General features: G+C 40.7%; 1 protein-coding gene across 1 annotated transcript; it reads right to left on the bottom strand.

The window, feature by feature from the left end:
• Window positions 1-7,913: 7,913 nt before the first annotated feature.
• fgl1 (fibrinogen-like 1) lies at window positions 7,914-108,834 on the bottom strand. Its single transcript, XM_028802079.2, has 8 exons — window positions 108,691-108,834; window positions 108,521-108,595; window positions 84,563-84,743; window positions 76,948-77,107; window positions 60,225-60,322; window positions 46,876-46,964; window positions 16,548-16,735; window positions 7,914-8,390 (listed from the first exon to the last, which is right to left on the bottom strand). Exons 2-8 carry the CDS (start codon window positions 108,572-108,574, stop codon window positions 8,234-8,236), a joined length of 927 nt encoding a protein of 308 aa, XP_028657912.1. The 5' UTR covers window positions 108,575-108,595; window positions 108,691-108,834; the 3' UTR covers window positions 7,914-8,233.
• Window positions 108,835-131,868: the final 23,034 nt, after the last annotated feature.

A 131,868-nucleotide genomic window follows, 5' to 3' on the forward strand; every position in this document is an offset into this window, starting at 1 on the left:
GGGAAATGTAACAGTGTTGCCACTAATTCACAGTACCAAACTGTAAAATATGAGATTGAGATTGTGCCATGCTGGCCATGAAGCAAGATGACTCTCCAGTTGGTGCCCAATTTTATGAGCATATGACAGATTTGAAGTTTTTAAGTCAGTAATGGGAGAGAGTGAGAGATCTGAGTACTACCTTGTTGGGTTGCATAACATGCCAGGATGGATGGTTACTGGGAGTTGGGTTCAGACAGTTTTTTAGGTCAAAGTGCAGAGGTCTAGTGGTAGAGGTACACCTCAAGGATGACCCCCATCCCCTAAAGATGAATGTTTACCTGAGGGCCTTGGAATGGTAGGGGTGGCATTGCACTAACAAAGTTAAACAAAGAAACTATATGAATTTTATTGGTATTTAATCTAGCAGGAAATTGCAAAGTAGGGAAGGACCCTGATGCTACTGAATCCATTGTACTTTTAAGATGTCAAAGATAGTTTGATAGAACAATGTCTACAAGTTTGGAGGTAATAGCTGCACCAAGATATTTGATCGAAATGGCCACTGGGATAGCTGGTGGGAAAAAAAAACTGTCAATAGCGATTTATTCAAGAGGAGAAGTATGCAATGAATCAGAAGTGATCGAGTCATTAGAATGAAGACATTCAAGTGAGAGATTAAAGAGTGATAGAGTTGGTACTCATGACCCTCACCTTTTAGTAATTTGGAAGGGCAGAGATATGATCAGATTTGTAAGAATTATAAAATTAAGACACTGTTAGGTTTGGTAAACTAGGAGACTCATTGAAGATGTAAAACAAATTGTGGATGTTATCTGTAGTATAACGGAGGTAGTTAATGCTACTGTGATTCAGGTGGATTAGCTTGAGATCAGCTTTCTGTAAATGTCTTTCTAACAATTTTGCAACAAATTTTGTCAGCATTGAGAGGGGAGAGTATGTGGCATGTCCAAAAGGTCTTTTTTTTGAGAAAGGTAGCAAACATAGCAGAATTTATTGTGTATTTTGCAAGAAGAATTTAGCATCTGCAAGTATAGATCTCCAGAAGTTACCAGAAGGCAGAAAGAAGGTGAAACTTACTATGGCAAGTTTACTGCTTATTAAGTTTTTGCAGAAGAGCACCATCTTCTCAGAGGTAAGGGGGGGCCTCTGTCACACACGCCACAATCCATGTAGGGTGCCTCATTGACTCTGATCAGGTAGGAAAGATGGAGAAGGTTCAGAGTGAAGCACAGCTGCTAAGTGCCTATACCTCTTTTCATCTTGAGTGGTGGATGAAAATATGTACAATTCTTTTTCTCACTTCCACATTAAGTTTGGCTTTTTCTGGTCCAGCTTAAGATGATCAATTGGAAACCAGTTTTGGACCTGGCCCCCATCAAGGATCGATCTATTTGTTAAATAAGCCTTGCTGGTCAAGAGCTTTAGTCATGGACCAATGGTCCCACTTCTTTTCCTTTTTTTATTCCTTGCAAGGAACTTCTTATTAAATAGCATTACCGCTCTGGCACCCGGACACTCTAAACAAGTCCTACCCCTCTTCTTACAATTTATGTTATCTGACGTGTGATTTCATGCCTGCCATATTATATAAATGGATGCTCATTTTAAGATTTACTCCAACTTTGTTGCATAATTGAGGAAAATTTATATTGTTTTTGAGCAACCTTCTGGCTACAGTTTTCTGGTTTTCCAACAATTTTTTTATTATTTTAAAATAACATGGTGATCTTTATACTTTAATTCTTACCAGCTTTCATGTAACCTCCTTCCTACAACATCCCTAAAATCTTTGCCACTCAATTAATTAATCAGGTCTGTCTGAATTTTTATGTTGGCACTTTGACAGCCACAGCACCAACCATGGCAACGCCTGGCTTCTTTTTTTGTAATGTCATTTAAAATCTTTGCAATTTTGTTTAACAATTTTGGGTGATCAGAATTTCTTCTGGAAAACATGGGCACAACAACTCAATGTTCATGTGCCAGGTAGTTAGAGGAGGCTTTAAAGTACCACCTATGAAGTATTTGTATTATAGCAAACCAGATGTTAAGGCTACCCTCTGGAACGGTTGGGAACTCTCCTCCTTAGAACTCCTTCTTGCAGTCCTGGTGTCCCTACTGTCCTATGCCCAGCAGAAAATTATAGAGCCAGAAATCCTACAGGATTCTTGTCCATTATAATGTGTAAAACATGTTTCCCTTTTATTACTCATCCGACTGTGGTGCTCCTACTCTGTTATCCAGCTTTCCTCAGTGTCTTCCCACTGTATCTAACTAAGCTGTGTTCATCCATAAGAAAAGCACATAACATCTCCTTGTTCTTCCATCCAGTGATCATTTCTGGAGTAGCTATTTATATCACTCTTTCCATTATCAGGCATTATTCTGCCCCATGTTGGTGGTGTTCACGTGTCACAAGCAAGGCCACAAACGTTCATTATCAGCGCTCTATATCACCCAACTTCTGTTACTAAGTGATGGAAACTGCCTGCAGCTCCAGAGCTAATCCATTGCTCCTTCATACCAGTTACCACTTGCCAAAAAGAGGTGTGGTTGGGAGGAAATCATTGTTAACTTAATGAAATGTTATACAGAGGATTAGATTTTGATGCACTCAACCCATCAGATAGAAGAAAAAGCAAGAAGTGAAATTCAGCCCAGCTTTACTATGAATATAAATTTGCTATCAACAATTCAAATTCAAAAGAAAATGTTGAGTTACAATCTTTTTGTTAAATAATTTCTATTTTGATGAAAGGGAAGTGAGCTCTGATGAGTCTGTTTAGGTTTGAAGTTAAAGTCTTTTTTCAACATTAGGTACTGTCTGTGTGATAAAGCAAACGAACAAAGTAGGGAATGACAGCACTTGTTGCAGCATTGTGATGGCCGCTGTTTAAAATTAATGAGAAAGATGCAATAATAATAAATCATACCCATGTATAATTGATCACTTAAATAGATGAAAAATGAAATGCATCTTAATAAATCACCATTCTAGACCCAGTTAACTAAACTTCACGAAAAGTGTCTTGCTGGAAAAACATATTTTTATGTCTACTCTGTAGCAAATGTTGATCTTAAAAAGTATCCATAAAATATAGCACTTAATCCTCTTATGCCAAGTTCCCTGAGCTTTGCACTCAGATATCATATTTCATTGGATTTTGCTTCTTAATCTGATCTAAGACATTACTCATTAAAGGCATATGCAGTCCTATAAGCAGCTCTTTGATGAGAAAGTATTTATGACCTACGTATAGTTAAGATATTTGCTGCTCATTTACTTATAAAAGACTGAGACATGACATTTGTTACAGTAGATATAACAGACTCATTGTTGACCAGGGAAAGGACTGCGTGGGCAAAGCATGTGTTACCAACTTGACAAACAGCAATTCCTTCCTTTGACATTATCAGAGTATCTTGGAATTTTCAGTTACATTTTGAAATTACTTAAAAAATGTGCACTGCTCTGACTATTCAGTGATGAAATGTGGAATGTGCTGGAGTCTTCAGTAATACCCAATTTGCATCTTCACTGTGGGCTGCTCTTCCTGCTTTGCTATTGGTTGGCAAACTGAATCACTCCATGGCCAGATTTTGCCCTCTAAGGGCTCCTCAGCACAATTGCTGCAAGGCCCCTTGCAATCAACTTTAATAGCTTCCGTATAATTTTATTTTTTCTGATATCTTTAAATTATTAGAGTCTACTCAAAACAAAAAGTCCAAATACTCTTCACTTCATAGCCAATAGATGGTCAATGATAGATACTACTGAAAACCCTTCTATCACTTAAACTTGGGACCATGGGTTCTGTTTGGGTGTTCTTTGTTAAAAATGTATAGAACATGGATGAGGAACTCTGAAAACATCTGAGCCCACCAGGCACCCAAGGGCACGTGCTTGGTCCATAATCTAGTCATGACTCAAGAATACCTGAAGGTTGCTACAGATTTGTTTACCTTAAAGCCGACTCCTTACCACCGATTTTGAGTCCTTTGAGTTCTTTCTACAAAGTTGATTCAGTTCATCTGGACATAGTTCTTTTCCAGGGAGAAACGTTACATCACTCATCCAAGTGACTTCCTCCCTTTGGCGAGCTACTTGGAAAGGGGTTGCGAGCTACCAGTAGCTTGCAAGCGACGTGTTGGAGACCCCTGTATTAGACTGAATAGATTGAACAATGTGCAGATTATTATTGTAAAGAACTGACATTATCAACCTGCTGCTAAATGGTGTTTGAACTAACTAATAACACAGGAAAGGTGCAGCTGCCCAAACCGAAATAAACATAGGTCGGGTTTAAGGCAATGGGAGATGGGGGATTCAGTGGCCCAGACCCTGATCTTTCAGTCCCAGAATTACAAGGACATTCGTGGCAAGACTCTGATTTTTTTGCCCATCATGTACAATTCATATTCCCATTATACAAAATAATCAGTTATTTTCTAAGACCTTATTTGTGTGTTTTAACTAATATTAATAGCTAGCTGGGGAACTAATTTTAGTTCATTTGCTCCATTCATAGGTTAATATTGATACTGCGTTTATGCTAGTATTGGTAATTTTGTATTAATACAATAGATATTTTTAATTTGCTAATTATTGGATACAACTGTATTAGTTTTACTTTCAAACATGTTGTCACATACGTGCGCTTGGGAGTCAACCAAAGGGACCAGGAAACAACAATTCCACACCAGGCCAGGGGGCGGTGGGGAGCACTGAACCTCTCTCTTTTCTCTCCGCAGACCAAACAGGAGAATTCTTTCCTGTCCCGGCCCCGAGGACGTCACTTCTTGTGATCCAGCTATAAAAACCCCTCATCTTCCATTCTTAAACAGTTCTGTTTTGGATTCTAATCAGTAACACATTGTACTCTACTTTAAAGCCTTTTGCAGCTAGGGAAACTATATGGGTGGCTGCCCCAAACCTTTGTTGTGTGTCCGGCTGTTTCCTTCACAATATTGTGCTTAAGAAAATGGAATTATTACTTACAGACCCTTCTCCACTAAAACACGTCAATCAATGCTATTGTGGTAGAAATTTAACATCTTATTAAAGAACGAGACATCCTCTAACAGGACAATTCAGTAATCATGCAGGAGAAAAGCTGTTCACGGTATCTTTTAATTACTCCTCGACAAAAGTCCTTAGAGGGAGCATTCTTCAAAAGCAGTCTGTTACAGCACCATCAGAATGGTCAGAGAAACAAAGAATAGAGGTCCATTTTATAAACTGTTGAATTTACATACAGTGTCAGTCTGGTTGGTTTATTGGTTTACACCCAAATGATTAATCTCATATATAAATGTCTACCCGTGGAAATGTGTGTGTCTGCCTGTCAGGCCCGGAAGTGAGCCCTTACCCCGACTCCACCTCCGAGGAAACAGAAAACTCGCTTAGCCGCCACTAATTACACAAGCGAGGCTAGCATGTCAGCAAAACAAATCCTGCTAGGAGAGAGATGCCCAGAGTAGATCCTTTCAATTACCTGACATCTCTACATTTCAGTTTTTTTTCTGACAATTTCAATAGTTTCTAGGACCTGGGCTAATTACAGCACGGATTTACACAGCTAGTATAAAATAAAAATGTGTTATATTACAGTATAATCTGGTTCTTCTTATACCTTTGAGTTGCACCGCCACCCTTGAAATTTCTGTGCATCTAACAACTGTCTATTCTCCTTTATCTCTTAGTCAATCTTTAGTACATTTTGTATATTACATCAACCATTCTTCTGGTACATTCTTTATTTACTTGACCATCTCAGTATTTTTCCTAAACCAATTCTTATATTTCAGTGTACATTTTGTTATTCACTTGACCTTTATATCTGGTTTCCTGGTGTGCTGGAACAGGTTTCTGACATTTATTAAGCCTTTATGCTATTTCTTTAAGATGAATGCCATGTTACCCTAAAATTATTCTTCCACACCATTTTCACATCACTGAATTGCAATCTGCTGTGTGTGAAATCTATTGAGCCACCACAAACCTGTTTGTGCTCTGTTTTTAACTCCACTGTAAAGTGCTGTTAAAAAGCACATATTTAATGTAGTCTAGTAACATTTGTAATTTGTAATTGTATCTGGTGTGTGGGAGGTTGGTTGGGTTTGGGTCTTCCTATTTTCCTATAGGGGTCGCTAGCTCCCTAATTGGAATAAGTTCTTTTTAATTGCGGCATTTTAAGTTACCTGAAACTATACAGATATAATATTAAAAGGCAATATCCCTTCCATAGTGATATGGCGGTATAAAATCACATAAGAGAAAATAACTTAGTTTACTTTAATGATGATTTACACGGCATTACAAACGGAAGAAGCAAAATGACAAAACTTTTATCAAGATGGGATCTCGATATATACAGTCTGCCATTTTCCGTCGCTGCGCTGGAAGGATTCTCAGGACCGGATGACGATATCCCCCATCCGTCCATCGGCTTCAAGGCTTTTGGCTGCTGTCCAAGTCTTTTATACTGTTTTCTCCATGTGCAGGCCCTTACTTAGGTTCCAAACAAGGCAAGGAGAGGATTCAGTTTCATCTCTAACATACAGAAATAGTATAGTTTTTGTAGTTGTACCTTTCTCTCTTCAAATGCTTGCCTAGCAGTTCTAAATTCTGAGAGCCCCTGTGTGCTAACTTTGGCCTGGCCTGTACATGTGAGTGGATTTATAAAATAATTTTTTGTACGGAGTACAGTGACATTAAACTTATTATTCTGATTACAGCATCCCTGCAGTTTATCTGCCTTTTTACTCTCGACACTTGACCAAAGCAAAGTTCTGACTTCTAAAATACTTCACCTGCTCCATTAACTGTTTTTTTTACTGTTTATTTGACCAGTTAGTTTGCTAACTTTTCTTTCAGTCCTCTTGTAATTATTTTGAAATAATTGATACCACGTTAGAAGATCTCATCTTTCTACACAGGGATTAGTTCTTCCCATCCACTTAAATCAGGATACTCAGCTGAAAGTAAAGCGTGGGTACATTTAAGAAGGTGAAAAAAAACATTGTGTGGGTTGAGGACATCAGGCAAGCTACATAGCCACAGAAAAAAACTGATAAAATATATGAAAGATTGAACTTGAGGTTACTGAGAGGTGGAAGCATGAGAGTTCATCAAGGTTTTACACTGCAATTATTATATTTTTTCGTTCCTGGGTACCAGAGTTGCATTAAGCAGATTTAACATATATTGGAGAGATGGATAAATAGATTTTTTTTAATCTTTATTTCTTCTTTCCTTGTCATCATTGCAGTAAGGAGTCTTGAATAATGCTGAAATTTCAAATGTTTAAGGAGTCACAAGTAACCATTGTCACAGATGGCTGGAGGACAGACCCAGCCGGGACGCCTGGAAGAACCGGGAGGCCATGAGGGGGCAACCGCCCTGGATCTTGAGGAGACCACGGGAAAGGAGCAAGGAGGCTCAAGCCCATTGGGGCCTGTGGCCACCACCAGGGGGCACCCCAAGCCTCATGGAGCCCGGGAAACAGGCACTTTCGCCACACCTGGGAAAGTGGAGGAAGATCCTTCCAGGGACGCTCGGAGTGCTTCCGGTTGCAAGGGCAGCACTTCTGCCACACCAGGAAGTGCTGGCGGAATAGTGTCATCAGGCACCTGGAGCACATCCGGGTGAGAATAAAAGGGGCCGCCTCCCTACAATCAGAGAGCTGGAGTCAGGAGTTTGAGCAGGACGAAGCTCCCGTGAGGAGAGGCCCGTGTTGGGAGTGATTGGTGCTGGGGGCACAGTGTGTTGTGCAAGAACTGTATAAATAAACGTGTGGTTTATAAAGAAGCGATGTCTGTCTGGTGGTGTTCGGACCCGGGTCTCATACCATGTACACTAAATGTACAAGTAGGAAAAAGCAGAAATAAATGATTCACTAGGACTGAAAAATGCTGAACAGTAATAACTTTATTTTCTTGTTAACACTGATTAAACATTTGGAAAATGGACATTGAGAAAAAATGATAATTTTGCTACATTATACATTTTTCCATAATGTTGCCATATTCTTTTAACAGATATTAATACTGATCTCATATAGGTAAATCAGCTGATAATAATGCAAAGACATAAATTCACCTTTATCATTTTTTTCACAGATATAAGAGTACATTAATCATGTTTCAGTTTTTCAGTTCCACCATCAAGGTTGAGTGCAGACTTGTGGAATGTCACTTGCTAAGTTGTTACTGTCCATCACGGTCATCTTTAGGCCTTTGATTCAAATTCTGCTGGCCTTATCTTCATGACGACCGATTTCATGGAGTACCACCATCCATGCCATGTGTACCAAACGATTCCGTTGTCTGTCTTTGAAGCATAGGGCCCATTGTAGTAGTAGCCATTTAGATTGCCAGAGTGACATCTGGAAGAAATGCACAGAACATTTTCAGCAGACAAACAAGTAAGTGTTATGGTGGTGTTATTCATGCTGTTGTTTGAGTTGCTGTGCATTACTTGGTTTCAAGAGTGATGTAACATAATGAGATATTTGCAATGTGTTAACAAAAACATTCAGCTAGGTGAAGTTCTTTTATAAGTCTTCTTCTTTCGCTTCATCTTTCCCACTTCTATGTGGGGTTGATGTGCTTGATCTACCTTCTCTATACAACTCGGTCCTGCACCTCCTCCTTAGTCAGACCCTTTTCCTTCAGTTCTTTCATTTTATCCATCCACCTTCTCTTTGGCCTTCCTCACTTTCTCTCCCCCGTACTTTCATTCTCATCACTCTTTTTCCCACATATTCATCGTCTCCCCTCTTCACATATTCATACCACTTCAACCTACTCTCCTGTACTTTCTTAGATATCTCTCCCACTTTTGTTGTACCTCTGACTGTAATAATAATAAAAACAATAATAGTAATAATAATAATAATAAATTTTATTTAATTGGCACTTTTCTTAACACTCAAGGTCACCTTACAATAAAATTAAATGATATTAATAAAATATAAAAACAAAGAGGATGATAAAATCAAATAAAAATAAGGTACAGAGGTAGTAGCAAGCACACAAAGATAACAGGCAGTAACAGTGTTAAATTCATAATTGGCACGCCAGTTTAAAAAGACAAGTTTTGAGGACAGTTTTAAAATGTGATATTGAATCAAGTTGACGAATATGAGAGGGAAGAGAATTCTCGAGTTGAGGAGCACTATGAGAGACGCTCGAGCTCCCATAGAACAGAGTTTGATGTGTGGTACAGAAAGTAGAGCTGCAGAGGAGGATCTGAGTGAGCGAGAGGAGTGTAAGTCTGTAGGAGATAAGTGAGGTTGTGGAGAGCTTTAAATGTTAAGAGCGGTATTTTGTTTTGTATTCTGTAGTTAACAGGGAGCCAGTGAAGTTGAGAGAGAATAGGTGTAATATGTTCAGTGGACTTATAACAGGTTATTATCCTAGCAGCAGAATTTTGAATAAGTTATAAGCGATGGATAAGTTTTTGTGAGATACGATATAGAATAGCATTACAGTAATCTATACGTGAGGTGACTAGGGCATTAACCAAAACTTCAAGAACAGGACAAGTCTAGAAATGGAAGAAGGCAGTTCGAGAAGAAAAAGAGAGAGTACTGTCTAGGATGACACCCAGGCTCTTAATCTGAGAAGAAATGTTTGTGTTACTGTTGTTAATTAATACAAGAATGATAGTGAGTGTAGATTTAGAACCAATGAGGAGCACCTCAGTTTTATTGCTATTTAACTGGAGAAAGTTGTGGGTCATCCATGACTTTATGTCTTGGAGACATGACATAAGAGTATTTGGCAAACACAGGGAAAACAGAGGTGTGTTTAGTGGATAGATATAGCTGTAACAATGAAATTTAATATCATGGTGCCGAAAGATATTACCTATTGGGAATATATAAACGAGAAAAAGAAGCAACCCCAAAACAGAACCCTGCAGAACTCCCTGAGTAACGACTGCATTCTCAGATTTAAAGCCCTTTAATTGAACAAATTACATCCTATCAGTGAGGTAGTAAGAAAACCACTGGAGGACAAGGCCACAGGCTCCAAAACTAGTTAGTCTTTTCAAAAGTATCTGATGAGATATGCTGTCAAATGTGGAACTCAGGTCAAGAAGTACAAGAATTGCTAAAAGTCCCATGTCAGCTGCCTGGAGTAGATTATTTGTCTATAAATTCTCATTTCTGTCATATTCATCATTCTATCATAAGCATTCACCAAATCAGTAAACATCTTGTGCAAAACTGTATATTTTTCTCGATGCTTCTCTATGTGCTGTCTCAATGCAAAGATGCAGCAGTTGTTCCTCTGCCTGGCATAAAATGAAATGCTCCTTCCCGAAGGTAGTCTCTTCCGTAATCCTTCTCTCTTGTGAATTTCCACTTGGGATTAATAAAGTATCTATCTATCTATCTATCTATCTATCTATCTATCTATCTATCTATCTATCTATCTATCTATCTATCTATCTATCTATCTATCTATCTATCTATCTATCTATCTATCTATCTATCTATCTATCTATCTATGTATAATCCTTTCTCAAATTTTTATTGTGTGTGACATCAACTTTATCCCTCTATAGCTTCCACAATCTTGAATATCAACTTTTTCATTATAAATGGGTAAAATCAGACTGTTCCTTCACTCCTCTCGTATTCTCTCCTGTTCATAGATCTTCTGCATCCCACAAACATTCCCTCTTGTCCTAAACTCTACTGCTCTTCTATTTCATCCAGTTTGTATGTCTTTCCATTTATTTTTATCAGTGCTGCCTTTACTTTCTCTGTTCTTATTCCTGGTACTAGCCCTTCATTTGAGACTCCATCTCCAAATACTATCTTCAGAGTTTCTTCACTCAACAACTTTTCAAAGTACCTTTTCCTTCCACCTATTCTTGGTCTTATCATGGACAGCTAAGATCGCACATTGCTAAGTTCTTTTATAAATAATGGTCACAAATGTACACTATATACCATACAAAATGACAAAAGACTACTTTACTATATACATTTTTTCAATAGGTATGAGAAGTATTATCTCACAGTGTTTATGGGACTTTGCAACCACCAGCAACTGGACTTTGAAATTCCTAATTGGTAGACCTCAGTACATTGTATTGGTAGCACCACTTCCTTCATGCTGCTGCTCAACCCAGTAACCGCCTGCTGTGTTCCTTGTTTATTAATGATTGTGTGTCCAAACACACCTCCATCTTCATTATTCAATTTGTTGTTGATGCCATCTGTCTAGGCCTGATCACCAACCACGATGAGACAGCTTATAGAGAAGACACTTGCATTATGACATGGTGGTGTCAGAACAACAATTTCATCCTTAATATCAGTAAAACTAAGGAGCTGGTCATAGACTTGAGGAAGCAGAGGGAAGACCACACACTCAGTTTCGTTGGAGGATGCTGTGGAGAAGGTCAGTAGCTTTAAGATTTTTTGGAGTCAGTATTAATGACAGCCTGTTGTTACGCAAAACACATCTCAGATATCAACAGAAAGACTCACCCATGCTTATTCTTGCACAAATATCTGTTAAAAGTCCAGTTGTCTACATCTACACTTTCTACAGGTGCACAGTGGAATTTGTACTCATTGGCTGTTCACAACATTACTGGTGTACACCCCCTCTATTCAGGACATACTGTATAAAAAATACATTGCCTTAAAAAAGAAAACAGCTTTATTAAATACCTCAGTCATCCTGCACAAATACTTTTCTCCGTCCTAAACTCTGGCAAATGGTACAGGACCATTAGCAATCACACCAGTTGCTTCACATAGACTTTTTATCCACTGGTCATGAGGTTATTCAGTAGCAGTTCATGCTGACAAGTGCATATATATATATATATATATATATATATATATATATATATATATATATATATATATATATATATATATATATATATATACATATATATATATATATATATATATACACAGTGGTGTGAAAAACTATTTGCCCCCTTCCTGATTTCTTATTCTTTTGCATGTTTGTCACACAAAATGTTTCTGATCATCAAACACATTTAACCATTAGTCAAATATAACACAAGTAAACACAAAATGCAGTTTTTAAGTGATGGTGTTTATTATTTAGGGAGAAAAAAAATCCAAACCTACATGGCCCTGTGTGAAAAAGTAATTGCCCCCTTGTTAAAAAATAACCTAACTGTGGTGTATCACACCTGAATTCAATTTCCATAGCCACCCCCAGGCCTGATTACTGCCACACCTGTTTCAATCAAGAAATCACTTAAATAGGAGCTGCCTGACACAGAGAAGTAGACCAAAAGCACCTCAGAAGCTAGACATCATGCCAAGATCCAAAGAAATTCAGGAACAAATGAGAACAGAAGTAATTGAGATCTATCAGTCTGGTAAAGGTTATAAAGCCATTTCTAAAGCTTTGGGACTCCAGCGAACCACAGTGAGAGCCATTATCCACAAATGGCAAAAACATGGAACAGTGGTGAACCTTCCCAGGAGTGGCCGGCCGACCAAAATTACCCCAAGAGCGCAGAGGGTCACAAAAGACCCCAGGACAACGTCTAAAGAACTGCAGGCCTCACTTGCCTCAATTAAGGTCAGTGTTCACGACTCCACCATAAGAAAGAGACTGGGCAAAAACGGCCTGCATGGCAGATTTCCAAGACAATTTCCACTGTTAAGCAAAAAGAACATTAGGACTCGTCTCAATTTTGCTAAGAAACATATCAATGATTGCCAAGACTTTTGGGAAAATACCTTGTGGACTGATGAGTCAAAAGTTGAACTTTTTGGAAGGCAAATGTCCCGTTACATCTGGCGTAAAAGGAACACAGCATTTCAGAAAAAGAACATCATACCAACAGTAAAATATGGTGGTGGTAGTGTGATGGTCTGGGGTTGTTTTGCTGCTTCAGGACCTGGAAGGCTTGCTGTGATAGATGGAACCATGAATTCTACTGTCTACCAAAAAATCCTGAAGGAGAATGTCCGGCCATCTGTTCGTCAACTCAAGCTGAAGCGATCTTGGGTGCTGCAACAGGACAATGACCCAAAACACACCAGCAAATCCACCTCTGAATGGCTGAAGAAAAACAAAATGAAGACTTTGGAGTGGCCTAGTCAAAGTCCTGACCTGAATCCAATTGAGATGCTATGGCATGACCTTAAAAAGGCGGTTCATGCTAGAAAACCCTCAAATAAAGCTGAATTACAACAATTTTGCAAAGATGAGTGGGCCAAAATTCCTCCAGAGTGCTGTAAAAGACTCATTGCAAGTTATCGCAAACGCTTGATTGCAGTTATTGCTGCTAAGGGTGGCCCAACCAGTTATTAGGTTCAGGGGGCAATTACTTTTTCACACAGGGCCATGTAGGTTTGGATTTTTTTTTCTCCCTAAATAATAAAAATCACCATTTACAAACTGCATTTTGTGTTTACTTGTGTTATATTTGACTAATGGTTAAATGTGTTTGATGATCAGAAACATTTTGTGTGACAAACATGCAAAAGAATAAGAAATCAGGAAGGGGGCAAATAGTTTTTCACACCACTGTATATACACATACTGTATATATACTGTGTAAATATACACACAGTATACCATATATACTCGCGGATAAGCCGGGGCTTGATTTTACTATATAATTTCCAGTATTTTATAATGTCGGTCGTATAAGTTGAATGCAGAAAACTCATGCTATTGATCCAAGAGATTATGATCTGCTGACGGCCACCTGAGAGAGTAACCAGGGAGCACACTGCCTGTTTTTTCTATGTATTGTGCCTACGTGATCATGCGGTAATACCAGAACTATTCCACAACGACGTTTGCACTGTTTTGTGTTTTTTGTATCTCACACCCCCATACATCTTTATCGTAAGAGCATCCCTTATCTATGATGGAGCATTCAATCAGAAGAAAATATGAAGCTGGTTTTAAATTAAAAGTCATTGATGAGGTGAAAGAAATTGGTAACTGCGCTTCTGTAACAAAATTTGATATGTCTGAGAAACCGGTGTGAGATTGGAGGAAGCAAGAAGATGTAAAAAAAAAAATGAAAGGTCGTATTTTTGAACAGGCGTATAAGTCGGGGTCTGACTTTATGATCGTTTTTCGTGTTTCAAGACCCAACTTATATGCGAGTATATACGGTAGTCATGGAACAGTTAAGAGAATTTACATATAGAATTACATCGCAAACGTGAAATCAATCCAGACTCAGATAAGCAAGAAACGTTTGTGATGACAATTAATCTGGTTGCACTGATGACATTATGTGTCTCACATTTCCACGAAATCCTGGGAAAAAATTGGAGTGAGTTGCTGGGTTTGTGAAACTACGCAAGTAGACTTCAGAGGATCGTGCCACCAACTACCTCTGAGTGGCTAAGATTATGTTAATGGAGGGTACAGCTAAAATTCGATGGAAAAGTCGTCAAATGTGACTTGGCTTTAGTTGAGTTTGCTTTAAACATTTTGTGAATATGTTGTTACTGAAGTGAGTTTACTACTTATTTAATTTTTGCACAACAGTGCCATCTGCTTGGGGATTGGGCGAGTCAGGATCCCACTTGCCATTAATGCATAGATAGCACTGGCCGATAGTCAATTTGTAATGCACAATTCAGAGTATATGTGGTGTGCATGAGAGCTGACAACCAATGGATGCTCATCTGGAAGTACACAGCATAAAAAGCAGTGATGAGGAGTAAGGAATATGGGTGTTTTAGACCTCACAAATAGAAGAGAGGCTCATCTGCCTGATGTTTTGTGTTTTACATTCTATGACAGAACGGAAAAAAGCAAAAGGAGATGAGATTGAAGCTAAACCTGTTAACCTTCTATACAGCACTGGTTCCATCAGGCAGCACACTTTTGGCTGTCAGAAACAGGGGTGAGCATGACTGTGCTGGAAAGTTGTCAGGCAGTCACAAAATGTGACATGCCCAGTGACTTTCAGTGTGTAAACTGACATGATCCAGCGACAAGATCAGCAACTATGGTCAGCAAGTTTGACATATCCTCTCATTAGATGTTACATAAGCTTTAGACATTATAGTTATTTGTTTCCAGTTTTCCACAATGCACTTTCTTATCTACAAAAAATTTCTTTTTGGAGAGGGTGAAATTTTCTTTGTACATGGCATTGTTAGTCTGTTTCTAGGCATCTGGGTTTCAGCACTTAAACCCCTCAGTGTATTTAGCATATATTTGCTCATGTGTACACTCGTGAAGTCTGAACTTTCTAATTTCATCTGGAGGCTTGAAGACCAGAGTCCTTTTAAGAAACCCACTGATTTATATTTTGTAACACAATTTAAAGGGCACATGAACTTTCACATCTCACTATTTTAAAAATAGTCATAGTCTTTATCTTAAATAACATCAAATACTTATGTGAAATATGATTTAGCACTTTGTCCATTATGAATACGTTGAAAATTTAGAAATATTTATTTCTGTTTCTGCCTCTAGTGTTTACTGGAGGCCATCTCCTTCAGCAACGTACCCGCCAATCCAGATTTTCATGATGGCGTCTGTTCTGCTACAATGATCTTTTTTTCTGGCGTGTCAACTGCTTGCACATTCATGCCATGCTTTATTCCACTCACTTGGGGTCAGAGGCATCATTTGCACTCACTTTCCCCCAACTCTATGAGCCAAGCCAAGCCAAGCCAGGATCCTTACCAAGATTCTTTGGCAGCCATGTATGCAGGCTAATGGATTTAGACAGAAAGGCATGTGCTGTCAGTGCTGTTGTTTAAGGGCTTAATCATCTTTTACCCTCCCTTTCTCACACTCACACTTTCAGACACACACATACACACACACACACAAGCTCTCTTTATACTGTAGACATCTTCTTAGTATGGCTCCTTAACTTCTGGCTGTGCCTCTCTATCTCTTTCACAGGTCTGTGTGTCCCACCAGAATTTTCAGGCCAAAGCATTTAAGTTGTATCTACAAGTACATATTTCCTCACATTTCAAAGGGAGAATGGCAGTTCTTGTTTTCTTTCCTTAAAAAATATTTCTGTCTCTATAGCAGGTCTGTTCAATTCATTCACATGAGGCAGGAAACAACTTCTGGTGTTCATTTCAAATTTTCTGTTGACTTTATAGATTTTCAATATGGAGCTCATTAAATGTGAAGCAGGTCTGACTTAGTGATTAAGGTTGCTGCTCCATTGTTCCCTGGGTTTGGTTTCAATTTTCACTTCAGTCGCTGTCTGTGTAATGTCTATGTGTTTTCTTAATGATCGCTTGAGTTCACATCCCAAATATGTAAATGGGTGTGCATTTAAGTGTGCCCTGTAATGCACTACAACCCATCAAGGAAAGGTTGCTGTCTTGTTCTCAGTAATACCACAACCATCTCTGGTTTTCTGTCACTCTGTAACTGACTAATTGGTTTCAGAAAAACAATGAAGTTCATCTAATTTATCCAATCAAATAAACGTCTCATCCATGAAATAGCTGTGAGTTCTACTGTACATATAACCTTTGGTTAATTCAGAAGAAATTACGATAAAAAAATATTCTCACCTATTAAACCACCAGCCAGATGTATCCTCTTTAGCACAGTTGCCTTCATAGCGGTCATTGTCCCTGTCGTAAGTGCTGAATTTCATTCCATTGTGACTTGCCCACCACTGGACCTCTGGATGAAAACTTCCTGAAAGGGAATCTCCTGCTGTGCCAGTGTAAGACCCAAAAGTTAGCTGGTAGGAACTCTGGAAAAAAAATAAACAGGATCCTTAAAAAAGTTGCATATTTTCAGGATTTTTTTATTCATTATAAATGTTGTAACCACAAGGGGTGCCACTGAGCTCCAAGTCACAGACAAAATGTCACCTAACCCACCTCAAATATAGGATTTTTGTTTGTAACCAATGTGCAGAAGTGAGCTCAGCCAATAAATACACAATCACAATGCTCTTCTTCTCCTTCCGCCCCTATGCCTCCTGACTCTGACTCACAGAGGCAATGGGTGTCTTTTAACTCTTTCAGGGTGGATGTCGACTTTTGTCGAAATTCAGGGGTAGAGGATGATAATCTGCTGTAAACGCCCACAAAACTCGCCATTAGGTTTTAGTTTGACTCTCTTTGCAAGAAGGAAAGTTAGCTTTGTTGATTGGACCTCGATTCCTCACACTTGCATGAGTGGCAAAGAGGAAACAACCTCTAAAATGGCATCGACGTCCGGCAAAAGATCAAAGTGAAGGCACAAAGCAAAATAATATGTGGACAACGGTTTGTGTTTTATCGGTGAATCGGACTCTTGACTTTCCGGACATCGATTTTAATGCAAGTGATCTGGAGATCAAAAATGAAAGTGAGGTACCAGTATTGGCTGATTGTGGTGCTGAACACGTTCTTGTAGCTGATGCACCTACGGCAATGTTCACCTAGGAGGACCGCCACTTATGATAAAAAGAGGAACAAACGTGCTAGTGGCACATGGCGACTGTCGTCACTGCTCACCTGCAACCAGCCTGGCAGCAGGCTCGCGCACATTCCTGCTGGCTGTCGGACCATCACTGCATCAAAGGTGGCAAACAGGCATTTTATGTTGATTTTTGTGTGAAACCGTTGCTTTGTGTGATGTTTTTTGGAAAAAAAATTCAGCCCTCAAAGAGTTAATCTGGACCCAGGACTGCTTTGGGCATCATGGCACTGGACATATGAAGCAGTTCTAGGTCATGTGAAAACCAGGGCAGTCCTCCCCCAGCAGTGCCCTCTGGTGGAACCCAAGGATGCTTCTGGACTCCAATTCCCATGCCACCCTGCCTGTGTTCACCTCTATTCAGCCCAGAGGAACTTTGGCACCTGTCATGTAGGGGAATGAATTGCTCCAGGTATTCACATTCACCTAGCCCAGCATTTCTCAACCTTTAAGTATTTGGGACCCAAGTTTTCATAGCAGTTTTAATCGCACCCCCCTAACATTTTTTTGAAATGAGCCCACTATTACCAATTTGTTCTTTTTTAATTAATGATATATCATAGATGCATATTTTATTATACCTACTTAACTTTTATCAACATTTATCTGACTCTATATTTATTTTTCTAGTGTCAGAATGTAGTTTAAGTTAATTTCTTTTGGTTTCAATAGATGTATTTTTCATATTTTCAATTCTTGTTTTCTTTTTTTCACATCTTCGCGCCCACCTTTTTGTTACTTCATGCCCCCCTAGGGGGGCCCGCCCCACAGTTTGAGAACCACTGGCCTAGCCCATCTATTATGGGATGAAGACTACAAGGCATTACGGCCAGGTTAAGACTTTATTCCTGCCATCCTTCTATTATAGCCTCCTGGCCAGGCAAGAAATCATCATCCATCCTCGGAAGGATGCCTCTCCTTCCTCCATGGCACTTACAATGTATAATTTGGAACAAAAAGAATTCAAAGCAAATTACATTTGCCACAGACAGCTCATAAGCCCATAACTGTCAGTTTCTTTTAAGTGGTGAACAAAACCAAAACTTCAGTAGGACCAGCTCTGTAATGTGAGCTGGAGTGTGGCCAAGTGATTTAGTAGCTGGACTTTCAATTCTAAAATACAACTAAAAACTCCATTGCAGGTAAGCCACTTAAGTTGCTGGAGTGCTAGATGTGTTTTAAGTAGGCACTTTCTTTTAAAACTCGTTCTTTTTGCTTATTAAATTAACTATACTGTAAACAGATATACTGCTCAATTGCTGTGTTTCTTGCAGTCCATGCACACTGCCCTAACCCACCCCTGTAACCTTGACCATTACATTCACAGTAACATCTGGCGGATCTGATATCGTCAGGTTCCTGTTATTCCTGGAATTGTATCAAGGTTAGTAGTCTAAGACAGCTGCTCATGCTCCACCAGTCAAGCTTTAAAGTTAACCTCTGACATCATAAAGTAGGGACTGCATGCACAAAGGCATATGATTTCACATGCTTTAATAAAGCTTTAAAAATGTACCTTAGAAATAAAAAGCATGACGCATTTTTTTCTACAAACTTGGGGGACTTTTTCGTGCATTTTGATGAATGAAAAAAGGTTGTTTTTCTTTCAGTAAACCATATTGCTTGCCTTTTCCTGCAGTCTGTGCTTCATGATGCCAGAGCCCACCTTTAAATCTGATTGCCTGAAGGTAATGGCTATCCTGCAATACCAAGCCGGATTCCGGGAACAGAAATCTGATGATAACATCTGCATGGTTGCATTTTCTCTTTCAGAAGAGCATTTCCACTCCAAAGATCGTGCATATAATAAATCTGCTTTACATGTTGAAGGAACACTTAGTGGAAAAACGTGCACAGCATTCACCTTCCTAACACTGGAATCAGGGGCTGGAAATGAGTATCGTAATTGTTGTCTTAAATCGAGACATCAGCAACCTCCCATGGAGGAAACTGGGGCGTCAGCAAGCCCCAAACTCCAACACAAACGCAGACAGAGGCCTGGGATCACATAAAGGTGTGTTTTAGTACACAATACCTCCAAAAACTAAGAAAAGCCACAGGTTTTCTCTCTCTCCACAATTCACTTCTCACAACTTCTCTCCTCTCCTCTCACTGCCACACTGCCGTCATCCATTCAAGTGTTGCCTTCCTTCCTCCCTGCTCCGACTCATCTGAATAAGGCAGTACAGTCCCTTTTATTAAGGACCCAGAAGTACTTTCGGTGCCAGGGTGACTACCTGATGGAAGCACTACCAGGTCATACAGAACTCCTATAAATTGGAGAGTACATCTTCCCCTTGCAGCACCCATGGACCCCAGTAGGGCTGTGTTGCCGGGCTACATATCACAGCATGCTCTGCTGGTTTCAGAATGAGCGCCGTCATGGAGGGCTGCTGCCATCTAGTGTCTGGGGGAACTAGATATCCCTCTGTGACAGTCCTTGCCTGTCCTCTTCTTTTATCCCAGTCAACTTCTTTGGGGCTTCCTGCCCGGGTAAGGAATCATCTCCTCTGGTTGGGGTGTCTATCCGTCCCTCAGGGGAGCCTTGTCTGGGTGCGATCTCTTTCTCTCTCTTGGTTGGGATGCCTTTCTGTACTCTTGGGTCTCCCGTCCAGGTAAGGGATCTTCCTCACTTCCTGCCTATCCATTACGTGTGCCTCCTGTAATGCTGTTAGAAAGTTATGCTTTAACAGTATACTAGATATGATTTGTAGTACTTAATTTGTGTGTTCCATTTTAGTGTGTTTTTATTTTAGTATTATTTAGATAATAGTCATTAAGCTAGGGCGGCACGGTGGCGCAGTGGTAGCGCTGTTGCCTCGCAGTTAGGAGACCCGGGTTCGCTTCCCGGGTCCACCCTGCGTGGAGTTTGCATGTTCTCCCCGTGTCTGCGTGGGTTTCCTCCGGGCACTCCGGTTTCCTCCCACAGTCCAAAGACATGCAGGTTAGGTGGATTGGTGATTCTAAATTGGCCCTAGTGTGTGCTTGGTGTGTGGGTGTGCTTGTGTGTGTCCTGCGGTGGGTTGGCACCCTGCCCGGGATTGGTTCCCTGCCTTGTGCCCTGTGTTGGCTGGGATTGGCTCCAGCAGACCCCCGTGACCCTGTGTTTGGATTCAGCGGGTTGGAAAATGGATGGATGGATGGATAGTCATTAAGCCCGTTACAATAAAGGGCGCTGGAACAGTAGTGCATAAACATTAGTAGGAACAGTCTATATTAAATGGCAAGGGACCTTTTACCTCATTAAATTTTTCCTGTAAAATGCCTGTAATTTTCTCTGACAGTAATACTGGCTTTGCTGTCCGTAATATGCATTTAATTTTCTGTCACAACAGTGGGCAATCAGCAGATTCTCCCCAGCAACTGATGTAATGATACCATGAAAATTTGTATATTTAGGAAAACCCCTTCAATGACTGACACTTTACACTTTACCGGGCCAAGCTTCTTAATCGCAAATCTGACATCATCAGAGTGAACACTTGCACAACAATGGGAAGCTGGTCTCCGTGTCTCAGTACCCGATTGGATTTTTCATGTTTTATGTTTTAGGTCTTACCTCATTTACCAAAATCTGATTGGATCTGCCGCACGATATTTTATAGGTCCCACCCTCTCTGTCTTGTGTGATGCATCAGGCGGCCTTTGAAGCATCTGCTTTGAAGCATCGCACCGTGCGCTCTTCACCAGAAGACACACACACACGGGCACTGGACGCACACAGGGGTTTTATTAAAGAGGATTTGCTATTAAACTGTGTGACCAAGACAACGTCTCAAAGCTCATAAACTGACATTTTGAAATCAAAATATTCTGTAACTGAAATAGCAGGCAGGCACAAATGACCTCATTAGATAATTAATTCATGAGGTAGTTTTCCAAGAGTGTCAGATTTTGGAAGTTGATAAAATTGTGGGGTGTATGCAAAATAAGCATACACTGGAATTCTGGGAAAATAAGTATACATTGTTAGAAAGTGTCATTGTTTATTAGAATGTATATGTTTAAGCTTAAATAAAGTGGCCAGTGTGTGTATGCTTGTAAGAATATGTGAAATGGGGGCCTGGGACTTTAAGATTAGCATGCTTCTAGCCAAAAGTAACTTAATCAACAACTAACCAGACCATGGGAGCTTAGCCCGTTGTCCCAGATTTTTTGACTGATGCAATATCTTACATAAGGCAGAGTTTTGACGTGAAAAGAGGCAGTCAAATGATTTTAAAAGGCACTAACAGAGAGACATTAAAACTGCAAAGACTAGAAAGAGAGAGAGAAACAACTTGGTCAGACTTTGCGACCTATAGACCGCCTTCGCTTCCAAGCCTCACACCTGGCTCAAGAAAACACCGACTGCAACAACCAAACCTATAGCCACCTGAAATGAAGCTTGCTGTGTGACCCTGACTTGACCTTATATGTTATAAGGTTTCTAAACTCTTTTGGGACTCCCCCCAATGGAACGACATGCCAAAGAGCGTCCCGAAGAATTGTAGCTGGGCTACATAATAATAGTATGTTCTATATTTGTGCTGAGTGTGTTTTTGTTTTCATTGTCCTGTTTACTGTCTGTTATATGTGCATCAGTAAATGTTGTCCCCGTAAGTACAGAGGGGAAGGATGATGGAGAGAGACCGCAGCCCTGAGACGGAAATCACATGTTGGATCCACCTGTTACATCCGGGACATTTTGCATTTAAAAAACAGTAGTGAAGGCGAGAGAGAGAGAGGGGGAGGGAGAAATCGAGAGGAAAAAGGAGAAAGGAGACAGTTTACCCGATCATTTACAAACTCATCACTGCCATTTATTGCATAATTCCACTGCCTGTTTTTTCAACAACCGATTCGACATCATGACAGCCAGAGCCGAGTAACCCCGGGGTTCAGATTCATACCAGCCATTGCCAGGACTTTTCACGGTGAGGTCGTTTTGTTGTCGGGAGGGAGCACAATATCACTACAGTCAGTATCAACACCGCTGGTCTTTATTTTGGACTCATTTTTCACCACATTTTCAATTCCCGTGTTTACCTAATCCGTGTTTGTCTTTGTGTTCTATGTTTTTGTTTATTGTTTAGGGGCAAGGGAGGGTCAATGTAAATATTTGTATATTCTTGTGCTTATATAGTGATTAGTCACTGTGTTTTTTTTATATATATATATATATATATTATTGAATATTTGTCTGTCGTTTCAATTTACAATATATTCGTGTTTGATTTTACATATTTGTTATTGCTTTCTGGTTATTCCGTTGTGTGTGAAAAATTAAGAAAACTTGTCTGGAGTACAGCTTGTTATTAGAGCAAGAAACCTCAGGAATTCTAAGGAAAAAATCTTGGTAGTGTAGTGGCCGGTTTGGGTAAGTGGTCGGCCATTACAGCATGTCTGTGCAACCGCTGGCTCCCAGCTCTGCAGTGGTTCATCCCGAAAGCAAATCTGAGTCGACTACGATCCAACCATCGATGGGTGATGCAAGGAACATTTGAAATGCAGGGAAGAGTATTACTTGGCCACTAACCTGGTCATGACCCTGCCTGATAGCTCTGTCTGTGTATAGAAGAGTAATAGATCCCGCTACAATAAATAACGGTGCTGTTCCTGTTTCAAGCTGAATAAAGTTGGTGTTGCTAAAGTACTGAGACTCAGCCTTGTGTTTTGGTGTGCAAGACAGGGACTTGCATGTCACAAAGTGTCCATATCTAACATTTACATCTGGTTTCTCCTACAGATAAACATGAGTAATGATTGAAATAGTTTAAGTGCTGCTTTGCTGAAGTTGTCCTTAGCAATGACCGGTGATTCTTAATGAAACAAATTGTGTCTATTTCTGTTACGTACTGACGGGGTAGTGATTAACCCTTGGCTTCTTTTAGATTGTGAAGCCCTTTCAAAGGTAGCCACTGGAATACAGAAGCCCTATCCGACAGAAGTGATGGTTGTCTTTTGCTAAGGTATTCTGAAGTGTAGCCCTTGAAGAGGAAGCAATCTGAAGATGGATTGACACGTGAGTGAGTCCCAGTAGGAACACCTCTTGTGTGAGCAGCATCTAGCTCCTGGTAATTTATTGAAGTTGAAGAAGCTAGCCTTGGCCAGTGTTGAGATAATCTTGCTTTGAACTTGATCTTATCTGTGCTGAATGAATGTTGAATAGGTAACTTTTGCAGGATGTATGTGCGAATCAAGGCTAACAGTTTAGGTATTTCCAGTATTCACTTGTCCACCAGTATAAAAAAGATCCTAAGAGGTTAAAGTGCCTTTCGTGGTCACTTTTACACCATAAAACAGGAGGGAAATATAACAAAAAGGGGACATGACAAGGGGAGTTATCTCTACTAGAATGTGGCTTGTGCTTTTATCCAAGGTAAATTAAAATACAGTACAATAGGCTACATTGCTTTTGTTTTTCCAGTTGGAATACAGGCAGGTGAAGTGACTTGCTCAGGGTAACACAGTGTCAGTAGCAGAATTTAAACACACACCCTCAGGGTTCAAAATCCTAACAGTTAACCACTACATCACATTCCCTGCCCAACCGCTATCCTTTAGGCTGTACCTATTAACCTCTTAAGCACCTAACTTTCTACTTGTATATCACCAAGTCCTGTCATTCAAAAGCAGTCTTCCAAGCTTGAACTTGGTGACAAGTTGTTAAAATATACAAGTTAATATAATCTTCATCAGTATGAAATACAGTGTTTAATTCCAGCAGGCACTGCAGCTCTTTCTATACGTCTCTCAGTAGAATTGTAACAGCAAATTTAGCTAAAGAAATTTGGAGTTAAAGGTTAAATATTTTGAACTGTTCTCTTTGAGGTAAACATCTAGTTTATAAGTTAAAACAAAAAAGTCCTCTGATATTATTTACACTTTAGAATGAAATCTTTATAACTTAATTTTATAAATGTAGTACAATTAATATGTTTTTCTTGCATTATATTGTTCTACTCAGTGGTGTTTTTTTTCATGACAATTCTGGTGGGGCCACACACACACACACACACACACACACACACACACACACACACACACACACCTTGGAAAAACGCGCTGTCGGAAGTGGCAAAGCTATTCTGAGAAGCTGGCCGTGAAAGGAGTCTATGCAAAGGCTGCGTGTGTGTCAACTTGTTTCAAGTCAATTTATTTGTGTATAACACTTTTCCCTTAGTCTAGGCTTTGACTAACATGCCACAGATTGGCACACTCCGGCGCCATGCTAAATTCATTTTAATTAATAGAAAATCAGCTTATCTGAATTAATCTTTATTTCTGTTTCTATGCTTTATTACCTACAAATTAGTGGGAAAAAACCCTGCCGTGTTTTAACATTGGTTGGAAGAAAAAGATATACTGTGTATCTCAGATAAGACCTGGGAGATTTACTTGGCTGAGGGAAGATTAGTAAAAGATAGGGGAGTGTTCTTTTGTTTTTAAACATTTTATTAATTTTATTAAAATTAAATAACATTCTATACAAGCAAGTTAAGTTTAACAAAACTAGGTTCGAAACAAATCAACCCCCACCCATGAGAAAGAGAGCTAGGCCAGCAGAGTAAAACTTTAATAATAGTAAAAATATGTAAATAAATAAATGAATCAAAATAAATAGAATAAAAAGAGGAGAGAATTCGCTTCCTTAATTTAAATGATTATTCTAAAATGTTATTGATTAGATCCTGCCAAGTTTTAAAAAAGTTCTGCACAGATCCTCTAAGTGGGAATTTGATTTTTTTCCAATTTCAAGGCTCCAGCAGACCCCCGTGACCCTGTAGTTAGGATATAGCGGGTTGGATAATGGATGGATGGAAGTAGTATATAACATCAGTTACCCATTGACTTAAAAGAGGAGAGTTAGGATTCTTCCAGTTGAGCAACATAAGACTACGTGTCAATAGTGTAGTAAATGCAATTACAGTTTGTTTGTCCTTCTCCACTTTAAGCCCTTTTGGAAGTACACCAAATACAGCTGTTAGTGGACTAGGAGGAATTGTGACACCAAGGCTGTCTGAAAGGTACTTAAAAATTTTGGTCCAGAATGTTAGTTTGGTGCAGGCTCAGAACATGTGACCCGGTGAGGCTGGAACTTAATTGCAGCTTCGCAGGTTGGATCTTGCACTGGAAACATTTTGGACAATTTTAAATGAGACAGATGTGCTCGATATATAATTTTAAGTTGAATAATTGTATGCTTTGCACATATGGAGCTAGAGTGAATTCTGTGCATTGCTACTTTCCACTCCTTTTCTGAGATGTTGAGTGAGAGATCCTTTTCCCAATGTACTCTGGGATCTTTGAAAGGGAGGGTCTTTAAAATGTTTTATATATTACAGAAATGCTATCTGAGTCTTTGGGACTGATCAATATTTTTTCTGTAATAGAGGTAGGTGGGAGGTGAGGGAAATTGGGCAGATTTTGTTTAATATTGTTTCTAATTTGAATGTAGTGAAAGAAATGTGTTGCTGGAAAGTTAAATTTGGAGTGTAATTGTTCGTAGGATGCGAAGACATTGTATGTACAGATCTCTAAGTGATTTAATCCCAAATATTTTCCAAACATTAAAAACTGCGTACATTTGAGAGGGTGTAAAAAAGTGGTTCTCGTGCAGAGGTGCCACAGATAAAAGCTTCTCTATCTTAAAATACTTCCCACATTGGTTCCATATTCTGAACGAGTAAAGCACAATTGGGTTATTAGTATGTTGGCGATAACTTGTACTTGTACTTATTGGGGTATAAAGCAAGGAATATAAAGAAGTGCTGCAGGACTTTATTTCTATTGCAGACCAAGCCTGTGTATGTTCATCTATTTGTGTCAATGTTCAGGTTTTTATAGCTTGTATATTTGCCACCCAGTAATAAAACTGAAAGTTAGGTAGAGCCATGCCACCTTCTGCCTTAGGTCTTTGTAACGTCACCCTTTGGAAACGTGGATGTTTTGAATTCCAAATAAATAAGGTTATGGTTGGGAGTGTTCTTAAAATGTCCCCAAACCAAAAATAATGCCAAAATACCAGAAAAAAAGTGCTTTTATTCAGCGTAATATTAATTCTCTCAACAAACCTACTCGGGATAAAGCATGTTTGGAAGATGGATTGATAGATATACCGTATGGATAAGTTCTCCCATGGATAATTCGGGACTTGATTTTACTGTATAATTTCTGGTATTTTATAACATCGGTTGTATAAGTTGAATGCAGAAAACTCACGCTGTTGGTACAAGGGATTATGATATGCTAATGCCCACCGGAGAGAGTAACCACGGAGCACGCTGCCTTTTTTCTTTGTGGATGCGGCAATGCGCTGTATTAACGCTGTATCAGTGCTCCTAAACTCTCTCTCTATTGTGCCTTCGTGACCACGCGGTAATACCCAAACTATTCCGAAGCAATGTTTGTACTGATTTGTGTTTTTTGTATCTCACGCCCTCATACACCTTTTTCGTAAGAGCTTCCTTTATTTACGATGGAGCGTTCGATCAGAAGAAAATATGAAGCTGGTTTTAAATTAAACATTGTTAAGGTAATAAAAGAAATTGGTAACTGTGCTGCTGCAACAAAATTCAATGTGTCTGAGAAACTGATCCAAGATTGGAGGAGGCAAGAAGATGTAAAAAAAAATTGAGGGTCGCATTTTTGAACGAGCGTATAAGTCGGGGTCTGATTTTATGGTCGATTTTTTTTTCAAGACCCGACTTATACGTGAGCATATACGGTAAACACAAGAATGAAAGTGTGCAGAAAAATGCACAAAAAAAAAAAACAAAAAAGGGTAACTTGAATGACACTCTTGGCCTTCCTAATCAGAAGATTAATCCCTTCTCTATGTATTTGTCCAACAAAGCAACAAAATTTAGAACTTCTTTCTCACCTCCCATACTATTCTCTCCACCCTCTGATCTCTCCTTTTCCAGCCAGTTGAACCCTTGCATTGTTCAGCTCCTGACTCCTACTTTACCTATGTTCCTAATGAACAGAGCTCTTCAGCCCTAGCCAGGAATTACTTCCAGGATGAGGAATGTCCTCTACATACAGTATATTGTAATGAAACTACAAAATGAGAATCATCTGAAGGATTATATGTATAATATGCATGTTATCTTCCATGTATTTTCTTTCGGTTTATTTGTAACTATGGTATTTATTTGTTAAATTCTCTATGTATAAATATAAAGTTTAAATTAACTAAGGGCTTCAGAAAATCTTTGATTGGTGATGAGAATCATACCTATGACAGGAAGATTTGAGTCCAGAAGTTAAGCCCTTTCAGGGTCCCAGGGTACCATTAGAGGATGCTGCTGGGGAAGGACCTCCATGGTTTCCATATGACCCAGAAGTGCTTCCAAGAAGATATGCTACAGCACCAAAAGCATTTCTAGGTCTGGCTTAAAAAGGAGCCCGTCGTCTCACATTGGAGAATCAGAATCGGGAGGCAGCAAGCGACACTCTTGATGGAAGGAAGGAGGAAGAAATTGACTGAATTGTGTATTCCTCTTTGCACAGGTGATTATTATAAGGTTGTTTTGGCGTAATAAATATCTTATATTAAAACCCCCGAATCATTCATAGATAGATAGATAGATACTTTATTAATCCCAAGGGGAAATTCACATACTCCAGCAGCAGCATACTGATAAAGAAAATATTAAATTAAAGAATGATAACAATGCAGGTATGCAGACAGACAATAACTTTGAATAATGTTTACAACCTGGGTGGAATTGAAGAGTCGCATAGTGTGGGGGAGGAACCATCAGTCTGTCAGTGGAGCAGTGGAGCAGGACAGTGACAGCAGTCTGTTGCTGAAGCTGCTCCTCTGTCTGGAGATGATACTCTTTAGTGGATGCAGTGGATTCTTCATTATTGACAGGAGCCTGCTCAGTGCCCGTCACTCTGCCATGGATCTCAAACTGTCTAGCTCCGTGCCTACAACAGAGCCTGCCTTCCTCACCAGTTTGTCCAGGCGTGAGGTCTTCTTCTTTATGCTGCCTCCCCAGCACACCACTGCGTAGAAGAGGGTGCTCGCCACAACCGTCTGATAGTACATCTGCAGCATCTTATTGCAGATGTTGAAGGATGCCAGCCTTCTAAGGAAGTATAGTTGGCTCTGTCCTTTCTTACGCAGAGCATCAGTATTGGCAGTCCAGTCCAATTTATCATCCAGCTGCACTCCCAGGTATTTATAGGTCTGCACCCTCTGCACACAGTCATCTCTGATGATCACGGGGTTCATGAGGGGCCTGAGCCTCCTAAAATCCACCACCAGCTCCTTGGTTTTGCTGGTGTTCAGGTGTAAGTGGTTTGAGTCGCACCATTTAACAAAGTCATTGATTAGGTTCCTATACTCCTCCTCCTGCCCACTCCTGATGCAGCCCACGATAGCAGTGTCGTCAGCAAACTTTTGCACGTGGCAGGACTCCAAGTTGTATTGGAAGTCTGATGTATATAGGCTGAACAGGACCGGAGAAAGTACAGTCCCCTGCGGCGCTCCTGTGTTGCTGACCACAATGTCAGACCTGCAGTTCCTGAGATGCACATACTGAGGTCTGTCTTTAAGATAGTCCACAATCCATGCCACCAAGTATGAATCTACTCCCATCTCTGTCAGCTTGTCCCTAAGGAGCAGAGAGGTTGGATGGTGTTGAAGGCACTAGAGAAGTCCAGAAACATAATTCTTACAGCACCACTGCCTCTGTCCAAGTGGGAGAGGGATCGGCCACGATACGGCCTTCTTACCTCGTCAGGTAGCATGTAGATGATGCTCCCACTTTCTCCTGGTGTGCAAACTGCAGAGGGTTGAGGGTGTGGCGGACCTGTGGCCTCAGGTGATGAAGCAGCAGCCGCTCCATGGTTTTCATCACATGCGACATCAGAGCGACAGGCCGGAAGTCACTCAGCCCACTATGATGTGATACCTTTGGGACTGGGGTGATGCAAGATGCTTTCCAAAGCCTCTGGACTCTCCCCTGTTCCAGGCTCAGGTTGACGATGAGCTGTAGAGGACTCCCCAGCTCCAATGCACAGGCCTTCAGCAGTCGTGGCGATACTCCATCTGGACCCGCTGCTTTGCTGGCACAGAGTCTCCTCATCTCTCTGATTACCTGGGCTGCTGTAATTGTGGGTTGGGGTAAACTCTCTCCTATGCTGGTATCAGCAGAAAGATGGGTGGAGGGTGCAATGCTCCGAGGTGAGAGTGGGTTAGGGTGGTCAAACCTGTTAAAAAAGTTGTTCATCTGGTTTGCTCTCTCCACATCTCTCTCGAAGGTGGCACCCCGCTTCGAGCTGCAGCCAGTGATGATCTTCATCCCATCCCACACTTCCTTCATGCTGTTATTCAACATCTGCAATAAGATGCTGCAGATGTTCTATCAGACGGTTGTGGCGAGCGCCCTTTTCTACGCAGTGGTGTGCTGGGGAGGCAGCATTAAGAAGAAAGACGCCTCATGCCTGGACAAACTGGTGAGGAAGGCAGGCTCTGTTGTAGGCACGGAGCTAGACAGTTTGAGATCCATGGCAGAGCGACGGGCACTGAGCAGGCTCCTGTCAATAATGAAGAATCCACTGCATCCACTAAATAGTATCATCTCCAGACAGAAGAGCAGCTTCAGCGACAGACTGCTGTCACTGTCCTGCTCCACTGACAGACTGAGAAGATCGTTCCTCCCCCAAACTATGCAACTCTTCAATTCCACCCGGGGGGGTAAACGTTAACATTATATAAAGTTATTGTCTGTTTTTACCTGTATTATTATCAATCTTTAATTTAATATTGTTTTTTGTATCAGTAAGGTGCTGCTGGAGTATGTGAATTTCCCCTTGGGATTAATAAAGTATCTATCTATCTATCTATCTATCTATCTATCTATCTATCTATCTATCTATCTATCTATCTATCTATCTATCTATCTATCTATCTATCTAACACAAGTGCCTCGGGGTGTTGTGTTTGTAATTTAGCAACAGCGGAGTGGATGATGTCACCCACTATCTCCACGTCTGCCCAAGGAGGGATGTATACAATAACAACAATGACGTGTCCAAACTCTCTGGGCAAGTAATAGGAACGCAGACTTACGGCCAACAGTTCGATGTCCCTGCAGCAAGTGGAGATTTTAACGTTAACATGTCCAGAGTTGCACCATCTTGTATTGACATAGAGTGCAAGTCCTCCTCCTTTCTGCTTCCCGCAGGTACTTGCGTCTCTGTCTGCTCTAACTGTGCAAAACCCGGGTAGCTCCACATTAGCATCTAGGATGTTAGTTGTTAGCCACGTTCCACTAAAACACAACAAACTGCATTCTCTGTAGGTCCTGACATTTTTCACCAGCACAGCCAGTTCGTCGATTTTATTTGGCAGTAAGTTCACATTTCCCAGGATCACAGAAGGCACCGAAGGTTTGTAGCGCCACTTTCTCGCTAAACGCTTGGCTTTTATCTTAGCACCGGCTCTGCTGCCGCGATACGGCCTTCTTACCTCGTCAGGTAAATAGGGACACACACCGGCACAGGCATTTATTCTCAGCGCTAGAAGTTGCCTACTTGAATAGATGAGTCTCGGCGTGTAAAAATCCATGTCCGAGTAGTAAAAAGTGTCCAGGGAATGAGTCCACATAAAAGAAAGTTGTAGGAGTTAACAGTGAAATAGAGAAAATGGTAGAAAAATAAAGCCATACACGGAGCTACAGGAATAGCTGCCACTGGGTTATTATGCTCTTTTATTATTATGTTCATCATTTTGGGCGGGTTGGAAAATGGATGGATGTTGGGCATTACTGTCTCTGAGGTTTGGGGCCCCTTGGTGGTTACATTTATTCTCAGGACCCTGCCAGACAACGGCCAGAAAATCCGACTACGCCAATGTCAAAAATGTTGATCTCCATTAAATAAAAAAGGAAAAGCACACAAAATAAATAAAATGTACCAATCATAACACCTGTGAGTGCTGGGGAGCAATATTTTTTTTGTTTTTGCTACATCCTTCCCTGTTTATTATTATTAGTGAAAGAAAAAGTTAATTTACCAGTAGAAAATTACGTTTTGGAACACCTTATTTAATAAGGTCTAATTTATAGGGGCTGCAGGCTGAAATACTATTTAATTAATTCTTTTTCTGTTAGTGATAGTTTATTGAGTTACAATTATGTTGTAATAAATCTGGATGCTTTTAGCATTAGTAGACTTCATGATGATTCTTTCTGGATGAATTTTTTAAACGCAATAATTTTGCTGCTGTTTCGTAACCCAGTTACTCAGTTAATTAATCATAAACTGACTTTAGTGCAAAAGGTCTTGATTTGTGCTTTAAATAACGTATATTGTGGGTGGCACGGTGGCGCAGTGGGTAGCGCTGCTGCCTCGCAGTTGGGAGACCTGGGGACCTGGGTTCGCTTCCTGGGTCCTCCCTGCGTGGAGTTTGCATGTTTTTGTCTGCGTGGGTTTCCTCCGGGCGCTCCGGTTCCCTACCACAGTCCAAAGACATGCAGGTTAGGTGGATTGGCGATTCTAAATTGGCCTTGGTGTGTGGGTGTGTTTGTGTGTGTCCTGCGGTTGGGATTTGTTCCTGCCTTGTGCCCTGTGTTGGCTGGGATTGGCTCCCGCAGACCCCCCTGACCCTGTGTTTAGATTCAGCAGGTTGGAAAATGGATGGATGGATAATGTATATTGTGGATGAGAAGGGGAGTGTTGCCCCAAAGCCCTGAATGCAACTCCCAAAGACAAGTCTCTGGTGCACAAAAGACTTTTACATTTTCAGATACCTTATTCTTATAATAATTCTTCCTTTTCTGCCTTCAGTCCATATGAGCACAGCCATACTCAACTACCAACTCAAGATTCAGCTGACTCAGGAGGAGGAACTTCTTTTAAAACCACACTCAGCAGAACATTTGGCATGTTACCAGCAGACCTGTGAACTTTGACTTTTAGGTCAGACAAAAGTTCTTATAGGTCCCAGACAGGTCTGCACAGTATTAACCCCTTTTTCACATTTTATTGTTATAAAACATTGAATCACAGTGGATTTAATTTGGCTTTTTTAACATTGATCAACAGAGAAAAGTGATAACAGATCTCTGCAAAGTGGTTCAAATTAATTACAAATATAAACACAAAATCATTGATCATAAGTATTCTTGCCATTCAAATCAGCATTCAGTAGATGCACATTTGGCAGTCATGACGGCCTTGAGTTTGTGTGAATAGGTCTCTGTCAACTTTGCACATCTGGATATGGCAATTTCCTCCATTCTTCTTTGCAAAGTTCAAGCTCTCTCAGGATTTATGGGGATTGTGAGTGAACAGCTCTTTTCAAAATTGGATTGAGATCTGTTCCAGTATTTATCAAGCATCTCAGAATTCCTCCTAGGAATTGCCCTGAAAGTCTAACCAGGATGAGAATTTATCGTGTCTCTGAAGAGGACTTGAGAGGTAGCTAAAAAGCATCTTATTCACACTCTCAACAAGGAGTAGGAGGTCATCTTCGAGAAAAAATGTCATCATGAACACAAAAATAAGGTAGAAGATTGGGCTAAGCTGCATGTTGTTGTTACCGATTTGCAACATCTTCAAGAATAATACTGTAAAGACCAAGACACACAAACAAAATGAGGGCAAAGCCCAATAACAGACATGTTTATTCAAAAAGAAACGATCCACTTCCATACTTTCAGAAGAATCCCATTCCCGTTGTTATGGCCATGGGAAACGCCTCTTAAAGAAACAGTTACTGAAATTAGCCATAGCTATAAGTCAATTTTGCTCTTTCAGTGTACCTGATCGCACATGCTGTTTACCTCTTCGTCAACTCCCTTATCTTCTGCGTAGCTCTACTTATCTAACACCCCAGGAATCTTTGCCTGCCATCTTCAACCTTCCTGGGCTTGTAAAGTGTAATACAAATATTTCAGGGGCTCATGGACTGCAGACCTCATAATATCTGTGTGACATTTCTCTGTCAGTCACCCATCTATCCCCACTTATCTACAGAGTAATATACTGACTACTACAATGCGTTTTTCATACGTGACCACCTCTTTGTTGATACTGTGATACTGTTTGCAGTTCACATTTACATGCTCATCTACATTTGGGGCAATGATCTTTTAAGTTAGTACTGATCTGCCCAAATGCAGTTTGCTTTAACATTACCTCACGTGGAGCCATAGGGAACTGTATAAATCGGCATATTACCTAATGTATCATTAAGGATCTCTGCCTGAACACCATCATCTGGCAACTCCTAACAAGTCAGGACATCTCATGAGCTCTCTTAGGAGTAGTTTGCTAAATTAGGAAAATTACTAAAATGCTTTTCTGGTACACTTTGCTAATGCCCAATGGGTCCTACTAATAAGAGTTGGACCAAATTTAAATCACTCTGAGATTTTTGAGCCAGTTAGGACCGTTTTCCTACTCTGAGACACTTGATAAATACAGGCCCTGGACTCTGACTCAGCCCCTAAATTTATTTTTATGCCATTCCTGTGTAGCTTTGGCTTTATGCTTGGGGTTGCTGTGTTGCTGGTAAGAAAATCTTCTTCCAAGGTGCAAGTTTCTCCCAAACTGTATGAGGTCTTCAGGATTTCACAAGCCTTTCAGGTCCTTTTGCACAGAAACATCCCTACACCATGAAGTTGCTACCACCATGCTTCATGGTAGGGATGTTTTTTTTTGCTAATATGCAGTGTGTGACTTATTCCAAACATAGTGTTTAGTGTGATAGCCAAAAAGCTCAATTTTTTGTGTCATCAGACTACAGAAAATGCAATTGAATTGCATTTCTGGGAAATAATGTGTGGATTTAAACGTTTTGAATATTAGGGGCTTCAAATATAGGTGTGACAGATCTCTCGTCATGCAATATTGTGGATAACTGAAGACCTTTTCTGTAATTCATTATACCTTTTCCTGGTCTTGAATTTTATTGCTATTCCTTTTTGACTTTGACTTCTGATAACATTTTGGTTTATCGACATTTTGTCTGGCTTCTGACTTTGATTTATTTTCCGTTCCAATCCAAAACATTAATTACTCCTCTTTTCACAGCTCGACCTCCCTCTAGAAGCCCCAGACACTTCAATTTTTTTTAAGAGGTTTATGTCATCAAGACTTCACAATAGGCAACTAGATCCTTTTTGTCCCAACCCCGGACTGGGAATCATGAGCGGGTCTCCATTAGCCAGGTGATCTATTTGCTTCCTTCCAGTCCTTTAGCATTTTTCTATAAATAAGATGAGGTATATTTGACATGGCTTTCACCATGCAGTGGATCCACTGCTCCCATCAAACACTGACTGTGGCACTTGATTTCATGGGTCTGCGGTTTCAGCAAAGAGCTCCTGAGATTGGACAATGGCAGAGCATAGAGTTAACAAGAATGAAGGAGGATGAGAGAGGAAAACCCCATTTTTTTTTATTCTGGACAACCCTATCAACACTATCATCTTTCATGTCAGGCTCATTTTAAATTATAGCTTACCCCCTGAATTACCTGTTGTTTTCTTTGCTTTTGTGTCTGGATTTTTTATCTGTGCAGAGGAAGCATATGTCCCAACCAGGACCGCTCCGAAACACATAAAAGTACTGATGTGGCTTATCTTAAATTATTTAAACTACTCACAAATCAGCACTGCATCAACACAAAAAACATCACCCTTGTGTTTCTTCATTTAGTTATTGCTCTTTTATCCTTATTGTGCTGGCATATTTATATAAATAGTGCATATATTTTCCTCCTTTTCTTTCAGTTTTCAAAATATTCTTCTGATCATTACGTTATGACCATTTTTTTGTGTTTGTGTGGGCTGGACCAGGCTGGAGATGTTTCTGTTTTTTAACTGTAAAATAAATAAATCTCAGTGACATAGGGTTTTATCACTGCTTGAGATGGGTTGGCTGCATTGCATCATTCTGTGGAAATGTTATATGCTTCTGCTTAGGCCTCATGTCAGTCTGTGGACTAATTTATTTAAGATGGGTAGGGGGGTTATTCTACTGTCTCCCATAGCTTAAAATTATTACATTAACACATGAACCATAAAGCTGTACTTTTTTTGTACCAGGCCTCTTTTCTCTTTCAGCTCATCCTTGACAAGTTAATTGCTTAATAAGTTTGAAGAGTTAATGGCATTCTGTTACTGAGAACTGTGAACAGGAAGTGACTTAAATGTTAATCTTAAATCTGGAAACTTTCCAGTGGTTCTTTGAGTTTGAAGCAAGAACATTTGGAAAAAAACGAGGTGAGTCAGAGCGAACATACCAGACAATTATGAGACCTGCCCCTCTTTTATTATTGCTGGCATACTCTTCAGAATAAGAGAAGAGAGGAGCTGTGAGAAGTAAGTGAACTGCACCACCTCGTGTTAGAGGAGTTGTGTTCCTTCTTGTTTTCTCTAACGCAAGCAACTTTAAACAATATAAATAATAATTACGCCTTGTAATTTTATAAAAACCCTTATACAACTAAATCGCACCACTCATTATACCCATTCACTCATTTTCACTGGAACATTTTGCTATTCCTGGTTACTGGGAGAGCAAAGACTGTCCAGCAGTAATAACCACAAGCCAGACACCATCCATGATCAAGATGCCTGTACATTTCAATGTAAACCAGTACAAAAATATTACTTCTGATGAACTCAGATCTGGCTTAATTAGTCATTTTTATCGTGATACAAAAAGGTCCATATACCTCATGAGCCTAATAATTCTAATAAAATGTCACAGGGAGCTGAAACTCGTCTCAGCAGCATACCAGGGCATCCTCATTCTCACTTTTACCAGTTTAATTTAATCTAACCAGTTCTCATTTAGATGTAGGTTGAAACATTCAAGAACATGTTAAACTCCACAAGGACGGAATCGGAACACAGGATTCCTGAGATTTTAGGTGGCAGCACTAACGCCTGCTTCTCCCTGTCGGCGGCTGAGATTTATCACCTGAGCTCAGTGCCTCAGTCTTTAACTGGCATTGCCAAACTCTTCAGCTTACAATCCTGAAGTCTTCTCTTTGATGTGCAGTTGTGGAGAGCTGTCAGTGCATGCATATGTACTAGACAGAAAGAAATTTATTTTTGCATCTGCCAGCTACTTTCTGGCAAGTGCTTCAGTAACAAACTACCATAGAGTTATTTTTGTCAAAGCCAAGACAGATATTTAAAATCTGTTGTAATAGTGCCACCTATTGGTGCTGTCCAGAACTTGAAACGAGGAACAATAAAGTTCTGTATCACAAAACAGTTTTCCAAATAAACTTCTTTATTAAACAAAGAGAAAATGCTATGCACAAAAAATAGCCCTTTTGGTCCTAAGTTTGTCTGCTTTTGCCAAAGCAGCATTTCTCTGTTAAAGCCATACTCACTGCTGGAGTGAATTAATGAATGCAAGCAATGGAACCATTAAGTAATATGAGCAGGCTTCACAAGTTAACCTTTCCTGTCCTGTAACCCATTGTGTTAGAAAGTGGCTCCTTTAAAACAAATCACACTGCTGTTGCTGGAGGTAGCAGAGTTAAAAATGCTAAGATTTGCATTGGGTGTGATGAGGATGGACAGGATTAGAAATGAGTACATTAGTGGGTCAGCTCAAGTTGAGTGGTTTGGGAGACAAAGTTAGAGAGGCGTGAGATTGCGTTGGTTTGGACATGTGCAGAGGAGAGATGCTGGGTATATTGGGAGAAGGATGTTAAGGATAGAGCTGCCAGGGAAGAAGAAAAGAGGAAGGCCTAAGAGGAGGATTATGGATGTGGTGAGAGAGGACATGCAGGCGATGGGTGTAACAGAACAAGATGCAGAGGACAGAAAGATATCGAAGAATAAGAAGAAGAAGAATGTCTTTGTGCTGTTTGAGCCTCTTCCTCTTGTCTCCTCAAACCAATTCTCTGGGTTCCATTTTCACCCAGAGAGAGCATAACTATGGGTTATGCACTCTGGAACTCCAAAATAAGACATCTCCCTGTTCTCAATCATGTCTGTCAATTTAATTTGCAGAGCTCAAAATGGAAGATTTCCAAAACTGTAAACTGGAAGAGGTATCAGTGAAGCGGAGATGTGCTGAAACCTTGAGTGAAAACATATGAGTGAGAAATGTTTCACATCTTGTCTTGGTTCTCCCTTTTACTTGTGGTCTAGGGATTGGAAGCACAGGGGACGCCCAGGATGTAGAACGCTTACTGCATGATAACATGTTTTGCTTTTTCTCAAAGCCAAGGAATAGAAGCCAAAAGAAGAACATGCCATGAGAAACACCAGAAGTACAAGGCACCCAGTAAGGTCAATTTGGCCATTTGCTGACATCCAGTCATGTCCATCCATCCATCCATCCATTCTCTTCCACTTATCTGAGATCGGGTCGCAAGGGCAGCAGCTCGAGCAGAGATGCCCAGACTTCCATCTCCCCGGCCACTTCTTCTAGCTCTGCCGGGAGAATCCCAAGGCGTTCCTAGGCCAGCCAAGAGACATAGTCCCTCTAGCGTGTCCTGGGTCTTCCCCGGGGCCTCCTCCCGGTTAGACATGCCCGGAACACCTCACCAGGGAGGCGTCCTGGAGGCATCCTGATCAGATGCCCGAGCCACCTCATCTGACTCCTCTCGATGCGGAGGAGCAGCGGCTCTACTCTGAGCTCCTCCCGGATGACTGAGCTTCTCACCCTATCTTTAAGGGAAAGCCCAGACACCCTATGGAGGAAACTCATTTCAGCCGCTTGTATTCGCGATCTCGTTCTTTCGGTCACTACCCATAGCTCATGACCATAGGTAAGGGTAGGAACGTAGATCGACTGGTAAATTGAGAGCTTTGCCTTGCGGTTCAGCTCCTTTTTCACCACGACAGACCAATGCAGAGCCCGCATCACTGCGGATGCCGCCCCGATCCGCCTGTCGATCTCCCGCTCTATTCTTCCCTCACTCGTGAACAAGATCCCGAGATACTTGAACTCCTCCACTTGGGGCAGAATCTCGCTCCCAACCCTGAGAGGGCATTCCACCCTTTTTCGGCTGAGGACCATGGTCTCAGATTTGGAGGTGCTGATTCCCATCCCAGCTGCTTCACACTCAGCTGCAAACCGATCTAGAGAGAGCTGAAGATCATGGCCTGATGAAGCAAACAGGACAACATCATCTGCAAAAAGCAGTGACCCGATCCTGAGCCCACCAAACCGGACCCGGTCAACGCCCTGGCTACGCCTAGAAATTCTGCCCATAAAAGTTATGAACAGAATTGGTGACAAAGGGCAACCCTGGCAGAGTCCAACTCTCACCAGAAACAGTTCGTTTACTGCCGGTAATGCGGACCAAGCTCTGACACTGGTTGTACAGGGACCGAACAGCACTTATCAGGGGGTCTGGTACCCCATACTCTCGGAGTACCCCCACAGGATTCCCCGAGGGACACAGTCGAATGCCTTTTCCAAGTCTACAAAACACATGTAGACTGGTTGGGCAAACTCCCATGCACCCTCCAAGACCCTGCTAAGGGTGTAGAGCTGGTCCACTGTTCCACAACCAGGACGAAAACCACACTGTTCCTCCTGAATCCGAGGTTCGACTATCCAACGGACCCTCCTCTTCAGGACCCCCGAATAGACTTTTCCAAGGAGGCTGAGGAGTGTGATCCCTCTGTACTTGGAACACACCCTCCGGTCCCCCTTCTTAAAGAGGGGGACCACCACCCCGGTCTGCCAATCCAGAGGCATGTGGCTTGGATAATGCCTTTAAAAGGGTTGGTTAGAGGTCAAGTGCCAGTTCACTTCTAGAAAACTAGGCAAGAAATTTAGGCCTGCAAAGGATGTCTGCTTTTAACAAAACCTGTTCCATTGAGGTAAACAGACTGTGTGCACAGAAGATACTAAAGAGGGTACAAGAAAGCTTCAGAAAGACTTGATTTGAGTCTGAAAAAGAAAATTCTTTTCCATCTGCAAATCAATAACTTTTTTTTATTACAATGGAAAGGTTGGGGCTCGAGATTGCTGTCTAGTTGTCTAAGCACCCAACCTCAGTTACAATTCATACCCATATGTTCATATCCAATTGAGCTGCTTCTGTGGTTGACTGGAGTGTTAACAGGATTAGGATTAGTCTTATGACAAAAGCTTCCTAGAAGTTAATGAATATATTAAAAATAGGATAATATTTAGTGTGGCATTTTAAAAATGTGAAAAGATAAACCAAATAAAAAAACAGTTCTGAAAATGTCAGGAAAGTAACGTCACCAAACACACAAAAATTCAGTTTCCAAATCCACTAATTATGGGAGGCTGGAGTCTATCCTGGCACAATTAAGAAATGAAAGTAGACAGAATGGCAATACATTTCAGGCCTCATTCATTTACTCACATACCCATTCACTTCTAGGTAAATTTGGACTATCCATCAACCTACTGGTGACAAACGAGAGCCTTTCTGAGATTGAAAAGCATGACGCTGGTGGGTTGTATTTTTATTTCACTAGTGGGAAAATTAAGAACACTTACATTGAAATTGGGACAGGCTTCCATAACCCTGCCCTGGATAAAGTGGTTAGGAAGATGGATAGATTTTAAAACAAATCAGTAAGCTTAACATGCATCACAGGAAAATTAATTAAAGGAATTATTAAGGTTAAGATTGAGCAGCACATGGCAAGACCAGGAGTTTTACTGAGCTATCAGTATTGGTTCAGAAGAGGGATGTCATGTTTTTACTAACATGCTAGAATTGTATGAGGAAGCAAAGAAACAAACGAGCATGAGCAAAGTGGAGCGTATGATATTATTTATCTTGATTTTCAGAAAGCATTTGATAAGGTGCCACATGAGAGGTTGGGCATCAAACTTAAAGAATTGGGAGTTCAGGGTGATGTTTGTAAATGGATGTAAAATTGGCTCAGACACAGGAAGCAGAGGGTGAACCTTATCAGAATTAGCTGTTGTTAAGAGTGGTGTTCCACTACTACAGAGGGACGTGGACAGCATACAAGGCTTGGGCAAATTTGTAGAAGATGAAATTTAATGTCAGTAAATGTAAAGTATTACATATAGGAAGTAGAAATGTTGGGGTTTGAATACACAATAGGGGGTCTGAAAATCGAAAGTACACCTTATGTGAATGATTTAGGAGTTGTAGTGGACTCGACACTATCAACTGCCAGACAGTGTTCTGAATCCATTAAGAAGGCTAACAGAATGTTAGGTTATATAGCACGGTGTGTGGAGTACAAGTCCAAGGAGGTTATGTTCAAACTTTATAATGCACTGGTGAGGCCTCATCTGGAGTACTGTGTGCAGTTTTGGTCTCCAGGCTACAAGAAGAACATAGTAGCACTAGAAAAGGTCCAGAGAAGAGTGACTAAGCTAATTCCTGGGCTACAGGGGATGAATAATGAAGAAGGACTAAAAGAGCTGAGCCTTTTCAGTTTAAACAAAAGGAGATTAAGATGATATATGATTGAAGTATTTAAAATTATGAAGGGAATTAGTACAGTGGATCAAGATTGTTATTTTACAATTTGCTCATCAAGAACACGGGGACACAGTAGAAAACCTATTGAGGGTAACTATCACACAAACATTAGCAAGTTTTTCTTTACACAGTGAACAACAGACACATAGTCTAAGGTTTCTAAACTCTTTTGCCCCCCCCCCCCCCCGCCCCCCACAGTGGGACAACACGCCGAAGAGCATCCCAAAGTGTGATCGCTGCATCTGTGGAAGACAACATATTCGTCACTGGGGCAACCGCAGGCAGAACAAATCCTAAATGATCACAGTCACATTGTAAGCGTCTGCTGTCGATGGGTTATGCAAGGAATACTGTAAATGCAGGGAACAGTATCACTTGGCCATTAAACTGGTTATGACCCTGTCTGATTGCTGTTCCTGGTTCAAGTTGAGTAAAGCTGGATTTGCTAAAGTGCTGAGACTCAGCCTCATGTTTTGGGATGCAGAACCGGGACTCACACATCACAATAGAATAAGCTACCAAGTAGTGTGGTAAACAGTAAGACTTTAGGGACTTTCAAAACTAGACTTGATGTTTCTTTTTAGAAGAATTAAATGGAAAAGTCTGGTGAGCTTTGTTGGGCTGAATGTCATATTCTCATCTAGATTGTTCTAATATTCTAATAATGTTCAAACAAGGTTCATCATTATATTATACCAAACAATCAAAAATGTCCTAAACAGATAAAAAAACTTTTATTCTTTTACATTAAGAGAGTTTTTCCATTATATTTGTGCAGTGGAGGGATTCTCTGCTCTTTATATGGTTCTTTGAGGTGGCTCAGTATCCGTAAAAGGACTGCTCACCTTTTGCCACACTAGTTAGAAAGGTATGCAACTCTGCAGGCTTGCTACTTATATAGGTGCCCCTGACACTGGTTATGTAATGTAACTTGTCAGCGCCATTATAATATTTAGTACAGAGACTTAATTCCTGTAGCTCTTCACTCTAAATAAGATAGCATCTAACATCTCATCAACTGACTCATATCTTTCAAGTTATGACAGGAAAGCATTCCCAGAGGCAAGAAGAAGAGTGCATGCAAAATGACGTCATGAACAATACAAGCCCATTAATCGCTGGGTTGGCTTCTGTTTTGACTTGGGAACAACTGATGACTTGTCGCTTATGACTCATTTGTGTCCAGAGAGACTACCATCGTTTCTTAGTTGAGTCTTTGGTTCAGTTTGCTACAGTAGGCCTAGTTGAAACAGTGCGGTTAAAAACAATAATTTTACCTGAAGATCATACTAACACTACCATTTAAATCTTTTGGATATGAGATTAAAAACAGAATATCCAGAGACAAAGGCATTCAGGCACAGGGAGAATGCTTGTACTTAACTACCATAGTGTCTTGGCCACAAGGCTTTGTATTCCTCCTATCATGAAAAAGATTGTTCCCACTGCCACATGAGCATAATGATTATGTAAGTAACTATTATAGATTGTGATATCACTGAAAAGTCAAAAACACACTTACGATGTTTATTGTTTTTCAACTAAGATTTATATCGGCTTAAAATCTGATAGTACTTATATTTTGAAAGTTGCCATTAGAAGGAAAAAGTAGTAACTTAAAAGCAAAGACTGCATTTTTTAAAACATTGAGTGTCTGATCTAATCTGGCATTCATTATGCATGCATGACTGTAGCATGGAAACAACAAAAGTTCATTAATAACCTGCCACACTCTCTGGCATCAGTGCTACTTGTTATAATGCATCATCACTACAACCCATTTGAATCTTTTATAGAAATCTTAAAATAAAACATAAGAACATAAGAAATGTGACCAATGGCAGGAGACCATACAGTCCATTAAACCCATTTGTTTGTCTAATAACTAAGCTCTCTCAATATCCCGTCCAGATTTTTCTTAAAGGAAAAGCCTGCCTACTATGCCGGACCTATCATTATGGCCAAATATGTAATCTGAGCTGTGAGGCAGCAGTACTAACCACTCCACCACTGTGCCTCAAACAACAAAAAACGCAGACTGAATAAATACCACAAATAAAATACAACAAATGACCATAAACTAACAATAAGAAAATAAATTTTTTATAAGTCCAGTATAGCTAGCAGACTTTTCCCTAGCCCCCAGAGACATGTTAAAGACCACTATAATTTACTCAAAAATAGTTCAGAATTGATTTGAATGCATTTCATCAAGTTGGGCGAATATTAACATTCACATGATTTTGCCAAACTCATGCCAAAGCGAACTCTGCAGTGTTCTTTCATCAGTAGTCTTAAATTCACTTCCCTTTAATTCCAACTGGTCTCCTCAAGTATGTGATTCACCTTTGAGCTGAAAAATTCTGCTGGATCCACCTGATCAGTGCCTTTGAGGATTTTGAAGACCCGGATTAAGTCCCCATGTAGTCTCCTCTGCTCAAAACTAAGATAGTTTAATTCTCTGAGCCTGTCAGAGTAGGACACGTCCTTAAGTCCTGAGAGGTACCTTGGTTGCTGTCCTCTGCTATTGTCTTTTAAGAGTATGGTGACAAGAACTGCACACAATACTGAAGATGTGGTCTCACTAATGCATATGTCTGTGCATAATATTCCTAAATCCTTGTTACATCTTGCATCCTTTAGAGCAGAATCTCCCATCATGTACTTATACTGTGCCTTTCCATAATATTCACTTATTTACATTTCTATAACCATAAATTTGTTGTGCCTTGACAGGAACGGCACTCTATTAGACTGAGACACAAATTACTTCAGATTACAGACAATTGAGCCTCAGGCTCCAGCAATGAGAGATGACAATGGCTGCCATCACATGGCACCCTCATGCACAACCCCCCATTTATTCACAGAAGTCCAGTTTACAATTACCAATTAACCTATCAGGTACATCCTTTAGATGCAAGTGGAAAGCTGGGGTACAAGTCTACCCCCTATTTACTGAAATGCAGGCTTGTCTTCAAAAGACATTTCTTTACAAACCACTTTTGGTACTGCTTGAACTTTATAACTCTCTGTTCTCCTCCTGGACTTAATCAGCTCCACTGAAAAAATCAACCACCACACAGCTACAGTTTTACTTGAGTACGGGTTTTCATCTAGCCTTACAGCTAAATGTTGTACTGCTTTTCTTGTGGTGAAATTTATTTTTTGTTATTTATTGCTTGTTAATTGGTACATGTTTTAGTAAATTGGCATTGGGTCTTGTCTGATTCAAACTAAACAATTTGGAGATTTTTACAGAACAGTAACTTTGAATGGCATTTTCTTTAGGCACTGATCCACAGAATAAGTTCAGAAATTGGCAAACTAATTCAACTGCAAAATTCTTCTTCTTCATCTTTCGTCTGCTCCCGTTAGAGGTTGCCACAGCAGATCATCTTCTTCCATATCTTTCTGTCCTCTGCATCGTGTTCTGTTACACCCATCACTTACATGTCCTCTTTCACCACATCCATAAACCTTCTCTTTGGCCTTCCTCTTTTCCTCTTCCCATGGCAGCTCTATCCTTAGCATCCTTCTCCCAATATACCCAGCATCTCTCCTCTGCACATGTCCAAACCAACGCAATCTTGCCTCTCTGACTTTGTCTCCCAACCGCCCAACTTGAGCTGACCCTCTAATGTCCTCATTTCTAATCCTATCCATCCTTGTCGCACCCAATGCAAATCTTTAACTCTGCCACCTCCAGCTCTGTCTCCTGCTTTCTGGTCAGTGCCAACATCTCCAATCCATATAACATAGCTGGTCTCACTACCGTCCTGTAGACTTTCCCTTTCACTCTTGCCGATACCCGTCTGTCACAGATTATTCCCGACACTCTTCTCCACCCATTCCACCCTGCCGGCACTCTCTTTTTCACCTCTCTTTCACAATCCACATTACTCTGTACTGTTGATTCCAAGTATTTAAACTCATCCACCTTCACCAACTCTACTCCTTGCATCCTCACCATTCCACTGACCTCCCTCTCATTTACATACATGTATTCTGTCTTGTTCTTACTGACCTTCATTCCTCTCCTCACCAGAGCAAACCTCCACCTCGCCAGAAGGAGTTGCATTTTGTCTTTGTGGACCTGGAGAAAACATATGGCAGGGTGCCTCGAGAGGAGTTGTGGAATTGTATGAGGAAGTCGGGAGTGGCAGAGAATTATGCAAGAGTTGTACAGGATATGTACAAGGGAAGTGTGACAGTGGTGAGGTCTGCGGTAGGAGTAAAGGATGCATTCAAGGTGGAGGTGGGATTACATCAGGGATCGGCTCTGAGCCCTTTCTTATTTGCAATGGTGATGGACAGGTTGACAGACGAGACTAGACAGGAGTCCCCGTGGACTAGATAGATAGATAGATAGATAACTATTGGTTTGCTGATGACATTGTGATCTGTAGCAATATTCAACAGCAAAATTAAAACTTGTAATTACAAAACTAGCACTAGCAAAGGCTTACATTTCTGGTTTTGTTTCTTTTCCATTCTAGATTGCTCAAGAACAGAATTTTCTTGTGAGGTTGTTCCTTTACTTGCTTTTAGGTTTAAATTACTGCCTGCCTTGCCATCATGGGCCCTTGAGCTTGCAACCCAGAATTCCCTGGTTGTAGATCAACGCCGTCTAGCGGCCAAGCCTCACCTCTATGCCCATATCTCATGGTCCTACTCAAGAGCGGCATTTGGGGTGGCAAGTGGGGCGGCCACCCCAGGCCCCATGCCTAATGGGGCCCCGCTTTTGAGGTCCATGTATCCCGTTTGAGTGGATTTGTCAAGTTATATTCTCCAGTATATATATATTTGAGATGCTTCTAAGAAGAACCCTTTTAAAATTCTTCTTCAAGTTCAAATTCTGTACATGTAAGTCTTTGAAAACATTCCATAGTCCACCTTCATTGCCTGAGAAGGGTTGCCAGTATAATCCTTTCCTAAAATAGGTATAGCCCATTAGTCGCTGTGTTGGCTTCTGTTTTTACTTGGGGACAACTGATGGCTTGTCGCTTATGACTCATTTGTGTCCAGAGAGCCTATCATCGTTTCTTAGTCAATCTTTGGTTCAGTTTGCTGCAGTAGGCCTAGTTGAAACAGTGCGGGAAGTGTTTGGTAGTGGAACGCGCAGCAACATTTTATTACTGGTTTAGCTGTATCGCTGTCGACGCCAAGACTGGAAGAGATTGTGGTGAACTTTTTTAATAGATTATATCATTATATTTTGATAAAAGTCTGCGTATTAATGTTGCAAAAAATTAGCTGAAAACTGTAATGAGAAAATCTGGTGTATGTTAACATTATTTTTATTAAGTTTATACAGTTCACACATACCAGTAACAGCTTTTGACGTAACCAGCCCCCGCGTGGGGTTGGTCAGCCCTGGGCCCCACACACCCTTAAGGCCTCCTCTGGTCCTGCTGCTGTTTAAGCATGGAGTGGCAGATGCATGATATTCTGATGAGGGATTCAGAGGCACTTGTGGTCACTTGTGGCCAGAGCACATACGAGAACTGAAAACTAGTCACACAAATACAATTAAACAAGGTAGCTCATGGCATCCCAATTCTCCTTTAACATGTACATGTTGTATAAACACTATCTTCCATTTCCAAATCCTTCAGAATTAGTTTGTAGTCAATTAAGCAGCCAAGAAACTTCATTTGACCTTTCAGTTCAGTAAATGCTGAATTTATGCCAAATTCTCTCATACAGTTCATCTTTGCTTTCTACATTTAGTAGCACCCTGACAACAGCTGAAGCAAATAGCAAACAGCTATTTCCATTGTAGCTACTTACCTGAAATGTTTTAAACACATTTGATGAACCATTTGAAATATTTCACATTCCAAAGGCATTGCATTATACAGAATTATACAAATCAGCATGCCTTCAAATTGAATGGCAGATTATTATAATTTAAGATACACTTACACTACAACAACTACATCATAAGTCTATCAGGGCCAAGAAATTCTAAACAATCACTTTAGTTGTCATCTTACCTTTTCATCTCCAACTTTAAAATCACTATAAACTGCATACCGCTGCTCGCCTTCAAAATCTGCTAGATTAATTCTCAGGTTGTAATTTCCTAGAAAGGAAAGACAGTATTAATGCTTTTCGTACAATCATGATCACTTTTGTCAGAAAGGGGAAGGATTTGTGAAGATGATGAGCTGGAATTCCAAACTATCTCTTTAACATTGAACAAAGTTCTACTAAAAATACATTTTAGATAGAATGGTTTGTTTGTCATTCCCTATTTTGCATTTATTAATAAACCATTTTATCTGCACGTTACATTTTGCACTTTGTATTTGCAAAAGTTTATGCAACAAGAAAAATGTCTTCTTTCATTTGTTACGGTATTTATTATCCCTCCCTATTTTTGGAATTACCTCAATTTTAGAAATTTCATCATTATATCTGAGTGTATTTAACTAATTTAATTATAAAGGAACTAGCATAAAAGACAGCCAACACCATTACCCTATCAGCTCATTTTCACCTTCATACTTGAGCTTTTTCCACCACTTCACAATCCACATTCATAAATTACCTCATGCAAATTAATAATAATTCTTTACATTTATATAGCGCTTTTCTCACTACTCAAAGCGCTCTCCACACCCAGAAAGTGAACCCGCAATCTCCTTACTGCAAAGCAGCAGCACTACCACTGCGCCACCTGTGAGGATCGAATATTAAGGATTCATATTACTAAATGCTGCTTATCACCAGATCCACAACACCTTCACCAGCAACGCACACATACAGCAACTGCATGAGCATGAAGACTACATACACAATAATAGACAACTGTGGTGTAGTTGGCAAACAATGTGATACAGCAGACTGAAAACTAAAGGAAATGTCAATACTTCGACAAAAAAGTCCCATGTTGGCACATGGATTACATGTACATTAAAACACAAAGGCTAAGGAAAATGGTTAGAATGCAAGAACTGAGATATCACGACAAAGCTTTCAGCATTATGAAAGAGTCTGTTCATCTAAGTCATAGGTTTATAAGATCATTATTGTCCCTAGGGTATAAAGAAATTCTTACTTGCATGTGTTAATCAGGCGGCACGGTGGCGCAGTGGTAGCGCTGCTGCCTCGCAGTTAGGAGACCTGGGTTCGCTTCCCTGGTCCACCCTGCGTGGAGTTTGCATGTTCTCCCCGTGTCTGCGTGGGTTTCCTCCGGGCGCTCCGGTTTCCTCCCACGGTCCAAAGACATGCAGGTTAGGTGAATTGGTGATTCTAAATTGGCCCTAGTGTGTGCTTGGTGTGTGGGTGTGTTTGTGTGTGTCCTGCGGTGGGTTGGCACCCTGCCCGGGATTGGTTCCCTGCCTTGTGCCCTGTGTTGGCTGGGATTGGCTCCAGCAGACCCCCGTGACCCTGTGTTCGGATTCAGCGGGTTGGAAAATGGATGGATGGATGTGTTAATCAACACACAACACATCACTACTCTCTAGCACCATGATCAGTGACTATTACTACCTTACCTTCAAATCTTCCTTACCTCATAACTTGCTCCTTACCTGAAATAACTATCTTACATGAAAGTTACAATTGCATGATTTAGTATTGTGATTCAGTTCTGCATTAAACTAAAATGTATTGTAGCGACCTCACCGTAAGGAAAGAAAAGGAAGACACGTAGGATGAAGATGTGATTGCAGAACAATTTACTTGTAAAGTAGGACGAAGAAGTGATTACAGAATAATTTACTTGTAACATTCTAAGAAGAAAACATGAATGTAAAACAAAAAAAATAAATCATACTGAACTAGAACTACTTACAATTATCCATAAACTCCACGTTGTTATGGCCCTGGGAGATGCCATCAAAGAAAAACTCTGGTTGCTTACACAGAATCCATCCATCTATTCATCCATCTTGCACACCTTTCTGTCGTCCTCCAGACTGTCCAGAAATCCCTACCTCCATTCCCAGTCCCTCCAAATGATACCAAACTGAGTGAAAAAGCCTAGCTTCATTCACGTTTCCTAATTATGTTAGCTAATACAATAATGCCTAGAATAATATACAAACAATCACAAAATGGTCCCCTTTATCAAACCACATCAAATCACACTAGTGTTCCAAAACATTACATGGCAAAGATTTGAAAACCTTATACCTTTAAACGACAACTTACCTCTCGTAACTAGCTTCAAAAAGGGTTTAAATCACTATTCATTGCTAATATTTTGTTTGTTTCATGCATGCACTTCGGTGACAGAAAAAAAACCTGACCAATCAGATGTTAACAGGCCATTTTAAATAACCCCCTCATACTCAACACTGTAGTCCCTCCCACTTAATATTGCTCCTCCTACTTGACATTCAGCTCCAGGCTGCAATGATACCCTCCTCAGTCCCCCATTCAGGGTACCACCCCTTCTCTTCCTTTTTTATTGTTAATCATGTCCCCGATGGCAGTCCTTCTTATCACTCTCCTCCCTCTCTGCTAAACTCAACAGTCCATTTCCGGCCAGGACATTGCAATATTATTCCTGTTATTATTTTATTAAAGATAAAGCTGAAATGATATCCCTATGAGCAAAAATTTGTCAGTAATGTATCAGTAATTGATCCCACTTCCATCAACATGCACAGGTCCCTGAAGGACCAGCCACACTTCCTAAGCATGCAAAAAGTGCTTAACACCATTGAATGTATTCATGTATTTATAATGGCTTTCATTTAATTACAAATGAATTACAAATGATCTTTGTAATTTCACTCTAAAATGAATTTTAAGAATTGCAACTGCCAGTTTGTATGCATAAAAAAAAAACTCTATTTTGAGACCAAGGGCTGTACTATTTTATAATCACATTTATTAAATTTGAGGTCTGTGAGGAGCTGCCTTTGTGGTTGACAAATGTCAAATAATGGATCATTAAATCTGAAATGAAATGTAAAATGTCCACTTTACAACAATAATTGTGTTCTACAACTTTTTTTTTCATTTTTCACTTATCAAGATATATTTCTCATTGTCAGAAAACTTTTTGTTCTTTCTTCCTTCCATTTCTTTTTGACTTGGCTAAATTTTTTAATTCTTTTAAAATCAATTTTTCATGCACCATCCTGAAAGGCTTCATATACTCATGATAAGAAGATATGCAGATACAGGTAGTTGCCAACTTACGACCTATGTGTCTTATGACCATTTGACTTACGATTGCTACCGTGCTTCATGGGTAGCAGACAGTTTTCATAGGCTGTGACACATTCATCTCAATCTCAGTTTATTACCTGCAGTGGTTTCAATTACATTCAGTTACATTTGTCTTACAAGTGCAGGAAAAAAAGCCATTGATCTCGACACAAAAATGAAGGCGATCAAGCAGTATGAGGAAGGAATGAAAGCGAATGTGATTGCACATAACTTTAAGTTATCCCATTGTAACTGGTGTTCACCGCATGCACTGTACTGCTGCACTCTAGCTTTGAATCTGGTTAATCTCTGAAGCTTCTGTGTTGTGACTCACAAGGTGCTTCTTCGTGCAAACTGCTATGCAGGGGTAATGAAACCACTCTGAACTCCTTTATCTGTTAATGTTTATTATTAACAGGCTGAAACGTTAAAACACAAAACATATGAGTACTCAAATTCAGTCAGTACAATTCCTTCTCTCACAGTTAACACAAAGAACACTGGGAGAGATTCACACCGATGATGTAACATAACATAGACAAAGAAAGGATACAAGAAGCTGTTAAAGGTTCGGTAACCCATGCATGCAACAATATTAAGGAAACAAAATAATAAAATAAAAATAATTTACAAAAAAGAACGATAGAAAATCTACACAATGTGATAAGAATGTTGATAAAAAAGAATATAAAACAAACAATCTGACTTATGGGACTTATTATAGAGTACTATACATATGGTCAGGTTTGAATATATACATCAGTCCATCTTATGTCCGGATTGACTTACGACCGGTCTGTCGTAAATGAACGTGGTCGTACATCGATGACTACCTGTACAGTAAATGGAAGATGCCAAACAGGTTCAGGCCTTGGCGCTGCATGACTTCTAGTTGAAGGGGATGTCAAACTTGTCAAACTTGATAACTGTGCTGTTGATCTTGATCCCCTGAGGGTGTCTGATTACATCACTAGCACAGCACAGTTTCTCATTTCCAAAGTCTTGCAAGCTCTTTCCTTTTTCTGACAGCCAATAATGTGCTGCCTGGCTAGGCTGGTGCTGTACAAATGTTTTCCAATTCAGCTGTGAACTCATCCTTTTTTTCCTTTTTTCAATTCTGTCATGGTGTATCATATACAAGACATCAGACAGACAAGACTCACTTCTGTTTGCAAAGTACAAACAGGGGCCTCCTCTGATTGCGTGCAGCAGCATTACATGCACTGTACTTCCGGGTTAGTGCATATTGGGCAACAGATCCCACAAATATCGGGGCGAGTCACAGATAGGTTGGACTGAGTGGCTGGGGATGTCATATTACACAACTGCAATCATAAGAGTGTGCTGTAATTGCCCCAGACTTGCTAAGATTACATAAGAAAAATTTGATGACTCAGGCACCGCCGAGAGTGGCAGCCTTTTCAGCAGCTCCGTGTACGACTTTATTTTTCTACCTTTTTTTTTTTTAATTGATCACTCCTATCACTTTCTTTTATGTGGATTCGTTCCCTGGACACTTTTACTTTTACTACGTGGACATGGATTTTTACACGCCAAGACTCATCTATTCAAGTAGTCAACTTCAAGCGCTGAGAACAAATGCCAGTGTCGGTGTGGTTCCCTATTTACCCAACGAGGTAAGAAGGCGGTATCATGGCAGCAGAGCCGGCACTAAGCTAAAAATTAAGTGGCTTGCGAGAAATTGGCGTTTTAAGCCTTCGGTGCCTTCTGTGATCCTAGGAAATGTGAACTCAATATCAAATTAGATCGACAAACTGGCTGCGCTGGTGAAAAATGTTAGGACCTACAGAGAATACAGTTTGTTGTGTTTTTGCGAAACATGGCTACCTACTACCATCCCAGATGCTAACATGGAGCTACCCGGGTTTAGCACAGTTAGAGCGGACAGAGACGCAAATACCAGCGGGAAGCAGAAAGGAGGAGGACTCGCTCTCTATGTGAATACAAGGTGGTGCAACTCTGGACATGTTAACGTCAAAATCTCCACTTGCTGCAGGGACATCGAACTGTTGGCCATAGGTTTGCATCCCTATTACTTGCCCAGAGAGTTTGGACACGTCATTGTTGTTATTGTTTACATCCCTCCTCGGGTGAACGGTGGAGATAGCGGGTGACATCATACATTCCATTGTTGCTAAGTTACAAACGCAGCACCCTGAGGTGCTTGTGCTAATCGCTGGAGACTTTAACCATGTGACGCTGGACAAAACATTACCTGCCTTCTCCCAGTATGTGGATTGTTAACACCCGGGGAAATAAGACTATTGACTTACTGTATGCAAACGTTAAAGACGCATACAGCGCCACCCCACTGCCTGCACTTGGGAAAGCAGATCATAACCTGGTTCTGCTTCAGCCTCACTACAAACCAAGAGTGAGGGAGCTACCTACAACCACACACTCATTCAGGAAGTGGTCCCCTGAGGCAGAGCAGGCTATGAGAGACTGCTTTGGAACTACGGACTGGGATATCCTGAAGGGATCACATAGTGAGAACATTGAGGTTGTTGACTGCACTACTGACTACATCAACTTCTGTATGGACACTGTAGTTCCAGTAAGAACAGTATGCTGCTATGCTAACAACAAGCCATGGATTACAAGTGACATCAAGGACCTTTTGAACCAGAAGAAAAGGGCTTTTAAAGGCGGTGATCAGCATGAGCTCAAGCGCGTGCAGAAGGAACTCCGAGTCCAGCTCAGGGCGGCGAAGGAGCAGTACAGGAGAAAGCTGGAGCAGAAGTTGCAGAATAATAGCATGAAGGAAGTGTGGGAAGGGATGAAGATCATCACTGGCTGCAGCTTGAAGCGAGGTGCCACCATCGAGAGAGACGTGAAGGGAGCAAACCAAATGAACAACTTCTTTAACAGGTTTGACCACCCTAACCCACTCTCACCTCGGAGTACTGCACCCTCCACCCATCCTTCTGCTGATACCAGCATAGGAGAGACATCCCCACCCACAATTACAGCAGCGCAAGTGAGCAGATTATACCTATTATATTATATCTTATATATTATATATAATAATGATATTATATCACTATTACCTGGTGGCATGGATCGTGGACTATCTTACAAACAGACCTCAGTATGTGCGTCTTGGGAACTGCAGGTCTGACATTGTGGTCAGCAACACAGGAGCGCCACAGGGGACTGTACTTTCTCCGGTCCTGTTCAGCCTATATACATCGGACTTCCAATACAACTCGGAGTCCTGCCACGTGCAAAAGTTCGCTGACGACACTGCTATCATGGGCTGCATCAGGAATGGGCAGGAGGAGGAGTATACAAACCTCATCAAGGACTTTGTTAAATGGTGCGACTCAAACCACTTACACCTGAACACCAGCAAAACGAAGGAACTGGTGGTGGATTTTAGGAGACCTAGGCACATCCGGGACCCCATGATTATCAGAGGAGACTGTGTGCAGAGGGTACAGACCTATAAATACCTGGGAGTGCAGCTGGATGATAAATTGGACTGGACCGCCAATACTGATTCTCTGTGCAAGAGAGGACCGAGCCGGCTATACTTCCTTAGAAGACTGGCATCCTTCAACATCTGCAATAAGATGCTGCAGATGTTCTAGCAGATGGTTGTGGCGAGTGCCATCTTCTACGCGGTGGTGTGCTGGGGAGGCAGCATTAAGAAGAAAGATGCCTCACGCCAAACTGGTGGTATCTATCTATCTATCTATCTATCTATCTATCTATCTATCTATCTATCTATCTATCTATCTATCTATCTATCTATCTATCTATCTATCTATCGTCACCAGTGAAACTAACTGTAATAATCATGTAATGTGACAGGGCCTTTAAAGGAAGTATGCCACGTCTTGAAAGACTGTCTGGGCTAGGATCTAAACTTCTGACCGTGTAATTTCAAATTCATCTTCTTTATACCCAGGTTCTGCTATATAAAGCTTTAAAAGCTTTATTTAAACTTACTGCATTAAACAAAGCAAAACAAAGAACATGTGCTGTCAGTGACCAAAATGTCTTTATACTTGTGGTGGTCTGTTCAATTGTTGTACTAATATTCTTTGAGTCAGGAGATGACAGCGTTTGGTTCATGTTGCATACCTAACTACTCTACAGCAGAGGAAGTGAATTGTTTACATGCCTGTTAAGCAAAAGATGGCCATGCTTGATGAAAATCTGCTCATATGAAGGTGGGTTTAAGATAAAAAGCATCCTTGTTTTAATGTTTTCTTACAAGCAGCTGTGTTTTTATCCAATGTTATATGCAATTTCCTCCCATCAATTTGATGTCATCTGAGCAGCTTTGTGGTCTGGTTATGTCATTTCACTTCTGCCACCAGCCTCTCCTTGAAATCCTCTCCTTGGAGATACACAGTGCTGCATTCTCATCTCTGCATAATCAGGAAAAGTTCCATTTGCGGCACATGGTGAAAGCCCAGCAGAAGTGCCTCTGTGTTCAAAGTCATTTTTGCCGCTTGGATGTGTCAAGTATAAAATAGTCTTAAGCAAGCAAGGAAGAGAGAAAGAAAGAGTTATACAAATGCAAGAGGGGAAAAAAAGCACAGACCGACAGCCCTTGTCTTCTAGTTAAGCTTCAAGCTGGAATCCTTCTATTTGGAATGTGCCGTTCTTTCCATGTCCATATGGGGTTTCTTCAGAAAATATGGAGTTCCCCTATTGCAATGCTATGGTGGAGTCATTTCTAGCATACTAGGGGGCTCCGCCCCCTGCTCGCTTCGCTCGCCAACCCCTGGTGTTGGGAATGACAAAGAGCGTGATGTATGAATGAGATATAGAATAGTGTGACGGTGTAGATGATGCAAATAGAAAGCAAACAATAAAGTGTGTGGCACAGTGTAAAGGTTTATTGGAAAATTTCTTTGTACACGCCGTTTAAGTGTAAAAGGTAATTCCAGCTCAGAACTTGTAAGGTCAATGAAGATGGTCATTATCGTGATCAGAGTCAACTTTGTCAGAGCTTAGAAAGAGTTGTGTCTCTCCAGGAAGTAATGGAATGACTTGGGTATTTATGTTTTCCACATTAATATTTTTTGGACATAATATAGTGCGTTGTGTTAAAAGGGGCATTTGGTCTAATGAGATTGCTGTTCCAAATCTGTCTGTAACTAAGTCGTCGCAGATAAAGGCTTGAGGAATTGTAATAATCTGTGGGTGAAGTCCATCTGTATTGGTGAGTGTACCATCTCTCAGTTGTAATAAGCAATTGTTATGATCTGGTTCTGGACATCGTATCTTTTTTACTAACTGTATCTTTTGAAAGCAATGCCAATTGTCTGCGTATTTTAAGGTGCACTGAACAATAGCTGAGTGCATGGCATCTGGAAGAATAGCTAAGCACTGTCTAAAATCTCCTCCTTATAAAAGTACCTTTCCTCCAAATCGAATATTATTATTCATAAACGTTTGTAGAAGTTTATGAATGGTGTTGAGTAAGTGACTTCATGCCATTGAACATTTATCAATAAACAACATTTTTTCAAGACGGATGTCACGTGCAGTGCCACCGTTAATGTTCATAGTGGATACCGATTTGTAGGATCTAATGCAGTTGATAAAGATTTCACTTTTAGGTACATCGTCAGTTAGAATCTTCTGTAGATATTCAGTATATGAATGTAAAGAAGGCAGTCTAATTTGACCCTTTTGACAACAACGTGTAAATGTATAACTTGTATTGCCAGTTGTTTCTTCAGGGAAGTGAACTGAATGACAATGATTGCAAATGACATTCATTAATCCGAATGAATTTTCCTGATGTATGTTTTGCTTGTGCCGTTTGAGAGGCGCGTTGTTGCATGTGTAGTATTTGGGACGTGTTGTTTTGGAGCTGTAATCGATTTGCCTGTGCTGTGTGAGAAGCCCGTTGTAGCCTTCGCTGCCATTAACGTATGTCTGAGACGGGAGGTGTTTCGTTTTGAATCCGTGCCTGTTGCGATGCAGCACTTTGATTGATAGTTTGCGTAATGTGGATCTAGGATGTAGATTTGTGCATATTTGCGTTGTTGATTTGTTTCAGGGTGCACTGTTCCAATGCGATGCAGTATTTGTGCACATATGCGAAAGCAGTATGGGCCATTGCCTTTTGGTGGCCTGATATTTACTCCAGTATATGCAAAAGCAAATGAACTATTGTAGGATCTAATGCAGTTCATAAAGTTTTTACTTTTAGGTACATCGTTAGTTAGAAGCTTTAGTTGAGCTTTGCGTTTTTGGAGTCGAGACATTTTTTCTTTTAGAAATATGGATAAGTAATAAGGAGTATTGCACTCACTGTTAATATGGAGACTTTTCTGCGGTTGAACGGTTAATAGTGCCTTATTGTAATGAGATCCACCTATGCCGCATAGCCGTCTATTTTGTTGTTTCTTTCGTGTTCGTGTGTTTGTTCCTGTTATCCTTTCCTTTTCGTTTTGTACCCGTGACCGTGTATTCATGACTTGTTTCTTTCTAAGGAGGGTCGCAGTCACTGTTAATATGTTTCCTTTTCTGCAGTTGAACGGTTAATAGTGCTTTATTGTAAGGAGATCCACCAATGCTGACACCTATGCTGTCTAGTGTGAAGGTGCTGACGTTCACTTTAGAATATGTGGCTTTGGGTGTGACTTCTTATGGATGTGGGGGGGGGGGGGGGGGGTTGTTGAGGATTGTTGTTGCGCGAGCGTCTTGTTTCTTTTTGTGTTCCTGTGTCTTGTTGAATCCCCCTCTTTGTGTGTGTCCCGTCCCTCGCTTGTAGGGTCTGTGGGGTGGTTTTGTGTTCTTTTTTTTGTGTTCCATGGGCTTGTTGAATCCCCCTCTTGGTGTGTGTCCCGTCCGGTGCCTGTAGGGGGGGGGTGCCTTGCTGTTGTGCGCGGGCCTCTTTTTTTTTTTTTTTTTTTTTTTCGGTTCTAGTTTCGTGTGCAATGTGTTTCGTGCTTTTCCTGCGTTTGACTTTGCGCCTCATTTCTCCTTTTTGTATGTGCTCACTCCTTTTTTCTGTGGTCTTGTCCGCCACTCGCGGCCCCTCATCCGCCTCTGTCGCCCTCTTTTCTCCGCCTTTCTCCGACTCTCGCGGACTCTTTTTGCGCCTGCGCCTCTCGCGGCCCCTCATCCGCCTCTTCTCGCCCTCTTTTGTCCGCCTTTCTTGGCTCCTCAGCCGACTCTCGCGGACTGTTTTTGCGCCTGCGCAGTACGTCTTTTTGCAGCTACGGCCCATGGCCGGATGTGCCTGCGTCCATCATCCGGTTTAGCATTCTCGGTTAGTAATATGGATAAACTGATAAATATTTTGTATGCATTTATTTGTAAGCTAGACAAAGCAAATGTAATATTAGACAGTGTTTCAGTGATGTTTTGCTTCATTGATGAGAAGAGCGGTGCTTTGAAATTTACCTAACCAACCCTCCCCTATCTTTAATACTGATAGATCTGAATTTTATGGTGAGGGGGACAGAGCATCAGACCAGCTTGGCAAGGGTGACTCTCTTTGAACTAAGAGCCTATAAGCCATCTGCCACAGGAAGGCCATAAACTGACTAAACAAAGCAACTGGGGGATGAGTTGTACATGAGCTCTTTCAGGGGTATCTGGTCAGGAAGAGACTGGAAAATTAATTCTATTGGTCTAAAATATGGCTGTTTATGATTGGCGTACTATGATGCCCCATCAGTTTAGGAATGGTATAAAGTTGGTCACCTTACCTTTACTTCTCTCTCAAGAGAAGACCATGATGAAGACAATTCTATCTCAGCAGCCATGTTGAGACAGGCATGTGGCCTGTTTCAATACAGTAATCCCTCACTATATCGCTCTTCAACTTTCGCAGCTTCACTCTATCGCGGATTTTATATGTAAGCATATCTAAATATACATCTCGGATTTTTCGCTGGTTCATGGATTTCTGTGGACAATGGGTCTTTTTATTTCTGGTACATGCTTCCTCAGTTGGTTTGCCCAGTTGATTTCATACAAGTGACACTATTGGCGGATGGCTGAGAAGCTGACCAATCAGAGCACGTGGTTAAGTTCCTGGGTGCTGATTGGCTCAGCGACGGAAAGGAGCATTTGATTCCACTTTGCATTAGCTAGCAACTCATCTTGCTCATTCAGCATCAACGTGTTTTGCTGTGTAAAGAGTTAACTTTTGTGCTCTTTTGTGTTTATCTTTGTACGTAGTCAAGCCCTTCGTTATGGCTCCAAAACGATCTGCTCTTGCTACTGCTTCTGGGGCCGTAAACATTACCAGAATGCAAATGGTGCATGACTGCAGTGTTCGTATTTTAGAAATATGATACTAATACTAAAGGAATAATCATAATATATACAGTGTGTTTACATACATAATTTCAAAAAATCTTACCTAATATCTAAGAGAATATAAAGGGTTTATGCTGTATAAGTGTGCGGGAAATGTTTATAAGATTGTGGGAGAGTTTATAAGGGCTTAAATAGGATCACCATGTGACCTTGCACAATAAAACAAATGTTTTTTTACAGAATGTTAATTTCCCCCAGGGACAAATAAATACCTACTGTATATCAATCTACATATATCAATCTTTCTACAGGGAAAGATGTTAGTTGGTCACAAAAACAGATGTCTTTTAGCATTGCTACCATATTTACTCTCTCTTTAAACACCAAGCAGGCTGACAGGATGAGTCATGCCTTGTTTGAAATTTATAGAAGGAGACAGACATTTTGTAAGTAGTTGAAATGATCCTGGAATACTCATACATGGTAGTTCACTCCGTGTTTGAAATTAGGAAGTGACAGCACAAACTATCAAAAGACCCTCAAAACCCACCAGTTCATTGAGATTGGCAGCATCTCAAAGGAGCTACCTGCGTATACATCTTCGTTCAAAAAGCAACTTATAATCAGATACTCTGCTTTTCCCATGTAGGTAATAAATGTGGAGACGGTTGCTTTCCTAGTCTTTTTGGAAGTCTCTGAATGTAATGTCCAACCTTCTACTGTCCAAAGATGTTCTTATTATTTGGCTGATTGATTCCAAATTGAGTTTATATATACAGTATATGCTCATGAGTGTGTCCTGGGATGACATACAATACAATCCAAGATTGTTTCCTATCTTGTGTCCCTTTGCCACAAAGAATATATTCCAGCTTCCTACATCCTGCATTGAAATACCAAATTCAGAAATTTGGACGTTATGGGGCCATATTACCAGAAAACCAAAGCATACAAAATAAGGGCTTCACTAAATAAACACAGAAGCAAAGTTCACATGAGAAACAAATAAAACCAAAAGGATTAGCTCTTTGAGCTTTGGAACAAAATGTTAACCCCGTTACTTGCTAAACTTCGACTTCATACATCTTGAATTACTTCTTTCATAGCTTCACTTTATTTCATTTTTGCTTTTACCCATACTATCTCCCACTTTAACTGATATTTCTTCGCAAGAGTAGCATACAGCATTTATTCTTCTACTATTTCATTTTTGCCATTAGAAATCATCATAAAAGTCTTCTGATTATCTGATGCCACTACCTCCTGGTAGCCTCTGGGTACTTTCTGATCCTTATATCCATCCATCCATTTTCCAACCCGCTGAATCCGAACAAAGGGTCACGGGGGTCTGCTGGAGCCAATCCCAGCCAACACAGGGCACAAGGCAGGAACCAATCCCGGGCAGGGTGCCAACCCACCGCAGGATGCACACAAACAGACCCACACACCAAGCACACACTAGGTACAATTTAGAATCGCCAATGCACCTAACCTGCATGTCTTTGGACTGTGGGAGGAAACTGGAGTGCCCGGAGGAAACCCACGTAGACACGGGGAGAACATGCAAACTCCACTCAGGGAGGACCCGGAAAGCGAACTCAGGTCCCCAGGTCTCCCAACTGTGAGGCAGCAGCGCTACCCACTGCGCCACCGTGCCGCCCCTCCTTATATCCTCTTATTGAAAAACTACAGTCAATAAAATAGGAATCGCAGCCATCAAGCTGCACTTTCCTAAGGCTGAATGTGTAGACAGAGACATCTCTCAAAAGACTGGAAACCACACTCTGAGCTTCTGCCTTGATATCTGGAAACAATGCTCCACAATACTAAGGAAGGTGCATGACTACAGAAGTACATTATTTCAAAATGACATATCAGTTTGGTAAAAATAGACACAACCCATCCAGGCACTCACTTTGCTTTGTTAGATGGTGCAGTTTTTCATTTCCTAACCAGAATTCACCTCGGGCACTGCGCTGATTTCCAAAGCCTTCCTTATATTCATTCCAGGACCTGCATTGCAGAGAGACACAAGTTATACTTTATTTTAAGAAGGAATCCCAGTCAAGGTCCAGATGCTTTGCAGAAAAGTCTAAATGACTTTCACTCATTTCAAAAGAGATTAGCCTTGATATTTAGATATTCACGTGTATGCTTCAGATATTTATGTTTCAGAACTTTACCTTCCAATATTGTTTATCGATATGGATATGAGAGTTCATGTATGCTTATGCAGACATGAAAAGTCATTAAATGAAAAGAGATTGTCCTATGTAAACCTCATCAAGTAAATTAAAGTATGAAAAGTGGTAAAGTATTGTTTATTCTGAAAAGATATTCTAAAATGGTCTGGACACATGTCTTGGTACCCCTAGAAAAGATCAAAAATAATTGGATTAGAGTGATTTGTTTCGAACTAGCTGTTTTCTTTAATTAGCATCACACATGTCTCCAATTGTGCAATCAGTCATTCAGCCTGTTTAAATGTAGGAAAAGTAGCTACTCTGCTCTTTGGTGTCATTGTGTGTCCCATGCTGAACATGGACCAGAGAAAACAAAGCAGAGAGTTGTCTGAGGAGATCAGAAAGAAAATGATAGACAAGCTAAGACCATCCTCATGTAGTTTTGTTTTCAACAACGCCGAAAGGATGTGAGAATGGTGGACAAACAGTAAAGGACGACATCAAAGAAAATACAAGGTGAAATCCAAGGTCAAGTTCCATCACTGTCTGATCTCACCATCTATTGCTTTTTGAGTGACAGTGGCCTCAATGGAAGAAGATTCTGCAGGACTCCACTGTTGAAAGAAAAACATCAAAAAGCCAGACTGAAATTTGCTGAAATGCATATTGACAAGCTACGATGATTCTGAAAGAATGTCTTTTGGACCGATGAGACATAACTGAAGCTTTTTGTCAAGTCTCATCAGCTCTATGTCCACAGATGAAAAAAATGAAGCTTTCAAAGAAAAGAACACCATACCTATTATGAAATGGAGGAGGCTTGGTTATATTTTAGGATTGTTTTCTGGGCCTGGCATTGAGTCTGTGCAGGGAACAACGAAAACTCAAGACTATCAAGATATTGTGGGGTGAAATGTACTGCAAAGTTTTAGAAAGCTCTGTCTCAGTTGCAGGTCATGGATCCTCCAACAGGATAATGACCCAAAACACACAGCTAAAAGTCTCAAAGAATGGCTAAGAACAAAACATTGGACTATTCTAAAGTGGCCTTCTATGAGCCCTGCTTTGAATCCTATCAAACATTTATGAAAAGAAATGAAACATGTAGTCTTCAGAAGGCACCCTTCAAACCTGACACAAATGGAGTAGTTTGCTCAGGAAGAGAGCACAAAACTCCCAGTTAACAGACACAGAAGTCTCATTAAGAGGTTATGCAACAAAATATTAGGTTATGGGTCCTTTTTTGACCATGCCATTTTCATGTTTGTTATTATTTGAAATCAGTAACTGCGCACTGCATGATAATGTGCAGTGAATACACTTGACTTGACCGTTCATAGTTTTTATGCTCTTTCTCTGTACGTTTAGCATTTGTCTGCTCAGAGGTTGATGCACTTGCTGCTTCCTGAGCAGCCCTTCTTTTCTCAACTCTATCGGCCCGCTTCTTCTCTTCTTTCGTCGGTATCTTTTTGCGTTAAAACTGATTAAGTCAGTGTTTGTGTTTCAATTACTTAGTACGTGTTCTTTAATTTTCCACTTAAGTTGGCACTTAAGTCTTCAATCTGCCTCAAGAATGATTTAAGGTATGAAGAGGTAGGGGAAGTAACGGCGAAGGTGGTAGGGATGAGAACAGTGCCAGTATGCATGCACTGCACAGCCACCCTGTTGGCCGCTGCCGAGAGTTGATTCTACAATAAAATAAAATAAAAATAAAAAGAGGAATAACCTTGGAGGTCAATCATCACCCAAAAGCAGATAGTAGACGTCACATAGTATATGTGTACCACATTTCAGGTCAATAGTTCAAACAGTTTGTGAGCTACAGGTGATTTAAAATCCTGGACAGACAAACGAACAGAATATACAGTATATAATAGCGTATTATATATAAAGATATTCTGGTGAATCAAAAACTCTAATGCAAACAAAGTCTGCTTTTTGTTAAAGATGGAATAAACAATGATGGGTGTTAATTACTTCTCTCAGTTTTATGTTATTTCAGAGACAATTATGGCTTCTTCGTTTATAATTTGTTCCCGTCTGTAGATTTGGAATTCTTTGTATTTTTCTGTTACAGTTCAGCATTTGGGAATCATTGTGTATGCTCTGAGTCCTTGCAGAAATACACTGCAAAGATACTGAACATTTTTGTTGTGCCTGCTTTTACAATGATGTCACAATACAACAAAGAGTACTTTTAGTAATTTAGCCGTGAAGTTACTGGAAATGCGCCCTCAGGATGAGCAGGGCAGTGGAATATTTTAATGATTTCCTCTAATTACACCAATCAAATATTTTACTGTGATTGCCTCAAAGCAATTTGGGAAACAGAGTTACAGTTTATTAGGCTGGACACTCTCTTTGTTGTTTGTATTTTTTTTAAATAGTTTCTTATTTACACCTGCTCTGCATTTTATCTAGTGTATGGACTAAACATTCATTTATGTGGCTAATGGAATTTAAATATGACAAGTGAGTTTTAAAACCATATACAATAAAGAATGTAATATGTAGTTATAAAGCTACAAATTGAAAGAGACCTGCTGGAGAAGCATCTTACAGTGGAGCTTCTGAAATGCCCTCACTAAATGAATTAAAATACATGAAGAAAAGAAACCTGCCAATATAAGACACAAAAGAGCACACTGACTGGAATAGCACAGTAATGCATTTATTACATAGTTACTTTTATATAAAAAGTCCTTAACAAACACTTCTTTGGGTCTTCATAACACTTACAAAACAAAAGTAGATCAGTTATTCATCTTTATGCAGTGTGTCATGTTGCCATGATGGTAAAAATCCTTGTTAATATGAAGGATTCACAGGTCTTCTGCTAAATATGTAATATCAAGAAAAATGTATCTCAGTTAAGTCACCTTGGACCACTCCAAAGTGAAGTTTTGTTAGTAGATCACATTGCACTGAATGGATGAGTAGTAATTTTCTCAAACTAAATAAATAAATAATAATTTTATTGCTTGTCAAAAATGGATATAATGAGGGTATTAGAAATAAACTTGATCCATTAGGATTAAAAGTCAGGACAGAGGTAAAGAATTTAGGGGTAACTATTGACTCTGATCTGAATTTTAAATCACGTTAATCAGATTACTTGGACAGCATTTTTTCACTTAAGAAATATAGCAAAAGTTAGACCTCTTATAACACTGCAAGATGCTGAGAAATTAGTTCATGCTTTTCTTTTCAGTCGGCTAGATTACTGTAACACACTCCTCTCAGGACTACCCAAAAAGACATCAATCATTTGCAACGAGTGGCAGAATGCAACTGCTAGAATCTTAACTAGGAAAAGAAAATCCAAGCACATTTTTCCAGTTTTGATGTCTCTACACTGGTTACCTGTGCAATTTAGAATTGACTTTAAAATACTGCTTATAGTTTACAAAGCCTTAAATAATCTCTCTCCATCCTATATTTCAGAATGTCTTACACCTTACACTCCAACTCGTAACCTTAGATCTTCAAATGAGTGTCTACTTAGAATTCCAAGAACTAAACATAAAAGAAGTGGTGAGGCGGTCTTCTGCTGTTATGCGCCTAAAATATGGAACAACTTACTGATAGAAATTCGCCAAGCTAATATGGTGGAGCACTTTAAAAAACTGCTAAAAACACATTATTTTAACATGGCTTTCTCTTAGCTTCATTTTAGTTTATTCCTGATATTCTGTACAGTATATGCATTTAATTATCATTATCATTCATGGTGGCTCCGAAATCCATACTAACCCCTACTTTCTCTGCTGTTCTTTTTCTGGTTTTCTGTGGTGGCGATCTGCACCACCACCACCTGATCAAAGCACCGTGATGTCCCCACATTGATGGATTAAAGGCCAGAAGTCCACATGACCGTCATCCATCATGTTCTTCCATGTGAACCCTGAATACCATGAGGACTGATTGAGATCATTTACGTTAGGTAGAATGCCTAGAGGGGGCTGGGAGGTCTTGTGGCCTCGGAACCGCTGCAGACTTTTTTTTTCCAGCTGTCTGGAGTTTTTTTTTTTCTGTCCTCCTTGGTCATCAGACCTTACTTTTATTCTGTGTTAATTAGTATTGCCTAATTTTATTTTTTATATTTTGTCTCTTTTCTTTTTCTTCATCCTGTAAAGCACTTTGAGCTACATCATTTGTATGAAAATGTGCTATATAAATAAATATTGTTGTTATTGTTGTTGTTGCAGAGATGAATAAACACTTCATTGATTCTGATACTGATACAACACAGGAGTGGTTTTGGGACAACTCTGGGAATTTACCTGAGTCACCCAGCCAGAACCCACACTGGAAATTAATCACACATTTCTGGAGAGACCAGAAAAATAACTGTTGTAAATGCCAGAGAGGAAGTCCAAGCATCCTGGCCAGGATGAAGGAAGAGGCGAACAGGCATAGCGAGCAGATCATCCCCCCACACGACTGGTGGCAGTGTCCCTCTGACCTAAACCCGATCAGGACACTCGCAGGGTTGCATGAGAGTTGGAGTCCGTAAATGCAGCCCTGTTGGGATTGTTGGGGACCACCAGAGGGAGCTGCTGGTGGAGGACTGCACTGGTTTCCACACATGTGGGAAATGCTCTGGACAACCTGGACAGGAGACCAGAAGCAGATCCCTGGTCTGGTTTAAAAGGAAGCCAGGAGGCAGAGAACAACACTCAGCAAAGGAGAGAAGGAGGAAGGCTTGGTGATTTATTGCTGGTTTATTGTATAATTGTGGCTAATGGTTGGAGAGGTGTTCATTGGAAAGTGTATTGTGGAATAAAAACCCTTTGTTTTATTTATACATTGTGGGCTGTATTGCTGTGTCTGTGGTTTGGGGCTCTCTAGCACCTCCTTGTGGTTACAATGCCCTTTGACGGTCTTCATCTAACCTGTCTGAACTTCAGAGGATCTGCAGAGACAAATGGCAGAAAAATCTCTAAATCTAGGTGTGCCAAGTCCATTGCATCACACCTTAAAGACTCGTAATCACTGCTGCAGAGGCCTCAACAAAGTACTGAGTAAAGGGTTTAAACACTTGTGTCAATATGATAGTTCAGTTTTTATTTTTAATTAATTTACAAAACATAAAAATTCCTATTTTCACTTTGTCATTCTGGGATAATAAGTGTTGCTTAATGTGGGGAAAATATGAATTTAAATGATTTTATCAAAAGGTTCCAAAATAACAAAATTGCTAAAAATTGTGAAAGGGTCTAAATATGTACTTTATGAATTTACTGTATGTATTGTAAGGTTTCTAAACTGTTTTGGGACTCCGTCTAACGGGATGACATGCAGAAGAAGCACGATCACTGCATCTGTGGAAGACAGCCTATCAGTTGCTGGGGCAACCGCAGGCTCCCAGCGCTGTAGTGGCTCGCAGAGAAAGCAAATCCGAGTCAATCGTGTTCGCGCTATAAGTGCCTGTCATCGATGGGTGATGGAAGGAATATTATAAATGCAGGGAATAGTATTATTTGGCCATGACCCTGCCGGATTGCTGTGTCTGTGTATAGGAGAGTGGCAGATCCCTCTACAATAAATAACTGTGCTGTTCCTGTTTCAAGCGGAATAAAAGCTGGTTTTGCTAAAATACTGAGACTCAGCCTCGTGTTTTGGGGTGCAAGACAGGGTCTCACACATCACAAGATAAACTCTTTTTTTAATATTTGAAAAGATATCCTTGCTCCTTGAACAACCCTAAAGAGCACAAGAGCAATGTTTCTGACAAAGACTGCAGTGCATATAGGACTGAATGGGGCTCATACACTGCCTGGCCAATAAAAAAGTACTTAAAAGCCAATTGGATTGGATCCAATGACTGGATCATTATTGCAATGATTAATATGCTTCAGCTGCTAATAATTCCTTTAACTTTAACTGATGTAGTGTGCAGCATCTCTTTTCTTAAGCAAGGCCCACTGTTGTAAAATTACTACATTATCTTTAGCTCTCCTGAAAATATACCTGTAAATGTTTTTTTTTTTAAATAACCACATTTACATAGTCATTGAGTCATATTGTTTAGCCTTGCAATGCTATTGGATAGTAAATATGTATATGTGCCTGGCCATTGGGTCATGAACTCATTCAACCTGCAACCGCTCCTTGAAGCTCATCCCCTTGTTTTACTGGACTGGATATAACAAGATTCAAGTAAGTAAAATGCCTGAAATATTTTTTATGTGTTTATTACAATGTCTAGGAGCATGTAGGTACTAAGTTACTGTGGAAAATTTTCATCAAATTAGATTTTGAGCTTATTATGTCCATGTTGTAATTCTACAACATTGGGTGAGGTTGGTAGTCAAAGTAGCATATGCACCTTACATATTGCATGGGGACTTTACACTTCATATTCACATATGGAAATAAAAACTAGAATAGAATAATAGATTTACAATGTCTATGGTGATTCCAAAGTTCTGCATGTAATTTCTTTGTTATACAGTATTCCCTCGCTACTTCGCGGTTCACTTTTCGCGAATTCACGACTTCGCGGGTTTTTAAATACAAGTGATTGCCCGCCTATCGCGGAAGTTATGTTCCAGACCCATCAGCAACAGGAGAAAATCCGCGATATAGAAAGACCATATAAATAAACATTTTTATAGTTTAAGCCTTAAAATACCCATCCCACATGCTTTAAACACATGTAAACTTATAAAACACACTTTGTTAACACATATGATATGTGGATGTCGGGCTAAGGATATGAGTAACATCTCACTGTTATAAAACATTTTAACTTCACGCAAGACAAGACAGTGAGACAGGAAAATTGGTGATGTACAGGCTTGTGAATTTCCCATTGGGATTAATAAAGTATCTATCTATCTATCTATCTTTAAATTATTGACAGGCAGAGCGACAAGCAGCACAAAGCCAGCACAAAGTCCACTTCTCCTTAGCGTTCATTCAGCTCCCCACCCCCTTGACAATGCGAACTGCGCCTCCGGGGAGGGGGGTTTGAGCGAACTTGCGTTCAGCCCTCACACACACACTCCTCCTCCTTCCGAACGCGCAGATCGACAAGCAGGCATTTTGGCAGAAGCAGCACAAAGTCCATTTCTGCTCAGCGTGAGTTCAGCTGCCCCCCTTCACAAAGCGAGTGCAGACACATTGACGTCTGATCGCTGCGTGCAGTGTGCAGTGTTGGTCTGAGGTGTTTAAGAATGTAGAAAGTGTTTAAGAGCATAGGAAGTGTTTTTAAGAGTGTGGGAAAGGTTAACAAGAGAGTGAGAAAGGTTTATAAGAGTGTGGGAAGGGTTTATAAAGCCTTAAAATATGTATAAATACTAAAATAAATATAGGTCGCTACTTCGCGGATTTTCACCTATCGCGGGGGGCTCTGGAACGTAACCCCCGCGATAGGTGAGGGATTACTGTAATTTGGAGTTTTGACCTGCCTGGCTGGAGTTGTGGACTTTGAATTACATAAAGGAATGCGTTATTTCTAGTTCTGTTGACATCATTACATTTCACAAACAACTTGACAGTGTCGGAGACAGGAAAGAAAGATAAACTCTGGAAACTCAGACCATGGCTTGATTCATTCAGAGAGAAATGCCTGCAGGTGGTACCAGAATAGCACAACTCTGTGGATGAGATGATGATTCCTTTCAAGGGTAAATTCAGCTACATCAAGCAATATATGCGAGGCAAGCCCCACCCATGTGGGTTCAAACTATTCAAACTGGCATCTCTGGCATGCTCTGTGACTTCGATGTGTACCAAGGCAGTATTGTTGGGATACGAGCCAAATCTGAACTTGGATTGTCAGGTGCTTTTGTGATGAAGCTTGCCTCCACACTCCCAAAAGGTCAGAACTACAAGATCTTCGCAGACAACTACTTCACCTCTGTCCCATTGGTAGCTAAGCTCCTTGATTGTGGAATTCATTATGTTGGAACAGCCAGGCAAGTACGCCTACCCAATTGTAACCTTGAGGATGAGAAGAGCTTGAAGAAAAAGGGGAGAGGAAGCTTTGATGCCAGAGTGGAGGGGAACCACAACATCTGTGCTGTCAAATGGTATGACAACAGGGCGGTTACACTTGTGTCAACCTTTGCTGGCCCAGAGCCTGTGCAAAAAATTCAACGCTGGGACAAAGCCACCAGAACTTACATTGAAGTTGAAAGGCCTTACATTGTGGGTATCTACAATAAATACATGGGAGATGTGGATTTGTCATTTGCAGCCAAATATAAGTTCCCTATAAAATCATGCCGCTGGTATATATACATCTTCTGGCATACCATTATCCTTGCTGTGATCAACGCCTGGCTCCTCTACAAGCGGGACTGCAAAGCTCTCAGCATTCCTAAGAAGGAGATTTTGAACAGGAGACAGTTACAGGGGCAACTCGCATCTTCTCTTATATTGATGAATGCTGCTGCCAACAGACTAAAGAGAGGGCGACCATCGTCAGGCAATAAGAGCCCAGAAACATCAAGGAGCCCTTTGAATGCGCAAAAGAGGCCATTTTCAGGTGACGGGAGTCCAGCAAATAGGATCTCAGCCAAGTGCGCAAGAACATTATTGCACATTTCCCCGTGAAAACAAAGAGAGGACGCTGCAGACACTGTGGTAAAGGATATACCAACACGCTGTGCAGCAAGTGCAATGTCCGTCTCTGCTTTTCAGATGACAAGAACTGTTTTTGGGACTATCACTGCAAATGAATAGTCATTGGTTATAGACAGTTTTCATTAAGTTGACTAAATACAATTTTATCCTGTTTTCTAAATTATGATTATCAATAAATCATAATTGATAAAAATGCAAATGTTGTTCAATTATTATTCATAATATATAGTCTTATGGTGGTACATGAGCAGTAAAACTTGCAATTAAACCCTTAGGTGTTTATATTTGTTTAGAGAGTGTGAGTACAAAATGTGGAAGTTCTGCTCACAACTACGCCCAATGTTGCAATATTACAACATATCCCTAAAAACTAACTAAAACAAAAAAATTTTAAAAACTCTTTCATTTCTGCATCAGAGGCCTCCTATAACAACATCTGGAAGGACAAAAAAAATTGCTCATTTTTTTTAATATTTGGGTTTTACAGGGTTTAAACAACCATGTCTGATGACATTTCCAGTGGTCATAGAAGAAATATTGCTGCATTTCAGAAGGGGCAAATGTTTTAATTTTGCTATTTTTCCCTTTCTGAAGTTTTATGTTCCCTTAGAATTACATGAATTTATGTCAATTACATACAGAAAAAAAAGATTTTTTATTTCATTGAAAATGTTCAATATACAACTGTAGGTAGATAGAAATAACTTCCTTTGTCCCCAGGGGGAGATTTGTCTTTTTACAGAAGCTCTTTAGATAAATAAATAAATTGATGGATAAGTAAGCAGGTAAATAAATAAATACACACACTTTGGTCTGAACACACACCAGAATGACTTAAAGCAAGGAAATTAAAAAGAAAGAACTCTTCTAACCAGTTGTCCCAGTCACAGTGAGGCATTATGCAGGTGTATTGCTGTTGGTATAAGAGAGCCCCAGTAGTGTTTTTTGACTTCTGCTGAATGATTTGTTGGATGGAAGTCCTCAGTGCTAGTGTGTCAGTGAGAAAGGATGTTCAGCATTGCTCATAATGGCACTCAGTTTTGCTTTAATTCTCTCCTTTGCTATGACCTCTAGGGGGTCCAAACTGAGCTTGCCCTTTTAAGTAGCTTGTTGATTCGGTGGGCCTCTCTTAAAGTGATGTTACCAGCACACCACAGTGTAGAAAATCATATGGCCATCACAGAACTATAGAAGATGTGAAGGATGCTTGGTGTGTGGGTGTGTTTGTGTGTGTCCTGCGGTGGGTTGGCACCCTGCCCGGGATTGGTTCCTGCCTTGTGCCTTGTGTTGGCTGGGATTGGCTCCAGCAGACCCCCGTGACCCTGTGTTCGGATTCAGCGGGTTGGAAAATGGATGGATGGATGTGAAGGATGTCACCTCCCACATTAAAGGGATGCAGTGTCTTAAGGAAAAAGAGCCTGCTCTGTCCTTTTTTATATAGCTCCTCTGTGTTCTGAGACCAGTCCAACCCATTATTAATGTGGGCCCCCCAGTACTTGTAAGAGTGGACCACCTCTACATATACTCCTTGAAGAGTGACAGAACATAGAGGCTGCTTGGTGCAGCGTATGTCAATAACCAGTTCATTGGTTTTGCAGATGTTAAGATGCAGACAATTCTCTGCACCAAGAAACAAAAGTTCTCCACCTGACTCTTTTATATACTCTGTCTCAGCCCCTTGATCAATATATCCTTTAGGCGCAGAATCATCTGAGAATTTCTGCAAGTTTCATAACCTGGTGTTATATTCATAGTCAGAGTTGGACAGAGTGAAGAGAAAGAAGACAGGACTGTTCCTTGTAGCTCCAGTGTTGCTCACATCCGTATCAGAAATCAGTAACTGTACAGTGTAAATGTAGATATTTATGCATCTGCTATTTTTTCCCTTCATGTACACTGGTCGTTCCATCTTCTCCTTAAAGACGTGTCTGTTAGTTTAACTAGTGACTCTAAATTGACATAATGTGAGTGCACTGTAGGATTGTTTGGGGCTTGCAATTTGATGAACTGGCGTCCTGTCCACAGATGGTATCTGTCTTGTCCATAGTGGTGCTCTGGGCCCCCATAACTCTGAATTGGACTAAACTGATTTCAGCATTTTATGTTATATAATTTTAATGTTTATATCAAAAACCCAGGTGATACAGTGATGCAGTGATGGCAGTGCTGCCTCACAAGAAGAAGAAGACCAGGATTCAAATCTTGCATGGAGTCTCCTTTTCTTCCCCATGTATGCGTGAATTTTCTCTGGGAGCTCTGGTTTCTTCCCACAGTCCAAAACCGTGCTGGTTAGGTGAGTTGGTGCTGTTAAATTGGGCTTAATGTGGGTGTGTGAGTGTGTGTTCACCGTGTGATAGATTGTTGCCCTGCCCAGGGATTAATCCTGCCTTGCAGCCTGTGCTTGCTGGGATAAGCTCCAGCTTCCCCACGACCCTGCCCAGGATAACCAGATATGGAAAATGGATGGACTAAAGGATATCAAAAGGAATCTTCTATGATACTTTATATGAAACAAAGACTTTATGATCAATTTTCCACTTAACAAATTATTTCTACACATTGCAGCTAAATTCAGACATTTAATAATTTATTGGAGGGCACCTGCTTCCTTGCAAGCAATACGTAACTACTGCCAGTGACATAAAACTGACCCTTCAAACTGAAATTTTAAGTAAATGTTGTAAATTGGAATAAAAATTATAAATACAACAGGCATGTTTTGCTTTTCTACCAAATATTGTTCATTAGTCCTACTCCATTTAGATGAAGTTACATATTAAAAAATGTCAAATAATAAGAAAATAGCATAAGCTCTACATTGGGCTGGCGCCCTGCCCAGGATTTGTTCCTGCCTTGCGGCCTGTGCTGGCTGGGATTGGCTCCAATATACCTCCGTGACCCTGTGTTAGGATGTAGCAGTTGGATAATGGATGGATGGATAGCATAACCTTGCCCAGGCAAGCACAATAAGCACGACATGAATTATATAAAGTTGTGTTTACATTAATTCTGGAAAGCTCTTCTAAGTAGCAGTAGCAGCCAATTTACCCATCAGAGATGTATTTTCTTTTTACTACCTATGGGTTTAAGGTTAGGATGAGTATGAAACCTTGTTTTATTCCAAGACAGAGATTCACCAAAGCTGCAAGCATTATATAATACATGTATTTAAAAGGGGGATTCTGTCGAGTACTTTATGTTGATGTGGTAATTAATAACATTAAAGATTGCAGCCTGTCAAAGTATTCATTTCAAATATTTAGGATTGGTATAATCTGTTCTATTTTAAGATATACAGTAGATCTTCAGAATTTGCATTTACTCAGTCATCAACCCAGGTGTGTCCACACATAAGAGTGTTATTATTATTTTTTTTGTGTCCTGTTTGGAATGTGTTGAGTTTCATTAAAACAAGGCAGCCCTGCCTGAGCTGTCATCCATCTCGGTGAGCTGCAGTAAATCACTCGCTTAGTGCAGCTCAGCCGTGACAAATGGGTTAGACATCTGGAAATCACATAAAAGGAAGACAGAAATTTAAAAGGCTAGGAGGATCGTAGTGAGCTGAGCTGTGCAGGATGACGACCGGCCACATTCTAGCCTTACTATTTTGTGCCTAATTCTATGACCCCAGTAAAACCCCTAGCATTTTCTACTAATGTGACATACCACTTAAAATGCAGATTTAGGCAGATTATACACATAGACATCTACATTTTAGACCTCACCTACACTGAGTCCTCAATGCACTGCCTATCCCAGCCTATCCATTTAAGCACCCCTGGTCTTTTTCTGAGTAGTCAAAAATCCTTTAACTCTTTGAGGGCTGAATATTTTTTCTATCTATCTATCTATCTATCTATCTATCTATCTATCTATCTATCTATCTATCTATCTATCTATCTATCTATCTATCTATCTATCTATCTATCTATCTATCTATCTATCTATCTATCTATCTATCTATCTATCTATCTATCTATCTATCTATCTATCTATCTATCAGCTACACACAAGTGTTCAGCTCCACGATCAGCTGAGGACCGATCAGATGATGCTGGTACCTCACTTTCATTTTTGAAATCCATCTCCAGATCACCCCCTCCTTTAACCGTCACCTTATCGTGGTGGAGGGGTTTGCGTGTCCCAATGATCCTAGGAGCTCTGTTGTCCGGGGCTTTATGCCCCTGGTAGGGCCACCCAAGGCAAACTGGTCCTAGGTGAGGGATGAGACAAAGAGCGGTTAAACAAACCTCCTATGAAGAAAAACCATTTTGGACGGCGTTTTCCCTTGCCCGGACGCAGGTCACCGGGGCCCCACTCTGGAGCCAGGCCTGGAGGTGGGGCTCGATGGCGAGCGCCTGGTGGCCGGGCCTGCACCCATGGGGCTCGGCCGGGCACAGCCCGAAGAGGCAACGTGGGTCCCCCTTCCCATGGGCTCACCACCTATGGGAGGGGCCAAGGAGGTCGGGTGCAGTGTGAGTTGGGTGGTGGCCGAAGGCGGGGACCTTGGCGGTCCGATCCTCGGCTACAGAAACTGGCTCTTGGGACGTGGAATGTCACCTCTCTGAAGGGGAAGGAGCCTGAGCTAGTGCGCGAAGTTGAGAGGTTCCGGCTAGATATAGTCGGGCTCACCTCGACGCACAGCTTGGACTCTGGAACCAATCTCCTTGAGAGGGGCTGGACTCTCTACCACTCTGGAGTTGCCCCCGGTGAGAGGCGCCGAGCAGGTGTGGGTATACTTATTGCCCCCCAACTTGGAGCCTGTACATTGGGGTTTACCCCGGTGGACGAGAGGGTAGCCTCCCTTCGCCTTCGGGTGGAGGGACGGATCCTAACTGTTGTTTGTGCGTATGCACCGAACAGCAGTTCGGAGTACCCACCCTTTTTGGAGTCCCTGGAGGGGGTGCTAGAGGGCATACCTTCTGGGGACTCCCTCGTTCTGCTGGGAGACTTCAATGCTCACGTGGGCAATGACAGTGAGACCTGGAAGGGCGTGATTGGGAGGAATGGCCCCCCTGATCTGAACCCGAGCGGTGTTTTGTTATTGGACTTCTGTGCTCGTCACGGATTGTCCATAACGAACACCATGTTCAAGCATAGGGGTGTTCATATGTGCACTTGGCACCAGGACACCCTAGGCCTCAGTTCGATGATCGACTTTGTGGTTGTGTCGTCGGACTTGCGGCCACATGTCTTGGACACTCGGGTGAAGAGAGGGGCGGAGCTGTCAACTGATCACCACCTGGTGGTGAGTTGGCTTCGATGGTGGGGGAGGATGCCGGTCAGGCGTGGTAGGCCCAAACGTGTTGTGAGGGTCTGCTGGGAACGTCTGGCAGAGCCCCCTGTCAGAAGTAGCTTCAACTCCCACCTCCGGCAGAACTTCGACCACATCCCGAGGGAGGTGAGGGACATTGAGTCCGAATGGGCCATGTTCCGTGCCTCTATTGTTGAGGCAGCTGACCAGAGCTGTGGCCGTAAGGTGGTCGGTGCCTGTCGTGGCGGCAATCCCCGAACCCGCTGGTGGACACCGGCGGTGAAGGATGCCGTCAAGCTGAAGAAGGAGTCCTACGGGACCCTTTTGTCCTGTGGGACCCCGGAGGCAGCTGATAGGTACCGGCAGGCCAAGCGGAATGCGGCTTTGGTGGTTGCTGAGGCAAAAACTCGGGCGTGGGAGGAGTTTGGGGAGGCCATGGAGAATGACTTTCGGACGGCTTCGAGGAGATTCTGGTCCACCATCCGGCGTCTCAGGAAGGGGAAGCAGTGCAGTGTCAACACTGTATATGGTGGGGATGGTGCGCTGCTGACCTCGACTCGGGACGTTGTGGGTCGGTGGGGGGAATACTTCGAAGACCTCCTCAATCCCATTAACATGCCTTCCAATGAGGAAGCAGAGCCTGGGGACTCAGAGGTGGGCTCCCCCATCTCTGGGACTGAGGTCACCGAGGTGGTCAAAAAACTCCTTGGTGGCAGGGCCCCGGGGGTGGATGAGATACGCCCAGAGTTCCTCAAGGCTCTGGATGTTGTAGGACTGTCTTGGCTGACACACCTCTGCAACATCGCATGGACATCAGGGACAGTGCCTCTGGATTGGCAGACCGAGGTGGTGGTCCCCCTCTTTAAGAAGGGGGATCGGAGGGTGTGTTCCAACTACAGAGGGATCACACTCCTCAGCCTCCCTGGAAAAGTCTATTCAGGGGTCCTGGAGAGGAGGGTCCGTCGGATAGTCGAGCCTCGGATTCAGGAGGAACAGTGTGGTTTTCGTCCTGGTCGCGGAACAGTGGACCAGCTCTATACCCTTAGCAGGGTCCAGGAGGGTGCATGGGAGTTTGCCCAACCAGTCTACATGTGTTTTGTGGACTTAGAAAAGGCATTCGACCGTGTCCCTCGGGGAATCCTGTGGGGGGTACTCCGAGAGTATGGGGTACCGGCCCCCCTGATAAGGGCTGTTCAGTCCCTGTACGATCAGTGCCAGAGCTTGGTCCGCATTGCCGGCAGTAAGTCGAACCCTTTTCCAGTGAGAGTTGGACTCCGCCAGGGCTGCCCTTTGTCACCGATTCTGTTCATAACTTTTATGGACAGAATTTCTAGGCGCAGCCAGGGTGTTGAGGGGGTCCGGTTTGGTGGGCTCAGGATTGGGTCACTGCTTTTTGCAGATGATGTTGTCCTGTTTGCTTCATCAGGCCATGATCTTCAGCTCTCTCTGGATCGGTTCGCAGCCGAGTGTGAAGCGGCTGGGATGAGAATCAGCACCTCCAAATCCGAGACCATGGTCCTCAACCGGAAAAGGGTGGAGTGCCCTCTCAGGGTTGGTAGCGAGATCCTGCCCCAAGTGGAGGAGTTCAAGTATCTCGGGGTCTTGTTCACGAGTGAGGGAAGAATGGAGCGTGAGATCGACAGGCGGATCGGTGCGGCATCCGCAGTAATGCGGGCGTTGCATCGGTCTGTCGTGGTGAAAAAAGAGCTGAGCCGCAAGGCGAAGCTCTCAATTTACCAGTCGATCTATGTTCCTACCTTCACCTATGGTCATGAGCTATGGGTAGTGACCGAAAGAACGAGATCGCGAATACAAGCGGCTGAAATGAGTTTCCTCCGCAGGGTGTCTGGGCTTTCCCTTAAAGATAGGGTGAGAAGCTCAGTCATCCGGGAGGGGCTCAGAGTAGAGCCGCTGCTCCTCCGCATCGAGAGGAGTCAGATGAGGTGGCTCGGGCATCTGATCAGGATGCCTCCTGGACGCCTCCCTGGTGAGGTGTTCCGGGCACGTCCAACCGGGAGGAGGCCCCGGGGAAGACCCAGGACACGCTGGAGGGACTATGTCTCTCGACTGGCCTGGGAACGCCTTGGGATTCTCCCGGAAGAGCTAGAAGAAGTGGCCGGGGAGAGGGAAGTCTGGGCATCTCTGCTCAAGCTGCTGCCCCTAGACCCGACCTCGGATAAGCGGGAGACAATGGATGGATGGATGGATCTCCAGATCACTTGCATCAAACTTGGAGTCCGACAGGTCAGAGTCCTATTCAATGAAATTACGTAAAACGTCCATGGAGTATTTTGCTTTGCACATTCGCTTTGGTCTCTCACCAGATGTCAGTGACATTTTAGAGGTTGTTTACTCTTCACTACTCATGCACACATAGGGAATCGAGGTTAAATCAACAAACCTATGTAACTTTCCTTCTAGCAAAGAGAGTCAAACTAAAGCACAAGAGTGAGTTGTGTTGCAGTTTACAGCTGATTACCGTCCTCTACTCCTGAATTTTGACAAAAGTCGAAATCAGCCCTGAAAGAGTTAATGTCAAGAATGTTTTCATCCCTTTTAATTTACAGTTTTACATCTCATTGTCGGTCATATATCATGATACAGACCTATCAAACCTCTCAGAGCCATCAGCTCGTTGTTGGATGACTGTCCATCCTCCTCCTTCTGTCATATCACAATACACAGTGAAGTCAGTTGTTGACTGGAAAGGCCGAATCTTGTAAAATCCACTTTTTGTATTCCCATCATTGAAAATCTGAGAACAGTCTGAAACAGAAAAAAAATGATATTCAGGTGTTGCAAGCATAAGAAAACGGTAAAAATGTAATCATTACATAAGGTAAAGGATCAGTGCCACAGGGGGCTGAAGGAGAGGCAAATTCTGATTAAGTGTTTCTTTTAGGTATGGGCCTATAGGGTAATTAACCTGACAAAAGTAATACAATAGTGAAGACTTACTGTGTTAGGATAGCAGTGGAGTTGAGAAAATGAACTTTGCCATCTGCTGATGTTGTTCTTCTCAATTTTTAGATTTTATGAATCATGTTTTTCTTATTACTTATAATGTTTATTGTGATGTCCTTGTGACACGATTTTTAGAGATTTCTGTCATTTTGATGCTTGAATTTCAGGGCAGGGGCTTGCCACTCATTTGACTTCACTGTGTCACTCCAGTTTAAGATGGAGGCTGAGGCCGCCTTAGGGGTGTGCAGGGCCGGTTACGTCAAACGCTGTTACCGGTATGTGTGGAGTGTATAAACTTCTATTCATACACCGGATTTTCTCATTACAGTATTCATCTAAATTTCTGCAAGATAACATGCGGACTTTATCAAAATATAACTGAAGAATATAACTTCACAAATCCGCTCAAACGGGACATGCAGACCTCAAAAGCGGAGCCCCCTTATGCGCGGGGCCTAGGGTGGTCGCCCCACTTGCCACCCCCAAAACGTCGCTCTTGGATGGAGGTGTGCAGATTTTGGATCCAAGAAGTGTGTGGGTGACAGTTCATTTTAACAGCTTAGCTACAGAGTCCCAGCCTGTACTTTATACTTTTGTACATTTTTCACAAAGACAATATCAGAATTTAAATAAATCTATCTATCTATCTATCTATCTATCTATCTATCTATCTATCTATCTATCTATCTATCTATCTATCTATCTATCTATTTTCCAACCCGCTGAATCCTAACTACAGGGTCATGGGGGTCTGCTGGAGCCAATCCCAGTCAACACAGGGCACAAGGCAGGAACCAATCCTGGGCAGGGCGCCAACCCACCACAGGACACACACACACACCAAGCACACACTAGGGACAATTTAGAATTGCCAGTCCACCTAACCTGCATGTCTTTAGACTGTGGGAGGAAACCGGAGCACCCGGAGGAAACCCATGCAGACACGGGGAGAACATGCAAACTCCATGCAGGGAGGACCTGGGAAGCGAACCCAGGTCTCCTTACAGCGAGTCAGCATCGCTACCGCTGCACCACCATGCTGCTATCTATCTATCTATCTATCTATCTATCTATCTATCTATCTATCTATCTATCTATCTATCTATCTATCTATCTATCTAAAAAATAGGATGTCCGTCTTTCTGTATGCTACCTATACAATCCTTCAGCCTTTGACTGAACTGGACCAGATTTTGAATAGTTGCTCTTTATGACCCTACAGACAAGACAGAGACTACTTTAGAACCCAACATTTTGACAGTGAGGGTCCCGGTAGTTTTTTTTTTTCCTGTGTGCTACAGTTTGCACACCAGTGTCTCCTGCTGGCTTAGAGAAAGTGAAGCATCTGAACAGACTAAAGCCAGACTAGCAGACAAAATGACAAGAGCTTAACATTACTTACTCGGGCAATGCCGCAGGCTGCTTCTATCTATTGTAATATACGAAGAAGTATCGTGAGCTTTTGCAAGGGGAGTGTTTGGTGAGGCTTGATTAAAAGTGGAAGTGAATCACAACACAATGGAGAATCAAAGGGTGGTTGTTTAACTCCTGCTTTGTCACCTTTTCTTCATGATTTAAGCACTACTGTACAAACCGTCCATCCTGAGCTAAAAGGATGAGTCAGACTTGACATTATTCATAGTTACATCTAGGCAAGGAGTTACCACAATTCTGGAATCCAGTTAGACCTGAAAAGAACACATTCTCAAAATACCACGTACTACTTCTATCTATTGTAATATAAAAATAAATATTATGCGCTTTTGCAAGGGAGTGTTCGGTGAGGCATAATTGAGAGTGGAACTGCAGCTCAACACAAAGAAGAATCAAAGAGTTGTCATTTAAGTCCTGCTTTATCTGATTTTCTCCATGATTTAAGCACTATAAACTGCCCACCTTCAACTTAAAGGACATGACAACATTCATGGATACAACCAGGCAAGGAGTTGCTGCAATTCTGGAATCTAATTGGACCCAAAAAGAACAAATTCTCAACTCACAAGAGTAGATTCCTTGATAGAGAAGCAGTGTTAATAAAGGATGGGACAGCCAGCAATAACAACAGGGTCAACATACAAAAAAAATACATAAATCTTTACCTTCTTCCCTTAATCCATTCTACAAATACACTCCGGCAATGCCAGGTATTTTAGCTAGTAGTCAATAAAAACTGGAATGGAAGCCTATTTATTTTCTATTTATTACAATATATTGTGAGGTTTCTAAACTCTTTTGGGACTCCCCCCCAAACAGGAAGACACAACGAAGAGCGTCCCGAAGCACAATTACCGTGTCTGTGGAAGACAGCCTATCAGTTGGCTCCCAGCGCTGTAGTGGCTTGCAGCAAAAGGAAATCCGAGCCGACCTTGTTTGTTCTATGAGTGCCTGTCATCGATGGGTGATGGAAGGAACATTATAAATGCAGGGGACAGTAATACTTGGCCACTAACCTGGCCACGACACTACCTTATTGCTGTCACTATGTTTAGGAGAGTGGTAACTCTCGCTACAATAAATAACCATGCTGTTCCTGTTTCAAGCTGAATAAAGTTGGTTTTGCTAAAGTACTGAGACTCAGCCTCATGTTTTGGGGAGCAAGACAGGGACTCACACGTCACAATGTGCAAAAGGATCTCAGTATTTAATGCAGTCACTTAGCTTGACAAGTGTTACTTAGTAAATACCCACCCCCCAGTGATCCAGTGGGCTTCAAATCATCAGCTCTGAAAAAAAATTGGAGAAGGATGACAGAATCTGAATCAGGAGTATCAAAATTTGAAGTTTACAGTGCTTGCCCTCTTGACCATTGCTACCTGATTGTTTAAGACAAGTTATCCACAAGGGATTTTGAAAAAAGTCATAAAACCATGAGCTGTGGGTAGTGACCGAAAGAACGAGATCGCGAATACGGCTGAAATGAGTTTCCTCCGCAAGGTGTCTGGGCTTTCCTTAAATATAGGGTCAGAAGCTCAGTCATCCGGGAGGGACTCAGAGTAGAGCCGCTGCTCCTCCGCATCGAGAGGAGTTAGATGAGGTGGTTCGGGCATCTAATCAGGATGCCTCCTGGACGCCTCCCTGGTGAGGTGTTCCGGGCACGTCCAACCGGGAGGAGGCCCCGGGGAAGACCCAGGACACACTGGAGGGACTATGTCTCTCGGCTGGCCTGGGAAGGCCTCAGGATTCCACCGGGAGAGCTAGAAGAAGTGGCCGGGGAGAGGGAAGTCTGGGCATCTCTGCTCAAGCTGCTGCCCCCGCAACCCGATCTTGGATAAGTGGAAGAGGATGGATGGATGGATGGTCATAAAACCAGCTACACCCAGAAAAAAAATAATGTACCCTGCAAAAATAAGGGACAGCGAGCACCATCTTATTAAAGCTGCATGAAATGGGTAACTATTATTATCCATATTACTAACCGAGAATGCTAAACCGGATGATGGACGCAGGCACATCCGGCAATGGGCCGTAGCTGCAAAAAGACGTACTGCGCAGGCGCAAAAAGAGTCCGCGAGAGTCGGCTGAGGAGCCGAGAAAGGCGGACAAAAGAGGGTGAGAGAGGCGGATGAGGGGCCGCGAGAGGCGCAGGCGCAAAAAGAGTCCGCGAGAGTCGGAGAAAGGCGGACAAAAGAGGGCGACAAAGGCGGATGAGGGGCCGCGAGAGGCGGACAAGACCACAGAAAATAGGAGTGAGCACATACAAAAAGTAGTCACAGAAATGAGGCGCAACAAGCACCAAAAAAAGGAAAAGGCACATAAAAGAGTAGTCAAACGCGGGCAAAGCACGAAACACATTGCACACGAAACTAAACACACCAAAAAAAAAGAATAGACGAGCGCACAACAGCAGGGCATGACCACACCCCCCCACCCTACAGGCACTGGACGGGACGGGACGGGACGAGACACACACCAAGAGGGGGATTCATCAAGCCCATGGAAGACAAAAAAAAGAACACAAAACCACCCCAAAGACCCTACAAGCAAGGGATGGGACACACACAAAGAGGGGGATTCAAACAAGACACAGGAACACAAAAAGAAAGAAGACACTCGCGCAACAAGAATCCCCCCCACACATCCATAAGAAGTGACACCCAAAGCCACATATTCTAAAGTGAACGTCAACACCTTCACAATAGGCAGCATAGGTGTCGGCATAGGTGTCAGCATAGGTGGATGTCCTTTCAATAAAGCACTATTAACCGTTCAACTGCAGAAAAGGATACATATTAACAGTGAGTGCGATCCTCCTTATTACTTATCCATATTTCGCATGCTGAGAAAGAAACAAGTCATGAATACACGGTCACGGGTACAAAACGATTCGCGTGTCAAAGTGCTGCATCGAAAGAAGCACGATTTCAAACCGAAAGAGCTCGCGTATCAGACATACAAAAAAGGGAGCGAAGAGACAGAATAAATGAACGGAGACGTGTGCAAAGCGCAAATGAACTGACAGAAAAAAAAAAAGCAAGACGCGAAAAGCACAAAGCTCAAATGACCGACATACAAAAAACCACACATCCATAAGAAGTGACACCCAAAGCCACATATTCTAAAGTGAACGTCAACACCTTCACAATAGGCAGCATAGGTGTCGGCATAGGTGTCAGCATAGGTGGATGTCCTTTCAGTAAAGCAATATTAACCGTTCAACTGCAGAAAAGGATACATATTGACAGTGAGTGCGATCCTCCTTATTACTTATTCATATTTCGCATGCTGAGAAATGGACCAAATGGACGGAGACGTGTACAACGCGCAAATGAACTGACAGAAAAAAAAAAGCAAGACGCGAAAAGCACAAAGCTCAAATGACCGACATACAAAAACGGACAAGGCTCGATACAAACAATGCACGGCGTAGACTGAAACGGACTTTGCGCAAAGCGGAGGCGAAGAAAAAAAAAGAAAAAAATAGCGCGTCACAAATAATGGACAAACATGCCCGTCGTGGACATCAAGACCACACACCTGTTAAACGCTTACGCCAGAAGAAACAACTGGCAATACAAATTATGAATTTACACGTTGTTATCAAAAAGGTCAGATTAGACTGCCTCCTTTACATTCATATCCTGAATATCTAAAGAGGCTTCTAACTAACGATATGCCTGAAAGTAAAAACTTTATGAACTGCATTACATCCTACAATAGTTCATTTGCTTTTGCATCTAGCAGAGTACATATCAGGCCACCAAAAGGCAATGGCCCATACTGCTTTCGCATATGTGGACAAATATTGCATCGCATTGGAACAGTGCACCCTGAAACAAATCAACAACGCAAATATGCACAAATCTACATCCTAGATATCAACGCATGAACCTTCCTGAAAACAAACAATGCACGGAGCCTATAATGAGAAACGTCACTCATGTCATAAACAATCACCCATTAGCTAAGTCTATAAAAATGCTACATGATGTTGAAAAGGAGGCAAATACAAAAGCAAATGCAGAAGTTATAGCGGCAACTACAATTGCTTTGGTCTTGATAAAGGACAAAGAACAAGATCCAAGACGATACAATCTGCCCGTCGTTAATGAAGTGGCAATTGTCTTTCAAAGTAAAGATGGTGAGCCTCCATTTCACAGAGATATTGTTCTACATTTACGTCCTGATAAGAACAACACACCTACATTCCAACGCATAGACATTTGCTTTCCGCTTCTTAATACTTTAACATACCCCATATTATTTCCAACTGGACAGGAAGGATGGAGTGCTACAATTTCAAGAATTAAAAAACAGCAGGCACAGAGACGATCACGTGTATCCATGAAAGAATATTTCTCCTACACACTCTCAGTAAGGGACGACTTTAATCCATTACTCAATGCAGGAAAGCTGACTCAACAATACATCGTTGACGTTTATGTTCGAGCGGAATCAAATGATCTGCAGTGGATAAAAAACAACCAGCCTTCAATTAGAGCCGATAAATACAAATCGCTGCTGGACTACATTAATCGGGATGCTGACATCATGGAGCACATTCCAATAAAACATTAATATATGCCAAACACTCTATTTGTTATTTCTATGCGCATCATCCAAAGCTGCACACTATTCTATATCTAATTCATACATCTCACTCTTTGTCATGTCCCAACGCCAGGGGTTGGCGAGCGAAGCGAGCAGGGGGCGGAGCCCCCTAGTATATGATAAAGCAAAGGAATAACGGGGGGCCTTTGCAACATGTTTTTTATGCAAATTAGATATTTTTGAATTAAAACTTTTTGCTTTGAGAAGCAGCCCAGAAACCATAGAATGTGTTCCAGAAAATAACCTCATAAAGCAATCTATTAAAGCCAATGTTAATAATGCTTGCCCCCAAAAACAGACAAACAAGTAGTGGAAACTCAACACTGGTTCAAGATGAACAAGAAGTTGGGTGGAGGGGATCTAACAAGAACACTAGGCTAGAAATTCAGTATCTATGTATTAAGGTATGACATTGAATGTTCACCTCTGCCACTCACATTTAAAAACAAATAGCTAAAAGTTGTTTAGTATTGATAGAGAGTTAACATTTTTAAAAATCTTTTTCATTGCCCCTGTAATGGTTAAATACACTGAACGAAAATACTGGGAAATTCACATGTGCTCATGTCTTTACTTCTATAATCAGAAACAACCATGAAAATTCACAATTTAGTAAAGAAAACTAGTAATACTAAACTGCTGTTTTTAATTGGAAACATTCTATGTTTTTCACATCTATAGTCTGGAATGTATTTTGATTCCTGCTGACATTTCAAACTGAGCTCTCCTTAGAAGCCAAAACAGAAATTCCTGGGAATTTAACTTTCTCAAGGGATGCAATGATGTTGATAAATTCAGAACTATCTTAAAATGTGCTAGTAGCTATCTTTCACATCAGTTCACTAGTTAGGAGTGGGGTATATTGTATGCCCATTTGGGACTTCTTTTTTTATTAGTTTTTCTCATTCTAATCTAAATATTAATATCTAGTCCAGTAAATATGAGTTGGAATGTTTTATGTAAATGTTTGTTTTCTGTCAGGTTAACTTTTGTTGAACTATTTTTAGTCATAACCAAATTGCAAAAAATTGGAATGTTCAAACTAAACTTGCTGTACGTTAAATCCTTTAGCTTATATAATTCAGGGTTTAACTAAGAAGACACAAATTCTACTCATTCTCCCAAACAGTATGTGTACAGATATTTTTCTTTAATTTTTCACCACTTTGTCAAAGTACATTTTTTCTGCTTGAAAGTTGACATTCCAACCTGTAAACTGTGCTCTGCCTCCAAGATCAATGAAGCTGTCAGTGGTTTCTGCTCCAGGTATCTGATTTGCCTTATCTCTTCGGATCTGGTCAATTTCAGCTTGTTGCTTTAGAATTTTGTCTTCGAGAGTTCTCACTTGAGATTGCAGCCTTTCTTTCTCTGCCTGACAATCATCTGGAACCTATAAAGTACAAGAAAATACAACATTCACTGACCTATTTGACTGCTCAAGTCCAGCTCTACATAATTCAAGATTTGTCTATTCAGGCAGTATCAAACAATCTTTGACGTGGCACCAAATGATTCAACCACATAAAGCCAGTTTGCAGTGGTTGGTCCACATGCATGACTTTTGGAAATCCTTGAGAAAAACACATACCGTATATACTTGCGTTTAAGTTCTCCCGCAGATAAGTTGGGGCTTGATTTTACCATATAATTTCCCGTATTTTATAATGTCGGTCGTATAAGTAGAATGCGAAAAACTCACGCTATTTGGTCCAAGAAATTATGAAATGCTGAGAGAATAACCACAGAGCACACTGACTTTTTTTCTATGTATTGTGCCTATGTGACCACAAGGTAATACCAAACAATTCTGAAGCAACGTTTGCACTGTTTTGTGTTTTTTGTATCTCACACCCTCATACACTTTATCGTAAGAGCATCCCTTATCTACGATGGAGCGTTCGATCAGAAGAAAATATGAAGTTGGTTTTAAATTAAGTCATTGAAGTGGCGAAAGAAATTGGTAACTCCACTGCTGTAACAAAATTCGATGTGTCTGAGAAACTGGTGCGAGATTGGAGGAGACAAGAAGATGTAAAAAAAAATTTTTTTGTGTCGTATTTTTGAATAGGCGTATAAGTCGATTTTTCGGGTTTCAAAACCCCGACTTATATGTGAGTATATACGGTACACACCTGAAGAAAACATGTGAACTGTTCATAGACAGTGATTGGCCTAGGATTGAAACCCAGGAATCTACAGCTGTGTGAGATAGCTGAGCTAGCCACTGTGTTCTGCTTTGATAATACCTGTAGCGTATTTATAAGACTAAAACGAAAACACACCACTTCCACTTCCCAGCTCCAGAATTCTATTTGTTGCTGTCTCTATTTGCGTGGAACCTGTGCCTTCTTATGTCTGCAGATATTTCCTCCCATCTCTCATTCATATTAGGTCAAATGGAGATTCACCACTGGCCCAGTGAGGTTTGTGAGTAACGAAAAAATGTATTTATAAAGAGCATATTACAGACAAAAGTCGCAAAGCACTGAATAATAAAACAGAATAAAATTAAATATAAAAACATACAATACAAGGACAACATAAAAGTCATCCAGAGACAGATAGATAACAACAGAATTTATTTATATAGCACATTTGCATGCAAGCATGGTAGCTCAAAGGGCTTTACAAGATGAAATACAAAGGACGTCAACATAAAACATAAACAAGATTAGGCAATAATATTATACAGTATGTAACAAAGAAAAGGGTAAAGTTAGATGCGCTGGAGGGCAAAAAAGCAAAAAATCACTCCACTTAGGGTGAAGAAAAAAGCAAAATTTGCAGGAGTTCCAAGACTAAAAGACCACCCAGCCCCCTTGGGCATTCTACCAAACACAGATATTCTACTGTAAATCAGTTCTCATGGTTTGCAGGCGTCACTTGGAAAAATTTGATGATCTGGATATCTGGGACACCAGCCATTCAGTCTATAAACACTGGGGGCAGCATGGTACCTTGATCAGGTGGGGGTGTTGCAGTTCGCCACCACAGAAGAATCAGAAAAGACAGCAGAGAATAGTACAGATTAGTACAGAATTGCAAAACCCAGTGGAAAATGATAATTCAGTGCCCATATAGACTAATAGGGATACAACTAAAATGTAGCTACAATAAAGCCATTTTAAACTAATGAGTCTTTAGCAGTTTTTAAAATTGTTCTACAGTATTAGCCTAGCGAATTTCTATTAGTACAATATTACACATTTTGGGTGTATAACAGCTTACCACTTCTTTTCAGATTGGCTCTTGGAATTATCAGCAGACCTTCATTTGAAGATCTGAGGTTATGACTTGGAGTATAAGAGGACAAAAATTCCAAAATATAGGACAGGGTGAAATTATTTAAGGCTTTGTAAACCACTAGTAGTATTTTAAAGTCAATTCTAAATGACACGGGTAATCAATGTAATGGCACTAGAACTGGTGAAATGTGCGCAGATTTTCCTTTTTTAGTTAAGATTCTCGCTGCTACATTCTGCACTAACTAGGGGGCTCCGCCCCCTGCTCGCTTCGCTCGCCAACCCCTGGCGTTGGGACATGACAAAGAATGAGATGTATGAATTAGATATAGAATAGTGTGCAGCTTTGGATGATGCGCATAGAAATAACAAATAGAGTGTCTGGCATATATGAATGTTTTATTGGAATATTTCTTTGTATACAACATTAGTAGTAAAGATGGTGTCTTGTCCTTGAATGAGTCTTCCTTGGCATGGATCATTTATAATTTTAACTCTAACGTCAGATGAACGTCGATCACGTGAGAAGGCAACATAAAGTTGTCCATGTCCAAAAATGGGTTCAGAGAGGTAGATGCCAACCTTGTCCATGGTTTGTCCTTGTGATTTGTTGATGGTCATGGCAACTGCAGATTTAATGGGGAACTGTCGCCGTTTCAATGTAAAAGGTAATTCTAGGTCAGAACTTGTAAGGTCAATTCTAGGAATGAGAACAGTATTGTTAGCATGTGATCCTGTAAGAACTGTTGCTTGAATAACATTGCGTGTCATGGTGGTGACGACTAACCGTGTGCCATTGCATAAACCCTGTTTTGTGTTAAGGTTTCTTAATAGCATGATTATTGTTCCGTTTTTAAGGGCAAGGTTGTGTTGTGGTAATCCGGCTGGGTTAATAGTGTTCAAATATTCTAAGGGGAAATTTATATGTTCATTGTCGTCATCAGAGTCAACTTTGTCAGAGCTTAGAAAGATCTGTGTCTCTCGGAATGTAGGTGTGTTGTTTTTATTAGGACGTAAATGTAGAACAATATCTCTGTGAAATGGAGGCTCACCATCTTTACTTTGAAAGACAATTGCCACTTCATTAACGACGGGCAGATTGTATCGTCTTGGATCTTGTTCTTTGTCCTTTATCAAGAGCAAAGCAATTGTAGTTGCCGCTATACCTTCTGCATTTGCTTTTGTATTTGCCTCCTTTTTAACTTCATGTAGCATTTTTATAGACTTAGCTAATGGGTGATTGTTTATGACATGAGTGACGTTTCTCATTATAAGCTCTGTGCATTGTTTGTTTTCAGGAAGGTTCATGCGTTGATAGATTGCGTCATGTGGATCTAGGATGTAGATTTGTGCATATTTGCGTTGTTGATTTGTTTCAGGGTGCACTGTTCCAATGCGATGCAATATTTGTCCACATATGCGAAAGCAGTATGGGCAATTGCCTTTTGGTGGCCTGATATGTACTCCGGTAGATGCAAAAGCAAATGAACTATTGTAGGATCTAATGCAGTTCATAAAGTTTTTACTTTCAGGCACATCGTTAGTTAGAAGCTTCTTTAGATATTCAGGATATGAATGTAAAGGAGGCAGTCTAATCTGACCTTTTTGACAACAACGTGTAAATTCATTATTTGTATTGCCAGTTGTTTCTTCTGTGAAGTTAAGTGAATGACAATGATTGCAAATGACATTCATTAATCCCAATGAATTTTCCTCAATAGTGGATTCCTTATTGAAGGCGTTTTCAGCCATTTTGCGTAAGCGTTTAACAGGTGTGTGGCGTTGATGTCCGCGACGGGCATGTTTCGCTTTTTGCGTTTGATTGCCTTTTTGTGGCATGTCCATTATTTGTGACGCGCTATTTTTTTCTTTTTTTTTATTCGCCTCCGCTTTGCGCAAAGTCCGTTTCAGTCTACGCCGTGCATTGTTTGTATCGAGCCTTGTCCGTTTTTGTATGTCAGTCATTTGAGCTTTGTGCTTTTCGCGTCTTGCTTTTTTTTTTTCTGTCAGTTCATTTGCGCGTTGTACACGTCTCCGTTCATTTATTCTGTCTTTTCGCTCCCTTTTTTGTATGTCTGATACGCGAGCTCTTTCGGTTTGAAATCGTGCTTCTTTCGATGCAGCACTTTGACACGCGCGCTGAATGCGTCTACGTTCATTGTGTCTGTCCATTTGGGCACGTCTCTGTAACGGTGTCACTTGTGCTTTGCGTTTTTTGATCCGAGACATTTTTTCTCCCGGTGTTTCAGAAGAGCGTTTTATGCGCCGCCGTCTATTTTCTTGTTTCTTTCGTGTTCGTGTGTTTGTTCCTGTTATCCTTTCCGAATCATTTTGTACCCGTGACCATGTATTCATGACTTGTTTCTTTCTCAGCATGCGAAATATGGATAAGTAATAAGGAGGATCGCACTCACTGTTAATATGTATCCTTTTCTGCAGTTGAACGGTTAATAGTGCTTTATTGAAAGGACATCCACCTATGCTGACACCTATGCCGACACCTATGCCGCCTAGTGTGAAGGTGTCGACGTTCACTTTAGAATATGTGGCTTTGGGTGTCACTTGTTATGGATGTGTGGGGGGGATTGTTGTTGCGCGAGCGTCTTCTTTCTTTTTGTGTTCCTGTGTCTTGTTTGAATCCCCCTCTTTGTGTGTGTCCCGTCCCTTGCTTGTAGGGTCTGTGGGGTGGTTTTGTGTTCTTTTTTTTTTGTCTTCCATGGGCTTGTTGAATCCCCCTCTTGGTGTGTGTCCCGTCCCGTGCCTGTAGGGTGGGGGGGGGGGGGGGTGTGGTCGTGCCTTGCCGTTGTGCGCTCGTCTGTTCTTTTTTTTTGGTGTGTTTAGTTTCGTGTGCAATGTGTTTCGTGCTTTGCCCGCGTTTGACTACTTTTTTATGTGCCTTTTCCTTTTTTTGGTGCTTGTTGCGACTCATTTCTGTGACTCCTTTTTGTATGTGCTCACTCCTTTTTTCTGTGGTCTTGTCCGCCTCTCGCGGCCCCTCATCCGCCTTTGTCGCCCTCTTTTGTCCGCCTTTCTCCGACTCTCGCGGACTCTTTTTGCGCCTGCGCCTCTCGCGGACCCTCATCCGCCTCTCTCGCCCTCTTTTGTCCGCCTTTCTCGGCTCCTCAGCCGACTCTCGCGGACTCTTTTTGCGCCTGCGCAGTACGTCTTTTTGCAGCTACGGCCCATGGCCGGATGTGCCTGCGCCCATCATCCGGTGTAGCATTCTCGGTTAGTAATATGGATTGCAACCAATTGATGTATTTCTTAGGTAGTCCTGTAAGAAGTGCATTACAGTAATCTAGTCGACTGAGAACAAAAGCACAAACTAATTTTTCAGCATCTTGTAAAGTTATAAGAGGTCTAACTTCAGGTATATTCCTTAAGTGAAAAAATGCAGTCCTAGTAATCTTATTAATGTGTGATTTAAAATTTAGGTCAGAGTCAATAGTTAGCCTTAAATTCTTTACCTCCAACTTGACTTTTAGGCCTTAGGGATCAAGTTTATTTCTACTACCCTCACTATATTAGTTTTTGCCAATAACTAAGATTTCTGTTTTCGCCTTGTTTAGTCTGAGAAAGTTACTGCTCATTTGTTCGGAAATATGAGTAAGACACAGGATCGGAGAGCCAAGAGTGTCAGGGTCATCAGGCGCTATCGATAAATAAAGCTGTGCATCATCTGCATAGCTCAGCTTGTGCTTTGAGGTACTCTGACCTAATGGAAGCATATAGAAAAGAGCAGTAGACCCAGAATAGATCCTTGTGGTAAACCATATAAAATATCATGAGTCTCCGAAGTATAATCAATACAACTAACAAAGAATTTTCTACCTTTTAAGTAGGACTGAAACCAATTTAAGACATTTCTGGAGAGGCCCACCATTGACTAAGGCAATTTGTTAAGAATTCCGTGGTCAATGGTGTCAAATGCTACACTCAATTCTAAGAGAATGAAAACAGATATATGACCTCTGTTCGCATCAACCCGCAAGTCACTTACTACTCTGTATTGTGATTTGTTCTAAAACCTGACTGAAACATATCAAGAGTAGAATGTTTATTCATGTAATCATTTAGCTGCGTAATGACAGTCTTTTCTAGAATTGTACTTAAAAAAAGGCAGGTTAGATATTGGTCCAGATTATTTTTCTTGAGATGCATCTTAGATTGACATTTAGGTTGACACTTAATTCAATAGATTCTACTGATCTTATTGTCAGTGGAAAACTGTTCCATAACCTTGGAGCACTGGACTGGAATGTCCGACCCCCACAGGTCTTTAGTGTGGTACAAGGAACCGAAAGGAGAATTAGTTGAGCAAATCCCAAAGCACAGCCTGAGGTGTAGTGCTTAAAGAGGTTTGTGATATATTGCAGATCCTGACCATGCAGAGTAATTTAAATAAGTGAGAAGCAAAATTTGGAACTGGATCCTAAATTTTACTGATATCCAATGTAGAGAGTGTAAAATTGGGGAGGTGTGGTTCCATTTGGTATGAACATGTTAAAAGCCTGGTAGTTGAATTTTGGAACAGTCTGAAGACAAGACAAATCAGCTTTATTCAGACATATAAAAAGGGAATTGTGATAATCCAAATGTGATGAGATTAAAGCTTGGATAAGCATTTCCATCAAGGCCGTGGTAACAACAGATCTTAGTTAGGATAAGTTGAATAAGTGCTGAAAACAATGTAAAGGAACACAATTATGATAATGGAACATGAAAATTACAAATAAAAAATAAAACAAAACTAAAGAGGTAATTATTGTCCTTTGATTTTTTGCTAGTTCCCTTTCTCCCTTATCGACCCTTTTAAATTTACCTTCAACTGTGAATTTGCCTTATCTTACACTGTGCTTTTATCTCACATACTTCTGCTCTTTTTTTAAGGCCCTAAGAGCACTTTCCATTTGAGACTGCTCCTAATTGCACTCTGAACATTACTAGCAAATTAATGTTTCAACTAATGGCAAAAAAGAAACCTTTTTGGGAACACCTGACTTCTAATCATTTTTTGACTTTCTGACTTTCTTCTAAGTCTTTCTTTCTTGCCTGAAGAAGGGGCCTGAGTTGCCTCAAAAGCTTGCATATTGTAATCTTTTTAGTTAGCCAGTAAAAGGTGTCATTTCTTGGCATAAATGAAAAACTGTATGGCCTTCACATGTAACAGACCCTGGTTTGTTTCCTGAACCTCCCTTTTCCAGTTCCTTTAATTAAATTTTCACTAACACACTCTAAAAACAGAATATTCATCCAATCAGATAACTCCATATGTCTAAATCAAACTGAGCACAGCAAAGTGAATAAACATTTACTAAAACTGAAGTAATTTCATTTATGTTGCCATGCATATGAGTGTTGAGAGTGCCTCACAGGTTTTTCTTTGTATAAAAATACAGGAAAGGTTTTGGATGTGACACTACCACTGACACAATTTCTGTTTTGTTTCGAATGCACGAATGCAGAACACCCAAGAAGAATAATGATGTAATTTCTGCTCCCAACATCACTGGCTCCGCCCTATCTGCTTCCTGAACTATAAAACCTCTCGCAAAATAGAAATCCTTGTTTATTCTGGACCTTGCTTTCCAAGAAGACACAACCCTTATCAAATCATAGCACTCTGACATCTGTGGGAGCTGCAACTTGCACCCTGAATCTGGTACTGTTGAGAATGTCGATTAAGGGTCAATACGCTTCATTATTAGTTTTAGTGCTATTAGCTATGAAAAGTCTAGGCCTAAGGCCACTTTAAAACAACACCATTTATTTTAGCCAAATAGCCTAGCCTGCCTGTCTTTTTGCTTGCTTTGTTTTGAACTTCTGTGAGTCAAGGTCATTATGTTCTCTGAAGAGGCAAGCAGGCAGATTTTGTTTTGAGAACACAAGTGTTGAGCTTCTCACTGACAGAAGACTGAACAAACTGCATTCAGGGCTTTTGCCTGTGTGAGTACTAGGCACACTCTTAGGCTAGCGCATAAAACATATAAGCACTTAAATGGCATTTAGATTTATTAGGGCTCATCAATACTTTGTGCAATAAAGTTAAAAAACCATGCATTATGATATCTAGTTAGTCTGAGCTATAGAGGGGCTTAAGAGTTGATTGTTTAAGGTTAGGGACCTTTCCCTGCGCATAGATGTCCATGAAGTAAGCAGCAGTTTATCCTCTGTCAGACAAGTGTACAGCTGCACACCACGACTTAACAGCACTGCTGTCTGCATTCGCAGGCTTTTACATTAGCAGCACATATATATTTTAGATTAGCATTTAAGTTTATATGCCAATGCTTCTTTGCATATTCTAAAAAATAATAAAGTTGCAGCAGAACACATTCGTTAGCTAACAGAATCAATTGCAGCCAGGAAGCACCATGTCAAGGCTGTCCGCAGCTTGGCCCTTATCAGTGAAGCAGTGCCCTGCCACTTACTGGTACAGCTGCCTATTGTTCTAGCCATAAGGGATGCTAGTGCAAAAATTGATTCCAACTTGACTGTAAGAACTGATTGACCAAAAGGCCATCAATCTTTAACAGTTCGGGATTAGAACAGGAGAACAAAGGGTGGGGAAATCAGGTGATGTTCACCTCCAGGAGACAAATGTGTCCTTCAGGCCAATGTAGTTGTTTTGAGAAGGTCTACTGGGAAGAAGATTGTTGTGGGGAAATCCATAGGGGAAAGGGTATTGTTATGAGAAGGTCTGCACCACCAGGTGATTTTTATGAGAAAAGATGCTGAGCGAGGTCATCATCATGAGAAAACCTATACAGTAGATGTTGGGAAACTGGCGTGAAAAGGAGGGCATTTTGTGTTAAGAATTGTAATAAATTTGGGGCTCACCGAATGTTCAGGTCTCACTTCATGAACTGAGACAGGCTTTATGTGCTCTGCAGTTGTTTCCTATGCTGTGCAATAAAGTGTAAATTCTGACTGCCTTTGGTTTTTTACTGAAGATTTCTCCACAACAGTACACCACCTGTTTTTGTTTCTTTTCAGTTTTGACAACCTGGACATTAAACAGGGAGTCCCCTGGAACCGCAAATATGATTCTTTGTTTTCATCTTTATTTTCACAGTTTCCTGTTATAATGTCTTTTTGTGATGGCTAGAAATATCTACAACTTGATAACTTCACAATAATGAAGTACTCACAAGTGCTGGAAGTCATTAACCAAACAGCAACGCACTACATCTAGTTTTCATATGAAGTGGATGTACATAGATAAAACATGTTTTTTCCAACAAAAAGGGCAATTTGCAGCAGTATCCAGGTCTCCTAATGTAATCGGAGGAATTTACTGTGCTCAGATGTTATACGGGTTGGAGACGGTGGCGCTGACAAGAAAGCAGGAGACAGAGCTGGAGGTGGCAGAGCTAAAGATGCTAAGAGTTGCATTGGGTGTGATGAGGATGAATAGGATTAGAAATGAGTACATTAGAGGGTCAGCTCAAGTTGGACAGTTGAAGTCAGAGAGGCGAGATTGTGTTGGTTTGGACATGTGCAGAGGAGAGATGCTGAGTATATTGGGAAAAGGATGTTAACGATAGAGCTGCCAGGCAAGAGAAAAAGAGGAAAGCCTAAGAGAAGGTTTATGGATGTGGTGAGAGAGGACATGCAGGTGATGGGTGTAACAGAGCAAGATGCAGAAGACAGGAAGATAAGGAAAAAGATGATCTGCTGTGGCAACTCCTAACAGGAGCAGCCGAAAGAAGAAGAAGAAGAAGAAGAAATTGCAATAAGAGCACCTAGCGAGAATGAAGCTGCTTTTGCTAACCGTGAGCAGTAACATTCCATTAATTCACAAGTCAAATGTTATGCCAAGATGAGACCAACAATCGTTGTGGCACCATGGCTTGGGTCAGCCCGTGATTCATTTAGTTTGAGGCACAGTAGCTTTAATAGACATAATGGTGTTGTAAGTAGTGGCTAGCTTGTTGCAAAGGTAACTGACTGAACCCTCAGTTATGGCGTGTGTGGTAGAAATTTAACATCTTATTAAAGAAATAAACATCCTCTAACAGGCAGGAGAAAAGTTGTTCATTGTATCTTTTATTTACTCCTTGGCAAAATGTTTTAAGAGGGAGAATTCTTCTTTCAAATTCAGTCTGTTACAGTATAGAATGGTCGGAGAAACAAAGAATAGAGGTTCATTTTATAAACTATTGAATTTACATACAGTGTCAATCAATGCATACATTTTACTCTGGTTGGTTCATTGATTTACAACCAAATGATTTATTTAAAATAAAAATATATTATATTATATTCTGTTTCTTCTTATACATTTGAGTTGCACCACCACCCTTGAAATTTCTCTGCATATATCAACTGTCCATTCTCATTTATAGGACATCTGCTGATTTCTTAGTCATCTCTTAGTCATCCGTCAGTACATTTTATTTTTGGTACATTATTTACTTCGCCATCTCAGTATTTTTCCTAAACCAATTCTTATATTTCGTGTGCATTTTGTTGTTCACTTGACCTTTATCTGGTTTCTGACATTTATTAACCCTTTATGCTATTTCTTAAAGATGAATGTAATGTTACCCTAAAATTATTCTTCCACACGTGTACTATTCATTTTAACAGCGATCATCTCATTATATGAGCCAGGTAATATTGGCTACCCACTAAAGCATTTCCCTGCCCCCCAGAATGCAGAGAAGAGGCGCTATAGTACTGTGCATGATCTTGTGCTCTAAGTTGCAGAACATAGCCAGAAATTTTTGAATTTTGATGCATCAGGTGGGTGGCTGTTCTACCAGTCAATGAAGTTCTACAGCATTGTGACTACATATGTGTGAGGTGATTAGCATGCTCCATGTATGGATGTTTCTGGGAGACATTTGAGGAGCATTCCCATAAGCATATTTACATGGTGACTGTGATTTCTAAAGGGTAAGTTGTGTAAAAATGTGAATGTGTCAGGTTTTATAAATGTGATTTTTATTGGCGTACATATTTTCCTGGATTTTTGGCATGCACATATATTCACACTGGAATCCAAGCAATGATTTATAAATGAGGCCCCTGATCTTTTCAAAAGCTTAAAACTTAGTGACATATTGTTGGTATAAGAAATCACCCAACATGCGGTTTTCTGTATGTATATGAACTTTTAACTCTCATTAGTCATGCTGCAATTGCTTCTGCTTATTAGCTTCTCTAACATGTACTCACTTATTCTCTGAGCAGTATTGTGTCATGACACCTCAAATTGGCCACTCAACCTTGTTATGACAGATACAGTATTTCAGGCCCTAAACATACCATGACCTGAACCTGTCCAGGTATTGCATTTTATAGAAAGTCCAATGTGTAGCATTTTACCGGCGGTTGAGACTATAATAGAAGTGCAACTCTAGCTGTGTGTATCTCTGTCCATGATGATCTCCCATGTTGATTTTCATACAAATACAACCTCTGAAATGCTATATTCTATGAAAAGTTAATAGATAACTATTGTATAACTTTCGTGTTAACAAATGTAATAACAGACTGTCATGATGTTTTTGGAAGTTAATCAAACAGAAGAAACTGGGTGAAGTTATGATGAATCTCAGAAGGAAGTTTACAGAAAAGAAGTCACAAGAAATAGCCAATTTGAATTATGAAGGCTTAACAGCCTGAATATCATGTCTCCAACATTATACTTATGTTTGAGTTTGAAATTATCTTCATTTTTAATTCTAGCTTATTTGCTGAGGAGCAAATCCCACCTGTTACAATTGCATCTCCATTTTTTTGTTTTCTATTTTTTACAAATTTCCCCATTCCTTTGTTTACCCTCTGTTATGTTTATTATAATATATGTAGTTTTTGTTTTGGTCAATGGGTTTTCATAGGCTCTCAGCTACCTCCTCTGGGATATAGGAATTTGGCTGTTTTTGGATGTGCAGGCAACAAAGCCTGTTCCTGAGTTTCACAGCCTGGTCTACTTTATTTCTACTTTGTTTCACTGGAGTCTTGAGGCCACTTTTGACTTTGAAGGTTTTTTTTTAGCTTGGGGACTCGAATATCATAACAAATTGGAAAAACAACAGTAAATTAAAAAACTGAAGGAAAGATGGTAGACAAATAAAATGTGTAGCAGAAGAGTTTTCTTGTATAGTACACATATTTACTGTATCTTAGGTGACCACTGTAAAGACACCATGTTGTACTTAATAAAATATCAACATAAATACAGTAGGAAGTCTATTGTCTAGTGTTGTACCGATGCAGGTTTAGTACATGTCCTTCATGTTTTGAAACAGTCACCAATGCATAGCTCAACGTCATAATTGGGACAGTAGACATGTTTCTTTGCACACTTTACTTATAACATTTTTTCTGCTGGTTGCACATGAGAGGGTAGAATGCCAGTGCCTTATTGATATGCCTTTTGTGTTATCGTAGACTACCACAGTACAAGACTTAGTCACATGCACATTTCCCCTAACACAAACATTGACAATTTGTTGTATTGAGAACAGTGCTTAGGGAGCTAAAGCCTTTCTTGTTGTTCTACTTGATTGCAGTCAGTTTTGCTTTTCTACCACATTTAAGTTTCATGCAACCAAATTCACCAGGCATATTATGTTGTATGCTTTTATCTGTCTGATGATCTGTGTCAACATCTGATGACCAATTCACTTGGTCATCACTATCGCTTGATTTGACTAATAGTTCAGTTTAAGTTTGTTCTAAAACTGGCTTTACATTTTTTCATTTATACACCATTATGTATTTTGGTTGAAGGTTCTGAATCATTCATTAATATTAATGAGTTACCCTAGAATGGCAAAATAAGTTAAAAAATGAATGATTGTTTTTGCAGGATGATGTTATTTTATTCAATAGATGGCAGCAGAATACTGTCCTGAGTGTTGTTCAAGCTTAACACCATGCATGTAATCAATACAGCTTAACCTGAAAGGCACTAGGACTTAACCACATTTACATAGAATTCCAAGCCTGAGAAACATTCAGGGTAAACACCAAGAAGGTAAAACCAGGAAATAGATCCTTTAGTCACAAAACAAAGGGAGGTTAAAAGTGGGCAGTGGTCAAAACTAGAAATGAAACAAAAAAAACAACAATCAAGATGTGACAAATCTGGAAAAAACTGAAAGTCATAGAAACAAGCAAACTCTGGGTACTTGGAGTTCCCAGAACTAAATCCACAGAAAGATGCTTTAATGCATCAACATTAAAGACATCAAAAATCTTGTTCGGGAGCTGCCTCGCAGTTAGGAGACCCAGGTTCGCTTCCCAGGTCCTCCCTGTGTGGAGTTTGCATGTTCTCCCCGTGTCTGCGTGGGTTTCCTCCAGGTGCTCCGGTTTCCTCCCACAGTCCAAAGACATGCATGTTAGGTGCACTGGCGATCCTAAATTGTGCTTGGTGTGTGGGTGTGTGTGTGTGCCCTGCGTTGGGCTGGCGCCCTGCCCGGGGTTTGTTCCTGTCTCCTATGTTGGCTGGGATTGGCTCCAGCAGACCCCCGTGACCCTGTAGTTAGGATATAGCAGGTTGGATAATGGATGGATGGAAAATCTTGTTCATAAGAAAAAGTACCACAAGAACATTGTGAATCTAAAAAGCACAAGAATGAGGTCATCAAAAAATAATAAGAATATTAGTTCTTACCTATAAATCAAAAATAATGTGGCAGAATTATTCCTTACAACATCAAAATCTGAATTAGCAACAATCTCCTTCTATTCAGTACTTCCACCACTTCACTCAGTTTTCCTGTCATCCCTCTAATATGCCCAATCACAGACCACAACCCACCCTCCTTACAGTTAATTAGTTCTATGACTATCATAAATTGGGTTTCCCATAACTTCCTGTTTAAGTAAGTAGGTAAGGATGGGCATGTGGTATTGTGGTTTGTACCACTCATCGAAGGGAGTATTGGAGTAGAAATTAGGTTCTTATTAAATATGTAGGATGGAGTTTGGCCTTATTGTAACCCCAGGACACAGTGGTCGCAGTATGCATTATGATTACTACAGAAACATTGCTTAAGCATTTTTATTGAAAGTATAAAGCTGTATACTGTAAAAGTTTCAGCACCTATACCATCCATTTTGTTAATGGAGGTCAAGTCTCAAAAAGCCCAGAGCCTATCAGTATGTGTACTTAATGTGGTGCCATTCCATCATAGAACACATTCTCATTCATATATTAAAATAATGAGTTAACTAATCTGCATTTATGACGTGCTAGGAAATAATATATTTCTGGAGAAAACCTATGTGGAAAAGGGGAAGAACATGCAAACTCTCTGCAGTGTCCAGGTCATGATTCAAACCTTGACTCTTGGAGCTATACTGTGGCAGTGCTAACTAACACATCTTTGTACCAACATGTGTGCCAATGTGTGCCTGGAGAACCGTTGTGGGTCATGCCCTTTCATGAAATCAGTAATAAAATTGGGCCTGCTTCCGCTTATTATTAAACGCTTTGTATTATCCCATTTTTTTCACTAGTAATGACAGCTGAATCTGAGCTTGAATAATATTTAGCCAGATTAGCAAAAACAAGAAAAAAAAGAACTAAAATAATACAAGGTGGAAAATAGATTTATTGACATTGAAACTATTGTTAGTAATACATTATGTATTTGCTAAAAAAAGAAGCAGAAGTATACAAGTGAGTAGTTTTGAATGTGCAGATTGAAATCAGACAATAATGTTATGTGTTTAATTAAAAAAACATTTTATTGTGAGGACAAACTGTGATCTACAATATAAAAACAAACACTGTTTACGTCATACCAGTAACGGCGGACTGCATGATAACGTGCAGTGAATACACTTCCATCCATCCATTTTCCAACCTGCTGAATCCGAACACAGGGTCACGGGGGTCCGCTGGAGCCAATCCCAGCCAACACAGGGCACAAGGCAGGGAACCAATCCCGGGCAGGGTGCCAACCCACCGCAGGACACACACAAACACACCCACACACCAAGCACACACTAGGGCCAATTTAGAAGCACCAATCCACCTAACCTGCATGTCTTTGGACCGTGGGAGGAAACTGGTGTGCCCGGAGGAAACCCACGCAGACACGGGGAGAACATGCAAACTCCACGCAGGGTGGACCCGGGAAGCGAACCCGGGTCTCCTAACTGCAAGGCAGCAGCGCTACCACTGCGCCACCGTGCCGCCCGTGAATACACTTGACTTGAGTATTCCTAGTTTTCATGCTCTTTCTCTGTACGTTTATCATTCGTTTGCTCAGAGGTTGATGCGCTTGCTGCTTCCTGAGCAGCTCATTTTCTCCACCCTAGCGGCCCGCTTCTTCTCTTCTTTCGTCAGCATCTTTTCCCATTAAAACTGATTAAGTCAGTGTTTGTGTTGTAATTACTTAGTACGTTTTCTTTCATTTTTCACTTAAGCTGGCACTTAAGTCTTTAATCTGCCTCAAGAATGATTTAAGATATGAAGAGGTAGGGGAAGTGACGGCGTAGGTGGTAGAGATGAGAACGGCGCCCGTACGCATGCTCCACATGGCCGCCCTGCTGGCTGCTGCCGAGAGTTGATTCTACAATAAAATAAAATAACTTTTGCTGATACCCAACTGTACAGTAGATCGAAGGCCTATTACTGCCCAGGCACTACACTGCCCATGTCCAGGCTGCCCAAACGCACAGAATGCCAGGATGTTTCAGTTACTTGCCTACTTCTGGGTGGTTTTAGTACTAGGGTGTTGTACCGTGTTAGCCATTATGGATGTACTGAGACGTTAAACAAAATGACACCTTATTCAGCAATTGGATTCCATGCAATTTGGATTTTTCACTGCAATACACAATGAACAGTATGAACATTTAAGAATAATGATGCACATTTTCTCTGTGACACGTTATCCTTGAGTACTTCTAGCCATCAAATTACTGAGCAGAAGTGTGACAAGAAACACTGCTTGGGCTATTTTATATTAAAGGCAATACTTAAATGGTGACTGATCTTTTTACCTTCAGCCAAGACAGACATTTTCTTTTTTTTTAATAATTCTGGTATGTATTATTTACTTATTGAGCATTATTCCTTGTTTTCCACTGTAAATGCTTGAACAGATTGGCATTGTCACACACGTGCAAGTAGGAGGCAGTCAAAGAGCCTAAAGTGAGTGAACTATCGCAAGATATGGGTGTCACGTGGTATTTACCTGGATCTCTTCTTTCTACAGAAAACCCAAAGAAAAATAATGGCCTCCACTTCCAGGTATCAAAATGGCCGTGACTACGTCATTTCCGTCCATCGTCAACAACATCACTTCCGGCTCCTAAAGACCACATCACTTCCGACTCACTTCAATGACGTTACTTCTGGCTCCTGTTGATAACGTCACTTCATGCCAACCATTTCCTTTTCCCATAATCCTGTCTGTATTTAAACGAACATTTCACAAAGTAAAACTGTCAATTGTATTTTCAAATCTTGAAAACTTTTGATCTGTTTTATTCTTATATATTGTCTTAGGGCAATATACGGGGACGGTCCCCAAACCTTTTTTCTTGTCTTTTGACTTGTTTTCTCTGGTTTTTCCCACAGCATCCAGGTCAGCTATCTTCACTTATAATATGTTTTCAAGGTGTGAGCGCATATGCTTGTGTGTGCTTCTGTGTGTGTGTGCATGTGTATGTGCATGTGATTTAAATAAATTATGTATCTGAAAAAACTACTTGTGCAAAAATTTTGCAAATCAATATGCCTAGTCTTATGACTAAGCAGAAAATAATTATAAAATCCTTGTTAAATTAAACAATTTCTTTGTCAGGTATCATTTAACATTTTTTAAGGATAGAGAGATAAGTACGGGACCAGACAGGACCACAAACAATAGGTCTGGAGCCTGCAACAAGACAAACATATTTGAAAAAGACAGGTCCATTTTTTCAGAAGTTATCGTTGTTCATAAGTTTCGACAGGCACACACACCATGCTAAAATCCACTTTTCTCAATGTTTTGAACATCATAGAATTGAAATCTGACAGCAAATGTTTAAACCCATTATCAAAGTTCAATTTACATGGAATTAAAAATTAAGCATGGAAAGTTCTTCAAAATTAAACAATAAAAAATAAATCAATAATCAATAGAGCAAATGATCAATAATACAATGCTAATTAAACCAATTAATACCTGTGCAAGGAAAAATGAAAGGAATGCTCCACCCAAAAATGGTAAATACTCTTTTTTCACTTCACTGTTATGCATAAGAGAACTTTACTGAACAATGGTCTGCCCTACATCCCACACTCATAGTGGTGTTATAAATGCCCATAAAGAACATATAAAGCATGTAGGTCCCATAATGAACATTTAAATAAAATGCACCCCCTTTATCTTCTATTTCAGTCACGTCCAAAATGTATTTTTAAGGTATGTTTACCCCTGGGTCTGTTTAGTCGTGGTACATTAGCAATCTGAATGTCTTTCTACGCACATCTCTCGTCACGGTCCATCCCTGGATATCACTCGCTTTGTAAGTGTCTTATAACTCAAAGCTTTATTGTTAAATGTATACTGTCCACTCTGTACTGTTTTGTAAATCATTACTTGTTATTTATTGTCTTGATTGTACACCTGTATGTTTCCTTTGTACATATTTCAGTTTATAACAAGGTGCATCCAGTAAAGTCCTTCAAGAAAACCCACCCTTGTCATTCTATTGTGGATGTGCTGAGTTGTTTAAGCTCCCTAGAGCCACACTTTTGGCAGAAAAAAAACAATATTTTATTAAAATCATATCACTGGATATCTAATATTTGGATTATCCATCCATCCATCCATTTCCCAGCCTGCTGAATCCGAACACAGGGTCACGGGGGTCTGCTGGAGCCAATCCCAGCCAACACAGGGCACAAGGCAGGGAACCAATCCTGGGCAGGGTGCCAACCCACTGCAGTATTTGGATTATACACCTTGATTAATTTGAAAATTTGAATAGGCAATTTGATATTGTTTGCGGGGCGGTACAGTGGCACAGTGATAGTGCTGCTGCCTCGCAGTTAGAAGACCCGGGTTCGGTTCCCGGGTCCATCCTGCATGGAGTTTGCATGTTCTCCCTGTATCTGCATGGATGTGCTCCGGTTTCCTGCCACAGTTCAAAGACATGCAGATTAGGTGCATTGGCAATTCTAAGTTGTCCCTAGTGTGTGCTTGGTGTGCGTGTGTGTGCACCCTGGGCAGGGCGCTAGCCCTGCCTTGTTGGCTGGGATTGGCTCCAGCAGACCCCCTTGACCCTGTAGTTAGGATATAGCGGGTTGAAAAATGGATGGATATTGTTTGCTGTTGATCAAGTTGGGCATTCATTCAAACTCATGTTATCAGGAATTTTGTTATGTCCGTTCTTCATGAATGATGCAAAAATGATCATTTTTGGGTGCAGCACTCTTTTCATGAAAAAGTTAAGACCAAAAAACATCACCGAATAAAACAAAGAATGAATTAACTAAAACCAAAACATTGATCCCAAAAACATAAACCAAGATACAAGAGTAAAGACCAAAGGAGCAATCCTAATATACATGTAAGGTATTTCAAAGAGAAAAGCTCAATAAACTGCAGTATTACAAAATATCTCCAGAATCCAAGTCTAAAAGAGACAAGTGCAGAAAAAGAGGCAGAAAGTACAGAAAGTAAGCTTGCAAATGCCACAGTCAAGAGCTATGGACAACCCCAAACAGCTACACCACTTCAGAGCCTGACTGTACTTACAGCCCTAATCCTGCTAGCTCTGGTTTAAATTGAAAATATTTATCAAAAAAAGGTTGAAAACATTCAAATACAGCTGGGGTGAGGCACACTCTTAGCATTCAAAGCCTGTGTCATATGCCAAATCTTTTAACAGAGCACAACCACCTCAAAACAGGTTACTGAAGAACAGAGGTAGCATCATACAGTAGCAAACCAGCCTAGAAAATGACCAGACACAAAGTTCAAAGGGGAAACAGAAATACATCCGAATAGCAATGCGATGATGTTACCACAATAAGGGGAATTTTTTAAAGAATTTAAAATTATTACAGTTTTGCCAGAGTTTCATCCCTGGTTTTAGTCTTTTTAATCCTAGTTTTTTTTTTTTTGCTGTATATGTTTGTGTATTATTTTGATATTTTTGTTAATAAAAGTGTTCTGTTTGATTTCTTTCTTTTTGTCTTTAATTGTTTTTCATTAAATATTTTCTGTTTAAGTTTTGAAATACTCTTCTGGTCTTTTTATTATAACAAAATTATTTGTTATTTATCCTATTTTTTTTTTATTTTTTAATTTTGAGTCCAAGGAGGAGAAGACCTCCTGATTGTACAGCTAAGCTGGCTGCTTGTGTAGGCCTATTTTAAAAGCCAGTGTTTTATTTCAGCCAGGTTTCCTCCCCTGGTTGGGGTTCATATTTTTTTTTATGTATTTTTAATATCACTTTTGAGTCTTTGTTTTATATTAATGTTGCTTTAATTTTAGTATGTGCTTTGTTCTCTATGCCTGTGCTATGTTCCATGTGTTTTTGTGGGTAGTCCCCCAAGGGGTGGGACACCAGGAATTGGTCTCCATCTTATAAATCTGGTCTCCTGCAGATCATGTGGTTCATTTTGAATGTGCTTGCAAGTGTTTCTTTGAGTCCTGTGATTCTTCTGTGCTTATTGTAGTTAATGTATTTTGATTCTGCTCTGCTTTTTGACTTTGCTTTGGATATACTGTTTTAGGACTTTGGTTTACCACACTGCTTCAGGCAGTTCCTTTGCCCTTTGTGTTCTATGAACCTTGCCTTTGTTTTAAAGCATTTTTTTCAAACATTATTTTTTTTAAAGATTCATCAAAGCCCTTTTTGTGTCTTGCCTGGGCTTTTTGATGGAGTTTCCTCCCAGTGGGCATTTTTGTATCTGTCATATTTGGGACTCTGAGCGGTCATAACAGTCATTGATGCCTCCAGTGTATCCAGAGTTAATTATTTTTTGATCCTCTATTTATTGATAATAGTGCATAATCAAAATCCTTTCCAGTTTTGTTTTTTTTTTTTACCAATGTTGAAGAATAATTTTAGGGTAACATGGCAGTCATCTTAAAGAAATAGAATAAAGGGTTAATAAATGTCAGAAACCTGTTCCAGCACACCAGGAAACCAGATAAAGGTCAAGTGAACAACAAAATGTACACTGAAATATAAGTATTGGTTTAGGAAAAATACTGAGATGGTCAAGTAAATAAAGAATGTACCAGAAGAAAGGTTGATGTAATATACAAAATGTACTGACAGATGACTAAGAGATGACTAAGATGTCCTATAAAAGAAAATGGACAGTTGTTGTATGCACAGAAATTTCAAGGGTGGTCTCAAAAGGTATAAGAGGTATAAGAAGGTATAAGAAGTATAAGAAGAATATAATATAACATACTTTTATTTTATATACATCATTTGGGTGTAAACCAATGAACCATCCATCCATCCATTTTCCAACCCGCTGAATCCGAACACAGGGTCACGGGGGTAATGAACCAACCAGAGTAAAATGAATGCATTGATTGACACTGTATGTAAATTCAACAGTTTATAAAGTGAACCTCTATTCTTTGTTTCTCTGACCATTCTGACCATGCTGTAACAGACTGCTTTTGAAGAATTTTCCCTCAAAGGCATTTTGCTGAGGAGTAATTAATATTAAATTATAATAATTTAATTATATTAAAAGATACATTGAACAGCTTTTCTCCTGCCTGATAATTGATTTGTCCTGTTAGCAGACGTTTCTTTCTTTAATAAGATATTACATTTCTACCACACCAAGTAATCTATTTCTCTTATCAATATTATGTTTCAACATTTTACTTGGATTTTATAATTTTATTTTGAACCATTACTGCTGCTAGTTTGACTTTTGTGGAACTTGCTATTCTGTGTACCTGTCATCTGGGATACCATCATGATTGCTGGGGGCATGGTTACATAATATGTGACCCCTGTGCTAATTCTTTATGGGTTAAAAAGTCACAATTTCTACATTTAATGTTTCCCAGTTGTGGATAAACGCTATCTTTACATGCATTTTTGCTGTTTAAGAAATTGTTTTGAAATTCTTGGCATCAATCTTGTTTTCTGAACTTTTTGACCTTGATTTTTGACTCACGTCTCAGTTTCAGTTGCAGAACTCCCAGTTTTTGACTTTTTGCTGTTTTTTGACCATGTTTTATCTTCTGATCGGTCTCATAAAAACTACCTATTATGAACTTGGTTTGTTTCTTTTGTGCTTTGTCTATCGTTGATATCATATTATAACATTCTCAAACCCATTCAATCCAAGTGAGAGTTGCAGTCTATCCTGGAGGCATTGGGCTCAAGGCAGAAACCAACTAATGCTGGAGGGGATGCCAGTCTATCATGAGGCCCAAAACAAAACCATACAATCACAAGGGACCAATTTATTATCAGCAGTTAATCTAATATGCACATTTAGATTTGGGAGAACTTAAAAGGGTCTTAGAGAAAAAGCACTCCAGACATGGGGAGAACATGAAATTTCCAAACAGACAACAACCTGGTGAAAATTTTGAACTCAAATGACTGGATCTGTGTGGCAATACTGCTAACCTCTGGACCACCCCAGTAACCATCATAGCAGGTTTATCAAAAGTTTTAAATTTGCCATCTTTTGTGAATCAACTTCTACATCTATGTCTTGGGCAAGTCCATTACCAAATGATATCCAACATCTAAAATTTCATGTTACAATTGTAAGAGGCTTTGGAGAAGATGCATACTAGAGATGCTCAAAGCTGAATGCCTTATACTTATTTTGAGAATATGCCTCTGTTAATCTTAGGCCGTGGTACTCTCCTGAAAAGTGTGGCTTACTGTCTCCAGTAAAGGAGTTCAGGTACCAAGGGGTGTTGATCATGAGTGAAAGTATAGTTGATCATGCAATTAACCAACAATATCTATGGATATCATAGCAGTTGGTGGTGAAGAAGTAGGAGTTAAATCCTCTGACAATTCTTTGAATCAAATACTCTCTAATCTCATCTTCAACTGGAGTCATGAGCTCTTCACAATGCTTGAATTAATGAGATGACAAGTTCAAGTTCTCAAAAGTTCTCTGCATATTTTTTGGAGTCATCCTTTTTTATTGGATGAGGAGCTCAGTGGTAGGGAATCAGGTCAGGTCAGGCTGGGGAGCATGCACTGGTACAGCATGTTGCCACATCCACTACATGACGAAAACCCACAGAAATGACCATCTATCTGCCTCAGCCAGGTGTTACATGGGTGTCCCATTGGTCTGGTCCAGCCACTTGGGACCTCAACAATTAGGATCCTGTGAGCCGTATCACCCTCAGGGAATAATGCCACATGGTCATAGTGCTGTAACTGATGCCCCCTCACAATGCAAAAAGTGTGTCTCATTTGGGATTCTGTGATCAACCACTCATTAGACACAAAGTCAAACCAGCGGTACGCAAGATTTCTCCAAAGAGACACAGTGCCGAAAGAGTCCAGTCTTTCTCCACAAACAACCGAGAAGAGCCAACTGAGATGGTTTGAGCATGTAGTTGGTATGTAACAAACTCACTTTCCAAAGGGGTTGTACTTATTACAGACAGAGAAGTAGACCCGGAATTTAGAGATTATGTCTCTTGACTGACCTGTTTGTAACTGGAAAATCTCCAAAAAGATGTTGGTTTAATCAATGCAGCTCAGGATGCTATACTAATAGCACCAGGAAAAATATCCTGGAAGTGAGTGAGCAAGTGAATATCCTGTTTGAGAAATGACCATGTACACATTTTATAAATCTACTTTTATCAGTACTGGGTCATGGAAAGTTAAAGCCAACCCTAGAAAGGCAAAGTGCAAGGCAGAAACCAGTCCTAAATGGGACACCTTTTCACACTTATATTCATTCATTGCCATTTTAAAGTAATCAACTTAAAATGCATAGCCTGGGATATGAATGGAAATTATAGTATTCAAAAAGAGCTCTTTTGGATACAAGGAGAACATGAAAACCCCACAAATATGGTAATCAGACCAGGAACTGAACCCAGTGGCCAAATTTTTAAGGCAATAAATAAATAAACTTGGTTTCCATAACCAGCTTGATATTCTGTTTAACAAAAAGTAAAATGGCATGGTGCAGCAGTTACTGCCTCCAGGATCCAAAATCCTGAGTTTGGCCATCTGTGTGGAGTTTATACATTCTTTTAATTTCGTTTAGTTAGCCAGTTTCTCCCCCACAGCCCAAAAAGACATACTGGTTAAATTGATTATTGATTTTAAATTTGTCCTATGGATTTTTATGTGAGTGGTCACTGTGATGAACTGGCAACCCATCTACGGCTGCTGCCTGCTTTGTACCCAGCATTGGGACCTTGAATTGGATTAACTGTATTAGAGAAAGCAACATTACCCAAGACATAGCAATTTATATTAAAATGAAGCATTCCAACACATTGGAGTGAAACTGTCTGAAGATCAAGCTGTCAATAAAACAATTCCAACAACATCAAGCACAAGGTGGAATGCACCCCTGGAAGGAATGCCAGTCCATCACAGCACATGCCCACACTCATTCATTTACACCAGGCTAGGCTGGAGTCACCAAACAACCTGCACCAAGAAAACAACAGTAAACTCAAAATGACATGGAGCACAGGCAAAAGATACCAGCCTGGGAATTAAACCGTGATAAAGGAGCTTTGAAGCGGCAGCACTAACCATTTACACAACTCTGTAACCCTAGTTGAGGAGCTAATTCCAGTTGTTGTTTTAACGGAGGAGTTCAGAAATATAACCTACAGATTTTGGCCTTATTCATTTTAAAGCACAGCGTCTATGAAATTTACTACCATTTGATCAAATCTACTACATGTTGTAGCTTCACAGGCATTTTATTTAAACAACAAATATATTAACAACACACCAAAAAACTTACAGAGCCACAGAAATCCAGAAAGCAAACAATGACAACAGCCCCAATGACTTTCATTTTGCTTAATTGTCACTTTCCCTGAAAAGCAGAAGAGAAAAATAATGAAATGTTTTCTTGATTTTCTTCATAATTCCTGTCTTTCATTTTGGTTGACTGAACATTATTTCACATACCTCAAAGAAGCCTTCACCCCAGAACTGCAGTGAATCTTTTAACTTCAGTGTCGAGAGAACCTGTTAACAGTTAAGTCTGACTTGACCCTCTTAAATCCTTCAGTATTTAGCCTCGCTGCTGTGATTGTGAGTCACTCAAAAGGAATGTCTTTGGATGTGTCCTAAAAAGATGATAGAAAACACCAAAACACAATTCCAGCAAAACAATGACTGGAGCCCACAGTGAGATGCATTAAAAGTACTTGAAATTGCACGTGGTGTCATTGTAATAAATAAATAAATGAAGGATGTCATTGTAATAAATAAATAAATGAAGGATGAATTCAAAAATGCATGAAAAAATAAGAAATACGTAACATATATTTCATAGCCCATTTCATTTATGTACACCTATCATTTTTGTAATGTTAATTTATTGTCACATTTTGCAATACATTTAAGTATTTGCATTTTTTTATTTGTGTATTTTGTCCAAAATATTCATTCATATGGTGTTACTGGTTCTTTGTCATGGAGGAGGGAGAAACATAAGTGTGCAGATGCAGAATGGATAACTTTTTCAATTATAGCACCAGTTGCCCTTCTGATGTCAGAGTTCTTCTAGGGATTTCTTCTCAATTCGGAGAAAAGATGTTAGTAAAGATGTCACAGTCTTATCCATTACCCATAGTTTCCTTTTTTTCCAAAGCCTGCAAAATGCTTCCCATATTCAAGTTTCTGCCAATGCAAAATCTCCATAATATAAACTTGTGTCTGTCCAATTAGGCAGTTACATTCTTTTGGGCATGTTTGTCATTAATGCTTACAATGTGCCATCTGTTGCACCATGCTTATATTCATTCATTGACATTTTAAAGTAATCAACTTAAAATGCATAGCCTGGGATATGAATAAATTATAGTATTCAAAAAGAGCTCTTTTGAATACAAGGAGAACATGAAAACCCCACAAATATGGTAATCAGACCAGGAACTGAACATGTAAGTATGTTGGAATGAAAATGCAATGCATCCATATTACTAACCGAGAATGGTAAACCGGATATGGACGCAGGTACATGCCCATGGACGCAGGAGACATAGTGCGCAGGCGCCACACAAAAACGAGGAATCAGCCCCCCGCCCCAGAGTGAAACGGGAGAGACTACGAACGACAGGACAGACTACAGAGTCCACAAAAGTCCACAACACACAGCATAATCCAACCCGAGATGGTACGGAAAGCACAGGCGCCTACAACGCGCTATACACCGCCAACAACGAAAGAGCTCAACTAAAAGAAATAAGAAATAAAGCAACAAGCCAAGAGAATACGGAACCCTAAACGTCCACACCACACAGCAGAGGCAAACCCGACATAGTACGGAAGGTGCAGGCGCCTACATCGCGCGTTGGAAGGCGCGGGAAAGTACGAAAGGCAAAGGCGCCTACACAGCATAGTGAAACTCGACATAGTACGGAAGGCGCAGGCGTCACCACCATATTGTGAGTGGCACTACTGCGGAGTGAAGTTAGGAATAATGTGCTGCTTGGGATTGTACAAACCGCTGAATGCTTTACACCAAATTCAAACATAATACAGCTCAACGATACAAACACGAGCCCACCTGGATAAGATCAATGAATGCAGGCGCCTACAACGCGCGTCTGAAACTGCGGAAGCAAAGCAGGCACGGGTTCAAAACGAACGAGCTCGACTGACGGATATACAAACACGAGCCCGCCTGGATAAACTCAATGAACGCAGGCGCCTACAACGCGCGTCTGAAATGCCGCGGGCAAAGCGGGCACGGCTCCAAAATGAACGAGCTCGACTAATGTATTTCAGGATACCCAACGCCGGGGGTAGGCAAGCGAAGCGAGCAGGGGGCAGAGCCCCCTTGTTATTAATAATATGCAATGTGTTTTTCATTCCAATAGATGAACCATCGCACGCTTTAGCACTGCTGTTGTGAATCCTATAGCAAAATGCCATATAACAATGCAACAGACAAAGTATAACTGAAAACAAAATTTCAATAGAAAAAATATAGTAAATAAAAAGGAATGATAGAGGGAATACTAAACTCATTTGAGTCCATTAAACATTTGAATGATCTGCCTTAATACAGCAGAATGGGAGCAGGAATAATATGAGTAAAATAAAAAAGAATTTCCCTTAACAGCTATAAAGAGGGTTTGCTAACCTCCCAGGACCTGAGTTTGATTCCCACCCCTGTCAGCTTCTTTCCTGATTCTGTTAAAAATTTCCTTCATTATGTTGTACATGCCAACTAGTGAAATGAAAAATACAAGTGATTTAATCTGAACACGTGACAAACTGCTTGAAATGGGCAAGTCAAGAACGGGAATATCAAGTGTGACATTATAGGCACTGTAGAGACTCTGTTAAATTCAGTTCAATTATATGACGCCTTTCTACTTAGATTAAGGTGCTAGACTGTGGGCAAGCCTGCATAATATATATGTAATAGCACAGTGAAAGGCACGTTGAGGAAAACAGGAAAGGTACAATGGTAAGTCCATCAGTTTCGATCACATCATGCATATAGGAACTTCACTGAATATGTTATCTTTTACTTCCATTTTTCTTTTTGCATCCTGTTGCCTTTATTCATCAGCCATTCCAGCCCTAACAACCATCTTTATTTGTGCTTCTTGTTGCCTTTGTTCATCTGACATTATAGCCCTCTTGTGGATGCTGAACAACAATACACCCAAGCACAGACACTGGATGCTTTTGGCAACTTAATTTTGGAGTTGGCCTGAATTTCAGCTTCATTGTCTGTCATTTTGCTTGCAGTATGAGAATGGTTGCGATTGCTTCTTACGTTTGACCTGTTGCATGATCAGAAGAATTTCTGTCGTGTCAGAATTTTCAAGTCGGCTGTCTTGTAGTGTGAGTAGTCTCATGAGACGATTTTCTGTTGTCACCATCAAATTTACCAAAATTCATTTTGTAGCAACTGCAGTACATTGTACGTGTATAGTTTGAGCACCCACTTTTTGACATGTCAATCGGACTGAATGTGCTCTTGCAATTTGAGCACATATATGAATGGTGGCTCCATCCTGTACTGTGACTGACCACTTGAACACGATTTCTGAAAATTACACAAATCACTACTGGATTTTGATGCATTCAGGTAAGCAACAAGGCCAATGCCATAGAAAGCAGCTCTTCTATGCCTGCTATGTCAGAATGTGCTTTTCTTCTGTAAAGAGTGACCGGTTAGGGAATTAGATTTTTCAGTGAGTAGAATCCAGTCAGGAAAAAGTCACATAATAAGTACAAACCAACCAGAGGAAGATGGAGTCAGTGCTTTTAGAAATCTCTGCTTTTGCCCATGAACATTGAAATGCTGTGTCAGCATTTTTTAAAAGTACCTGCCTCTGGAGAATGTTTTCAGTAGTATTCATTTTTGTCAGTTGGAAATGTTGGTGTAGTGTGGACAAATGGTGAAAAACTGAGATAAATATCTGTGTTTTTAAATAAAAACATAGTAGTTTGGATGAGGCCTTAGTTACTTTTGTCAGTTTTGCAGTTACTTATCCTGTTGTTTCTTACTGTGGGGCTTCCGTCCTCATGACTTCCAAGCACTTCCGGGCTGCAAGGGAAGCATGACTCCACAGGTCCTTTCATAGCTCCTCCTGGTGGCACCTACAGCACCCAACAGGGCTGAGAAGTCCAAGTCCTAGGATGCCCTGCGGGAATCCAGGGCACCGCTTCACTCCAGGGGAGCTGCCATCTAGCGTTTTGGGGGAGGCAGTGTCATGAAAAAGCTGCCTTCCCCCATCCTTCCACTTCAGGGGCGTCCTGGCCGGGATAAGGTGCCGGCCATCCGCCACACCATCTTGTTTAAGATTTTTTGGTTCTTTGACCTTTTATCTCTGTTTAAGTATTTTGAACTGGGATTACTTTTTTGATTGTGCTAGTTCAACAATTTGGCTTGCTGTTACTTCTGTTTTGGTAATTATTAGCTTTTGCCCTACTTGTATCCTTTCATTTTTGGATTTTCAGTTTTTTTTATAATAATTAAGGTATTTATTCAAAACAAATATTGGAATTTAAGTTCATAATTTCAAAATAAAGGATAAAAACAATAACACAGAATTTGTACACCATGTCTAGGCATTAGCAACTTAAGGATCTGTATGTGGAAGGAATGAAGCGAGGCAGAATGGAAAGGAATGACAGGAATCTGAGTGCTTTTTAACATTATGAATGAAAAAATAGTATTATGTAAATGTAAATGAAAACCCCCCAACCAGTACTATTTTAAAAATAATATCTGATAGATATGCATTTCTCACATATAAACATTTATGATAAAAATGATATTTATGCAGTGGTAAACTGAAACTGAGATGCTAAATATAATTGACCAGCAGAGGAATTGCCTATAAATGGAAATTACTCTAATCCATCCAATGTTTGTTGTGGAAACAAGATAGATAGATAGATAGATAGATAGATAGATAGATAGATAGATAGATAGATAGATAGATAGATAGATAGATAGATAGATAGATAGATAGATAGATAGATAGATAGATAGATAGATAGATAGATAGATAGATAGATCTATCCTTCCATGTGATAGATAGATAGATAGATAGATAGATAGATAGATAGATAGATAGATAGATAGATAGATAGATAGCGGTGGGTTGGCACCCTGCCCAGGATTGTTTCCTGCCTTGTGCCCTGTGTTGGCTGGGATTGGCTCCAGCAGACCCCCGTGACCCTATGTTCGGATTCAGCGGGTTGGAAAATGGATGGATGGATGGATGGATGGATGGATAGATAGATAGATAGATAGATAGATAGATAGATAGATAGATAGATAGATAGATAGATAGATAGATAGATAGATAGATAGATAGTGTCACACATGAGCAAATAGGAGACAGCTAAAGGGCTTGTGTAATTGTAATGATAATCAGACGAGGGGGTGGCGGAGTGTGCTGACTGTCTCTCTCAGTTCCTTGCAGACCATTCCCGGGAAACCCTGTCAGGTTCCGGCACCTCTGATGACATCACTTGTGGTTCCGGCGCATTTGATGACGGCACTTCCAGTCTCGGCACCTCTGATGACATCACTTCCAGTTACGAAGACGTGATTTCCAGTTCTGGCATAAATTACATCATTTTCTCCACCAGATTTCCAGTTCTGGCATAAATTACATCATTTTCTCCACCAGCCTTTAAAACCACCATCTTACCTCCACATACTTAGTTCTGTTCTGGACTTGTGAACTACTTGCTCTATTTCAACCTTTTTGCAGCCAGGACGGGTACCTTTTTCTTTCTCTTCTCCTCTGCTCCTCCCAGGTGAGTGTTGCCTGTTTCCTCTCCTGGCTCCAAATTTCTTGGATGAGGCAGTGCACTGAAGGATCTAACCTGCCAAGGTATTTTGAGTGAATAAAACCACTTATTTTTAAACATGGAGTGTCTAGGTGTCATTGTGTTGTGTTGTTTGGGGCTCAGTGGTCACAGTAGGGAGGCCATATTGTCTATAAGGATGTACTTATTCTCTCCGTTCTTTTTGTTTTTGCAGGTTTATTTCTAGACTGTGTACCTTAACCTGTTTTGTTTAATTTCTTTCTGTCTTGTTATTAGATGCAACTGAGAAGGCAAATGTCATGTTTTCTAGTGTAAAGATGACCAAATAAAGCAACTTTAAACCTTGATCCTTGAACCCTTCTATATATTACCATTTTGTTAGTAAGCATCATTTTCTGTAAAGTTTAGGTCTAATTGGGCTTGTTTGGCTAATTTTGAGCTCGGCTTGCCTCTGTGTGGGTGATATGGGCGTGTTTGAAGGAGTGCATGTATTTGTATCTTTATTATTAATTCACACAACTGCATCTGACGGCTGCAAAATGTCACATGCATGAATAAACTGCAAAACAAGACAAGTCAGTCATGTAAGGTAATATCAGGGAGCTGATGTACTTTAAAGAACTGATTGCTTTCAGGAGTCTGGGTGGAGTGTCTCTTACAAAATGTTAAATGTTAAAAAAGTACAACCACAGTCGTTTCATGTTAGCATTGATACCCCCATTGCCTCCAAGGAGAGTAATGTCTTTTTTGTAGCACATAATACATTATACCTCGAAAATGAATATGATAAATGAGAAGTGTAAAATATCTTTCATTGTTACAATGGTGCTGTTTCTGGCCTCAAACTATAAGCTTACCACTGAAGCTTTAGTCACCGTGATCTTACGGCTCTAATTTGTTCCGACGTGCTACTTTGTCCCTGATGAAGTTTTATCTGGAATAATCAAACAGACTCTAGGTGCTGGTATTTTCTGAGCAGTCTGTATTATGTTTGATATTTAAGATCTCAGAGCATGAAAGCATTTTGGTTGTTGTCAACTCTTTTCGGGAGTTTGTCTTTATTTGCTTAGACTAATTAGATCACAGATAGACATAAAGTGAGAGCTATCCGGAAATTCCCTGAAGAATATAAGCAGAGTTGTGTGTGCACTTGTCAGGATTTCTTTGTGTGTGGAAAGACTTTGATATCAGTGTGGAGACTAAATTGAAGATCAAAACTTCTGAAGGATTCAAAGAGTCAGCAAACTGCATGCCTCCTTTTTTATTGATAAAATGAAGTGTGTCAAGACTTTTATTTCTTTTTTATTTTGGAGAGGTTCATTTATGTTAAAGTATCAACACAGACCACACACAGACCCAGATGCGATTACATTAATACCTCTCTTTAGCACTGGTTCTTGCCTTGTGTCAAATGTTGCCAGGATGGGCTCAGGTTCCCTGTGACCCTGAAATAGATTTAGCCATTTTAGAATGTTATGTACAATGTTACGTTACCTCCATATTGTTTGGAACAAAGGCATATTTTTCCTTGATTTATCCTTCTGCCTCACAGTTTAAAATTACAAATCACACAATTCAGACGTGATTAAAGTGCACATTGCAAACTTTCACTTAAGGGTATTTGCATACATTTTGGTCACACCATGTAGTAATGACAACACCTTTTTTTCATGGTTCTCACAATTCAGGGCACCATAATGTTTGGAATGTAGCAATGATAGGTCTATTATACAGTAGCTGTTGTATTTATATATACTTTGTTGCACATCTCTTGCATGTGCCTGCCTGCTTGAAGTGTGTGATTTATTGACATCACCAGGTGCTGAGTATCTTCTCTGTTGATGCTCCGCCAGGCCTCTAATGCAGCCATCTTCAGCTCCTGGTTGTTTCAGGGGTTGTCCCCTTAAGTTTTCTCTTCAGCATATGGCAGGCATGTTCAGTTGGATTTGGCTTGGCCATTCAAGAATTTTCTGTTTTTTAGCTTTGAAAATCTCCTGTGTTACCTTAACAGTATGTTTACTATTATTATGGTGGTGTAGGATCAAGCTCCATCCACTGAGTTTGGATGCATTTACTGGAACTTGAGTAGATTAGATGTCTCTATACACCTTTGAGCTCATCGATGAAGATAAATATGCCAGTACCTGTGGCAGCCATACATGCCCAAGCCATAACATCCCATTTTTTAACAGATGAGGTGGTATGCTTTAGATCTTGGGCAGTTCCTTTTCATCTTTACACTTAGGTCTTTCCATCACTCTGATACAGGATCATCTTTGTCTCATCTGTCTACAAGACCTTTTTCCAGAATTCTGCAGTCTCTTTTAAGTACTTTTTCACAAACTGTAATCTGGCCACCCTGTTATTGTGGCTAACTAGTGTTTTGCCTCTTGCAGTATGGCCTCTAATTTCTGGTCATGAAATCTTCTGCAGTTAGTAGTCTTTAACACATACACATCTGCCTCCTGAACAATGTCTCTGATCTGTCATCAGCAGTGGAGGTCTTCCTTGACCTACCAGTCCCTTTGCAATGTTTTTTCTTCTTGATGATAATCCAGACAGTTGATTTAGGTAATCCTAAAATTTCACAGATGTCTCTAGTGATTTTATTCTTGATCATCAGCCTCATAATGTCTTCTTTGACTTTCATTGGCACAGCTCTTGTCCTCATTTTGAACAACTACAGACTCCAAAGGGAAAACATAAGCCCAGGTATCTTATGAAGCAATGAAACACACCTGTGACACTAATTGTCCCAAACATTATGGTGCCCTGAAATGGTGGACCATGCATAAAAAGTGTTGCAATTTCTATATGGTGTGACCAAAATGTATTTAAATACCATTAAATTAAAGTCTGCAATGTGCACTTTAATCAAGTTTGAATTGTTTGGTTTGTACTTGTAAACTGCAGAGCAGAGGGCTAAATCAAGGAAAAATGTGCCTTTGTCCCAAACAATATGGAGGGTACTGTATATGATTTTTCCTGTGTAACAAAGGCGCTATATAGGTGCCTGACCTGACACAGACTCACACTAGAGACACATATAAAAATAAATAAATTTTTATTTTTCTTCACCTGTGGGGCACATCTTCCCTGTGACCCCCACAGGCACAACACAGTCCCAAGAACACCAACCCAAAACCAAAGAAATATCATTCACTTCTCCCAGGCAACTTTGTCCTCCTCCTCCCAACTCTGGCACCTTGATTAGTGGCTGCAGGCTTCTTTTATAGCCCACCCGGAAGCGCTACAGGTGGTAATTGGCCTAATTAGGCTGCATTTCTTTCTAGGTGTGGCTGCTTTCCAGCCCACACAGGCTCGTTAAGCCATGCAGCCCCCCCCTGGAGGTGGCCACGGAGCCCAACAGGGATGAGCTCCCGTGTAACATAATTGTGGCCCCGATGCAACCCAGGGGGGCTGCCACCAAGTGTACCAGGGGACGTAATATGCATCCCATGGCTGCTCCCCTGGATCCAGTGCCAAAGGAGCGTCCTGGCCGGGCATGGGTCCCGGCCATCCGCCACACCTGATAACACTTGTTTGCGCAAACGTTCTCATTTTAGTTAACAACAAAGCAATACCTTTGCAAGTTGATTCTGCTTAATCAGTCAAAATGGAAAATCAAGAAAGGTGGAATTTCTGATTATTTTGCATTTTTGGTATCACCATAAACCTGTGTATAAATGCTGGGTTAAGACATATATAATCAATACAATATTTCTCTGTTCTGCATGAAAACATGAGATTACCTGTAAGTACTCCTGAGCCACAGAATCAGGACACTGGAAGTGCTTCTGTGTTTTATAAAAGCATATCCACAAAAAGGTATGCATACCACCTTTAGATTTTCACTTACAAAAGGAATTCTACGGTTTATTAAAAATGTAAACACAGATTTAATTGAATCATATCTCCTTACTTTTTACAATAAGTAACTGGTCAGAATACTGTTGTTTGCTTTACTCAAAGAGCTAAATCATTGAAAGAGAGTGAGAATTGTAGGAATGCATTTGCTGGGAGAGTGGGAATCATGTTATTACTGAAAGGCAGTGTCAGATTTACATCTCAAAGTAGGTGCTAGAGCTGTCAGCTTAAGTCAGGGGTGTCCAACTCCAGTCCTGCAGGGCCACAGTGGCTGCAGGTTTTCATTCTAACCATCTTCTTAATTAGTGACCAGTTTTTGCTGCTAATTAAATTCTTTTGCCTTATTTTTTCTTGAATTGACTTAGACCCCTTAGTTGTTTCTTTTTCCTTAATTAGCAGCCAAACAATAATGAAACACAAAATGAGTCGCCATATGACCAGCTACGTGTGCCATTCACACAGTATCTGAAAATAAAAAAAAAAAAGAAGGTCTCAGTAAGGTTGGTCTGATCAGGTCAACAAAACATTTTGATGGTGTTCTTAGGAAAAACAGAAAATCAACAGTTCTGGAAATGTCTGCTGTTGCTGCAACAAGACATGGAATTAAATAATAGGTTTAATTAACAACACAAATCTGCTTCTGATTCAGAAACTGGTTGGAATGAAACTGGTTGGAGTTTGTTGCTCAATTTAGCTGATTATCTGTTGTCTCGGTTCACATCTCATTTCTGTTTGGCTGGCATTTAATGAAGAAAAGAATCAATTCAGAAGACTGAATACTTAAAAAATTGGCTATTAAAATGAAGGGAAAAGAAGTTAATTAGAAGTTGTCACAGATGGCCGGGGTCTTTGCCCAACCGGGACACCTTTCCACAGAGAGGACCGGGGGAGTAAGCATGTGCAGCACAGTACCTCCCCCAGGATGCTAGATGGTAGCCCCCATGGGTGGTGCCTTGGACTCCCGCAGGGCTTCATGTGAGATGGAGTTATCTACAGCCCTGTTGGGATCTGGGGGTGCCATCAGGGGGTTCTGCAGCTGTTCCTGAGCCCATGTGGGTGGTTCTTCTGCCACACCCAGAAGTGCAGCCAGAAGTGGGGCAACGAGCACCTGGATCACATTCCAGGTGACTTATATAAGGGGCCAGCAGAGACTACTTGGGGTGCCAGAGCCAGGTGGAAAGTGAACGAAGCTTGCTAAGGAGGAGTGGAGGAGAAAAGAGACTAAGAAGAGGAATTATTTCTATTGTGTGCTATTGTGTTGTGGGCTCGTGGGGACGGGAAAGTCGTTCCACATGAGCATAGAAAAATAAAAAACATTTCTGTGTGCCATCTGTGTCTGTCTGTGTTGGGTTGGGTACCTGGCATGCCCCCTAATGGTTATGTCACACAGTGAAAACTGACCACTGATTAGGAAAAGGGTTAGAATGAAAATCTGCAGCCACTGCAGTCCTCCAGGACCAGAGCTGGATACCCCTGGCTTAAGTGAATTTCAGAGTATGACTATTCCACACTGATTCCAAGTCACATAAGTGAGAGCTATTTAGGCAGTGTAAAAGAAAAAAGAAGACAGAAAAAGAGTTGGGGAATCCACCCTGTATATTAAACACACTGCCAGGCAAACAAAACAATAGCACCAGACAAACTGTCTGGTTCAGAGTCCATATAGGGACAAAAAAATGAAGGGAAGGTACTAGGCTTTTATAGTCACGGGGGAGGAAGAGGTGGGTCTGTGGGTGGTCAAGGTGGAAGTGAGGTCAATAGGAGGCGTGGCTAGGAGGGAGTGTAGGAAGCTGGAGGAGTTTTTGGCAGGTTTCTGTTCAGATGATCTGCAGAAGAGGAAGAAGACAGGTTAGTGCACTTCGTCAATCCCTTTCCTTGTTTTCCGCCCTCAATTAAGCCCTTAGCCTGCCTCCCAAGCACACATGTAACAGCAGCCAGTCAACATAAGACATAAGAACATGAGCTCTAGGCAAAAGTACACGAAAAAAAAAACATAGGCAACTCATTGCAGTTTTACTGATCAAGGTAATTGAGATTATTGAGACTTTCTCACTAATTTCAATGGTAGGGGAAACGCTAAAAGAAAATGGGGCATTCTATAGATAAAAGAGGGCTGTTCAATACATTGGGCTCATTTGATTAGCTAATACATTAGCTGAGCCATCACAATATCACTTCAAGGCATTTTAAAAAGCCATTGCGGAATGCTCTTTAGCTATGTCAATTTGTAAATTATTCAAATAACCTTTTTATTAAGAAATGGTTTCCATTTTCAATCCTGAGTCACTTCCCCTTAATTTTCACTGGTATCCTCAAGCAGATGATTCAACATTTAATTTTCTCCAGACATCCTGGCTTTCATTCCTTATACTAAAGACATGTGCAGTCAGAAATCAGATTGTCACTGTGATTTACTCTTGGTTTTATTGACATTAATGCTCTGTTTTTTTGCTATTGCAATGGAGGGACTGGTACAGACTGCAGATAGAAATGATTCAATGTAGTGGAAGGGAAGAGCAAAGTTGTAAGACACCCTAAAGGGTTGGCCACTGGCAATAACATTATGTCATCATCGTATAAGAAAGTAGCAGGCTCTATACTTCAGTACAATGGATGGTGCCCTGGATTTAATTACTGGTACATCTGTGATGTTAGTTAGTACAGTATGTGGATTTGTACATTACTATTTTTTATTGAATTATGTTTGCTCCTTTTACTGTTATTTTGGTCACTTCTATTTTATGATTTGTTGTCTATGCTGCAACTACAGCCAGTGCTTGGCATGTATTCAAGTGTTGATGCCACATGTGACACCATCATGTAATCAATATTTAATTATTTTTGAGCCACAAGACGTGAAATGGACAAAGAAAATAGCAAAGAACTGTAAATCAATGAATGACAAGTCTGATGAACAGAATAACCTGCCTATGAGGAAACACTGATTTTGTAGCTGGAAGTGACTTTAATCCAATCAGGAGAAGTTACATATTCCATTAAAACTAGTTACACTCATCCCATCTGGGAATATTTACTGGAGAATGTCAGACACTCTCTGGCTCTTTCAGGTGGCTCTCTCAAGAGAACTCTGAGGGACCGTACATGGGAGCTCTGCTCTCACTCTCCAAAATGACTGAAAACCTCTGAAACCTGTTTCTGAAGAAAAAAATCTATGAGCCGCTCTTCCTTGAGGAGCTAAAGCCGACACTTTTCTCTATGTGAACCTGAGAACTGAGATCCAGTTTGCCAAACCAAAGCTATGGGCTAGTGGGCTGAAAATGCTAAGAAGCAGCCATTAGTTCAAGAAGAGAACTTCAGCATCTAAACTGCTGTACCCTGAAAGAGTAATGATTTTTTTCTGAAGTTGCAGGAGACACAGCAAATGGCCTAACATCATATAGCAAGGTGAGACAGCAGTATCAGAGAACACCACAAATAAAGGATCATGCAGCAAAGAGAAAGAGTGCATTCCAATGCAAGAAGAATGCTCCACTTGTACTCATAGCAGCAACAAATCCATACAACATAGGACATCACCTTTAAAGACTTGGTATCATAAAACTATTTATCTGTGCCAAAATAAACTAGAACTCTAAAGAGCAAGTAAATAGCCTCACTGTGTGATATTTTTGTCTGTCTAGTCTGTCTGCGTCCTGTCTCATATGTCAACATATATGGTATACACATTTATCATATTTCTATAATCCCTGTGTTTATCCATAGATTGTATTAGTCTGTTTCTTAAAGCGAGTATGTTCCAGTTACCTTGATAAAATTCTAAAGGCCCTCCTTGTACAACAGAGAAAGTAGGTAAATAAAGTAGCAACTTTTGCCAAATCATTTGATTAATTACCAGTATTGCCAAAAGCAAAAATAATGATTAATTAACCAAGATAATCTTTCCATTTCCTTTTATTCCATTTATTGGTGTTCCTCTGAGTGGGCACCATACATCACACTCTTTCCTACACTTCTCAAACTTATTTCGATTTGCCTTTCTTACGTCCTGTCCACTTTTATACTTCTTGTCTTTGAAGGTGACTCTCAGCATCCCTTCTAAGCTTCTACTCCTCCTCATGTGTCTCAAACTCGCACTTCCTTTTTCAATCACATCACCAATGCCAAACTGACCATTCACACCAAAGCCAAACTGACCAATCAGGCAGCTCAGAGGGACTGGACGCACACATAGACTATTAGTGTTTTATTATATTGTAGATAGCACTCTCAGGCCGGCTTAAACTATTTCAGGGTTGTGGGTGGAGTAGAGTCTGTCCTGTCTGCATTGGGTGCAAGACAGGGAAATACACCTGGACAGAATGTCAGTCCATCACACAGTCTACTCAAGCACTTAACTGTATTGGCCATTCAGAGTCATCAATTAACATGATGCTCACATCTTTGGGGACGAGGAAGAAAAATTATTTCAGTCACTGACAGAACATATAAAGTTTACACCGGCAATGAGGCACAGGATTTGAATGCAGGGTAAGTGATTCATGTGGTGATGCTGCTAAATATCATGCCAGCCTAATCTCATCCAGCTTATTTTCCTTTTAGGTATATTTCTTGATATTCACTACTTAAGAACATCATTTGGTATTATTTTTTATATTTGAATTTTTGTATGGAAAACACTTTCCAAATTATAAATGCAAAATGTAACTTTTTATATTTCTACAACCTGAGTACTAGTAGAGTAAGTCTCTGGAAAAAAAACAATCAGCATCATTGATGTTTCTCCTAAAGGCTTTCTAAATCTCTGCTTTTTTTCCATGAGCAAAGAATTGCCTTTCTATTATTTTATGTTATGTTCTATAGTATTGTTTTGGTTTCCTTCTTCTTTTATAGTTCCATCTAAGGTGGCCTTAGAAAATTTTCCTTCTTTACACACTTTAAATCTATATAACATGCCTTGGGATTGTATTAGTCATGGAAAAGGTCCCAAATAAAATCAAGGCTGTTTATTTGGATATGTGAGCTAAAAAGAAGTAGATAATGGAATGGGGTATTCAAAACAGTGAGCAAAAATGTCCAAAGCTAAGCAAATATCTTACAGGTGATAAAGGTGGAAAGCCAGAGATGAGTTTATGAAGACTGTTTTAAAAGTGTTTAGTATCTTTCACTCATGACATGTCATTTTGTAAAAATATAGTGGGAGCTCTTAAGGACTTGTGGTGGACCCCAGCTGGGACACCTGGAGGATGGAAGGACCGGGAGAGAGACAATACCTCCTCAGGACACAAGATGGCAGCCCCTCTGGTTTCCATCGGGCCATGGGATTGGAGCTTGGAAGTGCAACCCTGTTGGGGACCATGGTCACCACCAGGGGACACCTGTACAATTTCAGAACTCTGGACGGCAGCACTTCCACCACACTCGGATTCAGAAGAAGATCCAGGGTCACCTGGAGTAATTCTGGGTGCAGTATAAAAGGGGCCGCCTCACTTCATTCACTTCATTCAGTGAGCTGGAGTCGGGAGGTGGAGGACAGAACTAGCAAGGAGAGGAGTGGAGGCGGCAGAAGAATAGAGAAAAAGAAGAGAGAGAGAGAGAAAAGGAAAGGACTGTGAGCAGTTGTAGTGATTTGTGTAGTGCTGTAAAGCCTTAAAGAAGAAATTAAAAGTGTGTCCTTTCAGGACTTGTGTGTCGGTATCTGTCTATGTCGAGGCATTTTCACAGACTCGAATATCTGTAGCAACATGTGAACTGAAGTGTACCGACACATATGGCTGCCTTAATAACTGTAAGTTAAATGACTTCATAGCACAGGAATTTATCTCCCAAATTTTTTAAAAACAGAGCAAGCTCTACCTTGGCAAGTTTCATGGGTTGTGATTTAGTGACGGCTGAATATTTGCTGCCACCTTCTGGTGCCATGAGAAATAATTGTAAAATATCAGGCCCTGAATATCTACTATAAATAAAAAAAAATCATTTGCCCATTTATCGTTTAGTTTCCTGTCATGTTTTTCCTGTTCCCTATGTTTTAATGCTTAACACTCTATAAAAGATGTATATAGAATTATAAAATAACTTATTTAATTTAAAAGTGCATATTTGGCTGAGGGCAGCCTGGTGGTGCAAAGTGGAGCGCTTCAACTTCACAGATACAGCACTCTGCATTTGAATCCTACACCTAAATGTTGTCCATGTGGAGCTTGCATGTTCTCCTCAGAGCTGTGTGGGTTTCTTCCCACATCCGCAAAGATGTGCAGGTTAGGTTACTTGCAAGTACCAAACTGCCTTGTATCTTCATGTGAGAGTGGGTTAAATTAGCCCTTTGTGGATTATTGTTGTGTGAGGCTCCAGGACCCTGAATTAGATTAGGTGGTCTTGATGACAGGCTCATTGAAGAATTGAGAATTGTAAAGACTGAACTAAATGAATTATAAAACTGCTCACAATAGGTTCAGGTTCAAGGCAGATAAACAACTACTCTGATAGTTATTAGTTACCTTAACCTGCACATTTTTGAGATGTTGGAGGATAAAGAGAGTTTCTAAAGGATGAACTCATCCAAACTTGGGGAGTACTGGCAACTCAATGCTGGGAATCAAACCTTTGAGCTTTGAGGCAGATACACAGTCCACTGCTCCACCATACTACTGCTTCAGCTATCATTTAAATATGAAGACTAACTATATTTTTTAGCAAATGTGTTATGAATAAAATTGTTTCTTTTGAACGGTTCAGGTACACATGCCAATTCTGAAATTAAACAACCTGTTTTAGAGAGATATGCCTGTGACCACTAGGGGGCATTTGACCACCTAACCTCAGATACAATCATGCAGACAACAGCCCTGGGTTCAAACTAGTATTTTTTTATTATACAGAGTGCCTTTCACAGGTTCTTTTTCCACACCACATTCACAATTCTTAATATTTTTATCCTCCTCTAGTCTCCTCCAGGCAAGTTTTGTCCTCTTCCTCTCTGACTCCCTGAATAATGTGAGGTGGATCCTTTTTACACCATTGCACAGAGGAAGCAATTCCTGGGTCAGGTGGAAGCCCCACAAAATAGAGACAGCCATTCCCCCTAGCAGCACCGATGGGACCCAGCAGGGCTGTCCCACAGGACTACAGTTCTCAGCACACCCTGAGGATGTGTGTATGAGTACACCCAATGAAAGGTTGGTCTGAATTGTGTGCAAATTATCTTAAATCTATAACAGTAGTTAAATCTGAAATATCTGTACAACCGTTTAATAGATAAAACATAACATTGCTAATCCCCCTTGATTCACTTCAGGGACAAAGACTACTGGAAATTATTCTGGCAACATCAGGTCCAAAGCAAGATCAAACCTTATGGATGGATGCAATTTTGTCATGGGACACACTAGGACACAAACTCATACAGGGCCTGTTTAAAGCCGGCAATTAACCTAACATGCATATCTTTGGGGTGTGGGGTGAAAATGGGCGTTGACAGTGCCACATGAGTTAGATGGGCATCCTGACCAGAAAAGGGGATGGTTGCTTATCCAGATGGGAGGCTCAGAGCAGGCAGATGGGCATCCTGGCCATCCAGGACAGAGGAAGGAGACAGACCTAGAAGAGATGGCCAGAAGGGATGAATGGACAGCCCATCAATTGTAAAAGACATGTCAGGGGATAAGTTATCCCCCCAGGACAAGAGATGGTAGCAGCCCTCGGTATCGATGCCCATTTGGGAACCAGCAGAATATGATGGGAGATATAGTCCGGCAACACAGCCCTGCTATGGACCATGAGTGCCGCAAGGGGGCGATGTCGAGAGTTGCGCACCCCAATTTAAGAGACTTCAGAATGACCACATTCCTGTATCCAGGCGAGTTGGAACTGGGTGGACGTGGAGTAATACTCGACTGAAGGAGAGCATTGCGGTGGTGAGAGGAGAGAGTATTGAGGAAAGAGTGAGAAAGAAAACATGTGTTTGTGCTACTTTGGAGGTATTTTGTAATAAACTTTCCATTATTTGAAATCAGGACTCTTTGTGTGTTCGTGTTTGGGGGTTTGGGGCATGCTGATGGCCCAGTTCCACTACAGTGTATTGAGGAAAACCTGATGAAAACATGGGAAGAAGATGCAAACTCCATAAAATCAATGACTAGGCACAGGATTTGATTCTGAAATACTCATTCCAGGAAACAGCACCAATAACAACTGCACCATTGTGCTCTCCAAAATATATATAAATTATTATATTTGCCTGTGTGTCACCCCATAATATAGAGTACAGAGTGTGAAGAGTTGATTCCTGACTTGCACCCATTATTCAAAGGCTCCAATACATGGCAACTTTGAACAGAATTAGGCAAAGTTTAGAAGTAACGTCAGTGAACAAAACTCGCTTTGAAATGGAGCTTCTACCTGGTGACTGAAATTCTGGGGATTACAAAGCCTGACAGTTTCCCCTGAATTTTGTGCCCATAGCAGCCATTTTTGTTTATTTTGTTTGGTTAGATTAAAAAGGGATGACTGGGTTTGTGCTCCAACATCTCCTCATGGAAATCTTTACTTGACCACAGGGCAAGTAACAAAAGACTACCGTGTGTTTAGATAGATAGATAGATAGATAGATAGATAGATAGATAGATAGATAGATAGATAGATAGATAGATAGATAGATAGATAGATAGATAGATAGATAGATAGATAGATAGACACTTTATTAATCCCAATGGGAAATTCACATTCTTCAGCAGCAGCATACTGACACAATAAATAATATTAAATTAAAGAATGATAATAATGCAGGTGAAAAACAGACAACAACTTTGTATAATGTTAAATGTTAACGTTTACCACCCCCCCCCCCCCCCCCCCGGGTGGAATTAAAGAGTCGCATAGTTTGGGGGAGGAACGATCTCCTCAGTCTGTCAGTGGAGCAGGACATTGACAGCAGTCTGTCGCTGAAGCTACTCCTCTGTCTGGAGATGATACTGTTTAGTGGATGCAGTGGATTCTCCATAATTGATAGGAGCCTGCTGAGCGCCCTTTGCTCTGCCACAGATGTTAAACTGTCCAGCTCCATGCCAACAATAGAGCTTGCCTTCCTCACCAGTTTGTCCAGGCGTGAGGCATCTTTCCTCTTAATGCTGCCTCCCCAGCACACCACTGCGTAGAAGAGGGCGCTCGCCACAACCGTCTGATAGAACATCTGCAGCATCTTATTGCAGATGTTGAAGGACGCCAGCCTTCTAAGGTAGTATAACCGGCTCTGTCCTTTCTTGCACAGGGCATCAGTATTGGCAGTCCAGTCTAATTTATCATCCAGCTGCACTCCCAGATATTTATAGGTCTGCACCATCTGCACACAGTCACCTTTGATGATCACTGGGTCTATGAGGGGTCTGGGCCTCCTAAAATCCACCACCAGCTCCTTGGTTTTGCTGGTGTTCAGGTGTAGGTGGTTTGAGTCGCACCATTTAACAAAGTCATTGATTAGGTTCCTATACTCCTCCTCCAGCCCATTCCTGATGCAGCCCACAATAGCAGTGTCATCAGCGAACATTTGCACATGGCAGGCCTCCGAGTTGTATTGGAAGTCCGATGTATATAGGCTGAACAGGACGGGAGAAAGTACAGTCCCCTGTGGCGCTCCTGTGTTGCTGACCACAATGTCAGACGTGCAGTTCCCAAGACGCACATACTGAGGTCTGTCTTTAAGATAGTCCACGATCCATGCCACTAGGTATGAATCTAATCCCATTTCTGTCAGCTTGTCCCTAAGGAGCAGAGGTTGGATTGTGTTGAATGCACTAGAGAAGTCTAGAAACATAATTCTTACAGCACCACTGCCTCTGTCCAAGTGAGAGAGGGATCGGTGTAGCATATAGATGATGGCATCCTCCGCTCCCACCTTCTCCTGATATGCAAACTACAGAGGGTCAAGGGCATGTTGAACCTGTGGCCTAAGGTGGTGAAGCAGCAGCCTCTCCATGGTCTTCATCACATGTGATGTCAGAGCAACAGGCCGAAAGTCATTCAGCACACTAGGACGTGATACCTTTGGGACTGGGGTGATACAAGATGTTTTCCAAAGCCTCGGAACTCTCCCCTGTTCCAGGCTCAGGTTGAAGATGCGCTGTAGAGGACCCCCCAGCTCCAATGCACAGACCTTCAGCAGTCGTGGCGATACTCCATCTGGACCCGCTGCTTTGCTGGCACGAAGTCTCCTCAGCTCTCTGCTCACTTGCGCTGTTGTAATTATGGGTGGGGATGTCTCTGCTATGCTGGTATCAGCAGAAGGATGTGTGGAGGGTGTAATACTCCGAGGTGAGAGTGAGAGTGGGTTAGGGTGGTCAAACCTGTTAAAGAAGTTGTTCATTTGGTTTGCTCTCTTCCCATCTCTCTCGATGGTGGTACCCCGCTTCGAGCTGCAGCCAGTGATGATCTTCATCCCATCCCACACTTCCTTCATGCTGTTATTCTGCAACTTCTGCTCCAGCTTTCTCCTGTACTGCTCCTTCGCCGCCCTGAGCTGGACTCGGAGTTCCTTCTGCACGTGCTTGAGCTCATGCTGATCACCGTCTTTAAAAGCCCTTTTCTTCTGGTTCAAAAGGCCCTTGATGTCACTTGTAATCCATGGCTTGTTGTTAGCATAGCAGCGTACAGTTCTTACTGGAACTACAATGTCCATACAGAAGTTGATGTAGTCAGTAGTGCAGTCAACAACTTCCTCAATGTTCTCACTATGAGATCTTATCTATACTAATAAAAGGCAAAGCCCTCACTGACTCACTGACTGACTGACTGACTGACTGACTCACTCATCACTAATTCTCCAACTTCCCGTGTAGGTAGAAGGCTGAAATTTGGCAGGCTCATTCCTTACAGCTTACTTAAAAAAGTTAGGCAGGTTTCATTTCGAAATTCTACGCGTAATGGTTATAACTAGAACCTGTTTTTTGTCCATATACTCTAATGGAGGAGGCGGAGTCACGTATCACGTCATCACGTATTACGCCTCATACGTAATCACGTGAAGTGAAAACAAGGAAGAGATTTACAGCACGAGTCAAACGCGGGAACGAAGGTAAATGACATTAATTGTTGAGTGTCTTTTAATACTGTGTAATTGTTGAGTGTCTTTTAATACTTTGTAAGCATACATATTAACAGATGTGCAATTAAACGTGTGCATTTACGGGGTGATTTCTCAGGCTTAAAGCTCGAAGTGATCACTCGAGTGAAGGCAGCTTCACAAAAAAAACAGATCCTTAACAAACTGTTATTTGTATATTTTACCTCAATTTTAAAAGGTTTTCTTTTCTTCTTAATAAAAATTTAAAAGCAGAACTTCGCCGGTGCGAACCGCGGGGATTTGAGCGACTGACGCATACAGACATATTCATGAGTGCAGGTACTTCGGAAAGAAAGCACCGTGTAAACCTAAAGTTTAAATTAAGTTCATAGACTTAGAAAAGGTTGCCATTGATTTCAGGCAAGATTGCTTTTCTCCTGTACAAGTATACGTTGTATTCTCAAGAGTGTGCTTGCACAGCTTGGTCATATTACAACCGGAGTGCTGAACTGACAACGTGATATACAAACAGAACAATCGTAAAAACAGGATTAAATAAAAAGGCTGCTTCCGTTGGCAAAGCAACGAAAAAGGAAGACCTTATATGATGTTCGTTTATAAAACAGCGGAGAGGCTGTGTGAAGTCAGCTTCACAAAAAAACAGATCCTTAACAAATTGTTATTGGTAGATTTTCACTCAATTTAAAAAGGTTTTCTTCTTAATAAAAATTTAAAAGCAGTACTTCGCCGCTGCAAAGCACGGGGATGTATATAGATAGATAGATAGATGGATGGATGGATGGATGGATGGATGGATGGATGGATGGATGGATGGATAGATAGATAGATAGATAGATAGATAGATAGATAGATAGATAGATAGATAGATAGATAAATTGATATATATATATATATATATATATATATATATATATATATATATATATATATATATATATATATATATATATATCTATACTAATAAAAGGCAAAGCCCTCACTGACTCACTGACTGACTGACTGACTCACTGACTCATCACTAATTCTCGAACTTCCCGTGTAGGTGGAAGGCTGAAATTTGGCAGGCTCATTCCTTACAGCTTACTTACAAAAGTTAGGCAGGTTTCATTTCGAAATTCAAAGCGTAACGGTCATAACTGGAACCTCTTTTTGTCCATATACTGTAATGGACTGCAGCTCGCTGGCCGTGGGAGGTGGAGTTACATATCGCGTTATCACGCCTCCCAAGTAATCACGTGAACTGACTGTGAACGCAGTACGTACACAATTCAGAAGGCAGCGAAACAATAAGAAGCGAAGCACGGTGTAAACCGTAAGTTTAAATTAAGTTTATAGAAATGCTCCTGCTGCCGTTTGCAATACCATATTCGCGAGATACAAGTTTAATGAGAACACACGAGGTATAAACGAGATTTGGATCACTTTGTAACGGAGTTAAAATTGCTGTAGCAAGAAACTTTGAAGTGCCGGGTCTTAGCTAACATTAAATAAAGCCGTGGACATCGCAAAATCACACAAGAGAGCGGCTCACGTGAACTGACTGAACGCAGCAGGAGTGATCACTTCGCTACTGCAGAAACAAAGCACGGTGTAAACTGTAAGTTTAAATTAAGTTTATAGAAACGCTCCCGCTGCCGTTTGCAATACCATATTCGCGAGATACAAGTTTAATGAGAAGACACGATGTATAAACGAGACTTTGGATGACTTTGTAACGGAGTTAAAATAAAGCCATGGACATCGCAAAATCACACAAGAGAGCGGCTCACGTGAACTGACTGAACGCAGCAGGAGTGATCACTTCGCTACTGCGGAAACAAAGCACGGTGTAAACTGTAAGTTTAAATTAAGTTTATAGAAATGCTCCCGCTGCCGTTTGCAAAACCATATTCGCGAGATACAAGTTTAATGAGAAGACACGACGTATAAACGAGACTTTGGATGACTTTGTAACGGAGTTAAAATTGCTGTAGCGAGAAACTTTTAAGTGCCGGGTCTTAGCTAACATTAAATAAAGCCGTGGACATTGCAACATCATACAAGAGAGCGGCTCACGTGAACTGACTGAACGCAGCACGTCGGAAACAAAACACCGTGTAAACCTAAAGTTTAAATTAAGTTCATAGACCTACAAAAGGTTGCCATTGATTTGAGGCAAGATTGCTTTTCTCCTGTACAACTATACGTTGCATTCTCAAGAGTGTGCTTGCACAGCTTGGTCATATTACAACTGGAGTGCTGAACTGACAACGTGGTATACAAAGAGAACTATAACAATCGTAATATGTATATATATATATATATATATATACTAATAAAAGGCAAAGCCCTCACTGACTCACTCACTCACTGACTGACTCACTGACTGACTGACTGACTCACTCACTCACTCATCACTAATTGTCCAACTTCCCATGTAGGTGGAAGGCTGAAATTTGGCAGGCTCATTCCTTACAGCTTACTTACAAAAGTTAGGTAGGTTTCATTTCGAAATTCTACGCGTAATGGTCATAACTGGAACCTCTTTTTTGTCCATATACTGTAATGGCGGAGGGGGAATCACGTATCGCGTCATCACGCCTCCTATGTAATCATGTGAACTGAAAACAAGGAAGAGATTTACAGCACAACTCAAACGTGGGAACGAAGGTAAATGACGTTAATTGTTGAGTGTCTTTTAATACTGTGTAAGCATACATATTAACACATGTGCAATTAAACGTGTGCATTTACGGGGTGATTTCTCAGCGCAACATATTATCAGTTGTATTGTATGCTTACAATACATATAGAAATGTATTAATCGTTAACTAATAGTATGGGATGGTGTTTTTCGACTCACGCCTTGATTTAAACAATTGCATGTCTTGGTGGGTTTGCGTAGCTTATTGTCAATATCTTTACACCTCTTTTTAAGACTTATTGACTGA

This window comes from Erpetoichthys calabaricus, chromosome 5 (genome assembly GCF_900747795.2).
Source record: "Erpetoichthys calabaricus chromosome 5, fErpCal1.3, whole genome shotgun sequence".
In the NCBI taxonomy this organism is placed as follows: domain Eukaryota; kingdom Metazoa; phylum Chordata; class Cladistia; order Polypteriformes; family Polypteridae; genus Erpetoichthys; species Erpetoichthys calabaricus.

Bases quoted from the DNA above. Each gene is read 5' to 3' on its own strand.
- fgl1 (XM_028802079.2), bottom strand. From the start codon at position 108,574: ATGAAAGTCATTGGGGCTGTTGTCATTGTTTGCTTTCTGGATTTCTGT. The intron at 84,744-108,520 runs GTAAGTTTTTTG...TGTACTTTATAG, and splicing joins TTCTGGATTTCTGTGGCTCT to GTTCCAGATGATTGTCAGGC. The intron at 46,965-60,224 runs GTGAGTGCCTGG...TTTCCTTTCTAG, and splicing joins GCACCATCTAACAAAGCAAA to GAAATTACAACCTGAGAATT.